The sequence below is a fragment of the Eleutherodactylus coqui genome, chromosome 8 (assembly GCF_035609145.1).
Source record: "Eleutherodactylus coqui strain aEleCoq1 chromosome 8, aEleCoq1.hap1, whole genome shotgun sequence".
NCBI lineage: Eukaryota > Metazoa > Chordata > Amphibia > Anura > Eleutherodactylidae > Eleutherodactylus > Eleutherodactylus coqui.
In genome coordinates, this window is record NC_089844.1 from 97978837 (window position 1) to 98100732 (window position 121896).

A 121896-nucleotide genomic window follows, 5' to 3' on the forward strand; every position below is an offset into this window, starting at 1 on the left:
ATTTTTGTAACTGCACAATGACCTCATCGATAACACAGAAAGCAAATGATAAATGATGGAAGTACATGCTTAATTAAATATAACAGATTGACGGGTTAAGATAACAGTCTCAGACACATTAGTGTTCATGTAGCTGTTATTAGAAATTTCTTGAACATTTAGGATTGACAGTCAATTTGTATTGCCGGAAGATAATAGAAGACTCATTAGTCTTCTTGCTGTCTATCTACTACACATATCCCTTTTCTTGAAGCCGCAACCACTCACTAGTTGCTTACATTTACTGACCTTATGTAAAACCATGTCATTATTTAGGGCAGTCTTCATTGACTGACCAGTAACCTGGTAGACCTTAGTCAACCATCCTTATATTGAGAAACTTGAAGTCATTCTAAACATATATCAACAATATCAATTGACTTTAAAGTGATGAGCCGCTTAAAATCTGAATTCTCGCTCAGCAGTGAATCAATATGCTGTAAGGTATGAAAAACAAGTCTATGCTTCTCCATGTCAAAAAGGATGACATCCAGAGATAGTGGTGGCTGGGGAGCGGAGAGAGAGGGCAGACAGTGACCTCTTTTCAGTCGTAAATCAGCCACTGAATTAGATCATCTGAAAAAGAGGTACAGTATACAGAAAGCCTGTTATAGATCCATTGTCTGACATGACTGCCTTTGGTGACTCACTGAGAGAAACTACATATTCACATTCAAAGTACACAAACTATAACAAATCACCTTTAGCACATTACTGCTTTTACAGGATAAATATTGTACCATTTTATATGGCTTTCTACAGTTCTCCTAATGAAGTTTATCACATGGATAAAAGCAGCGCAGGTTTTATCATTTTTCGTAGTAGACTCATTAATTAGTTACCAGGTTTAACCTGATCTTGGCAGTTATTATTCCGTTAGCTTATGAATATTCTCCATGGTTTGCTTGTATCCAGATGAACTGTTGTAGGTGATCCCAGGTATTTGTCAGACACATTAGAGTAGACAGCAGAATAACACATACCTCTAACACATCAAAAGCACATCCCCATAAGGGCTCAGTCAGATGAGTGTTTTTTTTCACAGATGTATAGGTCCATGAAAACAAAATGCAAAACACATGTATAAAAAACGTGTGACTGAAATGGCAGACGCGTTTTTTATTCGTACTTGTTGTGCAGTCACACAATCCTAAAATTCGCACATATAGTGCAGCCTCATTGAAAGCAATGGGACAGGATCGCCATCCCCTGCTGCGGTTGTGACAGCTGCAGCAGGGGATTCCTTGGAGCAGCGCCGGCCCCATTAAAAACATAGGGAGAAGATCGCACTCCTCTGCCACAGCTGTGACAGCTGTGGCAGGGGATTCCTTCATCCCCATGGGGAGTACCCTCATCACTGAACACTGTGACAGTGCTGTCATAGTGTTCAGTGATGAGAGGAATCCCCGCGGGGATGAAGGAATAGCCTGCCATAGCTGTCACAGTTGTGTCAGAGGAGCAAGATACTATCCCAGTGCTGTCACAGTGTTTAGTGATGAGGGGACTCCCTGCAAGGATGACGGAATCCCCTGCCATAGCTGTCACAGCTGTGGCAGAGGAGCGCAATGCTATCCCGTTACTTTCAATGGGGGCGGCGCTGCTGCTGCCCCACTGAAAGCAATGGGGTGAAGGGGCTTCAAATATAAGCCCTGCCCTGAAAATAAGCCCTAGATGCTTGAAAAAAAAATAATACATCACCTAGAAGCTATGTCCGGGGCTCCACTACATCTTCTCTCCGGCAGTGTTCTTCTTTAATTTCCTCTGGCCTGGAATTTAAAAATCCTCGCCTCCTGGAAGCGCTGCCTCTGATTGCCTGAGTGCTTTGACCAAACACAGCCAAAATGAACCAGGGGAGAAGACTCGTCAGAGCTGGACACCACTTCTAGGTGATGTATTATTTATTTTATTTTTTTCCAGCATCTATTCCTTATTTAAGGGCTTTGACGGTAGGATTTCTTACTGTCACAGTAGGATTTCCTATTGTCATAGTTGCATCGGTTCGCACGAAAACTGCGTTTTTGTGCGAATCACAAAATGCTGTCCAATTTTTTGCAGGTGCGAATTTTATTCGCTTGTAGAAAATCGACATGTAACCCCTTTCATTGGAAAGCATTGTTTTTTTTCGCACCTATACATGCGGGGGAAAAAACGCTCATCTGACTAAGCCCTCAAGTGGTCTAGCTACAAGACATTCTCCTGCTAAGGACATAATGATTCATATGTGAGAAATACAAAGATGTGAAAAATAGGGCAGTGGAAATATATGCAATACATTACACTACAAATATAGCATAAGAAAAATATAACCAGTTGAAGGGGATAAAAACATTTAAGGTACATGCAGCTCAGGCTTTTTATCCCATTAGATCTTCGGACTGAGAAATTGGTACGAAAATTGGAAAGAAACAGCACCCCTTCATTAGAATGGGTGTATTCCTATGGGCTTTTTTTTACTCAGACAAATAATCTGAGTAAGGCCGGCTTCACACGAGCGTGACGGGCTCCGCAGCGGAATATTCCGCCGTGAAGCCCGTCACGGCGCCCCCCAGAGACCCCATACTTACCAGCGGAAGATAGCGTGAAGACGCTTCCCCGCCCACCGCCGTCGCATCATGTGACACGCCCACCGCGTCACATGACGCCGCCGGCCGCGTCATATGACGCGGCGGCGGTAGGCGGGAAAGCGTTTTCACGCTATCTTCCGCTGTGTTACTGCGGGAGATAGCATGAACGGACGGCTTTCATTGACTGCAATGGAAGCCGTCAGCGCGTACACCCGCGGCAAATAGAGCATGCCGCGGGTGAGGACGGGAGATTTCACGGTGCGAAATTCCGCGGCGGAATTCCGCATCGTGAGCATTGTGCTATTAGGTTCAATAGAACCTAATAGCAGGGGGCAACGCAGCGGATTTTTGCCGCGAATTTACGCGGCGTAAATCCGTTCGTGGGAAGGAGGCCTAAAAGAAATCTCAGCATGTCCTTTTTTGTCTGATTCTCGGAAGAAAATAGTACATGTCAATGTGCGGTGTTCAGCACATCGAACAGCACACAGACGGGGTGTCCATGTGATTTGCCATCCAAGTTGTACCTAGAAATCTCGGGTGCAACTTTTTTAACACCTGAATAGCCTCACAGTCTATTATGGAGATGTGTGATGTTCATCAAATATATATACAGCACTCAAAAATATGGCCACGTGAAAGGGCCCTAAATCAATTGATGTGACCAATCCCTGTAGTTTGCCTAAGGAAAAAAAATATAAGTAACCTTTCACACAGGTTGGAATTTGACTACAAACACAACTGAATCTGCGGCTCTGAAAATCTGCATCAAAACCTCCAAGTCTAAGAGCTCAGTCCCACTGGCGCATCGGTGAAGAAGATGGCCGTACCTGAAGACGGACGTTTCTCTGCAGCGCTGATGAAAGAACACATGACCGGCAATGAAGCCGGTCACATGTTCTTTCTCCCGGCGCTGCAGAAAGACGTCCGTCTTAAGGTACGGCCGTCTGCTACCTGCAGTAACACAGGCGCCGATGCGCCCATGTGACTGAGCCCTCAATGCGTATTTTGATGCAAAAGTGTCAGCAGAATTAAGCCATTTTCAATTCTGCATCAAAACCCATATGAAGTCATGCAGATTCTGGTGCAGAATTTCTCACGTGTTTCGGTGCATGTTGTGGCCAAATTTCGCCTGTGTGGAAGATCCCTAAAGGTCCCAAGAAGTCAAACACCATGAAACAAGCGACTTCCTCATTAAAACTTTGCTAAACGTTTGGTACAGCACAAACCTGAACCAAGCTTTTAGCAGAGTTCTACCAGAAACAGGGTTCTACTGGTTCGGTTTACTGAACACTGGTGTATAACACTGTCTAAGAGCCATAAAAGCCCCGTATAATACTTTCAGAGTGTTAAACAGGGCTTTAATGACTCTAAGGCCACTCTCACACATGCGCCTTTTACCGCGGCATCCAAACGATGTAATTTTCGAGTACTGTCTGATTTCTTTGCCACGGTTTTGTGCTTTTTAATACATCTAATCACCCACCACAATGATCGGGTGTGTTAAAAACTGCTGTTGGATGCATTAACTTGCGTCCAAAAACGCAATGTTTTGCCAATGCTATGTGTGAGAGTAGCCTTAGTCTTATATATCAGTTTGTGGGTTTGCTGAACTTACCGTTCAAACTAATTCAAACCAGACCAAACTTTTTGAAAAAGTTTGCTCTTCGCTAGTAGTGACAAAAGAGACAGGCAAGATGTAAATAATAAAAAATATTTAGCTACACTCTTTTCATCTTTCTGATTCTTGTCAGCCAAATAAATTATGCTTATCTGTTGTTCTAAATATTACAGGAGTATTCCAGTTACTAAAAGTTTTTTGCTTTTTTATCCATTCCATCTATTCCATCTGGATAAGTGAAAACCTGAAGGCTTGGTGGTGGTCTGATCACTGGGACGACCCATGATCCCAATAATCCCGTTTGCCCAACTTCCATTTACTGGAGGACCGCAGTTTCTACCCAATCTGCCCTTGAGAGAGCTGAGCTATGCTCAGCTACTTCTGTCATCCCAATTGAAATGAATCTCAGGTTGGATCTGGTAGGAGCAACCTCCTCCAGTGAACAGAAGTGGGGCAAATGTGACCCCTGTGTTTTCAGGATTGGTGAAGGTCCCAGTGGTTGGACTCCCACCTATGCATCTGTTTTCACCCATTGGATGGGTGAAAACTTGAAAACACTTTAAGTAACCAGAAAACCCATTTAAGTGCTGAAAATGTAAGTATACACTTAGACATAAGGGATTTTGGACAACTGTCATCTGAATTATGGCAAGGGGCCATAGAAAGGCTTGCTGCCTACTTGTCATAGGTTACATGCTGATCTAAATTTGTTTCTATAAAACCAAGGGGGTCCAGATGTCACAGCTTCAAGATAAACAATTTAATGTGGCCAGGTTACGGCCATCTGAAATGGGACTAGAGTTTTTGCATGCTTTTTGTAGCCAGAACCAGAAAAGCCTCTATGCTCCACTTCTGCATTTAGCTGAAAATTGTAGGTTAACCCTTTCCAATCCACTGTCTGATAGCTTCCTACATTCTGATTGAAGCTTGTACAGCTCCAACGTCAGAAGACGTCCAACAGGGTATTCTTACCATCTATTGCCAGCCACTCCGCTGTCAGAGCCTCTCTGGCACAGACACACTGGCTTTAGCCAGCAGATGACACCGCTGTATAACAGCAAAAAGAGAAAGCCTTTTAGGAAACCCTGAATTCAAAATTGGATTGAAAAGGGTTAACTTTGTACATCTCCAAATAATAGTAAAAAGTATGTTTGGCAGAAAAAAAAGATATGTGTCCATCCAGTTCAGCCTATTTCCATCCCAATGTTGATCCAGAGCAATTGAAAAAAAAAAACCAATGACGTAGAAAACAATTTTCCCCATTCAAGGGAAAAAAATTCCTTCCCGACTCCAACCTGGTGATCAAAATAATCCCCGGATCACCGACCTTCTGAAGTAATCAGTGACTATAACACGTAATATTGTAACACTCAAGAAGGGCGTCTTACTGAATTTATAAATAAAAAGTATTTCATGAGGGAGGGGCATTGAAATAAAACGCCATATCAATAAGGTTTTCATTTTAAAATAATGTGGTCCTCCTGCATCTGTGTCCTAAAAACATGTCTACCAGAGGTTAAACATGTATGCCGTAAGTAGGTGTGTATTACACAATATTAATAGCCACAACCAAGTCCTTCGCTCAGTTGTTCTTTAATTTCCATTTTGCAATGTTTTGTCCTTCTGTACATATAAAAGCCTTACCTCCTAACGCTATGCTGTTGGTATGATTGAAGAAAGTGAAAAGTCAGCAACATATATACACATCTTATGACAAAGCTTTTTATTATAGCGCCTTGTGGCCACTTAAGGTTTACACTGTAGCACATCTATATTGTTGTAATTAAATGTGTACCTTGTGTAGCTTATTATTAATCTGAAATTTGGGCACATGGTGAATGTCTTATAATAGTCCAAGGAAATTACTGTCTCAGTAAGAGATGTGCTGGACATGTCTTTTAACATTACCATTCAACAGCATTATGGAAATTGAACGGTGCTCGTGGGTATTTTCTGTAGACTGTCTGCAGATGGTGTTCTTGTTTCCAATTTCTTTGCTGTTGAGCAGATGAGGTCTGAAAGTGCTTAAAGAAACACTAATAAATTAAGATGCAGAGATGAGGCTTTCAGTGCCCGGGCTCCATGTATTGTTTTCACGATTTCACCTCTTCATGGTATTTTATAGCAATATTATTAAAAAAAAAAGGTTACCAAAAATTAGACAACGATCTTCAACACAGTAGAAATTAAACCGTGACCATTGACATAGCAGAATACATGGCAAAACAAAGCACACTTTTATAGTAATAGATGAAATTGAGCTATAATGACAACCAGACAAGTGTTAATCTGGAGAGATAATGTATGTCAAGTGTTATTCAAGTAGCATTAATAAGGGAATGTTCTATTCGAGAATTGTAAAGAAAAAAAATCATGTATTCAAAACCCAAATTTCAGTCTGAAACATATTGTTGTCAACAGTTCATGCGTATTATGTTTATGTATAGTCAGGGGCATAGTTAAAGGCTCAAGGGCCCAGGTGCAAAAAAATCACCTCGGGCCCCCCTTTTTCCCCGCTTTTTGCACTTGATCACTGCTGGCCGTGGTCTGCTCGGAGCTTTCTGCAGCATCACTGGATCTCGTAGGAGGCCCACCCATGTGACACTAGCAACCAGGGATGTTGCTAAAGTCTGAAAAGATTAGGAGAATGAACTCCAAAACTCATTCATCAACTCCCCCCTCCTCCAACAGTAAAAATATAAATACACACCCATATCTATCTATCTATCTATCTATATATATATATATCATCTCACAGGAACCATATCTACAAGACAACTCCCTTTTTGACAGTGAGGGGGATCAATGGGTGGAACAGGTTACCACAGGAGGTGGTGAGTTCTCCTTCAATGGAAATCTTAAAACAGAGGCTGAACAAATATCTGTCTGGGATGATTTAGTAAATCCTGCACTGAGCAGGGGGTTGGACCCGATGACTCTGGAGGTCCTTCCAACTCTATCAGTCTAGGATTCTATGATAACAGAGGGTTTAGTTAGATACAGTGGTTTATCTCTTGGATTTCTCAAAATAACATCACCATATAATAGTCAGACACTAGTGCTACACCATGATAGTGATTACACTGCATTTAGGGTCACTTTACACAGGATGACATTTGGGACCATAAACACATAACAGCTGTCCTAATGGCTATTTTTCCTGTGCTTTCACACAGCAGCGATAGTTGTCAGACAAGATTGGAAGGAGGCTGGAGTCGGGCTCCCGTTGAGTTTGAGAGAAGGAGAGGTGGGGGAAGGTGCGGAAGAAGAGTGGACTCAGACCTGGGCCTTTGCCTCCTCCCCTTGTCCGCCGCCTTGTGCTCTTGCCTGATGTGGTGCTCCCCGGTCTGTGTCTTGAGGCCCATTTAGACGCAAAGATTATCGCTCAAAAGATGTCTTTTGAGCTACTTTTGAATGATAATCGTTATGTCATTTACAGCGCAAGATGATCGCTCAAGATGAGCGATCACCTTGCGCTCCAAGCGGAGAATGCAGAAGACAAGCGGGGTGCCCCGCTTTTCTTCTGCATCCAGCTGTTCTCCACTCAGAGTGCCCAGCTGTTATACAGCTGGGTGCTCCAAGCGTACGATGCAGAAGACAAGCGGGGTGTTCCCGCTTGTCTTCTGGATCCAGCTGTTTTCTGCACGGAGCACCCGGCTGTTATACAGCCGAGCGCTCCGTGCGGGGTACGGAGAGCAGAGCTGGACTGCTCTATTCTTCTAACCCAGCCTGTCATCAGGGAGTGGGATATAGCTGAAACAATAGTATCAGCTGTATCCCGCTGTGAATTCCTGAAGAGCTTATTATTGTCTTTCAGCATGCTGAAAGACAACGATGAGCAACGGCTTAACGAAAACTGCACAATGTCAATGCAGTTAGACAACAATCATCGCTCAAAAGACGGCTTTTGAGCAAACTTTAAGCGATAATGGTTGTGTCTAAATGGGCCTTTAGTCTGGTGGCGTTCGTTTGTTTTTCCGCCAAATGTGATGCCCCTTGGAAAGTTTGTCTTGTCTTGTCATATCTTTTGATTACTGTTAAAATTATAGTGATAAGTAATGCTCACAACTACCCAGTCCTATTCCCTTCTTACCCCATTTTTTTTCTCTTACGGATGTTATATTATTTTGTATGTTGGAAAATTCAATAAAAATTTCTTGAACCAAATAGACACAATGACATGACTGCCATGTGTAAAGCCAGAAGAAGCAGAAGCGTGGTATCACTCAAACTGGCTGTTGTTCAGATGCACCTGCTTTCACATACTTTAGTTATGTAACTTCATTTGGAATAAAAAGCCGATTTTAATAATTCCAGTGAGTGTCTGTCCTCTCTGCATCAATATACAAATAGTACCATGGTAAAGTATCCAATAAATAGAAAACTAGAGCAGCATAAATATATGAAGGGATAAATTATATATACTACTACAAAACCATTAAACATTTACTAGTCATGTCCACGCACCCCTTTGACTGCTTTATGGTGCTGCTCTGAGTCATATGTGAGTTTACCCCAGCTTCATCACTGTGAACAGTAAAGTTTTCTTAATTACTGACTGAACCAAGAAACTTCCACAACTGTAATTGACTATGTCCTCATTTTACAACATTCAAGTTAAGTAATTAAAGGGGTTGTCCAAATATAAAAAAGTTTTCTTTTAAATGGCTGGGCATGCTATTAAATAACAAAAGAATCAATTCTTACCTCTCTTCTCTCACTGGAAAGCAGCGGAGCGGCTCCTGTGAATCTTCCACTATCAGTGCAGGTGACCCCTGCAGTCAGTCAGAGGCCACAGTGTTCTGTTCTGAACATCATGGCGCTCAGGATGTTGAGCACTGATGCCGGAAGAACTGGAGGTAAAATGGGGGAAATAACGCAAAGATCTTCCAAATTGGAACGAAGCCAAATGTTCAACATTTGTGCAATGTCCATTAAAGTCAAAACTTTTAGAGTTTGACAAATGGTACATCAATCTTGATGGAAGTATGTCAGTAAAGATAACCTAAGTATCTGCCTTGTTTATTCCAGTAGCAAAAAAAACTGTCCTGGTCATTGATGGACACGAAAGTTATTAAAAAACAACGCAAATTAAATCAATACAACATGTACAATTAAAGTTATGATAATAGACGAAGCAAAGGCAACTTTGTAACTCATAATTTAAATGGTTGAAAGCAATTTGCAACTGTGCACACAAACATTTATGCGGATGATGATATATTTACAGTACACTTGCGTCTACTTTTCCTCTGCACTGGACCGTGTTGTTTAGAGCGAGTCTCAGACATTTATTTGGAATGTGATTTTTCTTTCACCTGAACATAAAATGTTACGTTCAGAAAACCTTTCTTTTCTTTTTTCAGCCTCCTTTAATAGCTTCATAGTAAAAGTAATAAAGAAGATATAGAGAAACAGAGGCCAGGCTATTGTGTTTTTACAATGCTGAAAGTGTTTGTGCTCCAGTGTGGGTTTAAAGTAGCGCCAAAGGGCTTCACACTCCAATTTAAAATCACTGTCCAACCTCAACTTTTCTTCAGAAATTAAAGCTTTCAGACAAAAAACACAGCTCTTCAACTCTTCTAGACCATCTTACATTGTGTCTGTTATCTGTCAGTTCATCTCTCTGGCTATGATAAGTGTACTGAGATCCTGACCTGCAAAACTCGTCATCAAATTTTAACATTACTGTTTCCCTGCTGGAACATCTTTCCCTCCATGATAGTTTAGCTGCATCTATTGATTTTTTTTTTCACTTATAGACAAAGAAAAAAATAATTGAAGCAAAATTCAAACATCACAGCTGCCCTCTACTTCAATGGTTTAACGGTTGACATTTCAACCCAAGTGAAGCAAGATAAATATATTTTTTAGAGATAAAACACATAAAGATAAATGAAAGGTATAAATATAAAGAAAATGGTTGTGCATAGATATGTGTTTGTGTGTATCCACATGTGAATCCACAAACACACAAATTATGGTTTGAAATTTGATGCAAACTATTCCTACAGGTGTCTCAACTTTTGTAAATTACTTTCAAACCCTCTGATTCTATATAACCAGTATTGGAACAGAATGCATTACGACACCCTCTAGGGTAGGATTTGGACAGTTTGCTCTTCAGGACAGTGCACATTGTTATCATAGTGGCAAGAAAAAGGCAATTAACCAAAAAAGATAGTAATACAGTTATAACCCTTAGAAATGTAGGTCTGTCCTACAGAGATATTGTTAAGACAGCTAGTACAGTTTCCTATACCATCAAGAGGCACTTGAAAACTGGAGGAAACTCTGACAGGAAGAGGTCTGGCAGAGCAAAGGCCAATACAAAATCAAATGACAAGTTTTTGAGAGGCAACAGTTTGCATGATCGGCACAAAATTTTCAAGCATATCTTAATGCAACAAGAAATAAACAAGTTTCCATTTCAACTGTGAAAAGAAGACTTATGTCTGCAGGTTTTACAGGTAGAGTAACAGTAAGGAAGCCACTGCTAAACTAAAAAAAGACTTACCTAGACCAAGCAGCACCTTCAGTGGACTACGGAAGAGTGGAAGAAGGTCTTATAGACTGAGGAATCAAAATTTTACATCTTTGGTACATCACACAGTTTTTTATGCCATTAAGTAGGTGAAAGGATAGTTTATGAGTGTGTGACAACAACTGTCAAACATGGAGGAGGACGCGTGATGGTCTGGGGCTCTCTTCCTGGATCCAGAGTTGGCAACTTGCACATGGTGACTGGCACACTGGACAAAAAGGGCTACCACATCATTTTGTTACGCCATGCAATACCCTCTGGTGTACACCTAGTTTATCAGGTGTTCATATTGAAGAAAGACAATGATCCAAAACTTCTAGTTTGTGTCAGAACTACTTAAGAAGACAAGAAGAAGCCAGGAGGTTTCAAAGAATGGAATGGTCTGCTCAGTCTTCAGACTTAAACCCCCATTGTGCTTGTTGGGTATGAACTAGACAGAACAGTGAAAGCAAATCAATCTACAAGTGCAGCAGATTTGTGGGAACTTCTGCAACAATGTTGAAAAGAAATTGTTGAACAGCATCTGATGCAACTGCAGAAATAATTCCTTGATTGTGTATGTTGTTAAATCAGCTAGAGGTAGCTACTTTGAAATTTGGCAAAACAAAGTCAATCTATTATTTAACAATGACATAAAGGTGCAATACTGAGGCTAGTGATTAGCTTCAGCAGTCCCATGTTGTGGACATGGCAAGCTATCTTATATATTAGATAGATAGTTTGCCGTGTCTATAGCATGGGACAAATTATTTAAGATAGAAAGATAGATAGATAGATAGATAGATAGATAGATAGATAGATAGATAGATAGATAGATAGATAGATAGATAATAGATAGTTTGTCATGTCTACAACATGGGACTGCTGCAGCCAATCAATAGCCTCAGTATTGCACCTTTATGTCATTGTTCCAACCAAGTAAACAGACCATCAGGGAGCATTGTAGTGATCTAAACTCTACGCTCTCTTAATACATCCCAGAATTGTGTTTGCCTTTTTCTGCTGCTGAATCACACCGTTGACTGATGTTCAGTCTGTGATCCATTAGTATACCCAAGTCTTTTTCACTTATGCTGCTGCTTAGCCCAATTCCTTCCATTTTGTATGTGCTTTTTCATTTTTCTTAGCCAGATATGAGACTTTGCAATTCCTTCTGTTAGTTATGATTCTGTAATTGGCAGCTCTGAAACAGCAGGGGGATATGACAACTGAATATTGCATTTGTTATTATTTTATGCCATCCCCCACCCTTTGTAAGCTTCCCCTTGGGCAGAGTTTGTCTGATCTTGGAAAAACCCCTTTAACTGTTGCTACTGTGGAATGCTATATATATAACCGTTATCAAGAAGGTAGAGTGTGGCTGTAGCCACATGGCAGGCAAATCCCCTGTGACTTAGGAACCAGATTTACAAAATTAGGATGGCGCTCCTGAAGTTAACTGCCAAATAGCAATATAAAATTATTCCTTAATGTGCCTTGACACCAAAAGCAAATGACAGTAGATGGCACTTACCCGGTGTATAGCGGAGACCCCTTTGTGGAGATCCCCACTAACACCCCATATCCAGATGAGCCTGTAGAACAATCCCCCGGAGGTCCCTTTGAATCCTGCTGGGCTAGACAGCAGGAGAGCCGTGTGTCTCCTCCGTCTCTCAAAAGCCTGAGAGCCGCTGTAAAACAAGTCTATAGAAAAGAATATGGGTTCCGAGCTCCTTAGGACATACACTCCGGTCCGTGATTATTATCCCAAACTTGCTTTATTGTCTGCACAACGTATTTCGTCCTATCTTGGACTTTCTCAAGTACATCTTGAGAAAGTCCAAGATAGGACGAAACGCGCTGTACAGACAATAAAGCAAGTTTGGGATAATAATCACGGACCGGAGTGTATGTCCTAAGGAGAGCTAAACCCATATTCTTTTCTATACACCTGTGACTTAGGAAAGCAGAGAACTAGGCCACGGACATGGAATGGTTCCTAAAGAGAGGGCCTGACAAAGGGGAAGCCTCATGGGAACCAGCTGTGAGAGATTGAGCTGCAGAGAGATGTCAGATTGGTTAAGTGATTGCAGTAGTCTTCAATTTAACCCTGTGAAATGTGACTGAGGATGTTGAGAGATTATGGCATAGGAGGCAACAGCCGAGATGACGGCCAGCAGTATGTGAGACAAACCTTTGAACTTTGTAAAGGCTGAAAACCCCAACAAGCTCAAGTAATGTAACTCAGACTAACAGAGTATGTTGTGAGACCATAAAGTGTGGTCTCTAAACCTGTATGAAGCGTAAGCCTGGATTCCAACCATCAAGGTTTCATAGAAAAAAGTCTAACTGCCGAAGACCAAGCCTGTGGGCTGAAGGGAAGAAATGAGCATCATAGTGCTTGAGTATTAACTGTGTAGTAAGTTCCCTGAGGTATCACTGAGAGAATCCAAAGGGGTTGTGAGTCTGATAGAGAAACTGTTTTGTGTAGGACCTAAGCAGAGTTACTGTGTTCCAAGAAACATATCAGTGGAAGTGCCTAGTGAGGATTGGCTGCCCAGGGGAAAGTCTGTAGAGAACATCCCAGACTGTTGTGTTTGGGGGGGGGGGGTGGAACACCATGAATGAGTCTGAAATTGGGTAAGGAATAGATCTAGTATTTATCAGACATTATTCCTCCCACAAGCTTTAAAAGTACAACAGATACCAAATAAGTTTATGTAGCAGAGGCTGCATTGTGAAGAGCAGCAAAATAAATATTCCAAATTCAGGATAAGCAGAGTTAATGTTTCAGTTTATTTGTGTGTAAGTAGTTCTTTCAAAGAGACAGTGTTTCCATACAAAAAACTTGGACTCAAACTGGCACCAGGAAACCGTACACAAATGGCTGGTGTAACCCCATGAGAAATGTCTAGGTGGCAGGGGGTAACTTTGTAGAGGCCGAAGGTGTCAAGAACAGGCCAGAGCTGCCACACACAGGTTTAGGTAGGAACCACATAAACTGACCCTCTTAGGACTATGGTGCTTGGAAAGATATTCTGCAATATTCAAGGGTGTTATTCTTCTGGATGCGGCTGAAATCAACAAGTGTATTGTACAACTTAAAGTAGGTGTGCTGTACCTTTGTGTGAGAAAAGTCATAAAGTAATTTGCATCTGCAACATTACATTATGATGATGAGTGGTTAGGAAGTAATGATCTCAGCAATGGGCAGGTAATGGTATTCAGTGTTTAGACCTTTTGCAGTCCAGGTTTAGAAAAGTTGAAGAATGAACGTCCTGGCAGGATGAGGGAAATTTTTCATCTAGGTAGAAATGGATTGGAAGAATTTTATTTATTTACTGATGAATTGGAACAAATCTTCACCAAACTCACTTGAGGTGTAGTACCGTTAGCAGGAAGATTATATTGGCAAAAACACTGCATTAGGGATTAGATTTATTGTGAAATTATTGTTAGAGATGTTATTCCCATCTCGGCTTTTCATAGCCATTATAGGAAACCACTGCCATGGCTACCAGGGACTCGTCAGGAGCCTATGGAAAGAGCCAAGCACTTAAAGCAGTGCTTAGTGATGAGCGGGCATACTCGCTAAGGGCAATTTCTCGATCAAGCATTGCCCTTAGCGAGTACCTGCCCGCTCGGGAGCAAAGATTTGGCTGCCGGAGGCGGGCAGGGAGCTGCGGGGTAGAGCGGGGAGGAACGGAAGGGAGATCTCTCTCTCCCTCTCTCCCCCCACTCACCCCCTGCTGACTGCCGCAACTCACCTGTCACCCGCGCCGGCAGCCGAACCTTTTCTCCCGAGCGGGGAGATACTCGCTCAGGACAATGCTAGATCGAGCAATTGTCCTTAGCGAGTATGCTCGCTCATCTCTAGCAGTGCTGTTTCTATAGTGCTCATTGAAGTGAATGGGAACTACACAAACAACATTAGACAGAATAGTACGCTGTTTCCATAACTCTCCGAGATACAGAAACGGCGTAGAGCGCTGTGCTAAACTTTTTCCATAGCTCCCATTGGCTTCAATAAGCACTACAGAAACAGCACTGTACCAAGTGCTTAGCTCTTTCCAACAGTTGCTTAAAACAGAGCTTCCGAGTTTTCCTATCTTGGCCATCAAAAGTCAAGATGGGAATACGGCTTTAAAATTATGGAATCCCTGACAGATCAGATAACATTCTTTACCCATACAATCTCCTGGGCTTAGTTTATCATGAAATATGGTACATATTGTAATAATTGAAGCTATCAATGTATCATAACACCCATATGTTACTCAGTAACACTGTGGAAAAAATGCAACAGATGTGTTGTAAATAAAGAGTTGTCGGGACTAAGTCGTGAGGTTAGTGAATAAAAATGACTGCTCTGAAAGATGTTTTTTATTTATGTCAGTTCATTTTTACAAAGAAAGCATGCTCAACCCATTGTCATCTCAGGATTCTTTATGGGCCATATTTACAAAGCAGCATTTTACCATCTGGTGGGTAAAGCAACTTGTGATTACAACAGTTTTTGGATAATAACTATTGCACAAGCATTTACAAAGTAGGTATTATGTGGGTTGTGATAAAGAAAAAGACCTGGAAATAAACCAACGGTACAAACTCAAAGGAGCAATATCAACATGTCAGCACAGAGTAAAAAAACGGCTAGTGACATCACCTGTTTTACAATATTTGTATCCTCTGTACATCTCTATCTCCAACTTCTCCAGCCACCAATGAATACATGCAAGGAATGTTGACTCTTCAAAAACAGACCACCCAGACCTGGCTTACATTATGATAAATCTCATTTCTTGTTGTGTTAGTATGTAAACTTCCCTTTTTCTGTATAACAAGTCATTAATCTTTCTCAACATTTATGGTCTTAACATGTATGTTAGACCAATAGAACTTCTGTAGATTACAGGTTTATCCACAAAATGAGTTACTCTCTCCACAAAACAATTAATTGACAGTCGACAAGCATCTGACCACAATTTTAATAATTTGCTCAAACCAATTATATTAATAATGTGTCTATAGAAAAGGCAAAACATTATATTCCCATTCATAATATTATATCTACAGGATGTCCTGTGAATTATATAAATCAATGTAAATCAAGCTCTCTGTTCAATCGTTGAGGATGAAGTGTATCAAGACAATATATCCATCACACTTCACTTTGTTCGTGTCTCTATTTTGATCTTCTCCTTTTTGAGGTAGTGATACCTGTTTTAGTATCTGAAAGTGCTCTTGATTGTCTTTAAAAAAGCGGCCATGTGCCAGAAATTCCATTTATTTTGTCCTAATACTGGACTTCTTGTAGGTCGTGATACCTTGCTGTTTACTTTCTAAATTGTCTATCCTATATATTACAATTCACAAGAATATTTAAATAAATAACATAAGATATGTTGAAATTGTATCTACTCTCAATCTGTATTATCCTTCCTAAATATGGCTGTAAATCACTTTTAGGACCAAATCACTAAACTACATTGGGACAGATATAATAATACTGTATAATAGTAAGCAGGGGCGTAACTAAAGGCTATGGGGCCCTGATGCAAAACGTGAGCTGGGGCCCCCCCTCTATCTGTATATATACCCGTACCCATACCTAAAACATGCTGCACAGAGACATAACTTGAAGCTTCTGGGCCCCAATGGAAAACCTGTAACAGGGCCCCCACCTATAATGCTTTATTCATAGTACTGGGCTTCCTATATGGAGAAGAGAGGCTTTATGGGCCCCCTAAGGCTCCTGGGCACGGGTGCAACCGCATCCCCTGCACCCTCTATTGTTACGCCCCTGATAGTAAGGCAGTGCTCACTTAGTCTTAAAATGGACCAGATTTATCACAGTGATTCATGCTGGATAATAAATCTAAGTTTATGCCACCTGTTAGTTGGCTTAGTTTTACAACAAATTTTACACCACATTTTTGGTGCATTTTGGGGCAAAAAGATGCATTTAGACCATGCCCCCTTTCTTGTAAAGCCATGCTCCCTATCCACAGTACCACCACACCTCTTTTTTACTTGACAAAAAAGTGTCTAAAACACATCATAAATGTGGTACATAACATGTAAGACACTTTTCTAGTGAAATTTGCACTGCAAAATTGGTGCATTTTCAATAGTAAATCTGCCTTATTGTGCCCAAATAGTTAAAACTTGAATAGCTGGATGGTTTATATATTGCTTGAGAGTATGTGTATTGTGGATAGAGTGGTTAAATGCAATATAATATTGCTTCCTATTAATGTTTATTGCTCTAGTGATACTAGAATTCTTCTTTCTATGACTGTATCATATTTGCAACTACCTAACTTTGTGTGAAAGCATTGACCATATTTTTGCTGACTCTTGTTCTATCATTTGCCTTGAAGAATCCCTAACTATTGATCTCTGTGTTATACACTATAGTAAAGAAGTAGAAGAAACAGCTGTGGTACCAGCCGCCATGTAAACAGGGCTGGCCTGGGGAAGGCGCCATTCTGGTTCCAAAATGCGTTGCCCGTAAATAAACTCTGAATCCTTCACGCTGTTCCTGGGTCCTGTTTACAACATGCCTGGTTTGCCAACTATTTCTTCCCCTTCTCCAATATTCAGCGGATGCATCACTGTTTTGTGGAGGAAAGGCTGCAGCTACCTAACAGGCCTTATTGGCGTTGTACCTTATTTCAGCCCAACCAGGTACCAGTATTTCTAAGTGTCGGCCACAATTTTCTCCATCATTGTCTTGCCCCATTGCACTATGGAGCGATTTCTTTCGTTTTAATTCTATACACTGTAGTAGATCTGCCCATTGTGCTTTATCATTTCCAGTGTGGCAATGTTAATATACATGTTTCTGTATGTCAGGGCAACTTTGCTCTTCACTGTGGTTCAAGAGTAATAAAAAATATTGGATTATTATTTAACTAAATGTTAACTGATTTGAGCCTTTTAGAGGAAGTAAAACTAGATTCAGTTGTCCATTGGGACTGGATTCCTTTTTAACAAAGAAAAGGAAGAATAAAGGGGTTGTCTGGTTGAAGAAAATAAAACATTTTCTAATACTCTATTAGTAAATTCTGAGTTCATAGAGGAGCCCCTTCCTCAGAATTTTCATTTCTTGGCCAGAGTGGAGAGTGCTTGCAAAATATTTCCACTGTACAATACTTAATTTTCTCTGTCACACTATGCCAACATTATTACTGGAGTATCTGAGGATATACATATTTTTTAACAAGTGTAACTACAAAAAAGGTTTATAATTCTGAATGACATTTAACCCTTTGCAATCTAATTTTAGATTCAGGGTTTCCTAGAGGGCTTTCTCTTTCTGCCATTAAACAATGGCGCCATCTGCAGGCTAGAGCCAGTACTGCAGTATGGAACACGCTGGAGAGGCCCCTGACAACAGAGCAGCCAGTAATCTACAGTAAGAATACCCTGCCAAACATCTTCCGACACTGGAGCTGTACAGCCTTCAATCAGAATGTTTTCAGACGTCAGACAGTGGATTGGAAAGGGTTAACTCTAAACAATATTGTTTGTGAGACAGCCCCATGAAGGACAACTTGTGACAAAACTAAAAACTTGATGAACAATGACTCAGTTCATTGCCTGAACCTTCTCCCCTTTGCCAAAAAATTGTACAGACACAAACAACTCTGTAGATCCCCTTACCTCTTCATCCATTGCCTTAAGCTTTGCCACTGGGTTTTCAATGTGCTTTGCAGAAACAAAGCTAGAACAATTCCAGGCATTCTTTCAATGTGATAGATTTTACGGGCACATAATTAAAAGTTTAGATTTTATTATAGCATAAGTAAAATCACATGGGAATTCTTTCAATGTACAATGTGCAATCTGGCAAAGCCTACATCTAACCATGTCCATCACCATGTCACATATATGGTACATAAATATTGCCAGTTGACCTTTTTTTTTGCATGACTTCCATGATATCATTAGAGGGTAAATCCAGTACAAACTTGTCTTCTACAGCCCTCTAGAGTTTTGTTGAGGTTCCATCCTTAAAGAATACAATCAATAGCATCTTCAGCCAAGATATTACACTGAGCCTAACCTCTCTTCAGTGGACACATATTACATAAGAAAACATGAATGGTACATCATAGACAAGTGGAATTTTAGAGGAACTAGAACTTGAAATAACAGCTTTGTTGTTGGAGTTTGTTTACACAAAATGATTATTGCTCGGGTCCACAAATAATTACACACCTTTGTAATAATTGCCCAATGTAAACGAGCAAAACAACCTATGAAGAAAGAAATATAAATATGGCTGATAACTGACAAACTTTGTGTAATGTTTACATGTATTTAATGGGTAAACATTTTCCCCTGGCCCTATAATGCCAACCAAAAGTGTAGGAGAGACCACAACCAGCTTTTAGGTCATTGTTTATATATTCTAAAGGGAAGAGTCGTTGATTGCCATGGGCAAATTTTTCACTTTGATGAATTGATAAATCCCATGCACTGATTTCTTGACAAAAAAAACTATTTTAGAAGGAAGCTTCCTCAGCAAGGCAATCATCAGAAAGCACAATTTTCAATTAAAGGACACAAGATAAAATTTGCAATTTCCTTGGCTGAATAGCAAAAGCTGAAGAACATTTTGTTAACATTAGACAAGTAACAAAGCTGGGACATAATCAATATTTTTTTAGCTGGTGCATAATTATTGTTTTTCTCATAAAAATAGCACAAACAACATTGGTGAAATGGGTCATTCTCTGGTATCGCTAGTATTGGTAAATATAGTTAAACATACCCATTTTGGCAGGTGATTTGAGGTAATGACTGGGTTTGGAATGGATACAAGGCCATGAAGGAGTGGAGTAAAAGCAACTCTCCGATCCTGGACAACAAAGATGGCTGCACTGATTCTCTGGCTACCTGATGCACACTGTTCATTACTATGCATTACTAGTCTAAGACATTACATGCTGCTTTGACTGGCCATTACTGCTCATATGGGCAGCACTGGTCAATCAAAGCTGGTGTAGTATCTAAGACTAATGAAGTATACTAATGGACAGTGTGTATCAGGTAAGCAGAGTAGCAGTGCGGCCATCATTGTTAGTGCAGGATCGGAGGGTCGCTTTAAAACAAGTATGTTTAGAAAATTCACATACCTCTACATTGAGTCTTTTTTATGGTTGTTGACTAACAGTAAAAAACAAGTTAACAGAAACATCAGCAATAAGTATATACACATTTGGACAGGTGAGAGACTCATTTTCAGAAGAAAAGCAATGGAGAAGTCAGGTGATAAAAAGTCTCTTTTGCTGATTTCGCTGCTTAACAGTTTAATCTCTACCTAACAGTTTTTCTTGGCTATTATGTGTATTGCTTCATTGGGCTTTAACATTGTAGAATCTCGGTTTCTTCAGGTTCCACCAAGAATCTTGTCTTCTAAAGATGTAGAAGGGTTTCTTTTAGGAGTGTTCCCACCAAATATGCACCAATTTGGTAAGGATATTGATGCCGATTTACTTTTGACTTTTTCCACTACAGAAAATTAGTGGTAAATCTACCATGTAGGAATAAACTCTTATGATTGTGGTAGACAGTTTGGCATGGTATCTAGGGTTTTCTAGCATGTTTGAATGATGCACTCAGAGGGTGATGCCAATAGTCAGAATGCACACTTTTTGTGAACATATTATTCTAAACTGCCCCTCCATACCTCTATTAACAAAAATGATACAACCATGAATGCCCCTGCTGATCCCCCTAAAATTCCCTTTGCTGCTGGTTCTCATGGCCCTACTGGTAACAGTATCCACATTTTGCTGAAATTTGCCCAAAGAGCATTAGAGTTCCCCCTAATGTCAAAAGGTTCCCCAAAAGTGCTATGTTTTACCCATATAAAGATATATTGTGCCTACACAGAGACACATTCATAAATATGGTCCATATAAACACAAAAGTTATCGAAGTTCAGTAGAGGCATATATATCCTTAAGGTGGAAAACATATCCAGGGTGCTATGCAACCCTTGAATATTTGCCCAGAGAGTCCTATGTGCCTGGCACCACAATGTACCTACAATGTATTTCTGTATAAATAGTGATAGAGATAAATAGTGCCTACAATTCCCATAAACAATGAGCATCATAATAGGATCCCAAAAAACAAGGAGACCTACTAACTTCCTCAGTACCATATCAACAAATGAATCAATGTACTATATACATGGTGTGCATGTGTATAATGTGTGAAGCAGAAGTGTTGAATCCTTTTCGGCAATATTGAATAATTTAAGAACTTTGTGCAGTATTAGGTCGGGCTCAGATGGGTGTAATTCGCTGCGTGCCACCCAAGAGAGACTCGCCCACGGGTCACAGCAAGTATACAATGACATTGCATACTTGCTGCACACTATCAGTCGCCACGTACTATCTTGGCCTGTATGCGTGCGTAATATGCACCAAGATAGAACATACTGCGATTTTACTTGCGCACGTTTTTCCCCCAATTCGTGTGAGCAACAACATGGCCACCTATGGGAGATTGGTACAGCATATACAAAAAAAGAATACATATGTAATACATATAACAAAAAAGAATAAGTATATCAATATGCTTCTCTTTCTACCGTACATTAAACTTAATCAGTCAAGTAAAAAGGCTGTGTTTCTTAAATCAAGGACATGGCTAAGATACTACAAACGTCACGGAGGAGCATTTTCACAGAAAAGGGCAGCAAGTTGCAATAAAATGGCAAAAGCATTACAAGGGTTCTGTAATTGCTAGCAATATTTCAGTCCTGCCAGCAAAGTGGATCAAAAGGGTAAAGAAAAAATATACAAATAGTTTTATTGGATGTTTTTTTTTCTCCCTTTTTCTAACTGTAAAATCCTAAAAAGTACACTGATTATATAGTAAGTTATCACAATTTAGAACAAAATAACCTCAGTTTTTAGGATTATAATATTTTGATGCCATTCACTGTATGGGGTCAACTATAACAGCTAAAACGAACACAAAAGAGAGAAAATGACTGTAATGTAAAAAGCTAGCAATGCCTACGTAATTGAAAGCGGCATACCAAAGTGTATAGTGTTCCATGTGGATTTGCACAACAAAGTGCTAGTATAAATATCTGTAGATAAAGTGAGTTATATGTTTACATGGAACAACACATAAAGGTTCACAAAAGCAGAGATTTCAGGTTCCTTTGTGCCTTGTAAAATGATGGTGGTTCTAATTGTTTGAAAGAGGTTGTCTCAACAAGACTGGTGCCCACATCCTGTTAGGACCTATGGACATTAGACACAGAAAAGGTAGGATTCAAAGTCCCCTACTTGGCCAACAAAGATACAGTGCATATAAAAATCCAACAGAAATGAATCATTTCAGATTCATTTCCACCCTTATTGAGACCCCGTTATCTGTACAATTCCATTGAAAACCAAACTGAAATCTTTGAGGGTGGAAAAAGAAAAACAATGTGGTTGGATAAATATGCACACCCTAAAACTAATTCTTGTTGCTGTACTCTTTGACCTTATGACAACATTCAGTCTTTTTGGGTAGGTGTCTATCAAAATCTTTTCGGGGAAGGCAATGGCAAACCACCCCGCAAAAATAGTCTGTCAAGAAAATGTCACAATGTAACGTTACCTTAGGAGTCAGTCATGACTTGGTGCTTGCTCCAACAGACTATACCTTTACCTTACCTATCAGCGTGGCACATCTTGACTTGGCAGTCATCTCCCACTCTTTCTTGCAAAAGCACTCCAAATCTGTCAGATTGTGGGGTCAACCCAGAGATTTTCAATGGGGTTAAAGTCTGAGCTCTGGCTGGGCCCTTCCAAAGCTATGATCCTCTTCTGGTGAAGCCATTCTTATGTTGATTTGGAAGTATGTTTTGGGTTGTTGTCATGCTGAAAGGTGAAATTCTTCTTTATCGACAACTTTTCAGCAGAGGCCTAAAGGTTTTGTGCCAAAATGGACTGGTATTTGGGACTGTTCATAATTTCCTACACCTTGGCCAAAGCCCCTAATTTTAGCAGCAGAAACATAGCCCCAAAGCACAATGCTGCCTGTCTTTTCATCAATTTTTGTGGGACGTCCAGTTCTTGGTAATGTCACTGTTCTGCCAAATTTAATCCACTTCTTGATGATGTCTTCACTGTGTTCCATGGTATATGTAATGCCTTGGAAATTTTTTGGTCCACTTCTACTGACTGATACCTTTCAATAATCGATGCCTTTGATGTGTTGTAAGCTCTTTACAGACCATGGCTTTTGCTGAAAAATACAACTAAGAAAACATTCAGGACAATGGGTGTAAGCAGCTTGTTTGTGTAGTGGCCAGAGTTGGGGTGTCTTTAGAGTAGGTGTATGTCCATTTGGTGTAAATGGTCTTGTGTGTATCTGTGTGTAGTTGTGTTGATCTGTGTTCTATGTAAGTTATAACAAACTTTGTTGTAGCAAATCTGTCTTACTTAACTTGTTGTGTGTGGCATTGTGGGAGGTTAGGAGAAGTTGGAAGACAGAGTCTAAAGTAGTGTGAGGAGAATGTACAGAGATGTAGTCAGTGGAAGAGGACGTCTCAGCGGGAGGCTAAAGCTCGCAGAGCTGTGGGCTTATCTTATTTGCTGTGGGATATTTCCCCTCTGGGGACTGAAGCTCAAAGTAATGGTTCCTACTATGACAAGTCAGGAGGAGTAACTAGCAAGCAAAGAAAGGCAAGAATTGTGTGTTAACCCACCGTGTCAGGAGTATACCCCCGGGGATCATCCATCAGATAACTTAGACTGAGGACACCTAGATTAAGGGAAGAAAAGGTCCTCCTAGAAGAATGTGTGTGTGAGTAACAGAGTTGAATCAGAAGGAAGCCTGCCAGAAGTGTTATGTCTGAGACTGTCAACTTGCTTTATATTTGAAAAATCAAAGTTGGACTCTTCGAGTAAAGAAAAACCATGTACCTCCAGTTTGAAAATGACCTTTTTGTCTGTGGACTCTTTTATTTAACACCAAGCAACCATTTGCTTGAAAAGAGGTACTGGCGTCATGTGACAACACTATTGGGACTAATTACCATTGTTTACATCTGCCTGTTCTATTTGCACTGTGCTTGACTGAGCTGGTTCACGCTCCGCCATTGTTAGGGAGAGATTACAGAGCCACCCATGACAACCATCTTAAGAGTCCCATGGTCTCCTTCTGCCCGGATGCCACATTTGCACTTTGAGAAGTAGTAAATAGCGTTGAGTAAACCAAACCAGTAAAACCCTGTTTCAGGACGAAAGTTTGGATCAGCAAGAACTTGAATGAGCTTTTAGCAAAGTTCTACCTGAAATAGGGTTCTACTTGATTGTTTCATTCAACATTAGTCCTGAACATTCGTGTATAACACTGTCTAAGAGCCATAAAAGCCCTGTAGAACACACTCCAACGCTGTTACACTGGACTTTAATGGCTGTTAAACTGCGTAACACACCAGTTATAGGGGTTTGGTGAACTGGTTCTGTTCTAACTAATTTAGACCAAATTGTACTTTTTCAAAAGCTCGGCCAACCAACCAAACTTTTCAAAAGTCCGCTCATCACTAGCAGTAAAGTTGCATGCAGCAATCTCCAGCTTTTATGCTACACAGTTTAGTAACTTAGTTTATAGCGCTGTAGGGACTTGACAGGTTTGCTTTAAAAACAACATTTACAAAGTACTAGTGCCAGACCACAATAAATCAACATGTTATATCTTTATTAGCACATAAACCATAAAAACGCATATCAAAAAGACACAACAGACACAAAGCACTGTGAGTATACAATAAATACTTGATCAAATTCAAAAACCATGGATAAAAGAACTCCACCGGGGGCGTGGCCTAGCAGGAGAGGAGAGCGGTCGCAAGTCCCAGCGCTCCTCCACAGAGGCCGACAAACGGGAGGTTTCCCGAGCGCTACGCCGCGGTAGGGAGACCGGGAACCAAGCGGTTCGTGTCCCCAGACCGAGGGGCACACATAGAGCCCACTCGCGACCGGATCGGCGCCGGAGCGAATCGCGGCCTACGGGCGGGCCTGAAGCCGCGGCCTAAAGTTGCGGGAGACGCGCGACCGGAAGTGAGGGGGAGAAGAACCGCGGACAACACCACCGTCCCAGCACACCAGGAGGAGGACCAGCGGCACCTGGGAAGGAGGTTAGAGTGGGCTGCGGGGTGAAGAGAAAGAGGAGAAGAGCAAGGGGCCCTGACATTGCTGCTGAGGAGAGAAAGAGGAACAGCAGGAAGAGGGGGGAAACAGAGCCTGGCTGACAGAAGGTACGAGTGGGGTCCTGTAGGGGAAACAAGAAACTGTAAGGGGGGATAAACAGGGGGCTAAAGGGGACCCCCCCTCACCCCCCACCCGGTCAGAGCAGAGGCTACAGCATCTGCAAGGGCCCTGCCAACGCCCAAGGGTGGGAAGGTGACACCCCCCCCCTCCCCCACCACCACAGCAACTCCACAGGAGAAAGTTGCAGCAGGACCCACAGAGAGGCTTGCAAGGGACATAGTGAAACCCGGCAGGTGAAACCCAAAGATCCCGCTACCACCAAGGGAAAGGCAGCAACAACCTCAGCAGCCCACATACCCTGGGGGGCCTCCAGCGCCAGCCTGCCAACACAGGGGACTCCCTATCCCCCCTGGCAAACAAAGTTCAAAGGGAGACGGCAAACAACCCACAGCAGACTGTCGGCGCCCATACACCACCGGATCCCTGCCGTCTTACAGCCGCAAAAGTGTGGGCGCCAACCCCTTGCACAGCTACAACCCCCCACTCAACGCTTAAGCAGAGCTAGTCGTACAGGATGATGAATCCTTAGCCCCTGCTCCACCGGGCCGCACGCATCATGCGGTAAGATCTTCAGCTCAAGACACAGCAGCATCCTTGGGTGTAACCTTCCAACCAGCCAAAAAGCATGACCAAACCCAAAGGTACAGTAAATCGGCGAAAACCCCATCCAAAGGCAATATAATGAACATGTTCACATCTCAGCCGCATATGGACTCACCTACCCCTACCACATCCAGACCCCCCTCAGAAGCCGACGTAGAGGAAGACGCAATGGAGACCAGGCAAGATATCTCAGACCTCCCCAAGCTGCTAGAAAAAATGACAGAAAAAATGACAAATATCTTCAGAACAGAACTTTCTGCAGCAGTGAAAGACTTTACCGAGCAGATCCGAGATCTGGGGCAGAGGACCGACGAGCTAGAGAAGAAAACAGACGACATTATCGACGCTCTAGAAACGGACCGCAGTTACATAACCGACCTGGAGTCCAAATACGAACAGTTGGAGGCCAAATTCGAGGATCTCGAAAACAGATCCCGACGATCAAACATCAGAATAAGAGGCCTGCCAGAGTCAATTACAGCCCTGAAAGAGACCGCGATAAACCTCTTCTCGGCGCTTCTGCCCCAGAACGATCAGACGTCTCTTAGAATCGATCGAATTCATAGGGCGCTGGCCAAGCCCCCGAACCCAGAACTACCTAGAGATGTGGTGCTCAAGCTACATTATAGCGAGGTGAGAGACCAGCTCCTGACGGCAGCAAGAGACCTAACCCCGCTTCCAGGGATGTCACCCACTGTCCAACTTTATGCAGACATCGCCCCCTCAACATTGGCAAAACGGAGAGCCTTCCGGCCAATTACCCAAGCCCTAATTTCGGCTAAAATAAGATATAAATGGGCCTTCCCTTTTGCAATCATTTTCCAAAACCAGGGAAGATCGTATACGGCGAGAACTTTGGACGAAGCCTACGAGGCCCTGGAGAGAGCGCGGATTCCAGCCGAGAGAGCGCAGGAGGATGGGAGAGGGCGCCCATATCCCAGACGCTCTTGGCGGACTCTACACCCGAGACAGGACAGGCCGAGGCCTCGAGACCGCGCTCCAAGAAGCAACGACCCACACCAACCCTGACTCGGGGGAGGGCGAAGTATAAGAGTTATCTAGGTCTCTCCCCATTGCCATTCCTGACTCCCGGTGGGGGAAACGCGGGACACAACCCCGAAAAAGCTTAAAGACAAACTTTAAAGATAAAAGACCCCAGGACCGAGAGATTCTCAGGGGGGGACCGGGGATGGCTTCGGGGAGAGTAAACAAGGGAGACCGCCCACACAGGATGGGGAAACTAAATCGAAATACTAATGTTTTGAGTTATATTGCCAGATATGTAAGATGATGCATAGGCCCAACGGTGGGTTATTAGTTGTTGAGTTCCGCGGAGATGGACGAATCGCCAAAGGGCGAAATAAATCCATTCTCTGACCAAAAGGGTCCGAGGACCCTAAGTAACCATAAGTTGAGTTATACACCACTGACTTACCAAAGTCGTGGGGAAAAAGTTGCTTTGTTTAAGAGTTTGAATGTTAACGATATTGATTTCAGACTACAGGTCGTCACTCAGGAAATAGCTCGGACTGGAGGACTACAGAGACACAGAGGGAAAACCCCCGATGACAACACCTTAGCGAGCCTAGACCAGGCCAACAAATGGTATGCATAATCACACACAATGTAAGGGGATTTAACTCCCCAGCCAAAAGGAGAAAGGCCCTCATTACATACGCTAAACATAGACCAGAAATAATATGTATACAAGAGACGCATTTCTCCCACAACTCGGCCCCTAGATATATTGACCGAAATTACACCAGAAGCTTCTCAGCAGCAGCTAGTAAAAAACACAGAGGTGTATTGACACTTTTACACAACTCGTTCCCCCTCCAGGAGATTCAATCGGAGAGTGATCAGGAGGGCAGATATTGTCTCACATGGGGACTACTACAAGAACAACCTTTACTAATAGTCAACATGTATGCCCCATCTGAGAACCCCTGGCCCACGATGAAAAGAGTAGCAAATCAATTAACACGATTTCCACATCATAAGGTATTATGGGCGGGGGACTTTAACTTCCCTTTTCATGAGACACTAGACAGGTCAAGTAACAAGCCAGATAGATTTTCCATTAAACAGAGAAAAGAGTGGGAAAACAAACTAGAACAACACAGACTGGCGGACTCCTGGAGGGAGATACGAGGCAAGGATAGGGGGTACACTTATTACTCTGCGCTCAAACAGACATATTCAAGACTTGACTACGTCTTAACCTCAACAGCGCTTCTACCCCAACTCACGACCATCAGACATCTCCCATGTGCATGGTCGGATCACGACCTGGTAATGTGCGAAATAGATCTGGGGAAAATAACAAAAGACACCTACAGATGGAGGCTAAATGAGACACTAGTGAAAGATCCAATAAGCTCAAATAAAATCACAAGCCAAATCGCGGAATTCTTTGACCTTAACAAGGGTCCAGAGGCCAAGCCGCAGTGGGTATGGCTATCTCATAAGGCATACATGCGAGGCCAACTAATGCAACTTTCCTCCCAGAAAAGGAAAGAAAAATCAAAAGCTTTCCAAGCGCTGGAGAGAAGGTTATTCCTCTTGGAAGACCTCAACCAACGTAATCCATCGCGAGCTACCACAAAAGAAATAAGAGATATCAAACTACAACTAAATACCCTGCTATCAGAGAGAGTAGAGAGAGCACTACAATGGACTAAATACAAATATTACAAATTCGCCAATAAACCAGACAAATTACTCGCGGCAAAACTACGAGATACCCAGAGACTTAACTCCGTTTTTAAACTTTACACCCCACATAACAATACAACAACAAACCCGGAAAAAATTTACGATATATTCGCCAAATTCTACACCTCCCTTTACCAGGAGCATAAGGGAGGAAGCGAAAGCCAAAGGAGCGAATTCCTGGAGACAACCCCAATCCCCACTATCTCTAACGAGCAGAGGGAGATACTAAACATCGCCATCTCTAGCGAAGAAATAGAGGAAGCCATAGATAACTTAAAACCGGGGAAAGCTCCAGGCCCTGACGGCCTCACGGCCATATACTATAAAAAATATAAAGACGCATTAAGTGGGCCCCTAAGAGAAATGCTCCAAACTATAATGGAAGGCCAAACCCCACCTAAAGAATTCCTGAACTCAAACCTCACAGTAATACCTAAAGCTAATAAAGACCCACTGTCCCCGAAAAATTACAGGCCAATATCCCTCCTAAACTTGGACTATAAAATTTTCACCAGTATATTAGCTAAACGATTAAACCAGTTCCTCCCAAAATTAGTACACAAGGACCAGGTAGGTTTCATCCCGCAGAGACAAGCCCCAGACAACATCCAAAAGGTCCTAAATATCATAGACCAAGCCCAGAGGAACAATAGCCAGCTTTCTCTTCTAGCGCTAGACATTGAGAAGGCTTTTGACTCCATATCATGGGACTACCTCTTTAAATTGCTAGAACGGATGGGCTTCACGGGAGAATTCCTGCAAGCAATAAAATCTCTATACTCTCTACCAACGACCCTACTTAAATTACCATCTACTAAAGAAACACCAATCCCAACTAAGCGAGGCACCCGCCAGGGATGCCCCTTGTCCCCGGCTCTTTTTGCACTCGCCATGGAGCCATTGGCAATCGCCATAAGAAAGAACCCTAACATAAGAGGAGTGGCCCTCGGAAGCAAGGAATACAAACTGAGCATGTTTGCAGATGACATGCTGCTTACAATCACCCAACCCCTAACATCACTACCCAACTTAATGCACCTACTGGATAAATGGGCAAGTCTGACGGGCTTAAAAGTGAATGCGGATAAGAGCGACATATCCCATATAAACACACCGACGCCACTGATTAAATTAGTAGACTTAAACTTTGGCTTTAAACATCAACTCCAATACATCCCATATCTGGGAATAAACCTGACCCCTTCGCTTTCCACACTATACAAATGCAACTACCCCCCCCCCCCCCCCTAATTAAAAAACTAACCGCGGAGCTAGATAAATGGGATGATCCTATGCTCTCATGGGTGGGCAGGATACACGCGATAAAGATGAATACTTTGCCACGAATACTATACTTATTCCGAACCCTCCCTATCCCCATCCCGAATGAGGTACTAAACAATTTCCAAAAACGCATCTTCAAATTCATATGGGCCAACAAGCGACACAGAATAAAGAATAAAATCATGCACCGCCACAAGAGTCGGGGAGGACTCTCGGTCCCCAACTTAAAGAAATATTATACAGCGGCGAGACTAGCACAGTGGATAGAAACCCTCGGGGGAGCAAAAGCTCCTCTCTGGGTCAACATGGAGGAAGCCAAACTACACCCATACACCCCTAGAGAGCTGACCTGGACCAAAGGCAATATGAGGGCTGATCTCTGGGAGTTGAGCCCCCTTTCATACCATTCTATACGGATCTGGAGAGAGACGAGACACAAGTATAAACTGTCAACTAGCCCATCCAGACTAACGCCAATAATAACAAACGAAAAATTCCCCCCCAGCAAAGATCTAGTGCACTTTCAATGGTGGAAAATAAATGAAGTTACAAATGTAAACCACCTGGTAGAAAATTCAAGGCTACTGACCATAAGCCAATTTAAAGCTAAATTCAATCCCCCCACAGCGGAAAACTTCAGAATTAATCAAGTCTTCTTGAACTCACTTAAACTCCCACAGACCCTCCCAGACTTGACTACATTTGAGAGAATGTGTCTGAGAGACCCAATGAGAAAGGGCTCCCTGGCCCTGATCTATAATATACTGAACACACCAGAGGGGGAGGGAAAATTACCATACATGGAAAAATGGGAAAAGGATCTAAATATAGACATGGCGCCATAAAGGTGGAGGCAGTGCTGCGAGACAATTGCAAGGGGGAGCCAACAGGTGTCCCTGATGGAGACATCCATAAAGATCCTTCACCGAACCCACCTGGTACCGAGTAGATTACATCAAATCTACCAAACAGTCTCACCCCTTTGCTTCAGGGGATGTACGGAGGCAGGCACCCAAGTCCATGTGTGGTGGACATGCCCAATAGTAAAGAGGCTGTGGACTCAGGTCCACAGGCTCATACAGAGACTATTTATAGGCCCCCTGCACAAGTCCCCAGCAGTACTCCTCCTAGGCGACCGACAACCAGGTGTCAGATACCGGGCACATAAACTGATCCAGGTGATCTGTATGGCTGCAAGAATTCACATCGCCTCCAGATGGAAGCAGAGAACTCTGTCCATCCAAGAGGTTATGGAAAGGGTCTCCCGGATTGCATTATATGAAAGACTACACGCAATAGGGACGGACACATTAGAAAAATACGGGGGGATTTGGGAACCATGGATAAATATGATAGATATACCAGGATTCCGATACACCCTCCAGTCGACCTAAAAACACCAACCGAGATTTGAAGCAGAAACGAGTGACGACCAAAACTGAATGTAGTCAAGGTTTATTGGTTTAAAAGATAAGACATATGAATAGACATAAATGATCAGTTAGTTAAGTTAATTGCACTTAAAGAAGAAATAAGTACAATTTAGTGATAATTTTACCAGTTTAAGAAAAATGTTGAACAATCTGTAACAACCCCTGCGAGGGTAAATATTGGTGAAACAAACAGTAATGCTGTACTTAACCTGTTGGCTTCTTGAATAAAAGTTTTGAAAATAAAAGAACTCCAGCATCAGTCTAGCCACCGCTATCCATATAATATGCAGATATCATCACAAGTATATATGGTGTGAATAGGTTTTTATCAGGTATAATAAAGAATGGTCTTTTTGTAATTTATTATCATTTGGCCTACTTGTAACTTTGACATGTAACTGTTTCCTGGGCAACTATATAAATTATGAAACGAGTGATGATAGATATCACATAAGGTAACTAGAGATGAGCAAGCATGCTCGGATAAGGCAGTTACACGAGCAAGCATCGCTCTTCTCGAGTAACTGCATTCTTGTCCAAGCAGGCTCGGGGGGGGGGGGGGGGCAGGGGCAGGGGTGAGCGGGGGAGAGAGTGAGAGAGATCTACTATCTGTACATATCTTATAGCGTCATCATAGACTGAATTCCCTGCTCGCTAGGGATTATGTTATTCTGCTCTGTTATGGCAGCAGGAAAACAGAATCCCCTAGATAAAGGATCCATCTCATAACGGAAGCAAACACTGCCAAGCGGACCCTATTGACTAGAATGAGGTCTATTTGGTTCCTGCACCTGTACGCAGTTCATACCGGACAAAAAAAGTCCTGGATGCAGGACTTTTTTGTCTGTCATTTAATGCCAGACACAGATGTGAATAGAGCCTTACCACCGTTGTGTCTACTGAGACTATCCAAGAATTATTAACATACATTGGTAATATTTCTCTTCTGCCGGAAGAACGCTCTCCGTCTGTCTTTCTTGACACACTGATGGGAATATATTGATGGATTAATTAGTTGTGTATGTTCTATGGTGACATAGCCTAGGTGTTATAGGGTGATACAGGGCATGATTCCAGCATGCGGCTGCCTGTTTACCCAGTCTAGGTTTAGTGATATTAGGGTTGGTCAGTGATTCATTTTGTGATAGCCCTTACACCTTTTTTTCAGTTTCTGAAATAAAATATACACTTCATTGTGAGTTTATGGTTCTATTGAGAGTTTATGTAAACTGGGGATTTTATAAATATCTTCCTAAAAGATTCGCTTTAATAAACAATTTTGTATATATTTTGTTCTTCCTGTGATATTTGCCTTTTGATGAGGAGACTTGCTATCTAATGGCAGTGATTTCTTGGATGCAGTCAAATACCAGCAGCAAAATCAAAGTACCCAGGAAGCAGGAGTCACCTGGTTCACCCACCACCCCTGATACGCATTTCGCCATCAGCTTCGTCGGAAGGTGGTCGGTCAAGCAGATAAGCACAGATTTATATTAACATAACACCAATCAGGGCTTAAAGAATAAATATTAACTCTAGGCAGTTGCAAACATACCAAATCAGAGGGAAATAGAGAGAATACAGTGATGTGTACATATGTACAGAATACATGGGATAAAGGTGCCATCCGTAATGAAGAAAACCCAGACATACACATTAAACATGACTTGTGACACCATGTCAGAACATGTCAAGGAAGAGATACTTAGAGCATTGAAGGACAGGAAGCCACCATATTATGAAGTCAAATATGCAGACTGTTAGTAAGTGCACATAGGCACTTGTAAATGTAGTGTAGGAAAACCATAATGTGAAATGGAAATTTCAGTAAATACACAGGGAATAACCTCAGTGATAAAGTGCCAATGTGTTTGATATAAAAATGTTTAAAAAAAGTCATACAATATAGATATAAAGTGAACGTGTTTAAGTGTGATTGTATAATTTTAAAGTGCTGTGATATAAAATGTAAATAAGTAACTTGTAAAGTGCGTGATAAGACTAAAAATATGCAAGTTTGAGCATACAACATGCTGCATTAATTAGTGTCAAATGAAAGTGAGAAATAAAAAAACAATACCTAATAAAATAAAAAGAATATTAATGAAAATGGGATAAATCTGACAGCCGAAAAAACAGTCAATTAAAGAAGCGCAAGTGAAAAAAATATTAAGAAAGACAATCGTAGAAAACAACAACTGAAGAAGTGGAGAAACAAATATAAATTTAAAATACTGTATGTAATAATGTGATCCAAAAAAGCCTAAAAAAATTACAGAATTTACAAAATCTAAATTACAAAATATACGGGCAGGAATATTTCTGTCTGTCAGAGTTTATCAAGCTCATAGGAAAAAACCTTCACAAGAGCAGAAGGTGTTGTCCGTACAGTCCCATAAGATATTCCAAAATGTATGCAATATATCCAAGTGATCCAGAATATACAGGGTGAGGGCTCTTTCAAACGAGTATATATCGGCTGCCGTTTTCACAATCGGCCGATATATGCTACGATCTGATGCATTGTTCCAATGCATGAGATCACATGGCCATATTCCCATGACGTGAAAGCGCCCGGCCAGCCAATATAGCGCCGTGCATTTTTTCGTCATGCCCAAAAGATAGTCCTAGAACTATGTTTTGGCTGGAATACATCGGCCGCTGCATGGGCTCCTATGGTAGCCAATAACAGCGGCCAGAGAAGGGAGGTGGGATAGAGTTTAGCAGCGTAACTGCTAAACTCCCTCCCTCTTCTCTCCTCCCCTCCAGCTGATTGCAGTGGGAGGGGTTGGAACGTGTTTGAGCTAAGCTCCTGCCCCCTCCCTACCTCTTGTCCACAGCCAGCAATGGGAGGAGGCGGGAGGGGGTAGCACTTAGCTCTACCCCTCCCAGTGCAATCAGCAACAGGGGAGGAGAGAGGAGGTGAGCAAGCGAGGGGGAGGGAAGGGGAAGGGTCAACGGCATGGTAGCCCTAAGCGTATATGCGCAGGGGCCCAGGCCATCTGGACGGGTGCACAAACATTAGATTTGTGCACCCATCCACAAATTTTTACACCTCACATCGTAGTGTATATCGGCTGGCTGTGAAAATGGCGGTCAATATACACTCGTGTGAAAGAGCCCTGAGGGTAGTTTCACATCTGTGTTGGGGATTCCTTTTTCCTGATCCATTCGGGGAACAGGAAAAAGGTACTCCCCTGGCCAAAAGAGTCCGTCTAAGGATGGAATCAAAGAGTGCCGAACGGACCCCATTGACTTTACTGGGGTCTGTTCAGTTTGTGCTCAGCTGCCTGGAATTTAATGGAAGTAAAAGGATTGCATGCAGCACCCTTTCTTCCGATATTTTGGGCCAGATCTGCAACGTAACCTCCGAGGTTCCAATGCAGACGTGAACCCACCCTGACTCTCTCACTAGAAAACCCAAACATTCCCCAATAACATTCTAATTGCTATATGGTTTCCTATTAAATTTGATGTGTATTTATCTTATATGTTGCAAAACAAGGTCTGCCTAGAGCAAATTCTGAAAATGGCCTCTCCAGGATCCAAGCTGTTTTGTAAGCAAGTGTGCATATTGGGGAAGACATCAGCTAATGTGACACTGGTAATGGAGGCAAACCTCCGACCATATCGCATCTTTGAGGGCATCAGTTGTCCATGGTTTAGTGTTGCATACAGCCTTTTAGTAAACCCCACAAGAAAAAAATCAGGTGGCGTCATGTCTGTGTTTTTTTTTTTTTTAATTAATCGGTCACTAAAATAACTTTCAATTCTTTAATTTCCCCAGTATTCACGCATAATAAACACACGCTGTTCAACTTATTTGTAGCACACTGAGTCAAACGCCTGTTTGGTGGTTGCGTTTTTCATACTGGTGGTACAGTACACTTTGTTGAGAGGGTGATGGTTTGATAGACATAGGAAGAATTTTATGGAACTGTCTAGGACAAAATCTGTTTTTGTTGCCTGTAACAACTAATCATAGCTCAGCTTTCATTTCTCATAGTGTTGTTGGAAAATGAAAGCTGCTCTGTGATAGGTAGGTTTTTAGACCTCCCGTATGTAACTGGTTGGAAAGATGGAAAGTATTTTTAATGTAGCGTCAGACATTAAAATAGATCAATACTTTTTTAGGGCAGTTAACATCTCTCTGTCATGAGTGATAGTTGGGAATAAATCTCACCTCATTAGTAAAAGTGACTCTTCTTGGATTAAGCTTTAGTAAATCCTTTCTTTGAGGCTATGCAGCACTTGATGCACCTATGACTGTATCCTCTCTCTTGAAATCGCCTGCCTAAATCCGTAGCCCGTTGTTCAAAAGCGATGGTCATCTTGAGCAGACATGTCAGGCTTGTAGAAACTGACCAACTGGAATATTATTATTAAAATGAAATAGATGAGATGATGTGGCACGGCGTAAAGTATTCGTAGTTGTAGCCTTTCTAAAGCTATCCATCTGTTAAAAAAAACACAAAAATCCTGAGTACCCATCAGTATTAAAACATCCCCCAAAAATCAATCTTAGTACAACTGACCTTATGAGATACAGAAGTTTTATATTAGAGCAGTTATTTTTGAGCACATCCAGCTCTTAACAGATATAATTGTAGTACCAGAACCAAGCTCAGTGTGTAAATACATTACCAAAATTAAGCACAATACATGCATACAGAGCCTGAACAAATCACATTATGTAAATACAGTACCAGAACCAAACCAGTGCCTACAAATGCTATCAGAACCAAGCATACTGCTTACATACAGTATTAAGCCAAACTTAGTACATAGATATAATACTGGGACCAACCACAGTTCATAAATATGGTACCAAGACCATACTGAGCACAGACTGGACTAGAGAATTCAGTATTGCATCAAAGCAATCACAAGCAGAATAAGCCTTTCTACCTAGTGACATTATCTGTGTGTAGAGTCATTCTCTTTACGCATTTCTTCTCCACTCAGCCCAGACATCCATGAAGACTTTTACCGGCCCTGAGTTTACGAGTCTATCCCCTACACTTTATTGGATCCATTCTGTATTTGGGGAGGTGGGTCAGCAGGCAGAGTACAGCACCTGATGAGAAACAGGCAACAGGTACAGTGAGGACTTTGCTGGGAGCGACCTGACAGTAAGGCACCAGAACACAAAATGCTGGGGCGCCAAACAATTTACTTTCACTGTCTTTTGCATAAACAGTGGATAAGCCAGCCCTCCAATGCATGGAATAGTCTGTCACACTGCTTTACCTTATTACCATCCTTGTCCTCCTGTCATTAACTAACACTTTATGACATTATGGCAAATACTGCTAATATTTTCAACTTTCCTGGGCCATTGTAACCTGAAACTGCATTCAACATGCAATGCCATAGACCGTGCCAATCTGAGACTGTGGAGGACCTAGCCAATCACTCCGGCCATTTCACTGGTAAGACAAGTATTACTGAAGTAAATGCACTGTTTGGTAGTCTAGTAGCGCCTCTCTTCAGTACAATATGGTACTACACGTTCTGTACTGCTTCTTACCTGTGCCAGCATGAACTGCTCTTTGACAACAATTGAGGGCAGCTCCATTTCACTTTTCCACAGGCTGCTGAAGAAGCTCCTTTCCTCAATACAGAAAGTGATGCAGAACTTCAGCAGCTATTTTTGCCTGTTGCATGAAAAAATGTGCTTTATTTGTATTAGTTTGCTGCTTATTATGATTTAATCTTCATTTTTCTTACTTTGTGTTGACATTTTGATGGCTTTGGAACCAATTACTAATTTTCTACAGAATTGTGGTCTCAGGTTACAAAATGTTCAATTTACAAGGCCTATCTGGTAACTAATTAATATTGTAACTTGAGGAACCACTGTATTGCATTTGGGGCAGGTGTATGCTAATGTTCAAACACTGGCTTAACATGAGCCAGAAATAAGTGCAAAACCCAGACCTGACACATGCGCACAACTCAAACCAGGAATCCAATGTAAAATATAACAGATTGCACATGCAGTCTGAAAAAAACATGTTATTTATGTGTCTTTCTAATGGTTTGAATATTTGTAACTGAAAGCAACATGTCATAAACTCTTTCCAATCCTGTGACCTCATTCGTCATTCAGATTTCCCTGCATAGCTCTGATGTTGGACGAGGTCACATGTATCTAACACTATGCAGGACAGTGCAGCTCTGCTGGCAGAGGCTGTTCTGCATACCTATATTACACTATGCAGGACAGCTGTCAGAGGCTGTTCTGCATACCTATATTACACTATGCAGGACAGCCAGGCTCTGATATCTGAGGCTGTTATGCATACCTTTATTACACTATGCAGGTCGGCGGAACACTGCTGTCAGAGGCTGTTCTGCATACCTACATTGCACTGTACAGAACAGCGCAGCCCCGATGTCGGAGGCTGTTCTGCATACCTATATCACACTATGCAGGACAGCGCAACTCTGCTGTCAGAGGCTGTTCTGCATACCCATATTGAACTATGCAGGACAGCGCAGCTGTGCTGTCAGAGGCTATTCTGCATACCTATATTGCACTGTACAGGACAGAGCAGCCCCGATGTCGGAGACTGTTCTACATACCTATATTACACTATGCATGACAGCGCAGCTGTGCTGTCAGAGGCTGTTCTGCATACCTATATTGCACTGTACAGGACAGAGCAGCCCCGATGTCGGAGACTGTTCTACATACCTATATTACACTATGCATGACAGCGCAGCTGTGCTGTCAGAGGCTGTTCTGCATACCTATATTGCACTATGCAGGACAGCGCAGCCCCTATGTCGGAGGCTGTTCTGTACATCTATATTACACTATGCAGGACAGCACTGCGGAGCACCACTTGCAACTTTGTAGCACCACAAAGTCACGGTATAATTACGAGAAAACAGCGATATCACATAGACCACCAATGCAATATCGCTGCGATTTTCTCGAAAAATCAGGTTTGTGGATATGTGCACGTATGATTCAAATGTATAACGATTGATCAGTAACTGGTTTTATGGGGGAGTTTGTTAGCTGTGATCCAGGAAGAAGTGTCAGCACAATGGAGTGCTACTGGTATAGTCTTGTGTTCCAAATTCAGAGCCTGAGCAGCTTGTAGAATCATTGACAGGTCACACATCAGTTGTGTAATCACGACTGATTTCCTTTATTTGTTAACAAGCAGAAGTATTTATAAGGTTTAGAAAAAGACATTGAAAATTATTCTGGAAGATACCTTATACATATGCACAACTTTTTATAATTCATTTAGTTCATTTGGTTACTAATACTTAGCCCATGCATGCTATCTGTTCCTAGGGTTGTTAATTGGTTCATCCATAAGCTTTCCTGAGTTAACTCGTCTCTGATTACATACTACCTGCATGTTAGCTATCTCTAGGGTCATTAGTTGGTTAATGTATAGGCATTTCTGAGCCTATACTCTGGCAGTGGTTGGCAATCATAAATCAGGTAAAGCTTTCGTAAATTCATTTATGCATATATAAAAGTATATTTATCGAAGGCTCGTATGAAGACCGTTTAAAGCAGTTTCTCATGAGACCGCTATGAATGGCCTTGTAAACGGCATTGCGAACCTGTGATTATTGCTATTCATGTGCCAAGATATCTGAATATGTGTCAAGTAAGAATCACAGAACGGAGCAGTAAACAAGATGGGGTACAAAAGACATTATAGCTTCTCTCACAGAAGTGTCTTTCCAGACTCATCTGAGCGTAGACATGGCGTTACGCGGTTCCTACCATTTGTAATCTTATGGATTTTTTTGTAATAAAAGAAGTGTTTTGAGGAGATGGCTTTTTTCCTTTGTCTGCAACTTGAACAGAACTCAAACAGAACAATAGTCTCCGGTCCCACAACAGTTTCTCCAGGGCTTGCTTAAAGGGACTATATCGCCAACATTTTTTTGTATTACTTAAAGCCAGATAGTGAAACATTTTCTATTTTTAAGTGTAGAATTATTTATTCTGTTTTCTATATAGAACTATGGTGGCAGCCATCTTGCTTGAGCTACGCTTAACAGAAGCTATGCTTTATGGCTGCTTCACGGGTCATTCGCACAATGGACAAGAGGGGACCCCCTAACTTTGAATGGAAGATAGTTCTACTGTTCAAGGCTTACTCAGTGACCAGTGCTGGTTTTATTTTACAGGGAGGGAGAGACAGTAGTTACAGCTTACACCTATTGTGAATATTACATCCTGTGTTATCTACATATAGGTGTTACCTTTCAATGTAATCCTACCTGTCATATTCGTGAGATTACTGCTGCAAAGCCTGCTCTACAGATTGGAAATTGACAGACCAGTATTAGGCTCTGTGGTCAGTGTGAAAATGCAGGATTTTAGGATTTTTAAAAAAATATAGGTTGTGATAAAAAAAAATTAAAAATCACTAAAATTATTTTAAAATGTTTAGCACAAAAATGTGATTTATTTAATAGGTCACTTTCTGGTGACATCTTCCCTTTAACCTTGAGTACAGTCTCTCCATGTAGCACTTTGTAAGCCCCCAATTATTTGGGAACACTGCAGTTGCAAGATTCTTCTTATGGGCAACAGTCCCAAGCAGGACCGCAGTTCACTCAGTCAAAAGACCAAGGTGGTAAGTTACCACTCACAGGATTCTGGGGTCTACGGCAGTTTTCTCCTCTGCAGGCTTCATCTTTAATTCTCAGTTTTCCGTGAGCTGGTGGGTATAGTCTAGCTGCTATGATGTCTCCCATATACTGTGTACAGAAAGTTCTTTCATGTACAAAGAAACTACAATGTGGAAGATATTATAGAGAAGTATTTACTATTATCCGCAACACCTTCTGTATCTGTGTCCACCTGCTTTTCTATCACTTGCCACTTTTCTATCACTGCTTTTCTATCACTTGCCTCTCCCCCATCCTCTCAATAGGCTTGTGGGGAACATGTAATCTGATTCCTCAATAAGTCAATAATATATCTCCTAGATGAATTTTAGCAGTAAATTGACAGTGACTGATCATTACAGAGTGCAGGAAGGAGGAGAAAAAGTAAAGAGTAAGTGGAGAAAAATGCATTTTTCTCTAATATATTTTTAAATGTTTCTTATATTTGCTTGTAGTAAACTCTAAGCAAATTTTGTTGCCTGTACAGTAAGCAGTCTTCATTTTGTAAAAAAAAAAGCGTCCATTTGAATATATACTCTATCAAATCTCATGCAAATCCATTTTTACCAACATCCAGCATTAAAAATTACTAATTAGCATTTGTAACAACCACTAGTAGAATGCTTAAAGGGTCTTTGCAATCATAAAATAAACCATTGTCAAGGCAAGTACATATTTTGATATACCTTCATCAATTGACCCTCCACAATTGGGAAGGTTCCGCAGTCTTTAAGGGCCTGTCCCACAAATAAATATTAATGCGACAATGCCAATTATGTATAGCCTTTATTTCTATACTGTTTTATGAAAATAAAGGACTATGTGAAAAAAGCAGTTTTAGAACTTGCAATTACTTTAAAGTTTGTTTCTAAGAAAAATGTTTTTTGTACTTTTACTTTCTTTTGTCTTATCTTTTGATTTCTAATATAATACACATTGTATATATTATATGTACTATGTCAGTATAAAACTGACAGGATGTCTACCAAACTTATGTACATTGCAGACCTGGAAGACATTGTTAGACCTCCTGTGACAATAGCAACCCGCGATCAAATTTCATGAGTCCAATCAGGTGACAGAGGAAGCCCCCTTACTCTGTAAAACCACTTAAATGCTGTGGTTAACAACTACCTGTGTAAACGGCTGGGATTAGAGTTGTCTCTGATCCCAGACATTAGAGCAGGGTGTCAGCTAGATAATATAGCCAGTGATGACATGAACCCAGCTCCTGAGACTGTTCCATCACTGCACCTTAATGGTATAGCAGCTTGCACTAATTGCTTCCACAAATGTACTATTACGAAGCTGAGCTGGAAGGGTTAAAATGTTCACCCATTTTTGTAATGTTTGCTAAAACTCACAATAGAGCCATAAAATTGTCAGAAGATTGGATCAGTGTAATAAAGGCTGAGATGAGCAATAAAATTAATCACCTAATATAATCTTATACTTCATACTGTATATTAATGTAGAATGTAGCATATGAAAAAAAAACAACTTATGATGAAAATTTTCATACAATTAGCATTTTCTTTGTGTTTACCATCCAATGAATGAAACAAGTCAAATTACTCAAGAACACGTGGTTTCTTTGTTAAGAACTCCCCTTCAAGGCAACACGATGAGCAAAAGATAGCTTTATATTCTACAGTATGTCAATTTGCATATGAACTAGGGGTTAAATCTAAGCGGCATTTGCCTTCAAGGCTGTATCTTAAACACAAAATTAAATACATATTTAAATTGGTGTATGCATATTCTGATAAATGCTTTCGAGGAATACTGGCATCTCTGGAGAATTTTATGTGGTGACACAATAATACATTGATGATATCTTGCTGCCCCCACATGGCTATCTAATGAATTACAGTTTGGGAAAAAAAGGAAAAAGAGGAAGGCATGCTACTGTATGTGTCTATGCAGTATATAGTCTTGGGGGTACGGTTTCTGCTTATAGACTCTTATAAACCATTGCCTGGCAAAAGTACTATGTAAATTAGCTCTTCTCTGGGAAGAAGAAAGCTGATTGTCTAATGCCACCTATTGGAAGTAGCTATTCTAGAAGTCAATGTTTGACCCTTTAACACACCTTGCAACAGGACTAAAGATATTAGCCAAACCAGAGTCTTCTCTGAAAGAAAATTACACTAATCTGCTGGCCGCTGTTTCAGGGTTCTTGACCCACATCAATACAGCATAGGGTACTGGATGGCTATATGAGAGGCCTTCAATGTAGACATATGTCAAAGGCCTCTCACCTAGCCAATCAGTTCCTTATTCTGCATTGACAGGGCATAAAAACCCCAAAACAGCCATCTGAGGAAGGGTGTCAAAGTATTTGGACAACTCATTACAGGAACAAAAGTCAGAACTAGAGTCAGCCGTGGACCAGAGCTGCCGTAGACAAGTACAAGCAAGGAGTGACAGCTTTGCTACAAGGCAAAGTATAAACCCATCCACCCAAAAGGGCACTTGGTGTACTGTACAGTGAAACTGAATGTAAGAGGAAAGCGTGCATGCATCAAGATTTTTACTGAGTACTGTGAGCCGTAACGTTGGGACTGTTGTCTAGGGAATGATCCCAGTTATCTTTAGGATAATTAATCATAACTTTACACACACCTTAGTCATATTCACTAAAACTTACTTGTTCCCTCTTCCTGACATTTAACCCCTTTGATGGTGCGCCCGGAAAATCCCCGGGGGTTGCTGCACTGACCATGCAGTTAAATACCGGAAGATTTCCGTGGACAGCTCTAGTGCTGAAATGCTGGCCAGGACACAGTTATTGTGCCACTATACACATTTGCCATTTCAAATCACCTCAGGAAAATCTCCGGGGCTTGCTGCACTGACATGGTAATAATAAACCTGCCACTGAAGGGGTTAATCCTACTGCACATACTATCTCTTAGTTCAGTTAGGATCATTTACCATACCATTCTATGATAGTTCAAAGGTGTGAATTGTCTGAATAATACTAGGGGCAATGGTTTAGATCACCTTTGAATTTCTTTTCTCACATTCCCAGGGGCTCAGAAGTTTACATACATGTGGTTAATATTTGGTAACATTGCCTTTAAATTGTCTACCATAGGTCAAATGTTTTGAGTAGCCTTCCACAAGCTTCTCACAATAACCTGCTGGATATTTGTCCATTTCTCCTAACAGAACTGGTGTAACTGAGTCAGTTTTGGAGGGCTCCTTGCTTGCACATGCTTTTTTTTAGTTCTGTTGATCCATTTTCTATGGGATTTAGGTCAGAGCTTTGTGATGGCCCCTACTTTAGCTTCACTTTGTTGTCCTTAACCATCTAACAGTTTTGCTCAAATAGTGCTTGGGCAGGAAGAAAATGACCTTACAGTTTTGCCCGAGCAACGTTGGGGCTGGGGGTGCATATTCTATGCATCTATCTGGTTAGAAAAGGGCTACTGCACCAGATTTGGTCTTGTTTGAAAGCTCCATCTTAGGTAGATAATATTGAAGTGGGAGCTGCATGTGGTAAACTTGCAACTGTCACTTCAGTTGTGCAGAGCAGAGGGGTGGGGGCAGCAAGGAAGAAAGGAGGAGAGAACGACCTCAGAATAGCTCTTTTTACTTCTTTTGTTTATTTCAGCTAACAAATAAAAAGTAATCAAAAAGTGATATGTACCCCAAAATGGTACCAATGAAAACTACAAGTCATCCCACTCTAAAAAAAGCTGTCATACAGCTATGTAAGTAGAAAGTAACACACTCTAGGTGTTTGAATACAACAATACAGAAACAAATCCTCTGGTAACAATAGATGTATTTATTGTGCAAAAAGTAGTAAAACACAACAAAAACTATATAAAATTGGTATCACTGTAATTGTAACAAACTATAGAATAAAGTTCTTATTTATACCACCCAGTGAACGCAGTAAAAGTAAATCCCAAAGAAACAGACAAAATTGCTGACTCTTCTGCATCACCTCCTCAAAATATAAGTTTTTCAATACACCATATGTACACCAAAATGATTCTTATGAAAACTATAATTTCGTCCTGCTAAATGCAGGGTCTCGTACAGTGACAGTAAATTAAACACATGACCACTGGAATACAAAGGGGGGGGATTATGCTGGTCCTAAAGTTGGTTAATAAGGGATTAGGATGTATGGTAACTGGAGCCGAGTTATGCTCCAACTAATCTATATTTACTGGAGATATAAATTAAATATCTACAATTTTTAAAAAAACGATATTTTCAGAAGGGGGTTTTCAGTATTAATGTGACACGTAAACGCAGGTATCGTGAGCTTTTTGTTTGAACGATGGGTTTCAGTTCACTTAAAATCCATCGTTCACACCTCTGAAAAACTGATCAAATACATACCATTTGAATGCATTTCATTCATCTTTCAATAGACTGCAGAATGTTATCCCCGCGGCATGTTTATACTAGCCATGAGGAGAAAAATGGAATGTGTCGCAGCTGTTTACACAGCTGGATGTGTGTTTAAACACAAGCTGGGCTCTGCAAAGAACTCCTAGAGGTCCTTTTACATGCAAATGTAGATGATAAAGTGTTAATGGCCAGTAATGGGCATTAACACTTTATGCAAATAGATTGCTAAATCTTTTAATCTTTCAGTCACTTCATAGATTATCTTTGTGTGCAAAAGGACTTTAGGGTGGTGAAACTATTTTGCCACAACTTTGGAAGTATACTTTGGGTCATTGTCCATTCAGAAGACCCATTTCGCCAAGCCTTCACTTCCTGCCTGATGTCTTCAGATGTTGGTCAACAGCTCCATCTATTTTGTGAAGTGTACAAGTCCCTCCTGCACAAAGCACCAGCATATGAGGTTGCCACTCCTGTCTAGATGATGTTCTTTGGCTTGCAAGCCTCCTTGTTTTTCCTCCATAGAAAACAATGGTCATTATGGCCAAAACATTCCATTTTTGCTTCATCAGACCAGAGGTCATTTTCCTAAAAAGTAAGACCTTTGCAAACAGTTACCTGGTTAATGGCGGTTTTAGAGCAGTGACTTCTTCCTGTTGAGCGACCTTTCAGGTCAGGTTGATATAGGACACGTTTTACTGGATGCCTCCTGACAAAGCTTGGTTAAACTTATATTGGGACACAGAGTCTTAGATTACTTTGTGAAAGGTAATGCCTTGCAATGTCTACCTTCCTTTTTTCTTCTGCACTTTGCAATATATATCATTTGGATGGATTAGTTTATGCTTGCCACTTAGGCCCTCTGTCCACTTGACGCTAGCGATATCCCGCTGCAGTGGTGGAGGGGGAGCACTGACAGGTCTCCGAGATGACCTTATCTAGTAGATAGGCTCACCGCGGAGAATCGCAGCATGCCGCAATTTAAATCCCAAACGCGGAGAACCCTTATGATTCTCCGCTCGTGAACGCCGCTGCTGCGCTTTCCATAGTAATCCTATGGGAAGCTTTACAGAGCGTGATCTGCGGGTGGATCATCGCCCGTGGACAGGCAACCCTATGCTTAGTTGAGGCTTTGTACCTTACATGGACTAATCACATATTGTTACTGCAAGTGTTTTTAGAGTAGTTCCTGAATTTTATTGTGCAATTTTCTATTTACTTGGATTTTAAATAGTTGCAATAAAAATATATATTTTAGTGGAAGTATGCGCTCATGTGTTGGATATATTCACAAGTTTATATGCTGTTGCTCTTGAATTGATTTGTATTTTTCGCACCAAGGTACATTAATCTCCCAGGGACATAATATGTCTCCTACCTGCATATTATCACATTTGGACAGAAGAACATGGTACCTTCAGGCATTTGGAAAAGCAACTTCCTAAAAGTATACTGTTATGGAATCCTGTGGAACAGATATGACTTTTAAATTACTTCAACCTAAGTGTATGTAAACTTGTATCTTCAGTTGTACATGTGCCATCTGAATTGTAAAGTGCTGCAGAATATGTGGGCACTATATAAAGATCCTAATAATAAGATTATTATTGCTAATATTAAAGCCACAGGCAGATCCATAATAAAACTGCATACAATACATGGATTTTGTCACAGATTTACTGAAGATTTTCTATGGATTCACAATACCATCTACTTTGGAGATGATCTGCTGTGTATGGATATATCCTTTTTGTAGCTGTAGTGGATGGAGATGAGCTTAACAAGCAAGTGGCCAAAAACATCTCAGCAGCAAACTCTGTTATCATCAGAAGTCATCATGGCGGTCTGGGTGGATGCAGATGAAAAGGAATAATTCCAATAGGAAGCAACATCATCTGTGAGTCACTGGCTCTAATACTTAGGTTTTTGTCTGTGACTGCACCTGTTCAGCAGTGTACTCTGTTGCATGATCTGCAGCGTGATAATACTCTGGACACTACCCATATGGGGCTACTATATGACCACTATATGGTCACTTTATGATGGTATTACTGATTATATTGCTCTATACAGTGGCAAGATGACTTATCGCTGACTAAAAAAGCAAGTGTAAAGATGCTTTTACACGGAATGATTATTGTTCGGATTCCAGCGAGAATCTGAATGATAATTGTTCAGTGTGAATGCATGCAGTGAATTAACAACGAATGAGAATTGTTCATTTCTCGTTTGCTGTTCAGTTTCTGCATGCAGAAAATTGCACAACGAATCGTACAGTGCAAGACAGGCAGTCGTTCACTTATGAAAGACTGCCTTCTTACTGTGAGGCAGGCAAGCTGGGATGATCCTCAATCCACTCCGCCTCTATTCAATCAGCAAGGCTTGCTCCTGTGTATTATCGCCGGGATAGCCTGTTGGGCATCTGTTGCCAGACAGATCGTCTTGGGTAAAAAAAACCTAAGACTGGGTTCACATGGAACGGAATTTCCACCAACAGCTCCTAATCCCGGGGTTAGCCAGCCATGTGGACGGAGATTTTGCAAAAATCTCATCCACACTGGGCGGCCAATCCGTTGCGGCAAAGCCGGGCGGAAACGGACATGCAGTGCAGAATTCAATTCTGCGGCATGTCAATTCTTTTTGTTTTTTCCGCTGCGGCTCCACTCCTTTCTATGGGGAGAGAAAGTCGCAGCAGAATGCCGAAGGCGGAAACAATCTATAACCCGCAACTAAATGCCGGGAATTTTGAAGCTGCGTCTCTCCTGCGGAAAGCTCATGGTTTTTCGGAACAGCCAAGCCACGAGATTTCTATCCCGTATGAACCCGGACTAAGGCTTTGTTCCAATGAGCATATATCGGCCGCCGTTTTCACGGCCGGCCGATATATGCTACAATCTGAGAAGTAAAAGATTGTGAACAGGTGACAAATCTAATGTCTGTGCACCTGTTCAGATGGCATGGGCCCCGGCGCATATACACCGAGGCCGCCATGCCGTCACTCCTTTCCTCCCCCTCGCTGGCTCACCTCCTCTCTCCTCCACTCCAGCTGATTGCAATGGGAGGAGTGGGACGGGGGTGGAGCTAAGTGCTACCCCGTCCTGCCTCCTCCCATTACTGACTGCGGGAGCTTGACTCTGCCCCGTCCCACTCCTTGTCCGCAGTCAGCAATGGGAGGAGGCAGGACGGGGCGGTGCTTAGCTCTGCCCCTGTCCCGCCCATTGCAATCAGCTGGAGGGGAGGAGAGAAGCTGGAGGAAGATTAGTAGTCACGCTGCTAAACTCTCTCCCACCTTCCCTCTTCAGCTGCTGTCAGTGGCTTCCATAGGAGCCCATGCAGCAGCTGACGTATTCCGGCTCAAAAGATAGTTCCAGGACTATCTTTTGGGCCCAAAGTAAAAACGCCCGATGCTATATTTGCTGGCGGGGCGCTTTTACATCACGGGAATACGGCCATGTGATCTGATGCATTAGAATCCAATGCATCAGGTCACAACGTATACCGGCCGACCGTGAAAACGGCGGGCCGATATACGCTCGTGTGAAAGAGCCCTAAGCCTTTCCTTGAAAATGTAGATCTTTGTTTCTGCATTTAAATTTTGCCAATTAGCTCTTAGAAAAGTCATTAACAAAGAGGTTCACGTACTTTTTCTCCTTGCACTGAGGATGTTCACTCACTGTGCTCAATATAAGACATAAATGCTACAACTGTCTGTGTGTTATTAGTTTAGATGTGTTTTTCTACAAGTGCTAATTAACAGTCAGACCACATTTTATTAGTAATCAATGCAGAAATACAGTTGATTCCAAAGAGTTCACTTACTTTTACTGCAAATGCAAGTTATTTTTGAAAGGAATACTGAAAGGTACCCATGCCATAGTCCTCTAAATCCTTTATTGACCTGAGGAGTAAATTGAAAAACCTTTCCTTAGTAAAAGCAGACAAAACTTTATGTTAAAAGATTTATGAACTCAATAAGCAATAAGGCTCTCACTCTGCAAGCCAATTCTGCAAGAGAACTGCTAAGAGCACCATAGTAACATAGTATGTAATGGCCAAAAAAATACATATCCATCCAGTTCAACCTATTACCCCCAATGTTGATCCAGAGGAAGGCAAAACACCAATAGATAAGGACCCAATTTTCCCCATTTAAGGGGAAAAAATCCTTCCTGACTCCAATCTGGCAATCAGAATAATCCCTGGATCACTGACCCTTCTGAAGAAATTGATGACTATAACATATAAAATTGTATCGCACAAGAAAAGCATCCAGGCCCTTCTTGTACTCTTTTATTGAATTTGCCATCACTACATCGTCAGGCAGAGAGTTCCATAATCTCACTGCTTTTACAGTAAAGAACTCCCCTCTATGTTAGTGTAGAAACCTTGTTTCCTCTAGATGTAGAGGGCGCCCCCTGGTTACAGCCACAGTGCTGGGTATAAATAGATGATGAGAGAGATCTCTGTATTATCCCCTGATATATTTTTACATAGTTATCAGGTCGCCCCTCATCCATCTTTTTTCCAAACAAAATAACCCCAATTTTGATAAACTCTCTGGGTATTGTAGTCCGCCCATTCAATTAATTACTTTAGTTGCCCGCCTTTGTACCTGCTCAAGGTTTGATATGTCTTTCTTGAGTTCCAGGCCCCAAAACTGTATACAATATTCCATGTGTGGTCTGACCAGTGATTTGTAAAGAGGAAGCACAATGTTCTCGTCATGTCCCCTAGACCTCTTCTGATGCACTCCATGATCCTATTTGCCTTGGCAGCAGCTGCCTGACACTGGTTGCCCCTACAGTTAACTAAAATCCCCAAGTCCTTTTCCATGTCAGTGTTGCCCAGTGGTTTCCCATTTAGTGTACAATGGTGACATGGATTTCCCTGCCCATGGGCATAACCTTACAGTTATCAGTGTTAAACTTAATTTACTACTTTTCTGTCCAAGCCCCCAACTTATTCTGATCAATTTGTAAACATATTATGTCCTCGCGTGTTAATTACTTTACATAGTTTTGTATCATGTGCAAATATTGATATTTTACTGTGAAATCCTTCTACCAGGTCATTAATAGAATAGGGCTCAATACTGCCCCCTGTGGTACCCCACTAGTAACGGTGACCGAATGAGAGTATGTACCATTTATAACCTCTGCTTTCTATCACTGAGCCAGTTACTTATCCACTTACACACATTCTTGCCCAGACCAAGCATTCTCATTTAATATACCAACCTTTTAGGCGGCATAGTATCAAACACTTTGGAAAACTCCAGATACACAAGATCCAATGACTCTCCCTGGTCCGGTCTAGAATTTACCTCCTCGTAGAAGCTGATCAGATTGGTTTGCGATCTGTCACAAACCCATGCTGATATGGAGTTACACGGCTATTTTTCTTGGGTTACTCCAGGACAGCATCTCCTAAAAACACTTCAAACATTTTACCCACAACAGATTTAGACTTACCGGACTATACTTTCCAGGTTCACTTTCTGAGCCCCTTTTGAATTTCAGCACCACATTGGATATGCACCAATCCAGTGGAACAAACCTCATCGTTATAGACTCCTTATATATAAGAAACAAGGATTTGTTACATTACATAATTCCCTAAAGACCTAGGATCCAATGATTTGTCTATTTTAATCTTTTTAAGATGGCTCTGCACGTCTTCTTAGGTTAAAATAATGAAATTTAGTGGAGAGTTTACTTCATCACTCTGGATCTCATCTGACATTTCATTTTCCTGTGAATACACTGGAGAAAAAAAGCTATTTAATAGATTTGCTTTCTCCTCATCACCCTCTACAATTTTTCCTACATTATTTATTAAAGGGCCAACACTTCTAGTACTAATCTTTTTTACTATTTATATAATTAAAGAACGGTTTAGGGTTAGTTTTACTCTCCTTGGCAAGAAGTCTCTCTGCCTCCATCTTTGCTGCTTTTATCTGCATTTAACATAATTTTTTTCCTTTTTAGTGCTTCTTCGCTGCCTTCTTGTTTTAATAGTCAAAGCGCTTTTTTGCCCCCTTTACAACTATATTGAGCCACAGTGGGTTTCTATTCATAACGTATTTATTCCTGTAAAGTAAGAACCTCTCACAGTAAGTATTTAGGATGTTTCTGAACATTTTTTGAAGACATTGTCCCAGTTAATAAGGTTTAGGGCATCTCTGAGCTGGTCAAACTTAGCCTTCCTAAAGTTTAGTATTTTTGTACCTCCCCTATAAAACACCCTATTGAAAGACAAGTTGAAATGTCTTATATTATAGTCATCATTTCCCAGGTGCCCTCCAACCTGCACCCCATGTATTCTGTCAGGTCTGTTGATTAATATTAAGTCCAAAATGGCTGTCCCTCTAGTTGGTCCTGTACAAGTTGGGTAAGATAATTATCTTTAGTAATTGACAGAAATTTGGGTCACAGGCCTCTCACCAGCCAAGCCAGAAACCTACTGCACTCTGATGAGGGGCAAACACCCTGAAACAGCTGTCTGTGTATGGTCCTTTGGCTTGGTTTCCTATTCCCCATCTTTCTTTTACAGAATTGTTAAAAAGTCGTACATTGATTTAAAGGAATGCTACCATCCAATAGGTGGCGCTGCAGTGGTATTGTTCCATCTTCCTTATTGACTGAAACTTGTTACTTTTATGATATCTGCAGGTTTCAGCTTTCCAGTTTATATCTGTATAGTTAAAGTCCCCCATAATAATTACCTCATTGCTATTTACCGCTTCATCTATTTGCCGTAGTAATAGATTTCTGGTGGCTTATATTTGGTGGTCAATAGAAAACCCTTATGGGGATTTTATTGTTGTTTTTCCCTTTAAGTATTTCTACCCATAGGAGACTCCACATGTTTATCTCCAGAGGCGTAACTTGAAGCTCCTGGGCCCCAATGCAAAACTTGTAACAGGGCCCCCAAATATAATGCTTTATTCATAGTACTGGGCTCCCTATATGGAGAAGAGTGGCCTTATGGGGCTCCTGGGCTTGGATGCAACCGCATCCCCTATAGTTATGCCAGTGTTTATCTCTGTCCCATATATCTTCCCATAATGTGGGCTTTAAACAGGATTATACAATAAGACAAACCTTTCCACCTTTCCATTTTTTTTACAGTTTCTTCTGAACAGACTGTAACCCTGTAAGTTCACCGCCCAATCACAGCTTTCATCCATCTAGGTCTCTGTTACTCCTGCTATGTCATAGTTTTCCTCAGACATTATTACTTCCAGTTTGTCTATTTTTTTGGTCAGACTTTTAGCATTAGTGGCCATACAGTTTAGAAGGTTTGGGTTATTTTCTTATTTTAAGTGTATCCCTATTAACTATTCTGCTAATTCTAACCCCTCCCACCCCCATTTACATTTCTTAGTCCCAGGTCACTGTCAACACCACATATTAGATACATCAGAAGGGCCAGATCTATCATGAGTTTTAAAGCCCTTTTACACGGCCTGGTTACAAGGCTGTGTTAAAGACAACAATCAAGTGACAAATGAGTGCATACATGAAAATGCTTGCTGGTCCGCTGTATAGTATATGTCCTTGGGTGATCAGGGAGATGTACAGCTTGCTGTGCGGGGACAAACAATTGTACTAATTACTATTTGTCCTCAAACTAGCAATTCTCCACCCATATAAAAGATACATAAACAAGAGTCCCTCAGGTGTAATTCAGAAGACAGTTCATGCTCATAAATAATAGTAATTACATTTAATCAATTAACAGAAAACCTGTAAGCAAAAGACACGACATTCTCAAAGCCCTACTGTATCTGCATCAGTACACATACACATGGTATAAGTTGTCATATTAGCATACATACATATATACCCAGATATGCACCTGTATCACAAAGTGTTGTAGACATAAATGTAACCACTCTGTGTCTGTAACAAGAAGTGTCCCCCAATCCTAGCACATTTTTACTGGCTGATTAATGTATTTATTTATCTTGCCACTAGATGGCATTAACATACCTAGGATGTCACTACTAAAGCTAATGTAATACTGGCCATAGCCACCAGATGGCTAGCCCATGTATACACCAATAACTGCTCACATATCACTAAATAGTGGTATTAAAACCCACTTTCAATATTATAATGAATAAATTAATTACATGTGTCCATAAATAATTGGCACTTGCAGCACCTGTCACACTGGCAGTCAAACATCCTACCATAAGTGTCCTCATATAATAAGTTCCTATTGCCATATGACAATTATAGAGTGCATATTTACATCAGTCGTCCAGAACATTAAAAGTACTATCCGGTGAAGTAAATTATATTGATATTTTGTGACAATGGCTCCTGTAAAGGAGTGAGATACAGAGTATATAGATGCTGTATAGGCTTCAGTCAGACAGCGTACGTACTGCAGCATATACAGCAGAGGGTTGTATATGGTTACTGCGTCACATGCAGAATTTCTGTAGTAGAAATTCCCTCCTAATTCCACTGAAAAACTTACTCTATATGCGCTAGGGTATGTTCACATGGCGGGACTCACTGCGTGAATTCCACCTCTAGAGACCGCGTCAAAATCTGCTGCAGTTTTCGGTGCAGATCTGCACATGGATTTAAAGCCCTGTCAATGGACAAAATCCATGTCCAGAATTTCAACAAGGAACCGCAATTTAGTCCTCACCCCTTTTCGGACAAGTCAGAAAAACTGTCAAGCACTGAAATCAAATGATTAAGAAATGGTACAATAACAGCGGGCATGTGATGCATTTGTGGAGATTCATCTGGCACATTATTTCTAGTGGCCTGCCAAGCACAGCAATGTGACATGCTAGGAGAAACATCACACTCAAATCCTACACCAGTACCTTTCTTAAAGAGCAACGCATGCAGATTTTCAACATCTTCTCTGATATTGATTAGTATTACCTTTACAACTGCAATAGCAGAACAAGCCTTCACGGTGTCATTTGCCTGAGCTTGCAATAACACAATGAGGTTAACCCCTTAGGGATTTGGCTTGTTTTGGACTTAAGGAGATGACTAGTTTTGGGGGATTTTAATCTCCAGTTTTCAAAAGACATACCGTACATTTATTTTTCATCAACACGGCCATATAAGGTCTATATTTTTTGCATGGTCAGCTGTAGTTTTTTATTGGTAAAGTTTTTAGGGACACATGTATTGCTACTTGAAAGGAAATTTATCGACACCAAAGACACCACCCTCTCAGGGGAATGGGAACTAAATATTAAACTATTGGACAGGGACATTAAATACATTTTAGGAAATTTACACAGATTTTCTAAATGTATTAAATTGCAAGAAAACCATTATAAACTTTTGGCCAGATGGTATAAATCACCAGAATGGCTCTATGCTTACAAATTAGCTGATTCCAATTTATGCTGGCGATGCAGCAGTAAAATAGGTACTTTAATACATATTTGGTGGCACTGTCCAATCATAAAGCCATTCTGGGAACAGATTTAAAAAAACATACTTAACATATCAAATGATACCTTCAGACTATCCCCAAAACATGTGATATTATCTAAACCCTCTTCAAATTATATACTCTCAAAGTCAAACCTCGTAACCCACTTAATGTCTGCTGCAGAATCCTTGATCCCTTCCATGTGGAAGCAGACAGAAGCACCTACATATAACCAATGGATGGCTAAAGTAAATGAAAGCTTGCAAGCTTTTTGACTTGCGAGCAGGCTCTCTCACAAATTTTTGCTCTGATTTAAGAGCAAAAACTTCGGTTACGAGCCTGCTCGCCAGTCAAAAAACTTGCAAGCTTATACACGGGGGGCTGGCTCAGGGATGGGTGGGGGTCTACTACTCACCTATCGCTGGTGTTCCGGTCCTCGGTATGGCCTGCGGCGCTGCTGCAGGCTGTCGCATCTTCCTCCACACCGACAGCATTTCTTCCTGGAAGGGGGGCTTGAATACCCCGTCTCCAGCAAGCTAATGCTCTGATTGGTTAATCCAGTGCTGCATCAGCCAATGAAAGCCGGTGCTAGATTAACTAATCACAGCCATTAAATGATGTCAAGGCATCACTGTAATAGAAACATGCTTTCTTAGACTTTGTTAAACAATCTCTAAGTTCGTATATGTACAGCCCTCTGTAAATTATACGTATTGATTCATCAAGGTGTACCCAGAGTAGAATTCCTTCCTAAAAAATCTATTCCTTTCTGTATTCACCTTGAACCCTTACTACTCCCTCCTCCACCCCCACTTCCCCCTAAGAGCAATCTAGAATTTATTTAATAATATGCAAAAAGTTATGGTTAATGTTTTCAACATGCATTGATCTATTATATGTTACCGTAAATTTAATAAAAAACTGAATTTAAACCAAAAATAATTAGTAACTTGAGAAGGGTCGGTAATCCAGGGATTATTCTGATTGCCAGAGTGGAGTCAGGAAAGAATTTTTTCACTTAACTGGGTAAAATTGGTTTCTACCTCATTGGTTTTTTTTGTCTTTCTCTGGATCAACATTGTGGGGTAATAGGCTGCACTGGATGGACATATGTCTTTTTTTGGCCTTCCATACTATGTTACTATGTATGATCGCACTGATAATGCATTGCAATACTTCTTTACTGCAATGCATTATAGCTAATCATAGCGATCACAGGTCATGGCAACCCAATTAGCCATCTGCAGTTACCTGGCGGAGGACCTACCTCTCTCAATCCTTTTCATGCCATGATCAACACTGATCGCAGCATGTAAGGGATTATCTGCAGGAATCAGTAATCCCTGCTGTTACATAAGGAGTCTGGCCGTCAGTCCCAGACAGCTCCCACTGCAGATGGCGCGGACTTACCTTCTGAGCCAATGCCATCCATGAGACTAAGTGCACATCCATTCACGTGAACTGCTTCCCAGTCAGGACATATATTACATACTGTAACAGCTTCCTTAAAAGCAGTCTGTCATTGAAGATGCGAGTCAAAAAAATATATACTCTGTCAACAGCACAATTTTTAATGTGGGGATCTGTAAAGGTGCCTTAAGGGTCAGGTTTTAAAACATGAAAGCAGCAATGGGTATGTAGAGCTTTAAGGTACTTCTGTGATATTAATGCTGCATTGACCCTGCTCCATGTCATTCTCAATTCTCAAAGTTTTTCTAAACAGAGAACTGTCATTGTAATGCCTGAATTTCCTTTGCAAGGTTATTACCAATGATGCCTTCACCGCACTCTATGAACCTCTCTTAGACAGCCGCATGTTTTCTAACCAGCACTAGCTAACTGTTCTTTGCTTCTACAATCAGTGTTTTATCAGCGATGATTGTATGGCCACATTCACAATGCAGATACCGTGTCTCCCACAAAATAAGACACTGTCTTATATTAATTTTTGCCCCAAAAGAGGCACAGTGTCTTATTCTTGGGGGGGGGGGCTTGTAATACTCACCTACTAGCCGGCGTTCGGGTCCCTAGTGCTGGTCTCCAGCACTGCTGCAGGCTTCCATGTAGTCCTCAGCGATGACAGGGCATTTCTTCCTGGTAATGGAGCTTGAATACCCCACCTCCAGCAAGCGATTGCTCTGATTGGTGCATCGAGTGCCAGCCAATCAGAGGCAGTGCTCGATCAACCAATTACAGCCATTCATTGAGTGAGATCATTGAACGGCTATGATTGCTTAATCGAGTGCTAACGCGAGGGACCTAAACTCCGGCTACTAGGTAAGTATTACTTTTTTTTCCTGTAGTGTAGCTATTAGAGATGAGTGAACATACTCGTTTAGGGCGATTTCGCAATCGAGCATCGCTTTTTTTTAGAGTAACTAACTACTCGAGTGAAAAGATTCGGGGGGCGCCAGGGGGCAGCGTGGTGGAGCGGGGGGTAGCATTGGGGAACAGGGGGGAGCTCTCTCTCCCCCCCCCCCCCACTCCCCTCTGCAACCCACCGCTCACCCCCGGCGCCCCCCGAATCTTTTCGCTTGAGTAGTCAGTTACTCGAAAAAAGCGATGCTCGATTGCGAAATCGTCCTAAACGAGTACGATTACTCATTCCTAGTAGCTATGGTTTATTTTTGGGGGAAGCCTTATATTTCAAATCCCGCCCTGAAAATCAGGGTAGGTCTTATTATTATTTTTGCAGCATGATGTTTAGTTTTTATTTATCCAATTTTTAGGAACATATAAGTTTTTATTGCTTTTTACTCCATTTTTTTCTAGAGGCAAGATTAACAAAGTCTGCAATTCTGGCATGCTTTCTATTTATATTTATTTTAACAGCATTCACTGTGCAGTATAAATGATGTTAAATTAATTCTGCAGGCCAGTATGATTATGTGAATACCACATTTAGGGCTTATTCAGACAGGTGTATATCGGTCGGGTTTTCACACCCGGACAATATACACTGCCCCTCTCTGCAAGGGGGAGAGGCGGGACGGGATGGGAGCTAGTGCACTGAGCTCCTGCGTACTCTCCTCCCCTCACTACTGTTTGCAATTGGAGGGGGCGGGATGGGGCATAACTTAGCTCCGCTCCCATCCCGCCCCTCCCATTGCAAACAGAAGCGAGAGGCGGTGGGAGCTCAGTGCATTCAATCCCATCCCGCCTCCTCCCCTTGCAGAGAGGGGCAGCGTATATCGGCCGAGTGTGAAATCCCGACCGATCTACGCCCATCTGAATAAGCCCTAAACGTGGTATTGACATAATCATACTGGCCAGCAGAATTAATTTAACATACCGTATATACTCGAGTATTAGCCAACCCGAGTATAAGCCGAGTCAATAAGTTTTACCACAAAAAAAATGGTAAAACTTATTGACTCCAGTATAGGTCTAGCTATACTCAAGTATATACTAGGTAAAGAAAAAATGCAAAATTGTTATCTCCCCGCTCAGCTTTGAATTTCCCCACTGTAAGCTCTGTGTAAGTAAGCGCTGTGATTGGATCGAGCGACAGCCAATCACAACTGGTGCTTAATAAACCAATCACAGCCATTCAGTGATGTCATCCACTAAATGGCTGTGAATGATCGAGCGCCGGCAGTGACTGGCTGGTGCTTAATCCAAGCACAGCGCTTACCTACACAGCGCTAATGGCGGGGGAATTCAAAGCTGAGCGGGAGAATTCTCAAGCAGCTTGCTGCACAGCCGGGGAGACCATCGCGCCGGGAACACAGACGCAGGCTGAGAGGTGAGTATTGCAGGTTTTGTGTTTTGTTTTTATTTTACTTCACTCGAGTATAAACCGAGGGGGGCTTTTTCATCATAAAAAAATGTGCTGAAAAACTAGGCTTATACTCGAGTATATATGGTAATTTATACTGCACCCCTGTGGGGTGCACCACAACACCTGACAGCCTAGATAGCCTTCTGTATATCACCTCAATGGATGGTGGTAGGTCCTTGTTCAATGTGGGCATTCAACATGAAGAGTGCAAGTTGCAGCCATCTGATCTATTCCAGTGGTCCAGGATAACAGGTCGAATAAAGAAATAAAAAGCAGCACAAAGTGCTCAAGGATAATCTGCCACAGAAAACTGATTAGTATATGACAAGACTAAACGTCAAATTACTTACTTCACCAGGGAGGGTTGTAGGCCCATAAGGACCTTTGTCAACTCCCTGTGTCTAGAAAGGCAGTATCCAAATGACGTGATACGAAGTAATGGGAACCAACAATTTTGAGTGGTGAAATATTCGCAGTGTGTTTATTGGAAGGAACACCAATAAAGTCACAATATAATCTAAAACAAAATAAAAAAAAATAATAGATGAAAAAAGATAATTAAATGGGTATAAAACAAGGAATAATTCTGAAATGCGTTTCGGGGTTAAAACTACACCATCCTCCCTTTTTCAAGCAGTAACTACAATGTCCATGTGACATGCATATATAGAAATATTAGGGCCTTCAATTGAACTTTTGCCGGTTAAAGACACGCAAAAACTGCCAGAAGTGACATCTACAAATTCCATGTGTCCAAGAGTAAGCTTGCATTCCAGCAAGTGGAAGTTCACTAATGCGATCCAAAAGCCCAGGCATGGCGGGAAAAATTTGGGAATTAAAGCAAGGGTGTTATCCCAAGATTTTGCAGGCTAGAAAGAAGGTCCCTGATAATATGTGGGGCAATTTAAGACAATATGACTTGATAACAACTGGCATGTAGTATATGTTAGCAAATCACTTAGCTTGGAATAGATAAAAATACATATCAAAATATATAAAAATCACGCTTTTTTTTCTATAGAAACAATAATAAACACTGTGCATAAAATATAATAAAAAGCTATGAAAAACATACAAAATACCTAAAAATAATGTATAGAAGCGCCTAAACTCACACTTTATATACAAGGTAATAAAAATAATATTACAACAACATTTAGTAAAATATTGTAAAAATATATAGTAAAAAAGGAATATAAACCAAATGGAATCCCGAAGAGTGGAATAAAAACAATAGAACACTTACCCTTGTCATTAGAACTACAATTACAAACAATACATTATAAAATGAATCTTTAGTATTTTAATAGATTATGAAGCGGCTTTGCCTCAGGCAACGACTCGACAACTCCCACACCAGTATAAGTCTTGTGAGTGAGGTTGAACACTAGCCAGCGTGCTCATGGAATTATGGGAGTTCAAAAATAGACATGACAGTGGGTGTCGGAAGGAAGGGACATTCCATTTCTGCAGTTGTGTGGACATTTAACATTCCACGATCCACAGTGTCACGTGTATACTGGGGGAACATCACAGTAGGAATTACCACCCTCCATGAACAGGGCAGAGGCCACACACGGGTGCCTACTTGTCACAATCAGCGTCATCTGGCTAGAATTGTCTGTGTGAACAGACTAGTGACTCAAGCAGAAATCACATCCACAAACAATGCAAGAGGCCTCATAGGTTAGTGCAGAGTTCTTTAGCTTCCATCGGAGATGGGAGTAGACGACCCACCAGAGCGCCTCTGTTAACACCACAACACCGGACACAGTGCCTCACTTGGGTTCATGAGGTTGCTAACTGTACTATACAGGGCTAGTAACATGTGGAGTGCTCCCATGAGACAGTACCAATAGTTTCAGACTAATGGTAGGGTTCATGTGTGGCGTAGACCCCATGAAACCAAGATGGCAACACAGAACTATGCAGGCTGGTGGTGGTTCCATACTAGTGTGAGGTGTGTCCTAATGGCATAGGTGTTGCAATGTCAAATTGCTGACCTTTGCCAGGCTAGAGAGGTACCAACCTGATATTAGTTCCTGTACCATGACTATTGGCATGTCATTGTATGTATCCCCAAAATGGTAGCAATAAAACTACAGCCCTCCACGCAACAAACAAACCCCTATTTTGCTATGTTGATGGAGGAAAAAAAGCCATGGCTTTTGAAAAGTAGAAAAGAAAATGGTTTGGTTTCTTCAAAAGATCCTACATGAGCCCAATAGATATGTTCTCTCATTCAAGTCTGCTCGAGAAACCGTTCCAGAGAATATCACTAATTTTAAAATAATTAAGGAAACCTACAGGCCAGCATCAACGTCAATACAACACACCCACGATCGATGAAGTGGCTCTATTGATCGCTGGTCAAGAATTTGACTTAGGGGATATAGTACTGCACACAGGAGACAATACCAAACAAAGTCGATTGCTATCCCTCAAAGGAATCCTCTGACTGGAGAGCCACTTTTTAAAATTGTTTCAGGTCTGAACCTTTATGCTTATTGTATGATGGAACATAGCGGTGAATTCAATATTATACTGAGATTTGGAATGCTGACTAATCAGTTCTAGGATGACCAATATGCTAATACGCCTTTTAGATGAGCCAAATCTCATCATCGCTGACTCGTTTGCATTCATGCAGCCTGTTTAGACAGGCAGAGGCATCGTTGGCTCGTTCAAACGAGAACCGTTCAGTCCTTGTATAAGCAAATGGGAGGGACTGAATGGTTGCTGTTTAAACCTGCATAAAATGAACGGCGAACAGAAAAGTGAACCATTCTCGTTCATCATTCAGTCGTTGGCTGCGTTTAGACTGAAAGATTATTGTTTACTTTTGCCCATTTTAACAATTTTTTGAACAATAATGGTTACATCTAAACACAGCATAAGATAGAACTGGAGAGGCTGACCTTCATTTGTAACAAGGTGAGAGCAGAAAACTACGTGCATTTACTCCAAGATTTACTCCAAGATGTACTCCAAGCAGATAAGAACACCGTCAATATATGACAAATGGCAATACTACTAATGTTGTTCATGGCAGCGCCACATTATACGTATGAATGCACACAGGGTGCTATTACGTATGTGCGGCATTATGGTAGGCCTGAGCTGTTTGTGACATTCATGTGCAACTCAAGCTGGGCCGAAATAAGGGAAAATCTTCTGCCAAATACTTGTCCACAAGATCAACATGATTTGGTTAGTCATGTCTTTAATATGAAAGTGCAAAAATGAATGCACCTATTAACCAAGCATCCTCGTTTTCGATCACGCAAATGCAACATGTACGCAATGGGATGGCAATACTATGGGTTGCTACATGCCCAGTTGTTAGTTTGCTGCAAACAAAACTTACACCACATCAATGACCTCATCATGACTTAAATTCCCCATCTTGAACCAGAGCTGTATGCAACAGTCATTAAAGATGTTATCCAGGAAGTGACCACCAGGGTCAGAGTGGAAGCACTTCTCCGACCCCTGTGTAGCGGCTAGCACTCATAATTGCAAACACAGCTCTCAGTGAAATCAATGAAAACTGTGCTTGTAATTGCAGACGTGGCTCCCATTGATTTCAATGAGAGCCGTGCTTGCAATTATGAGCGCCGGATACTACACAGCTGTCCGAGCAGTGCTTCTGCTCCAACTCCAGTATATCCCGGCAGCTGCTTCCTGGACAACCCCTTCAAGCACATGATGCATGGACCATGTAGACCATTAACCTGCAATTTCCCTTGAATGAAGCATGGAGAATCTACATAACAGTATCCGAAAACTTTCCAGCAAAAAGCATCAACTGTTGAGGATGGCTACCTTAAATACTGAAGATGATGGCCATACAACGGCGCTATTTTCGCCGGCAAAATAACGAAAACCCAACAGAAAGGAAGCAAACAGACAGCAAGCAGATTTTTTGAAACCTACTTGAAAGCAATGGAGAAAAAAAATGTATAATTCAGTTGTTCTACTCTCAAAATGGAACAGAAGGATGGAATGGTGCAGTAAAGCTGCAACATGGGTATGAATGTTACCAAAATAGTGCAGCTAATTGCACTTCTTGTGTGGGATTTTGTACTGCATTTTTGGATGTGAACAGAGCCTTACTTGTTCTGATTGTCACATATGGGGGTACTTACACATCTAGTCATCCTTCTGTGCTTGGGCTGTTTATTGACTTCATGACATTTACTAGTGTCTGGATCACAATGTCAAATAAGTTGCACACTTACACCTCGAACATCAATAGGGGTTTATACATTTTACATTACCCCAAGGCTGTCTGTACATGATCTTTAGCATAAAATATGCTAGCCGCTCCTTTAGCAATACCCATTGTATGCTACGGTCCTAGCAGGGGCGTAACTATATGGGATGCAGGGGATGCGGTTGCACCCGGGCCCAAGAGCCTTAGGGGGTTCCATAAGGCCTCTCTTCTCCATATAGGGAGCCCAGTACTATGAATAAAGCATTATAGGTGGGGGCCCTGTTACAGATTTTGCCCATGAGCTTCAATTACGCCTTTGGGTCCTAGCGATATTGAATATCCTTAGAGAAGAATGTCTTCTACATTCCCGAAAGGTGGAAAAATAATATATAATCTTTATCTTGCAGCACTTTACAAATCATCGGAAATATGCACAAAATAACAGTATTAAACCAATGGATAGTTTGCACAAAAAGGGTGGCAGCGCTGTTACTATAACAGGAGTGACACAAGAGGTATAAAAGCTTCTTCTGTATAATCCAGCCAAAATAATAACATATATGGTGCGGTACACACACTCTTTATTAGAAAAACATCTAAAAAGAAAATCAAGCATCTGGAAGGAGTTGTTGTTTTGCTCGGCATGCAGTAACAGGTAATGTAAATGATTAGTTGTGGTGTCATTAGATGAACGGTCTTGTCACCTCACTCAGTTTCCACCCAGGTCTGCTCCTCTGATGTGGATGACGTAGCAGAGGCAATGCGCAGATAAACTCTGCCTTCTGTGGGCAGAATCAAGGAGTTTAACTGCACATGCGCCAGGAGAGAACCGCGCAGCGCAAGACGTTTTGGTCTCTTTTTTAATCATAACTCGTTGAGTCCATTGTTAGGCTGTCAGGGGAGTCTGGAAATGCCTAGGAACGGTTGGCGAGCAACTGGACGATCGCTTTTCGGGCTCAGTATGACAAGCGTTTTTTCCCCACATGTATAGGTTCAGGAAACAAAACGTCCCTATTAGAACCAATGCTTTCAAATGAAAGCGGTCACATCTCCGTTTTTGACAAGTGAATAAAATTCGCACCTGCAAAAAATAAGACAGCGTTTTGCGATTCACACAAAAACACGTTTTTTGTGCGAATCGATGCTATTTTGACAGTAGGAAATCCTACAGTCAAAGCCCTTAAATATGCCCTAGATGCTGGAAAAAAATAAAATAATACATTACCTAGAAGCAGTGTCCGGCTCCGGCGCGTCTTCTTCCCGGGTCTCTGGCACTGTTCTTCTTCATTTTCTTCTGGCTGTGGATTAAAAAATCCCCGCCTCCTGGAAGCGCTGCCTCTGATTGGCTGAGCACTTTGACCAATCACAGCCATTCTGTACCTTGTGAGACGCTCAAATCTCACACGAAAATGAAACCCATTATTTCCCTGAAGTGATGAGAGGAGGTTTTGACATAAAAACGCCTCGTATCTGTGGGGAATTCACATTTTGATGAGTGCAATATTAGCAAGCAGCGTAGTATAATCCAATATGCACCACTGAGTAGTCAGAGAATGTGGGTGCACCCCCTATTAGAGCAGTGGCACTTTTGGGTGCACAGGCACCCACTTTAATATATCGCCTTCACAGGGCTCACGGTGGCCTCTTTGACAGACTGCTAGAGATGATTTAAAAAAGATGATTTAGACCAATGGATGTAAGTGTAAATCTTCATTAAGAAGATCCCCCTTGATTCTGCTTCACATACATGTGGACTACTGGTATTTACTGGTACAGGATCCAGGATCGGGTGAGAAGCGTGCATCCGAGAACCCTTTGAAGACACCTCCCTCGTATATGAGGTATCTGTGTGTGCTGCTGCCAAACCCATTTCTTCACCTTCCAGGATAGGAGTATGTGGCAGTGTATTTCTGTGGAGGAGCAGCTCTTGGTGATGCTAAGGTAAGTATGCCTGAAGGACACTGACGTTTGTTTATAAAAGGCCTTTATTCCTTTTTTGGGGTAACCGATGCTGGGTATTAGGAGCCCGGTGTCACTGAGCTCCTCTTTATCTTTACATTTCCCAATTCTATCTGTGTTCCTTCTATCTGTAAATTAATAGGTTGTTTCTTTCAACTTGCATTTGCTGCTCACCACTTTCCAAATTCTTTTTCTAGAAAGTCTAGCGTGCACTTGTTTTATTGATGACTAGAAGATATACCCTGCATTGCACGGCGATTTTATGAATAGCAGTCTTGGAAAATATGCTTGAAAAGGGCAAAAAACTATGTATTGCCGAAACGCGTTGTATAAATAAAAATATTACTACGGACTGAAGAGTCTAGTAAAGGGGTTGTCTCACACTGAAACGTTTTTTTTTTAATTCAATAGGCCCCCCGTTCGGCGCGAGCCAAACCCAAGGGATGGGTTAAAAAAAAAAAAGTTTATTACTTACCCGAATCCCCGCGCTGCAGCGACTTCTTTCTTCCTTTACCAAGATGGCCGCCGGGATCTTCACCCACGATGCACCGCGGGTCTTCTCCCATGGTGCACCGTGGGCTCTGTGCGGTCCATTGCCGATTCCAGCCTCCTGATTGGCTGGAATCGGCACACGTGAGGGGCGGAGCTACGAGGATCAGCTCTCCGGCACGAGCGGCCCCATTCACCAGGGAGAAGACCGGACTGCGCAAGCGCGTCTAAAAACGCCAGAAGACAGCGAATTTAGACGGATCCATGGCGACGGGGACGGCAGCAACGGAGCAGGTAAGTGAATAACTTCTGTATGGCTCATATTTAATGCACGATGTACATTACAAAGTGCATTAATATGGCCATACAGAAGTGTATAACCCCACTTGGTTTCACGAGACAACCCCTTTAACCCTTGGGGATTTTTTCTATTACGCAATCCCGGTATATTTGACTTACAGCACGGCTGTGGGCTGCATCCCGTGGACGTCTCTCCAGTCAACTGGATCAGGAACCTAGGGTGGATTTTAAGCTGTTGTGGATACTAGGAGCCAGTGAATTCTCGGCTCGGAGAATTCCACTGAGCACCAGGTGAGTACGCACTAATACTCACTGTACTTATCCCATCATTAAGTAAGAGGCGCTGACATCTTTATTCTTCTAGTCCTGGAAAATACAAAGTGGGCCACAAAGATGAGCCGCGCACTGCGCTCCTATGAAAGCTGTCCAAAAGAAAATCTGTGTTGCCCATAGCAACAAATCACAGTGCAGCTTTCACTTTATGTCAGCAGTGTAAGAAATAGCAACCAATCATGGTGCAGCTTTCATTTTACCTCAGCAGTATAAGAAATAGCAGCCAATCACAGCGCAGCTTTCACTTTACCTCAGCAGTGTAAGAAATAGCAACCAATCACAGCGCAGCTTTTATTTTACCTCAGCAGTATAAGTAGCAACCAATCACAGTGCAGCTTTTATTTTACCTTAGCAGTATAAGAAATAGCAGCCAATCACAGCGCAGCTTTCATTTTATCTCAGCTGTGTAAGAAATAGCAACCAATCACAGCCCAGCTTTCATTTTACCTCAGCAACATATGTAAGAAATAGCAAGCAATCACAGTGCAACTTTCATTTTATCTCAGCTGTGTAAGAAATAGCAACCAATCACAGCACAGCTTTCATTTTACCTCAGCGGTATAAAAAATAAAAGCTTTATATGCTTTAGAAAGAGCGTTAATTTTTTTGTTAGGAGCTGCTTAGATAATGTTTTGGGAATGTGGTAGTGCAGAGCGCCTATTGGGGAGCTATTAGTGTGCGGTGGGGGACTGTACACATTGAATCATTTTGGCGTAGACACTTTTACAATCCATCTGCTCCCCCCTCCCCAAGTGCGCTATGTTGGCTGGTAAGGAGCCTGGAGTTTTTTGTCAAACAAGACTCTCCTTCCGGCAGCTGTTAGGCAGCCATGAGCCCTACGTGCTTTTAGTTGCAGGGTTCAGCAGTGGCGTTCCAACTGCGCTGCCGGTCTGCTACTGGGTGTGCTTAATGTCCCGTGCCTGGCATCATATATGTACTGCACTTAGCCAGGAAGGGCACAAGTGTTTTTGAGTTTGCTCAGAGTATGTGTGTTGGCCTATTTTTTTTCCTAATTTCCTGCCACGGGGAACTCGTTCACCTCCTTACATTTTGAATTCCTTTTGGGAATTTCTACAACAGCTACCATACTTCACCACACCGGTGAGGCAATATGGAAGTGACTGCAGGCCAAAAGTGATGGCCCAGCCAACTGCGGAACACTGGCTCAGTACAGTGGCAGGATTTTGGAGTTCCGCAATTCCCACACTGCACCGGACTATGGATAAGAAGCATGTTCGCATGCGTAAGCCGCCGCATTCTCGGTCCCAATATTTTAACTACAAGCACTGCTTTTCGGTAGTACTTTTGGCGTTGGCTGACAGCTAGTACCAATTTGTGCAGGTAGATATTGGGGCCTATGGTAGCATGGTACATGCGCGCGTTCATGACTTCCTGTATAGGCCAGCGCCTGCAGGTGGAAGAGTTGCTGCTCCCTCCTCTGCGCAACCTTCTCAGAACGGCTGGACCTCCGGTTCCACTTGAAAAATACGCGCCACGTATTCAACTACCACCTATCGAGGACCCGGCGTTATGTTGTGTACCTTTGGCATCCAAGTTCCCAGGTGACAAGTTGGCTCCTGACCGTGTGGTGGGCATCATCAAAGCCTGTGCTGTGCTGCACAACGTCTGCCAAATTTACGACGGGCCTCATGAAGCTCAGCTGGAGCCACTGCAAAGTGTCCCTTTAACCAAAACTCATTGCCATCCATGGGTTGGGCTTCGCCCTCTCAGCTGCGTGTGTGGAACCAGTATGCAAACTACTTTCCCTCACCAGAGGGATCTGTCCCTTGGCAACAAGCGTGTCTGGAAGGCAGACAGTGAAAATGTTTCTGTTCCCCATTTTTGGACCTTAGGTAATCATACTTCCCCAACATTTTGCGTTTGTATCATGTGTTCTGTAAAATAATTGACCTTGATGTATGTTTGCCAGTTCCATAGTTTGAAACTCCAAAAATCTTTTTTGAAATTATTTTCATTTTAGGAGGGCTAATTAAACTTATTTCTGTTACCTGTGCGTAGTTTCTACCTCGCCAATAAGCACAAATGTGTTCGTTCCCTACGGAACACTCTCAACTGCAGACATTCCCCTTTAATTACAGCACAAACATTTAGCCAGAATGAAGGCCCAGTGAATGGACATGGAGTGAACACTTTGCAGAGTTGCATTTTAAAAAACAGGGTTATTATCTGCCATGCCAGTGGGCAAGCAAAAGCTCGCTTCAGCTAGTAGTAGGACTCTGGTAAGTCATCGCAATATCGTTGGCATATCGTCAGGTGAATGCCAAATGGGAACTATTTTAGGGCTGTCCATTGTCTAGGCCCTCAAGAGTTCTGTTTTTTTTAACATTAGCGTCACTCGCGTGTCTCGCTGTTTGGCCCCTGGCACGCATTTTGGTGAGCTAACCGAGAGGTATTTTCCAGGGTTGTAATCAAATTCCAGCTGTAAAAAGCTTAGATGCCCTCTGGACATTCTTTACAAGATTGGGGAACCCTTTACAGCTGAAAATTACGGCTGTTTGTTTGGTTCGTTATGAGGCCGTGATAGTAATGATCACAAAACAGGATGAAGCAAAATCCACATTTTCCATGTTTTCATTTTCACCATCGGTACTTGTAGGCACAAAAGCTATGCTTGGACTTTCCCTATCTTTCACGCATGTCACTAATAGCACGTGCGAGAAATATAAGACAGGACTGATCGTCCCTCTTGTATGTATAAACTCACGTGCAATAGCGCAGAGTTGGACTATTTCCTTGTTTTTCCTTAAAGGGGTTGTCCCGCGCCGAAACGTTTTTTGGTTTTTTTTCAACCCCCCCCCCCCTGTTCGCCGCGAGACAACCCCGATGCAGGGGTTAAAAAAGAACACCGGAGAGCGCTTACCTGAATCCCCGCGCTCCGGTGACTTCTTACTTACCTGATGAAGATGGCCGCGGGGATCTTCTCACTCGGTGGACCGCAGGGCTTCTGTGCGGTCCATTGCCGATTCCAGCCTCCTGATTGGCTGGAATCGGCACGTGACGGGGCGGAGCTACACAGAGCCGGCATCCAGCACGAGCAGCCCCATTGAAAAAAGAAGAAGACCGGGACTGCGCAAGCGCGGCTAATTTGGCCATTAGACGGCAAAAATTAGTCGGCTCCATGGAAACGAGGACGCCAGCAACGGAGCAGGTAAGTAAAAAACTTTTTATAACTTCTGTATGGCTCATAATTAATGCACAATGTACATTACAAAGTGCATTAATATGGCCATACAGAAGTGTATAGACCCACTTGCTGCCGCGGGACAACCCCTTTAATACAACACCAAAACACGAATATGAGGGACGAATGTAGTAGTGCAAATGCCCACCTGAAGAATCCCAAAGGGCCAAACCTCGTGGAAATCAGCGCAACTAAGCTCACCAATATTAAGCATAGTAGCACATTTTTGAGATTTCAAGTTAGTATCGGCCCACGACAAATATGCACAATAGTGCGTGACACAATATAAATACACAATGGAAAGAAAGGTTCTGCCATATCTTTAAGCAGTCTTTACTACGTGCGGGAAATTTAGAGCAAAGTCCTATCTTTTACAGGGCCGAAAATTTACATGCGAGAACCCCAGTAATGAAAACCAAACCAGTGACATTAATGGATGTTGTTCGTCCCGTTAGAAGGCCGCGATTAACATGACCGCATAATGGGACAAGTACACGTCCGTGAGAAGAACCCCTCTGGCTGCACTACTGCTGCTGAAATGTGCCATCTAAACGTACTTGGGTGTGTTTTAGGACTTACACAGTTGTTGTTGAGAAAATTTTAAAGTGTTAAAGGAAGAAACCACAATTTAGAAACTGCAAACTTTAGAAATTCTAACTAACAAAAAGCTGACTGGCTACAAATAAGGTCAAGACAAAACATAAGTAACAAGCAACTTAAAACATTTTGCAAACGTACAAAATTGCCTACAAAGAAAAAAAGTGGTCCCTTGTCCCCAGAGCCTTCTGATGGGTATGTGGGTGCTGCCTAAGGCTCAGGCAGGAAGAGCCTCTGCTAAGGCAATATGTGGGGATGGGGGTGTTGGTCAGGATACATTTGGCTGGGTAGAGGCAGACCGTAAAAAAGTCTGATGTGGCGGTGCCTCATATGGTCCATATTGGGCAGGTGGTGGGGCCTGTTATGACAGGGGATGCTGCATCTCGTGGTGGAGGGTTCTGTTCATATAGAACTGTTGAATCCTTCGCACTAGTGGGGTCGTCCGTCACCGTGATTATGGCCATGAGAGCTACCTCTAGAGGCAGCTGTATCTCGGGAACCAGAAGGCAACTGCTCGCCATAACACCTTGGACCAAACTGTCCGCCCAGTCCATTTGCCGCTGTCCTCACAGAAAATCGTGAACCTGCTGATCCACAAGATGTGCAACAATGAATTCCTCCCTAGTCCTGCATGAACGGGTTGGCCCCTTGATAGGCCTGCAGCTGGGAAGATCTTCGCCTGCTCTTCCACAGCTCCATTATGGTGTCCTGCATGTCAAATCGATGGTGACCTTGCAGGTGGGCTCTCTTCGCTATCAGTATCATTGGCAGGGTTTGGTATTCCCTCAATGTTATCCGTTGTCCTAAAAAAAAAAAAAGAAGAAAACAAATTGCTTAATGGGCAGGAGATGACCAAAAGGATAGCGACACTGTGTCTTTTGCCTGGGAACACAGGAGGCGCACTGCCCATTTGCAGTAAAATTCTACTTGCAGCCTTAAAATTTAAGGGACACAAATGTTCACCAAGGGATGCTATGTATTCTGCCAAACTGCCTACCATTTCGCCAGAAAACCCATGTATGTACTTGCAACCTTGGCACTGCGTGATATCGTTGACTTTATATGCCATCTACAATGTGCTTATTGATGATAGTCAAGGAGGAGAGCAAATCAGGGGGCCCTTAACTATGAGGACTGTACCGAAAGTAATGCAAAAGTGGTAATAACTTCCTTATTAACTGATGCAAATTGTTCAAATTGCACGTGATTGGAGAGACCATTCTTCTATACAGGTGTTTCAGAATCTTGTTTTTCCTTGCAGGTGAATAATGACTTTCAAGCAGAAGCAACAGGCTACCATTGAGTTCTTGATAAAGGTTGTAACTCACAGAAAAGGGAGCAAAAAATGCACCATCTGATAAACTACAGGGCAGGTTCAGTCACCATAGACCCTGGTAGTGTGCAAAGAGCCAGATTGACAAAGGAGGGTGCAGGCTGTCCGACATCCACAGAAGACTACAGAATGTGACACCATTGACAAGAGCAATGTTCACAGGTGGATGAAGAAGTTTACAGAAGGGAAAACTAGCATTGAAAACAAGCCATGCAGTGGGAGACCATGAACTGTGACCACTGACACGAATCGTCAGCAAGTGGACAAGTTGATTCGCGCAGACAGATGTGTCACAATTCGTGAGCTTGTTATACAACTGAGCTGTGGTCTCAATTCCAGACAGAAGACGGTGGAAAGCTTGGGGTATGAACGAAGTGGATACCTACGCAGTTGACACCTGATTTGAAGGAGAGAAAGGTCGAAGCCTGCTCTCATTTGCTTGAAGCATTTGAAGCCAATGAAGACACGTTTTTTTCCGATCTGGTGACAGAGGATGAAACGTGGACATAGCTTTATGATCTGGAAATGAAGAATCACTCCAAGGCCTAAGAAGTTCAAGAGCCAGTGATTAGCACAGAAAGTCATGCTGACTGTTTTTGTGGATGACAAAGGCGTCATTCTCCTTGATTTTCTGGAACGAGGCCGTACCATCAACAGCAATTGGTACATTGAAACACTCCAGAAACTTAGATAAGCCATTAGGAGGAATAAAGCGCACAAGAATCAGAACGCGATCCACATTTACCACGACAAATCAGGTGATTGGCAAATTGGGCTGGTCCGTTGTCCACCATCCACCGTACAGCCTGAAACTAGCACCCTCCAACTTCTACCTGTTCAGTCCAATGAAGGACAGGATAAGGGGACAACAATTTGATGACACAGACGAAGTGAAAGTGGCTGTGAAGAAGTGCATATGACAGTGCACACCTGACTTTTTTAAAAGAGGATTCGAGAGTTGGGTTTAACGATGGCACAAATGCATCTCTTTTAATGAAGACTATATTGAGTAGCAAATTTGTATACAGGAAAAGTCACAACAACTACATGAATTTGAGCGATCTACATCAGTTAATAAAGAAGTTATGACCACTTTTGCATTACATTCGGTACAGCCCTCATATATTTCTATGCTACACCCAGCAAGGGACCCAGAAAAGTATTGTACACCGGGCAGCTGACAATGCTAAACAGGGCAAGGCGCGTGATGGGCCACACACTGCGGCCGAGCCATAAGCCTTGTGTGAATAATATACGTTATTTGGCAAAACAGCAGAAGAGCGCTACATTTGTCCAAGTTTCAGCACATGGGGACAACAAGGCTCTGCATTAAAAGACGGGTCTATAGCAATACCTCTTAGCATGCACGGTGCACTATTACATCAAGGACACATTTCCCTAGGAAGGTACTGCAAGGCCATTGTATGTAATGAGTATTGTGCACCTCCTGGTCCTCGTGGGAAACACATGCTGCAGGTGCATAGGGTTAATGTTCAAATAAACATTAGGGCATGTAATAGACCTACGACCGAGCATAACTTTTAGCAGGTGAGACATCAAAGCTGTGTCAGCCTTTCCACAATGAGAACACACCATGCAAAGTCCAGCTTACACCTTTGTGTTGGTGAAAGAATCTGCCATCCAGATGCATGCATTCAGCAATGTAGGCTATTTAAATTGCTTCCTATTTTAGCACACATGACCTAAAAGGTCAGGCTGGTTTCACACGGTCAACAAAATCGCACGATTTTGCAGCAATGCGACTTCTCTACAAAATACATGTAAGTGAGGCCCATGGTTTCCAATGGGTTCTTTCACACAAGCGGTTTTGTAGCCTGCTATATTGCGCCACTGCAAATTGCGGCATGCTCTATACAGCCGTGATTTACTATGTTTTGTAGCCCATGTTTTCCTATAGAGCCTCGTTGTTTATCGCATCCCATAGCACGAACTTGCGTCACAGCGCTCAGCCAATCAGAGGCAGCGCTTCCAGGATGCGGGGATTTTTCAATCCCCGGCCAGAAGAGATGATGAAGGGCAGTGTCGGGGGACCGGGGAGAAGACGCAGCGGAACCGGACAGTGCTTCTAAGCTGATGTATTCTTTATTTTTTTCTGCAGCTAGAGCTTAGTTTAGGGCTTTGACAGTAGGATTTCCTACTGTCAAAGTTGCATCGCACGAAAACCGCGTTTCTTGTGCAATGTGATAGAGAGGAAGGCTCCATAGGGAAACATAAGCTACAAAAAATTGCAAATTGTGACTGTGTAGAGCATGCCGCGATTTTGTAGTCTTGCAATGTCGCAGGCTATAAAACATCACTCATGTGGAAGAACCCATAGGAAAGCATGGGCTTTACATGCCATTTGTAGCACTGTCACATAGCAACAAAATCACCCATGTGGATGCGGCCTGTTTCACGAGAAAATCGCGGGTATCAGCAACGCGATGCTACATTTTTCCCAAGAAAAAAGCATCGCTGATGCTACAAAATCATGTGTACACAGCAGCGATTTTGTAGCAGCGATATCGTTGTTATCCGTGTGAAAGAGGACTCAGGCCGCATCCACACTGGCAACTTTATTGCACGATTTTGTTGCAATGCGACAGTGCTATAAATTGCCTGTATGTGGAGCCCATGCTTTCCTATAGGTTTTTCCACACGAACGATGTTTTATATCCTGCGAGATTACAAGATCATGGCCTGCTCTATAGCCACAATTTACGATTTTTTTCTAGCCCATGTTTCCCTATGGGGCCTTTCTTTCGGTTGCATCGCATGAAAACGTGTTTTTTGTGCGGTGCGATGCAACTTTTACACTAGGAAATCATACTGTAAAAGCCCTAAACTAAGCCCTAGCTGCAGGAAAAAACAATTAAATAATAATACGTCACCTAAGACGCACTGTCCTCTCTGGCGCGGGTCTCCTCTTCAAGTCCAGCACTCGTCTTCAGTCTTCTGCCAGCCCTTCCTGGATTGAAGGATCAAAATCCCTGCCTCTAGGAAGGGCTGGCTGTGATTGGTTCACGATCACCGTGGCTCAACCAATCATAGCCAGCACTCGATGAACCAATGACATTGATTCAATGAATGAATGGCTGTGATTGGTTCATCAAGCGCCGGCTCTGATTGGCTGAGTCACAGCGCTCATGGACCAATGAGAGCCAGCGCTTGATGAACCAATCACAGCCATTCATTCATTCATCAAGCGCCAGCTCTGATTGGTTCTCGAGTGCCGCTGCTTGGCCAATCAGAGCAATCGCTTGCTGGAGGCAGGGTTTACAAACCCATTACCAGCAAGCGATGTTCTGTTTGCGCTGAAAACTGCAAGCAAGCCTGCCCGGACTGCGGAGACCAGCGGGAGGGACCCAGATGGCGCCTGCTAGGTAAGACATCCCCCCAAAATAAGACCCTGTGCCTCTTTTGGGGCAAAAATTAATATAAGACATGGAGTAATTTTCAAAGAAACACGGCAATTGTATAAAACTTGAAATGTGTGTCATAAAAAAACTTGCCTGATGGAAAAATCCTAAGAAAAGATTTACATTTAGGAGGTGAAATACTACTAGAATCGCCATTAACCCCTTAGGGATGCAGCCACATCATAACTTATTTACTTATCCATCATCGTTGCTGTATGAGGGCTTGTTTTTTGTGGGACGAGTTTTTTTTTCCAATGGTGCTGTTTAATGCACCATCAGAGGCTTAACTTGAAGCTTCTGGGCCCCAGTGCAAAACCTGTAACAGGGCCCCCAACTATAATGCTTTATTCATAGCACTAGGCCTTCTATATGGAGAGGAGGGGCCTTATGCCATTTTGGGGGGGGGGGGGGGGGGGAGGGTTAGTGTTTGTGGTGCAGTAGAAATGACAAGCACTCCTGCAGGTCAGCACTTTATCCTGGTATTGCTGTAGACTACTATAAACAAAAAAACGTTTTTAACCCTTTAAAGATGCAGCCTTTTTTTCCATTTTCAGTTTTTTCTCCCCACCTTTAAAAAAATCATAACTCCTGTATCTATCAATGTGGCTGAATGACAGCTTGTTTTTTGTGGGACGAGTTGTATTTTTCAATGGTGCTATTTAACGTACTGAAAAAAATTCTAAGTGAAGTGAAATGGAAAACTGACAAAATTTCAACCTAATTTTTACATTTTTTATTCCATCTTTGTCAGCAGAGTTATAAAAACAGATATTTTCATATAAGCGGAAGTATTGCATAATTGCACGTACATTTCTATAGTTGTATCAAAACAGAATGCAAGCATTTTAATTGACAAATGTTCCCTGTGTCAAGGCCCACCAAACCCCAATACATAAAGATATATATATTGGGGTTGCCACCACAAGACTTACAGGAACATGAACCCTAACCCTCAGGACAGGCAAACATCCATGGCCACGCTGCTGCTAGCTGCCTTAACAAATCCACCAATTGGGAGCTAGGGGTGTGAGAAGGGCGTTCCTCCTGTCTAACCCCTAGCCTCCGGTGGCATCAAGGTACAATAATACCCACGATCTCCTTGCAGGGGTCTATTCCGGGACCCCTGAGCATTGATCGGGGGCATTAAAATGCCGCTGTCAGAATTTAAAGGGTTAACGGCTTCAGTCAGTGGCGCTGCTGATCCGAGCGGTGGCCGGCTGTAAGAAACATCCGGCACCGGCAAAGAATGGAGCAGGATCGACCACCGACCCATCTTCCATACAAACCCCTAACCTCCATGATGTAAATGTACACCCTGGAGCATTAAGGGGTTAAACATTCTTTTGGGGGAAAAAAGTGTAATTATTTCTCATTTTCACCCGATTCGACGATTATTTGAACAGTGCAAAAGCACCCTCCCCCACTCAGAGCGCGGAGACACAAAATAAACAGCCCCGCGGCAGTCAGTAGAGGATTACGTCCTGCCATGGCTTATACTGCCTCCTAACCGACACACTTCCCCTTGTGAGAAAAGCCGCAGCGAGCGACCATCCTCAACCAGAACAGCCGCCAACCTCCTGTCACACAGCGGTGGCGGGGAACAACCAGTTTACTTCCGGCTCCATCCCTCCAGCGCGCAGGCGCCAAAGAGACGAAAGCTCTAAGCCCCGCCCCTCCGCCTCTGATTGGCTGTGGGCGCTGCTGAGCTAGGCCGCCGTCCTATCAGAACAGAGCCCGCCGCACAATGCCGCGCCCGACATAGACTGAGAGGAAAAAAAAAAAAGCCAAAGAAAAAAAAAAAAAAAATCCTTAGAAACCGCCCAGCAGCAGCAGAGGAAGGAGAGAGAGGAGCGAGCAGCCGAGTGACGCGGCGGAGGTGTAGTTTGACGCGGTGTGTTACGTGGTGGGGAAGAGAATAAAAAAAGCCCAGCGAGATCCCAGCCGCGAACGAAAGCAGTGACGGAGGAGAGGCAGTGTAACCCGGTAAGAGGAAGGAGGAGGAGAGGGAGAGGCTGGAGGAGAGCCGTGCAGCAGGCCGCACAGCCGCGGGCTCTCCTCTCACACACCCCGGCGCGCTCACCCCGTGTGAGAGGACAGTTACCGAGCTGTATTTTCCCGACATTTGTTATTTTCCTTCTTTCCCTCCCCCGATGCTTCCCGTGTGACTGGCCGGGAGAGGCGGCCGGGGAGCCGCTGCCCGTGTGCGGCCGGGGAGCCGCGGAACAAAGGATAATGGCGGCCGCTGGGAGGCAGCCGGGGGAGGACGAGGCAGACACGGGGGTCACCCGGAGACGGGCGGGAAGAGTGCGGAGAGCCGGGGCCGCTCTTGCATAACCCGCGGCGGGCGGCCCGCTGCAGCCGCCGTGTCTGCCGCGTTCTCCCGCCTTTACACGCCGAGTGTCAGCTCTTGGGCACAGATCGCCAGCACCAGGTTGGGTCATTTCTGGTTTTGCATTTTTTTTTTTTCTCCTTCCTTTTTTTTTTTTTCATTCTAAAGATGTAAAATCAGAATTTTCTTCAATCTGTTCCCGGCGATCTGCTGGCTCCTAGTGGATCCCACCTGACAGCTCGGGATCTGGTGCTTCCTGCAGAACACAACGGAAAGAATGTATCCAAATGTACAAGCCCGCATGTTTTGGTGTGATGGGAGCCTCCTGGTGTGACTTAGCGCCCCCCTCCCGTAGACCTCAATAAATGTGTTGCACTGTAGTGTGTGTCTCTGTTGTCCAGTGCGATTCTTGTGCGACAGACCCGGAATGCTGCGACTTGTGCACGGAATGCCGAGTGTTCCGTCCTGTAGGGAAGGGATCATCCAGGTGACAGCTCCGTGTGCCCCCTGCCAGGGCTAATCTAAGCCGCCAAGTTGTCGCGGCATCTAGAAAGAGTTTGTGTTTTTTTCTTATAAGGGGGTTTTCACAAGCAGTGGTTGTTGGCACAAGGCCATGTTTTAGTGATGCTTTATGCTACTTTTTTGTGGCAGAAAAAATAAATAAAAACCACAACAGCCAGCTGTTAGCGGGAGCGAAGTAGGAGACTCGCTGCAAGACACCATCTGTATTGTTTTCTTGACATATACTTTTAGGGTCAGTAGTGCTTTTTTTTCCCCCTGATCTTTCAGTTGGCAGCATGCCATAGGTTTTCGGTGTGGTGTTTTTTGTTTGTTTTTGTTTTTTTTGCTCTTTTGCTGGTTTTTCATAGACTTCAGTAGGGAGGGGTAGAAAAAAGTGGGGGAAAAAACACCTTGCAAATCTGCACGAATACAAGAAGCCGCCCAGAGGCACTAAAGGAAATAAAAACAAACGCTGCTATATTCACACAGGCGAGAATCTCTCGCATTGGAAAATGCACAAAACTCAAACAAATTGGATAGGGTCATAAACATGAGCATTTTTTTTTTTTTGCATCCCTCAAACGCATCATCCATTGTTTTCGAACACCTTGCATGTGAGTGCGATGCTTCCCTTTGCCATCAATGCTGATCCTCTGAAACATGTGGAGCGAGCACCAGAGGATCGCAATGATGCCAGGCAGTTTTCCATGTGAGCCGCCTATCGTCTGCAGGTAAAACTCTGATTAGCGCAATATCAGGCCTGATCTCTCGGCCCAATATCGCACAGAATCGTATGACGTAGCCTTGTGTTATACAGGTGAGTGCAGTATGGGCCTGAGGAAATCCGACCGCTATCACACTTATAAACCTGCGACTCTTCAGGCTTATGCAAGGAGTTTCAGCGTTTCGCTCTGCATGCATTTTTCAGACAGGAAAAAAAGGACATTGCACGTGCCTTCAATATTGAAAATGGGGGAAAATACATTGCATTTGCTTGAAAATCACATCTACAGGCAGGGTTAATGCGTTTATTTTGGCTCTTCTACAGAATAATAGGCCATTTTTTGCGCTATTAGTACGAGCGAAAAATTTGCTCCCAATCGCACAGAACTTGTGCATTATCGGCAGTTTAAAACCCGCCTTAAAAATGTTGCTGTTTTATCTTTGGGATTTTGGGGGAAAAAATACTAAAAATATCAGGTGTGATTTCTGGCGCGGTCTCTTCATCCAAAACGTCACGTTTTAGTGATTTTATTCTGGTGTTTTTGCACGTTAAAATCCCATCCAGCTGTAGGTCAGCAGGGAATTATGAAATGCACCACAAACAGGGCAAATTTACCAAACTGTCTAAAAGAACTGTATGTTGCCCATGGCAACCAATCACAGTGCATCTATCAACTTACCACAGCAGTTTACCAAATGAAAATTGCTCTGATTAGTTGCTATGGGCAACATTTTTTTTTTTGTTAGTAGTTTTGATAAATGAGGCCCATTTGCTGTTTTGTTGGGGAGTTTTCTTTGGGGGTCCATGACGTTTTTCCAAAATCACAGCATGCATTAGTATTAATTTTTTATTTTTTTAACCTTTTTCGTATTTAATAAAACTTTCAGACCTGCCCATTAAAATCGTAATATTTTTTTCTGGGAAACGTTAACTTGAGTTTTTTTATTAGAAAGAACAAATATGATAAGAAATAAAAATGGTATATTTTGTTGTGCAATGATTGTTTGTTTCTGCAGCGTCCTAGTCAGTAATGCAGGGATTACACGGAACGACTGCCTGAATGCTAAAGTCCCCGCTAGTTGCTAGCGCTGGTGTAGAGTGTTCAGTCAGACCACTGCCGACTTCTGGCTTAACTCTTCACATTTTATGTGAAGCACTGAGCATTTAGACGCAGCGAGAAGTAAGCAAACCAGAAATGGTTTCTTAGCCTGGTTTGAAAGTCAGCGATAACGCTGAGTAAACGAATAATAAGCAATGTTTTCGCATTTAGATGTAACGATTATCTCGCATAATCGTTTGTCTGATTGAATTTTGCGCGATAATTGTCCCGTGTAAATGGCCCTTCAGGCCTTATTAGGTGAGCTTGAAGTCATGTTCACACTGTGTGGAATACCTGCAGCAAAAACTGCACCATTTGATGCAGATTTTAGTGCTGTTTTTGGTGTAGAAGAGGTGGATTCTGGGGCATATCTGGCGCTACAATTGGCATTCTGTGGATTTAAACTACGCCCGCATGTGAATTTCCGCACAGATTTGTGCTGATTCTTTACGCAGCGTGTTGAGGAGATCTTGAAAATCTCATCCACTCTGCTGCTTCTGTAAATGCCACAGATTTTCCGTGAGGAGGGTCCACATGGGGGGGGGGGGGGGGGGAACCTGTAGTACATCTGCCCCTCGTGAACGTGCCCCAACACCTCTGGGTCTGTCAAGTAGTTGCCTTCAAAATCTTTCAGATGTCGTCATGAGAAACGTGGGACGTCTTCCCTAATTATCGCCCCTTTCTCTAAAAATGGTCACTTCCTGTGTTTTGTAGTGTTTTATTTTTTTCAGTAAATATATTGCTCCAAGGTCTCCTGCACACGACAGGGTTAGAGGGTCAGATTCTGCAGCAGCCTACATGTCCGGGTTCTCCTTTCTCTGTCCTGTGGGAGTGCCAGCCGTTGCGCATGTGCAGTACAGAGAAAGCTGCGCCGCACAGAATGGAGCATGCTATGTTTTTCCTGCCATGAGTGGAAATGTCCGCTCGTGTGCAGGAAGCAGTGGTTCTCCATAGAAGGCAATTATCAGTATTTGCTGCGGAATCTGGACCCAGCCACCGGCCCCAGATTCCGCAAATCCAGTCCGACCGTGTGCAGGAGCCCTGAGGGTGCGTTCACATCCGTTGGGGCACGTCAGCAAATTTAGCAGAAAAATAGCTCAGCGCTGTCTTGTTTTTGTAAAATTAACCAACCAAAACCCAGAGATCTGAGGTCCTTCAGTTGCCGCTCCTGTAAGGAAAATGACTTTGCACAGATGTGAACACACCCTAACGTGAGCCGTGGTACCGCCACGTAAATAACACTTTCACAGTATGAACGTTCTCCGAATTACTCATTATGTTACCAAACTCAGTTTACCAACAACACTCACATCATTTCTTTACTCCCCTTGACACTTTATATAATTTTTTAATTTTTTTTACTTCATTTACAATAAAGTTCAAAACAACAATGTTTTGGTTTTATTTTTGTTTCTGTGTGTTAATTCTTTTGAAGTGGGAGAAGTATACCAATAGTTTGAGGCCGTTCCCTGAGTAAGCCACATGTATGAAGTGTTGGAACAATTCCTGAAGTATCACTTTTCTTTCCTGTCTGGCTCTACTGACAGAGAACTGTATAGCTGTTTAGCGCTGAGATGGTGCGGTTTTCTGAAAGAAAAAAAAAAGTTGAAAACCTCTTTGTTTTAGGCAGAAACAGCAGCTCATGTTTATATGAATATACAAACATGTTTCACAGTTTTGTAACTGGATATCAATCATTTTTTCAAATTTGTGCCTCATTTCGGGAGCACGCGCAGATTCCCGCAGCGGAAATTATTTTTAAATGCGTGTTGGCAATCACGGATCGTCTGCATGGGGGAGGAAAAAAAACGGAAGCCCAAAGTGACTGCCTTCCCCCACCTCCCTGCTTGGTCTCCAAGCAACCAGAGGGGTATCTACCTACAAATCTGCAATTAAATTGATAATCGCTCACTCCCATAGAGATCAATGTGGCCCATGGACGCAGAATCCACAGTAAAATGGAGCATGCTGCGATTTCTTTTCTGTGCATGGCATCCGCAAATAAAATCTGCAGGCTTGAACTGTGGATTGTCCGTGTGCGGATTCCGCAATTCAAATCCGCCCGTGGACATTGGGCGTTAGAGTTAAACAGGGATGTCTTTTTGAAAACATAGTATGTGTTGTCTTTAACACTAACTGATGACACAATAGAGACTCAATGTCTGACTTGCCCAATATAGACCGTATTCTGCCAACCATGGGCAATTCTTTTTATTATTTTTAAATGACACAAACTTGTGACACGTCCACTGATGGCAGATATCTGTCAAAGGCGGCAGATATCTGTCAAAGGCCGCAGACAGCCGGGTCGGATCCGGCTGCGAGAATTCTCGCAGCGGGACCCGACCCGAGCGTCTGCAGAGAGCAGTGCGGGCACTCACCTCCCCCGCGGCCCCAGCTCTTTCGTGTGCCGGCAGCCAGTGAGTGATGTTTCTGCAGAGCCCCGCACAGTAATAGAGCATGCTGCGATTTGTTTGCTGCACGAGATTTCGCGTGGCCAAATCGCGGCCGTCTGCAAAGGATTGCATTAACAAACGCAATCATATGGCAGCTTCCAGGGACTGAAATCCCGTCTGCAGGCGGCTAAAAACCTGAGTTGCTCTGTTGAGTTTTTATTTGGGTGCTGTAGTTGAAAAATCATTCATGTTGAATAACATCCCATCTGTGGGCTCCAAGACTAGGCCATGCTATAGTAGCCTCCAGCGTATCTCGGTCAAGAGATAGGGCAAGACCTAGCTTTTTCAGCCGTGTATAAATTCGCTTACCGATCTCCTACTTTTCTGGTGCAATGTTTTTTCGTGGCCGTAAATCGCTCATCTGAATGAATAAATTGGAATGCAGTTCTTCAGATGGTCACAATTTTACTTATTTTATGCAACAAAATTACCCCCCCTCCCCAAAGACCCCATACTTTCGGATCTGCTGCGCGAAGTCCCGCCTTACGCGCCGGTGTGCTACAGCAGAGGTATAGTGTGACGAGCGTATTCCCGCAGCAAATAGGACATGCTGCAGGTAATTTCACACTGCCGAATTCCGCGGTGGAATTCCGCAGCGTGTACATTGAGCTATTCGGTTCAATAGAACCGAATAGCTGTGGTGAGACGCTGCGGCAAAACCGTCCGTGGGCGTTAAGCCTTTGTGTGAATTATTTCTGCAGCTTGTGGATGGGACTTTCAAAATCTTGTCCACTTTGCGGCTAATGTAAATGCTGTGGTATCTCTGCCCTGTGCGGACCCAGCCTTGGGCTCTGCCCACACTTGCTTTTGCGTTTTAGTTTCCAACAGATTTGTCTACATAAACGATCAAACTGAAACAAATGGTAACGAAGGTTTCAGTTTTTATCGATCTATTAGGCTCTTTTTCATACCACATTTTTATGGATCCAGCAAGAAATCAACTTATTTGAATTGGTCAATCAAAAAAGTGTCCAAATATCTGCCAGTTTATGATGCATCCGTTTAATAATGAATGCATTGTATCAATTTTCTTTTTACAGTCCTAGAATAAAGGGACAATTTTGTATTGTTGGAGGTATTTTTGGCCCTGAAGCACCAAAGGAGAGAGTCGGAAGGATTCTGTGAGAGAGTTGAGCTGATACAAAAGCCATTATACTGTTATACATACCTTTTATGTACATACACTGTAACAGAGCGTCTAGGAGTACAACTGCGATTTATTTTTTTTTTTGCACTTTCTGATTGGGTGTATTTAGTGGGAGGGTGGATATATATTAGTGTGTGTGTGAGACCTAAATACACTCTTGTCAAAAAAAAAAAAAAAAATGAAGTCCCTAGAAGTTGTCGTTTGGCTACACAACCCAGCATGCAGATAATTAGGTAAACGATCTTGTCGCCTGACGCCCTAAAGTGGTTCCATCTTCGGCCTATAAAAAGGCTCTTGGAGGCTCCTTGTGTGTAGTGGATCTATATTTCCACTTGTGTAGACCTTGTTGACCATCAGACACGCCTCTACGATGCAATCAAAGAGATATTGCCCAGTTAACAGAGTTGAGAGGGGCGCATTATTGGAATGCGAAAAGCTGTATGGTCATATTGACGAATTGCTCGACACCTGGGCCGTTCTGACCACCCTGTTAGGACCAGTGGATGTGTGAGGGCACAAACTAGGTGACCGGGCGCAGGATGCTATCAACAGACCGCCAGTAGAGGATCGTCTAATCATCCGGAAAGCACAAACTGCCCCAACTATTTTGTTGTCTGCCATCCAGAGACAGGTGGCATCTTCGTTACACCCCTGTCTGTTAGAACCATTTCCAAGTACTTTGCTGAAAGAGATTTGGTCTTGCTCTACCCATTACATGTACTGCCTTTGACAACCACCATCGCTTCCCTTTGCAATGGTGCCATGAATGACAAAACTTGACTGCTTTGAAGTTAGAAGCAGGTTTAGTTTTGGCACTGACGACTGCCATATTTGTGGCTGGAGACCTAGGGGTGAGTGCCTCAATCCTGCCTTTGCTGTGGCACATTGCCCCCAGTGCTAATGCGATGGTCCTGGGGACCATCACATATGACAGTCGGCGCCCCCCCCCCCCCCCCCCCCCCCCCCCAGTAGTGGTACGAGGGACAATGACAGCTCAGCAATATATTCAGGACATCCTACAGCCACATGTGTTCCTCTCGTGGCTTCCAAGAGGCATTTTTCAGCAGGATAATTCTCGGCCGTGCTCAACAAGGGTATCGCGGGAATGCCTCCATAACATTGGCACACTTAGGTGCCCTTTCTGTTCGCCATATTTATTGCCAATAGAACGTGTGTGGGACCATCTGGGCCACTAACTTCACTTAAAGCAAATATGGAGCAATATGCCACAGGAAACCTTACAGAACTTGTATGCCTCCATGCTCGCCTGTATCACATTTTGTATACAAGCTAGAGGTGGAACAGGGTACTAGAGCCTCCATGCCAGCCCATATCACATCTTCTATCCAAGCTAGAGGTGGTACAACAGGGTACTAGAGCCTCCATGCCAGCCCATATCACATCTTCTATCCAAGCTAGAGGCGGTACAGCAGGGTACTAGAGCCTCCATGCCCGCCCATATCACATCTTGTATCCAAGCTAGAGGCGGTACAGCAGGGTACTAGAGCCTCCATGCCTGCCCATATCACATCTTGTATTCAAGCTAGAGGCGGTACAACAAGGTACTGGAGCCTCCATGCCTGCCCGTATCACATCTTGTATCCAAGCTAGAGGCGGTACAACAGGGTACTAGAGCATTATGCCTGCCTGTATCACATCTTGTATCCAAGCTAGAGGCGGTACAACAGGGTACTAGAGCATCATGCCTGCCCATATTACTTCTTGTATCCAAGCTGGAGGCAGTACAGCAGAGTACTACAGCCTCCCTCCAAGTGGTCAGTTTTTGCAATTAATTACCGTTTTGCTCTGATATTGTAATCTATTACTTCACTGTTACAATCACGCACAAAGTTTAATTAGACTTCGACAACCTTTTCTATGCCCTTGATTTGTTTTGTTTTTTTTTGTGTGTGTATGTAGATGTATATCTCATCTATGCATTTTTCTTTGATGGAACAGAAGAATGGAAATATCAAACACACAAAATCCTGCAGTGGTTTCCAGCCGTGGCCGCAGCCATGAGGCCAAAAAAGACATTTACTCACCTGTTTGAACGCGGTGCGGGTCTCCTCCGTTGCGGCCGGATCTTCTTTTTTTTTTTTTTTTTCTGCACAGGTTTTTTTTTTTTTTTTTCTTTAAATCTCCTGCTTTCCTGCGGCACAGCCAGTGTCATCCGCGGCTGTGACAGTGAAAATCCTCTAGCTGAAGGCCACATTTTCCCTTGAGACTTTGAGTTGCCCATAGAATGCTTTTATTTAGTGTCTTTGATTACTTTCAGCAGCAGAAAGGGACCGCTGGAAAGATGTCTTCCAAGAGGGGTTCTTCCCTCAAGTTCAGTCGTTCCCAATCACTATTGGTGAACGTGAGCAACCGAACGATCGCTACTCGCACGCAATGAGTTGTGCATGAGCAAATAATTATTTCATGCCTGCATTAAATGAGCAAATAATCGTTTGTTCGTTCAATCATTAGCCGTGTTTATACTGAACAATTGTCATTCAAATGATCCAGCAAATTTTATGTTTTTAACTATTGAATCCTAAAATCTTAAATGTAGTAGAGGTGCGACTGTCAGTGACTACCACAACGGTAGAGCAGGCAAAGTTGGCGCTATCCAGTAATTGTTTGATACTGTAGAAGTATGCCCGATGTCTGTTTGCACGGGAAGCAATGACTTCAGCTTACCATTCTTCGTTCCGCTGGCAGCTGTACCAGAGTTATTTAGCTACTTATTACCTCTCCCTTTAGCCTAATTCACACAGTTTTATTGTCCGTCTGTGAGCTGATGGACTCAGACAGCATGCGCATCCATGGGGGTTAATGCAACAACTGTGAATTCTAGCGTACACTATTGTCTGATTTAAAAAAAAAAAAATAAAAATTCAGATAATGCTCTACTATGGCCGCCTGCAGACGAGCGGGTCGGATCCGGCAGCGAGAATTCTCGCTGCGCGATCCGACCCGAGCGCCTGCAGGGACGAGCGCGTACTCACCCGCGCCTGGCGGCCCCGGCTCTTTCATGTGCCTGCTGCCGCGCAGCCGGCGCATGCGCAGACCGGAGCCGGCGGCCGGGTGAGTGCGTGCCCCGCAGAAAATTAGAACATGCCGCAGTTTGTTTGCCGCGCGAGATTTCACGCGGCCAAACCGCGGCCGTCTGCATAGGAGTGCGTATTTTAATGCACTCCTATGCAAACTTTCAGCGGCGGAAATCCCGCGGGAAATCCCGCGACGGGATTTCCGCTCGTCTGCAGGCGGCCTATTGGAGTCAGGGATGTCGACAATTGGAAAAAAAATGATAGCATACGCCTCCGTGTTTCATATTTCTTTTGCTAAACAATGCAGAGAATGAAAAAACCAGGAAGTGTCATACAAGCACCTGTGTTTTTGTTTTTTCAGATATAGATAATATATGGAACTTTTTTTTTTCCTTTACTATTGATGACCGATCCTCTGGCCCACTGTCCAGTGCAGTGGGCTGGACGTCCTCATTGGTGATAAAAGCCGGACTTACAAGGACATTAATAGGAGCGATGCTGCCTGTTATACTTTGGGCACTGACCGCAATGAGGAGTGTCAAGTCATGACTAGTTCTAGCTCCGCTGCACTGACAGTGCGTCAAAGGATCAGCGGGGTCCCCCAGCAATGAATCCCTGATGATCAACTATAGGTGACCTATCCTGAAGATAGGTTCTCTTAAAGGGGCATTCCAGGCTTTTACTATTAATGACCCATCTCCACAAGTATAGATCCTATTTATTGAAGAAATCAATATCAAAAAGAAATTTTTAAATGCATGTAATTGAAAAGTTAATGAATGTGTCCAGTATGGATATCCGAACCTTCCGGTTAGGGCTCCTGTGCACGGGCAAATTTCCATCCGTGGGGAACGCAGTCCAAGAATCATAGCGATTCTCTGCTCGCGGGCAGCAAATCGCAGCATGCTGCGATCCTCCCCAGTGAGCCTATCTGTCAGATAGGATCTCCGCGGAGAACTGACTGCTCCTGGGCAGCAGAATATCGGTATTCCGCAATGCCCGTGGGCAGGTAGCCTTAAGCAGTTTCTGGCATGCCTGGTGATTTCCCACAACCCACCACAGCTGCATATTTAGTCAGAACCTTGCAGCTCTGACCGAACGAGCGCGGTCTACAGCATTAGCGCAGACGTTAGTCATCGGTAACTTGCTGCAGACGGACACAAAATCTCCATGTTCTGATTCCATATGAGAAGCTACCAAGCATGCTGTGAAACGGCTAACTGGGAAGTCTGGACTCTACTTCTGTGGGCATTTGGGTCGTTTGCACATGTGTTATACAAAGGTATTTTTACTTTTAATGATGTGTATCTAGAAAATTATTTCTAAGCTGTTAATGATTTTTCAAATAAAGTAAACTATTTGGGGTGATCAATCGATTTAAAAGGACTTTCCTATTAAAGATAGTTAATGTCTGACCGCTTGGTCCCCAAACAATCCCGAATGCCCATCGCTCCATTCACTAATTATGGAGTAGAGCGCCTCGATTTACTTACATCACATAGAAGTGAATGGGAGTGATGGTTACGCACGCGCACAACGGCTTCATTTACATGCAGCATTCTGGGTGCGCCGTTCTTGGGTTCGTGGGATTCCAACAGTCAGACATTTATACTCTATTTTAGGGAATAAATGTATTTAGTGGGAAAATGATTTTTGAGCAAGTTTCCTCCCATATGCTTCATTAGTTTTGCACCCCCATCGGTAGTAGATTCAGCATTAGTTTCTGACCATTTTCTGCACAATGTGGAAAATGCCCACAAAATAGTCTTTCTTGTAATCTGCATTCACTTCTCAGTTTTTGTGAATTAAAAGAAAAATAATTTGTGGTGACATTTAGTTTAGTGGAGATACTTGTAGAAACGCTTATAGACTAAGATTGAGACTTCCAGTTCTGTTGCTTACTCAGCTGAAATTGCCTGTGATCTGTCGTGCTTTCTAGAAACGTTTTTACACTATGGCTGACCTGAGATTGTACTCCACGTTGGAACAGATAGCTGCTGACTAGGACTACAATCAGACTGTTGGTCTTCTATAGAATACAGTTAAAGCAGAAGTCAAGGTGCGATCTATGGTAATACTTACCTGCTATTTCCTTTCTTCCCGTATTGGCTACATTTAGTTCTCCTCCATTATGCCAAAAGTATAATTGGTTATTAGCTGAAATACACCTCCTGTTGTGTTAGACTCGGACTGCTGTTTTACCTAACCCTCATGATTTACACTGCAGCAGATATATTCAGATATTCAAATTCATAAGGAAGACTGATTACCGAATGAATTAAAACTGTAATCGGTTGCTCTACAATGGCACAAAAGAAGGGGTGTTCTAGATCAAAGCCATTGATAGTCTAGCTGTAGGATAGATCCTTAATAGATTGCCAGGGGTCTGCCACTTAGACCCCCTCCATTAAGGCCTCCTTCACATGGGTGACACGCCATCGCCGCGAGAAAATTGCAGCGATATCGCATCACTGGTCTGCATCTTCTCCCGGGTCCCGGCACTGCTACCCTTCATCTACTGGCCGGGGATTGAAAAATTCCCTGCTCCTGAAAGCGCTGGCTGTGATTGGTTGACTCTTGGCCAATCACAGCCAATGCTCGATGAATGTCTATTATTGGATTATGCTTAGCTAATCATAGCCAGCGCTTCCAGGAGGCAGGGTTTTTTCAATCCCCCGCCAGAAGATAAAGAGAAGCAATGCTAGGACCCGGGGAGAAGCGCTTCTAAGGTGATGTATGTGTTTGTGGTTAATTTTTTTTCCCCTGCAGCTGGAGCTTTGATTAAGCTTTGACAATAGGATTTCCTACTGTCAGAGCTGGATTGCACCGCACGAAAATCGTGTTTTCATGCGATGCAACAGAGAGGGAGATTCCATAGGGAAACATGGGCTGCAAAACCTTGTGTGTCGCGGCATATCGCCGGACCCGCGATGTTTTTGTCTGGTTGTTGCATGTTGCATGTGTGAAGGAACCCATAGGCTTCTCGACAAAATCGCACGGCTTTGGCTTCAGTGTGAAGGAGGCCTAAGGTGATGTGAAGGAGCTTGCGAAGTGCTGTCTGTCCTGTAGTGGTCTGGTGTGGTAGTGAAGCTGTCTCCTATTTTAGTACATGGGAGAGAACTACACTACCATACTGGAGAAGCATGCAGAATGGCTGACATGTTGAGACTGCTGGTTGGCCGCAAGCTCCTTTTTATCAGCTGATCGATGGAGGTCCTGGGCAGTGGACCCGTGCCAAATTATTATTGTCGACCTAACCTGAGGATAGATCATGTGGCTTTGCACTGGAAAACGCATTCTAAGGGGAGTCTGTCACCTACTTTTAATCCTATAGCCTAAGCTTATGGGCTGACAGTAGGTGACCTGTGGACAGTAGTTTCATACATATCTTCTCTTCCCCCGCCATTCCCCCGGTATGGGTGTTGAAAGCCACCGTTGAATACATTGACCGTTGCTGCTAGATAGTCCGTCCATTATAAAATTAGAACAGACAGACTACTCCTCAGCGCTGCTCAATGCATTCAGTGGCTTCTTTCAGTGTGCAAACCAGGAGAATAATGGGGAGGAGGGTATAACCCTTACATCCCTGGACTCAGTAGGCCACCTACTTTCCGCTCATAAGCTCAGTATATAGTGCTAAAAGTAGATGACACTTTTCCTCAACTTGCAGTCATTCATAGGAAATCTAACTTCAGTTAACAAAACCCGGAGATTTGCTTTTTGTTGGAAGAAAAATAATTGTTTTATCTTGCAACTTAATGGGATTTTCCATCACAGTAACCTCATATTAATGATAAATTACCACTACAGCTTCTCTTATTTTCCCTCTGCACAGCGCTGCTCCTGAGCGTTGTGTGGGTCGCTGCAGTACAAATAGCTTGACTGGTGCTGTGCTGCAGTTCCCTAAACAGTGCTGGGGGCATCGATGGCAGGAGAAAACACAGATAAACCCTGGTGCTGTCAAACCCTACCAAGCAGAAGAGCTCATGTAGCTTAACCCTAAAGTATTACATTATGAGCATGTATCATGAAAGCATGATGGATTGTCACCAGATGACTTATGTGAATTATGACATTGCGATACCAACTGGTTACTTTTCATAATTTCCCCTGCATATCTTGGGGTCCTTTTACACGGGACGACTTGTCGAGCGCAGATGCCTGACTGGACGACCCAGCGATGGTTGCTCCTATGCTTGTACATAGGAACAAGCCTTGCTGAGTGAATGGAGGGGGAGTGTTCTGGGGATCATTCCAGTGATCGTTCCCGCCACCCTCCATTCATAGTAAATAGGCTGTTTATAGATAAATGACTGCCTGTTTACACAGACCGATCATCTAATTTCAGTGCATGCATAGACTAAATGATAATTAATTTGGTTATCATTCAGTTGGTGCATGTATTTAGACCGAATGACAATCCTTCAGATTCTCAATGAATCGCTGGAATCTTGAGTTATCTGCCCGTGTCAAAGAACCCTTAGAGGTTTTCACCCAAACTCGTCTTCCACCTAAATCGGTACAGAGTGTCTTTTTGTTTCTTTGTAGAATAAATTTCTATATAAACTGATGTGTTCACAAGTAGACATAACATTTACCCTGGCTATTAATAATCCCTTCTAGTGTACTCGTTTGTTGAACAGAACATATAAATGAACATTTTTCCAAAATGAGTCAAGTCCATTTTTAAAGAATTCGCACCTTATGGATACGGTACAAACCCCTCTGCTTCTGTTTACATGTCGATAGTTCAGCAAAGTGAGTTATTTCCTGTTGTAGAACAATTGTATTTAATGCTGGCTTAAGAAAAAAAATGGCTCCATCTCGTGTTAAGAATGCTTAGTGTCTTTTCCAAATCCCGGGATGTAGCTTCCTGCCACCAGAAGAATAGAAAAAGCAGTTTGTGGAAAAGAGGTTTTAAACCCAAAAGGCACTTTTGATGAGTTTGCAAAACTGGAAACTGTTCTACACGATCTCAACGATTGGAACGTTTACAACTTTAAGGAGCTGTTCTATTGGATTCGAGGTCAGCTGCCATCTTCACGTCTAAACGAGTTAACTCTTGCAAAGTTTTCATCAATTCTGAACAAAACTATAAAGGGGAAACCTTTGGTATTTGTATTGGTACTAAAAAGAGGAAAGCATTGTCGTTGGGAGAGGCCATTTATTTATAGTCTGCTGTGGAGATAAGCTCATCTAAAGAGGTGAATGTGATACGAGCACGAAGAACTGCAGCTTCATATATCTGCTCTGAAGCTGAATGACGACGACGACGATGATGATGGAAGTCTATGAAGAAATCGCCCATAAACTTACTGTGGTGAACCAACTGCAGCATCTGTGACTTTAATGTTAATAATAAAACTACTGTGTTAACAAAACGAGCTGTTTTGTCTTATTTCATAGGATTATATTTGTTAATTTACTAATAACCCCGTGATTGTGTTAGTTTACAGATAGTAGCTGTAGCACAGTAAATTCAGTTACGTCTACCTCGTCAAAATTGGTTAGGCCAGATCCACACAACCGTATTTGCGCACTCAGTGAATCGAACCCACTGATTTCAATGAGTTCATTCCCAAGGATATATTTTGCGTCCGCAATTTTGTCGTGCAAAAAAACCCATAGCCTGCTCTATTTTCTTGCGCAGGTAAAGAACGTTTTGAAGTCATGAAACTTATTAGCCATTTCAATGGCTGAGGGCATCGGTGTCTATTTTTTTGCACATGCAAATTTATACGATCTGCACACGCAAAAAGTACAGTAAATGCAGTTGCGCGAACAAGTACACGACGTGCAAATATACATACACTCATGTGAATCTCCGTCCCTAAAGGGGTATTCTGGAGATTGGAAATGTTAGGGAAATCTTGCACACTTATTGCTATTCTAAACACCCATCTAAATCATTAAACTAAACTCCAGTACCTTTTTTTATTTTTTTTTGTCAATCTGCGCCACCGCCGCTTTCCAGACAGCTTTAGATTTCCACATTGTTATTTGAAATGGCCACTGGGGAGTGCAAAAACTACATCCCCCACAATTCCCCATTGCACACATCAGTTACTGGCATTCGTGACTGTTACAAACTGTGTTGTCATTACAGAATTTGAAGGCACTGAGCATGCCTGACCAGTAAAACAGCGGAGCATAAAGGTCGTAACCATTGGGTACCAATGGAGAACTTAGCAGGTGAGGAGACCACAGGTAAAACAAGTTGTAATATTGTATTGAAAAATTACATGTTCCCGCCTTTATGAAGTGTACAACTTTCACTTTGAGTCAGCTGGACACCCCTTTTAAGTTCACCTTTATTCACAATATACCACAGTAATGGGTAGGACTAAATTTTCAGCGACCACCTAAAAAAGACTCGTATGGTCCAAGTACAATAATACGTAATAGTTTTTTAAAAACTTTTACAATGTTCTTAGGTTTTCTTTAAGACTTGACTCATTTTGGAAAAACCGTCCTGAAGTGTGTGTATCGTTCATGGCTATCTGCATTGCATAGACTGTTGCCTTTACATATTTCCTGATATATGCTGATGAGATAATTTACTAATCTTTGAGACCTTAATCCTTTCTAGCACCTTTCCTGAACCTGGTCAGGCGATCATCTAATTGAATGCTAACCTATTTACAGATGCATTTGTATGTTCATGTATATATGACTGCAGAATGATTGATAGACACAGGTTGTGCTTTGTAGTGATTCTGCCTTTGTATTCTTCATGGATATATGATTTTATAGATATTGGTGTTAAAGGAACACTAGATATTGAAATCTCTCTTAAAGCTGTTGAGTTTAATAATTTAAAAAAATGTTGGGAAGTCACAGACTTGTTCCAGCTCTTGTCGTATGATGATAAAATCCTGCCGCGGGTAACGCAGTGCACGCTTTCTATAGCATTGCTATGGAAAGCGCAGCCTCCTGTCCACGAACGGAGAATCATAGCGATTCTCCACTCGCGGGACTGAAATCGCAGCATGCCGCGATTCTCTGCAATGAGCCTATCTGTCAAATAGGCTCACCGCAAAGAACTGACAGCTCTCTCCCAAGTGGCAGAATATCGCTAGCGATATTCCGTCTTGCCCCTGGACAAGGGGCCTAAGGCTTTCTTAAAAGTCCACAAAAAATCCAGATGTTAATGATGATAGAAATACTCTTTTATGCACACCATAAACCTTTTTTTGGTGGGATCTGATAACTACCGGTGTATGGGGACCCTTCCGAGACTCTCCCTCATGGCAGAAGTCAGAGAAGGATCAGGTTATTTCAATGTGCCTGGTCCTCTTATTCTTGGGGAAATAAAGGAAATGGATTATTTTAAAGATCGCTCAAATGAAAGTGAACGATAATCATGCGCTAAGGACTCAATGATGAATGAGAATCATGCGCTTCTCGTTCGTTTAGTTTCATTGGGTCGTTAGCTTCTCGTTAAGTTTAAAACCTGATCATTCAGCGTTTCACATTGCAATGTGAAACACTGAATGATAGGTGAAGGAGAAGTTCACAATTCCCAACGATGATAGTAATGGGGGAGCAACATTGTTTCTCTTGAGATGTCTTGGAACCTGCTGAGGGGAAAACTGCAAATTAAAATGTAGGATACAAGTCACATGATAGTTGAAAATGGTGTTATTCATGTACACACACTACAGTTTCTCAGGTGCAACTCCCTTCAAACAGCCCACGGACACCCCATATGATGCGCAGGACAGTGGACTTGGCATGTCCTACTCTCAGCCGTGATGCGTACCACAATAGGTCAGGCTGCAATTTAGTAAAGTTAATTTTTTTTTTTTTTTTTACGGACCATCAGTTCATGTGAAAACTTGCACATGTGAATAGCCTCATGGGCTATAATGTATCCATGTGCTATCCATGAAATACTCAGACTATATACCCTTGTAAGTGGGCCTTAATTCTGAAAAGTCATCTGAAGTGACAGGTAAGTTTTAACTCTTTAAGAACGTGACGCAACAATTTTTTGGTATTTTTTTTTTCCAGCATTTATCATTGGCGGGCACAGCTGAAGACCTTGGGTAAAGCTACTGCCACAAGGAGGCAGACACTAAGCAGAAAGTGTTGGCTCCTTCTACTAGCAATAACCCTCCTGCAGGCACCAATCTAACTAGTTTTAGTTTTAGGTCTGTAGGAGGCAGACCTGGTTATTGCCACTCTTCAACAGCTTCTTGGATTCGGGCAATACACATGTACACTCGCTGCTCCCTGTTTTGGTGGTTGGAGTCCCTACAGATCCATCTAGTAGGATGTTTCTTTCTGACCCTCCAATGGCAGGTACTCTCCACAGATGCGAGCCGTTCTGGCTGGGGGGGGGGGGGGGGGGGGTACTCAGAAGAATCTCTTCGCCAAAGAAACTTGGACCAGAAAGGAGACCAAGTTACCGATAAACGTGTTGGAACGTCGTCACTTTGCGCTCCAGCTGACAGGCCTTCCAGAGTCTTCACCTGTTGGAACGCCAGGAAGAGAATTTGCTTATTCCTGGTGCATTCTGGGAAGATTAAAGAGTCGTTGTGAGTAGGACGGTTGCTGGGTTTAGCCGGGTCTAGTTGCTCAGAGGACATCGCCAGACCACGTGCCTAACAGCACACAAATTTTTACACTTACTAACCTCTTTATAGCTTAAATATTACAAGATTTCTTGACTTTTAGAGGTGGACATTAACTGACTGCAAAATGGAAGGGTAGGGTAGTCATATGGGGAGCTGCAATATATGCTACATGTTTACAGACCTGCCAGAGGAAAAGCTAAAACTTACCTTTCAGAAATGCAAGCTTGTGTCTCTGTTGGAGGAAAAGGTGCAAAGTCTTGAGCAGAGAATAACTACATTGAAACTCCTTAAGGAAGGTGAGGAATTCCTTGAAGTAACTCCAGAATGTTGAAGGAAAATAAATGTTCAGTGTATCTGCGGAAGCAGAGGAATGGAAGTATGTAACCCAAAGAAGCAGGAGGGTCAGGAGTCAGCCAGCACCCATACTGCTTGGGAACCTGTACCAGGCTCTCACGCAGGAGAACAATGAAGAGGTACATCAAAAAACGACTGCCCACAAAGAACAGTCTCTAGTAAGCACTCGGGAACCCTCCTGGATGAAGAAAAGGAGAGTGCTGGCTGTGGAGCGATGCGCTAATAAAAGAAACAGAGGCTGCTGTCTGCAGAATTGACATAGCCTCACGAGAGGTGTGCTGTCTTTCAGGTGCACAAATCAAAGATGTGTCTCGTAGGCTATCAAGAATCTTCAGTTCTACAGCACACCACCCATTCCTACTAATACATGTAGGGACAAATGACAATGCAAAAAAGGACCTTGCAACTATCTGAAGACTTCGGCAGGAAAATGAAGGAACGCAGGCAGTCTTATCCATCCTCCCAGTGGATGGTCATGAAATAAGTACATGGAACAGGATTGTAGAGGTGAACAACTGGCTATGTTGATGGTGCAGTCGGCAAAGATTTGAATTTTTAGACCATGGAGTGAATTGCCTATATGATGGACTGCTTGTTAGAGATGGGTTGCACTTTACAATGACAGTTAAGCATATATTTGGCAGGCACCTTGCTACTCTCATCAGTAGAGCTTTAAACTAGAACAATAAGGGAAGTGAAAGGCCAGCTAAAAAATATACAGCTAATGAATACAAGAAGTGGGAACAAAGACAAAAAATTTACACCAGTTTAGTTTGAGCCGTGTCTCTTGCTCTTCTACTTTCCTTCTCAACAAATGCACAGAGCATGGGAAACAAACCGGGGGAATTGGAGCTCCTAACACAGGAAGAGAAATATGATGTCATAGGCATCTCGGAAACTTGGTGGGATGATGAGCATGATTGGAATACAAGGCTTGAAGGATTCGACTTATTTATAAGAAACAGACTTAATAAAAAGGGAGGAGGTATTGCGGTGTATGTTAGGAAAGCGTATGGCTCCCCAGATATTCAAGCTTTCAGAGCATGGTAGTTCTGTAGAAACTGAGTAAGAATACAAGGAGAGAACAACAGAAAGGACACTATTGTAGGCATTTACTATAGGCCACCTGGATAAGCAGAAGATATGAATGAACTCTTTCTACATCAGATGGCCAAGCTCTAAAAAAAAAAAAAAAAGTACGACCTAGTGATCATGGGAGATTTTAACTTTCTAGCCATTTGTTGGGGATCTCTGTCAGACAAAAGTAATAGATCCAACAAATTCTTATCTGCTCTTGCTGACACCCTTGTTCTCTTCTACCTTTTGGGAGATCAAGTTATCTGCTAACGTGGAGCAAATTCTTATCAACAGGGAGGAAATGGTTGAGGAAGAAAAGTGGCTGGGACCTTGGGAAGCAGTGATCATGCTATCCTTGAATTTTGGATAACATAGGGAGGAAGACCTTAGAAGACTCAGACCTCAAAGTTGGATTTCTAAAAGGCAGATACTATTGAAAGAGGATAGGAAGGATTCAATGGCTGGATGCTCTTAAGGACAGAAATGTTTGACAAAGTTGGAAATATTGCTAAATCAGATTCTCAAAGCACAATCGTTAGCAATCCCTAAAAGAAGGAAGAATGGGAAGCTGTTAAAGAGACCAGGATGGATGAACACAGAACTTGCACACATGCTAAAAAGGAAGAAAAATGTTTATCAAGTGGAAAGAGAGGTGGGCGTATCTAAGGAAGAATATAATGTGGTCTGCAGAAACTGTAGGGCAAGTGCCAGAAAAGCTAAAGCTAATACATTTGAGGCTTACAACAAAGGCCAAAAGCAATAAAAAAGGATTTTGGGGGGGATGTCAAAAGCAAAAGAAAAGTCAAAGAAGCTCTAGGATGTTTACAGGATTAAAATGGTGAATTGATTTAAAAATTATATTGGGAAGGCCGAACTTTTGAATTCCTATTTTGTATCTGGTTTCGCTCAGAAAATATAACCTCAACTGATATATATTTTTTTCCCCCTGTGCTTCTGAAGGAATAAAATACTCTAGACCATCTGTAAACAGATGGTGATACAACACTTAAACAACAATTTAAATGAATTCAAGTCTCCAGGTCCAGATGAAGTCTATCCCAAGATGCTGAAAGAAGCAGCACAGGTAAATGCTAAACCACTTGCCGTAATCTTTAAAAATTCCCGGAGAACAGGAGACGTTCCGGAAGATTGAAGAAGAGCAAATGTCTCGATTTTTCAAAAAAGGTAATAGGGTGGATCCAGGAAACTACAGGCCTGTGAGCCTGACTTCTATAGCAGGAAAGGGCTATCAACAAATTTATTAAACCACATATATGCAAGGAGTTGGATGAGAATGGAATAATTACCCAGAGCCAACATGGGTTTGCAACAAACAAGTCGTGCCAGACAAATCTAATTTCCTTCTATGACAGAATCATGGACTGGGTTATTTGGGAAAATGCAGTATAGAATATTTTGACTTTAATAAAACATTTGACAAAGTATCTCATGCAATCCTTATTGAAGGAGAAAAAAAACAAATATGGGATCAACTAGGCAACTGTTGGGTAGATTCACAACTTGCTCAGAGATCGTGCTCTGAGGAGGCATAAATGGCTGTACATCTAATTGGAAGAATGTGTCAACTGGGTTCCCACAAGGTTCTGTCCTGAGCCCAGTGATTAACATTTTTATGAATGATCTAGATAAGAGAATTGAGGGGAAACTGATCAAGTTTGCTGACAACACAAAGCATTGGGGGTAGCTAACTTTACAGAACACAGAGAGAGAGGATAAGCTTGAACAGTGGGCAGTGGCTAACATACTAGTATTTAACAGGGAGAAATGTGAAGTCCTAGATTTGGGCAATAGAAAAGGAAAAAAAGCACATACAGAATGGTAGGAATTTGGCTAAGCAGCACATATGAAAGACTTGGGTATACTAATATATCAGACTGACCATGAGTCAACAATGTGATGCAGCAGCAAAAAATGTAAACTCAATTCTGGGTTGCATTACGAGAAGCATACAGTCTAGATCACGTGAGGTAAATATCCCCCCTACTCTTCCTTAGTCAGACCTCATCTGGGATAAAGTGTCCAGTTCTGGGCACCGCAACTTAAAACAGACCGCAGCAAACTGGAGGAAGTTCAGAGAAGAGTTACCAAGATGGTGAGTGGTCTGCAAATCATGTCCTATGAAGAACGGTTAAAGGATCTGGGAATGTTTAGATTGCAAAAAAGAAGGCGGAGAGGAGACTTTAATAGCTGTCTACAAATATCTGAAGGGCTGTCACACTGCAGAGGGATCAGCCCTATTCTCATTTGCACAAGGAAAGATTAGAAGCAATGGGATGAAACTGAAAAGGAGAAGACACAAATTAGATATTGGAGAAAACTTTGACAGGGTAAGCAATGAATGGAACAGATTGTCAAGGTAGGTGATGAATTCTACTTCAATATAGGTCTTCAAACAAATGCTGGACAGACCTCTGTCTAGGATGATTTAGTGTATCCGGCATTAAGCAGAAGGTTGGATCCAAGGCCCCTTTTCAACTCTTAAGATTCTATGATTCAGTGTGAGTCCAATCTGACAAAGTAACGACTGCCGCATATATAAATCGTCAAGATCTCATGGAGCCTTACAGATCTACCTTTCTCAAACAGTATCTTTCAGATTCTCTGTTCATGATTCCTGATGGTCCAAAACATTGTCTTGCACCTTCCAAGGTAGTTTATTTCTAGCTGGATGTGATCAACAGTGGCAGAGGTATACCATGCTAAAGGCAAAATTGCTCCATTCTACTTGGACAATGGGTGCCTTGTGGCTGGTACGCAACGGGACTTCCACTATGCAGATGTGTAAAGCCACTACATGGACTTCGTTGCGCACCTTTTCATACTTTTACCGGGTGCATACTTTTGTGTCCGTGGACGCCTCCCTTGGTCGGAGAGTCTTACAAACTGTCTTAAACTGACCTATGCATCCTTCGATACTTTTCCCACCTTTTAAAGGACTGCTGTGGAATGTCCCAAGGTCTTCAGCTGGGCCCCCCAATGATACGGACGAGAAGACCAAGATTTTTGTACTTTAACATAAAATCTCTTGTCTCGTTCATTGGGGCACACAATACCCACCCACGCTGCTAGTATTTTTATGGATATGTTTCTCCTTTTTAGAGAGTCTTTGCAGTTGCATATGGTGCTACTCCAAGTTACAGTTTAATAGTTTTGTCATATTGACTGTTAGTTTTGTATCCTACTTGGCTGCTCCTACTGCATACAAACTAGTTAGATTGGTGCCTGCAGAAGGGGGTATAGCTAATAGGAGGAGCGAACACTTTTCTGCTTTGTGTCTGCCTCTTAGTGGCAGTACCCAAGATTTTCAGCTGTGTCCTCCAATGAACGAGGCGAGAAAAGAGATTTTAAGGTAAGTGCAAAAATTTGGTTTGGTATGGTTGTGTTCCAAGACCTATAACTATTTTTTTTTTTTTTTTGATGGCAGAGGGCTGATTAATGTCAAAGTTCACTTTCTTTAACTGCTTGCATGTCAGATTCAACCATCATCGCAGCATGTAGCGGTTAACAATGGAGATCATAGCTCTCTTCGTTGCAGTGGCACCCTGTGGGTCAGTCGGGTTCCGCTGTGGATGGTACCAACTCAGTATTTGAGCCCGTGCCATCCACATGCACGACAGTTTGCCTGAAACTCTTCCCTCCTGTGGCATACATGTACATCATGGGGTGGAAAAAGGTTAAGTTACATCTGCCATTCCAAGGCGTCATGTCCACAGGCAAATTTGATTTGCGAAATCCACATGGGGCACCCGCGGGGGAGATCTACAAATCAAGCAACCCATAGGAATGTGTGGGTATCCACTAATTAATTAAAGCTTATGGACCTTTCGGTCCGGAAAACAAATCGCAGCTTGTTTCGTTTTTCTGTGGATCTAGCACTGACTGCTTCCATTGAAGTCAATGGAAGCAATCCGATCCGTGGCACACCCTCAGCTGACACTGCGGATGTGCCACACATCTGCGGGAAAGCAGGAGATTTATTTCTAAATGTACTGTGCACGGCACACATCCACCGTGCAGAAGATAGGAGACCCGGCCAAGATGGAGAAGACCCCACCACCACCACCACCACCACCACATCAGGACAGGTGAGAAAATGTCCATGGCTGCGGGCAGGGTAGGATCCCGCTGCAGGCTACCGCAGGAGGAATCCGTCCTGCCCGTGGACATGAGGCCTAAGGCTGGGTCCACACAAGGCGGACTTTCCACACGGAAATTCCGTGTGCATCTTTAAACCTGAGACTAAGCAGCAAAGTGGACGAGATTTGCAAAAGCCGCGTGGAAACTGACGTTTTGCGGAATTCAAATCCGTGACCTGTCAATTGTATCGTCGATTCTGCTACGGGCTATCTTCTCTCTATGGGGAGACATTTCCTCAGCGGAATAAAACCACTTTAAAACCCATGCCAAATGGCGCATGTTTGAGAGCAGCTTTGTGTGAGATTTCAGTCCCGTGGGAACCCAGCCTAAGGCCTCGTTCACATGGCAGTATTCTGGTCAATATTTTGCATGCGTATTTATAAGCCAAAACCAGGAGTGGGTCCCAAAAATAACATATCTCCATTAAGACATTCTCGGTAGGCTCCACTTCTGGCTTTTGGCCTACAAATAATAATGTATAATGCTGATCAGAATGTTTCTGTGTGAACGAGACCTAAATCTAAACCTACAAGACTCCTAACAAATTAAACTGCCCCCTCAGAAAGGTAGTGCAAAGTATACAGACCTAATAGGTATAGCACACCTGCTCGCCTATGTCTCCAGAAATACGCCAAACCTTTTTTTTTTCTTTTCCAGCTTGTGCAAACAAAAACTAGATATTTTTAGAAAACTGACACTATTAATATATTTAAAAATATATATGTATCCACTTATGGACATGTTTTCTATGCACAAAAAAAGACATGTAATTAGTGAGACCATATATCGGGGGGGGGGGGGGGGGGGACACACTAAGAGCATTTGGCTACTACGCATAGAAGTGAAATGCTATACTTATTTTTTTTTATTTTTGTGGTGAGTTGTCTAATTAAAAATCACTTTTGATACTTGTTAAAGCATTTAGAAAGGCTTTACAGCTACACTGCTGCTCTACAGGCTTCGGCCTCATGCCCCCGGCCAGGTCTGATTCTGCCTGTGAAATATCACAGCAGAATCAGACCCAGCGTCCTATACTCGCCTCTCCGGATCCGCCGCGAGTGTCTCATCCGGAGAGCCGGCGCGCATGACACGTCAGCGGTCACGCAGATTCCCACAATACTTCCACAGTCCTCACAGCGGAAGTATCGCGGAACGGACGGCTTCCATTGACTGCAATGGAAGCGTGCGCGCGATTTTCCGCACAGAATAGAACATGCCGCGATTCTCCTAATGCAAGCGGAAAATCGCAGGGGAGAGTCGATTACCAAAGCGTGTATGGACGGACATTTCTGTGGAATTCGCAGCGGGTGTCTGACCGTAAATTCCGCAGCGATAATCTGTGGGCATTCGGCCTTCCTGATGCTAGATGTATGAGCTTATACAGTGAAACTTCCCCAAAGGCCCATCCCTGTGAGGACTGCTCCCCAGAAGGACAAGACTCTTCTGCAACCAGTTTGCAACTACATTCTAGTCTGTGTAGTGACTTCTTATCTGAGCGGTATTGGTTTTTGTAATGACAACTTTTGTCACTTAACCCTGAATGCAGCATGGGACTCACAGGCTCGGCAAGAGGCACAATGACCAAGCTTTGAATCTCGCCTCCTGTTTCCTTCATTACAATATGTTTCACTCCTTTATTAAGTAACTCTGGAATGTGTGATGTGCCCATGAATTGTAAAGGGCTGCTGGATATGTTGACGCTGTGTGAATAAAATACATTGCGGGGCAGCACTTAGCTGTGAATGGGAGGGAGCCAGAAGAGGGGGATGACCAAGATGTCTTGTTGCACACGAACAGCTCGGGCCCCGTCCCATAAGCTGCAGCACCGTCTAAGTACTGAGGAAAGGGGAGCCATGCTGTTTAAGGAGAGCGGTTGGAGAAGGATTCCATACAGTACTTTATGCTATAGTTCCCTTTAACCTGTACCTCTTCAGTTGTGAAAGGGGTTTTCCCACCTCTTTAAAAACCGCTTCATAAGTACTCGTTGCTGCTTACCAGAACATGTGACTGTTGTAGCCAATCACTGGCCGCAGTAGTGACCTTCTATAGCCAATGATTGGCTGCTTCAGGCACATGTCAGCAGCAATCAGGAAAGACCGAGTAGTTGTGAAGCAGTTTTAAGTAGTGGAAAAACATCTTTAAATGAAAACTTTAATCTTGTACATAAACTGTAAAGGCACAGGTAGAAGTCTACTGTAAAATATGGACTTTACATGGTAAACAGATGTTACTAGGTGCAAGGCAAGACCATACTTCCCGGATGTAAGCAATTAATGGAAATTGGCATTAGACCATTTTGTCTGCTATATGCAAACTGTCTCTTTGCTGAAACATAGAAAACTGACTAGAGGGGGAAAAAATGCATGGTCTATCTAGTCCGCCCTTACTGTATTTTATCTTTATTTTTTTTCTTTCTCTTAGGATAGATATATGGTTATCCCAGGCAGCTTGAATTCATTTTATTATTTTCCAACCAAGTTTGTGCCAAGTATCCACTACTTTCAGTACAAATATTAATTTCTGGCAATGTTCTGACTTTCCCTCCCTTCTTCTGGTGTTTGGCTTCATTAATAAAATAATTTTCCTCCAGAATCTTATTCATAGCTTGAACATATATAAAGGTTTCCATCGTGTTTCCCCGCTCCCTTCTTTCCTGTAGGTCTATACAAATTTAAGTTCAAGTCTTTCCTGATAAGTTTTTGTTTTTTCAGATCTTCCACCATTTTTGTAGCCCGTCTTTGGACTCCTTCTCTTTCATCTGTCTTTCTGTAGATGAGGTCTCAGAACTGATCATAGTATTGTAGATGTGGTCTCACCAGAGCTCTATACTGCAGGATCACAATCTCTTTCTTTCTACTGGTTATACCTCTAGCTATGCAGCTGAGCATGACCTGATCTTAAAGGGCTAGGCCTTCTAACTGTATACTTATGGTCTGTAGTTTAAGTGACTATAAAAGGTAATGATAAACTGTTTACCCTGCAGGCAGAATGGTATCGCCTTAACTAGTCTGGGCTGCTGCATAATGGGATTGATTGAAAGTGAAAGTTAAAAAAAAAAATCAGTGGTGTCTGATAAACATCAGGCAGGAGGCTGCACTGCAATGAAGTGATTGGAATACAGAGAGGAGACCTCCAGAGCCTGACAATCCTGTGAGGGGGGGCAGACATTAAAAATGTGTTTTTTCACTAGTTTGGTCATTTAAGGGTGTTTTTGTGCTTTTATACTACACCTATTAGTATTTGTACATTCCACACTTCATCCAGGCTTCTCTATACTTTTATTTGGAAGGTCATCCTTCACAATCTCTCATATTTGTGCAATTTTGATTGCTTGTCTGAGGTTTGACTGTATGTTTAATGTACAGTAGGGGTGCATGGTACTGGTGTATCTTGTCGACACCGGAAGCTAGTGCTGTGACAGCTGTCACTAGGAGTGAACGCCTCTGTCATGCCCCTAGCTTCGGATTGGAAGACAAGATACAGCAGTAACGGCCAGGCAGCGGGAACGACCAGTGGAGCAAGCACACTATGTATCCCGACAGTGACTGCGCTGCGAGGCAGACGGGGACTGTGAACATCTGCCACTTAGAAGGCTAATGGCACCAGTGGTGCTCAGAGTGCCGCTCGGCCCCTCTGTCTAGGAACACAAAGGGAACGGCTGCAGCTGCCCACCTTCTGATTAGGTAGCGGGCACGGCGGAAGTGTACAGCAGGGATGCTTGCAGCGAGACTGGCGGGGGGAGGGGGATGTTGTGTTCTTGGCTGCTGGTGGACAATACAACCGGTGACCACTGTGACTATTGCCTGGGCGATCCCATCGTACGTACTGTTCTGCCCATTAATTCCATGTCGGCGCTGTGAGATTTCTCCCTGCTCCACTGCACACCAACCCCGCTTCACTGGCTGCCTCAAGAACTGTGCTTTGCCTTGGATGGAGGGTTAGGGTTAGTTTCAGTGCTAGGCTTACATTAGATATAAATACTACCATGTGAGAGCGGGGCGGCATTAACATGAAAGGATTTACAGCTAATAATGTAAGCCTAAAACTGAAACTAACCCTCCATCCAAGGCAAAACCCAGTCCCCACGCTACTAGTTCCTTGCTGCAGCCAGCCAATTCGTAGATTGTGCCTGTACACTGAGCGGATATAGCCCAGCACTAGGTCTTCACCCACACTTGTGGTGGAGCCAAGCTACACCAGTACCGGGGTGCACAACCTCTTCGTGTCCAAGAGCCGCGCTGTCCTCCTGTACCACTCCATAATGCCTCAATAAAACTTTACAAGGTTGACTACTTTAATATCTGGGCAGGATTACTACAATCAGAAGTTCTTTGGTGTCTCCTGTCTGATTATCCCAGGCAGCTGGAATTCATTTATTGTTGACTTTCCAACCACGTCTGCTGGAAGTTTGTTCCAAGCACCCACTATTATTTCAGTGAAATAATCATTTCTGGCATTGCTTCTGATTTTCCCTCCAGCTAATCTCAGATTGTATGGCAAAGGTAATTTGTGATGGATCCCGCGCTTTCAATACAAATTCATTTGTGACATAATTGCTTGGATAAATCTCCCCTCCATTGTGTGTTCTTCTGCATGGATGTCTGAGGCTGAAATAATGCGTGCAGTTTTGATATGGTGTTTTGAGCCAAGCCCAGGAGTGGATCATCAGGACGGAGAAGTCCTTTCCCATTTCCTTCTAAACCACTTCTGGCTTTCGCGCAAACTGCCACAAAAACATCAATGTGTGATTCCAGCTGCGGAGTAGTTTCCCGCAGGGCAGACGTTCTTGTTCCCCTTGACCTGTGTGTGCAGGAAAAGCCCACCGCATATCACATGACCAGAGGTGCAGAGAGCTTTAAAAAATGTTTTATGCATATGCCTCAGAATTTTTATGCGGGGTTTTGCTGGTTGTTTATCAATACAGAGGTTTCCTATGCCTAGTTTCATATAAACTGCACTGGGGTAAGATGTGCTACATCTTCAAAGTGGTGAACGCCTCTTAAATCTGGTTCATCTTATCCTGTCAAAAATCAAGTCTACAGCGGCTACGAGAGAGATATGGGCTGTGATATATGCCAGTTTATTGCAAACATTGTGGTAAATGTTAGACCATGGGAGGCAATGCCTATCCAGCTAAGCTACGCCTACTTTGAGGGAAAACAATGTGTCAAACATCGCATAAAAAGTTGCAAGTTTTTGCACAAAAGTGTACCAAAAGTTGAAACTTGAATACTAGAAAATTGGCGCTAGGACCTTGAGAAATTGGCACATTTCTATTTAGATTTAAACTGATTATACTGTAGAATCATTCTTTAGAACTACGTTTGCATGCCGTTAATTAAAAAGTGTCAGTGTGCAGCCAGGCGTGGAGGCATATCCAATAGAGTTGCTGCACTGGTATTTTAAATCCTATTTACTAATGAAATAAATATGTTTTATCTACTTTTTAGGTAACTAAATGACCATGGAATCTGGAGCAGAGACGCAGCAGAGTGGAGACGCGGCTGTGACGGAAGCAGAAGCCCAACAAATGACTATTCAGACACAACCACAGATCGCAACATTAGCACAGGTACAGCACTGTTATTGTAGTTTAGCTATGACTAACAGTCATAGTATAGCTTAATACAAAATACCAAACAAAGCATTTGTCTGTTAACCATCTGGTTGTTACCTGTTGAACTGATACGTCTATGCGTACTGGGGGATTACTGAATTTGTAGTGGCCAGGCCAGGGCCCGTTTTATATCCCGTGGGAGCAAGAGGGAAGTCGCATCTCTTGCAAATTCCCAACCCAAAACACAATGTGCAGGGCAGTGTAGAAATATTTAAAATTAAAGTTTTATAAGGAAATTGAGAATCTATTGTATTGGGAGGGAAGAATATAATTCACCCATGGGTCCCGGGCTCTCTGAAAAGCCTCATGGCAGTCTAGCAATATTGAAGTTACTTTTTCATTTATGAGATACCAATTTAATCATCTTTTTACCTTTTTAAAAAAAAATCCAAAGAAGCCTTTCACCAGGATTAGGCTATGGTCTGCTTCGTGGGTAAAAAAAATTTATACTTTTTAAATACTTAATAAATGTGTAAAGTGAAATTTTCATAAAGCTAATATCTTAGAAAAGCGAGAGCAGAATTTATATAGTATATTACAAAGTTGCATAAACTAATTTATTAGTGATTATTAATCTTTGTATAAAACCTTAAAATCTCTTTAGAGGGATTTTCCCATGACTGAAAGGGACATTTTTAGCACAGGAGAGCACTATAAATAAATGACCCTTTTACACAGGACGAGTTGTGAGGTCATCGCTAGGGTCGTTTGCGCTCGTGCAGAGTGTTTAGACAGACGCTCTTTGCTGCTGGGTTCTCGCTCAGCACTTTACCTTCTGTATGAAGTGGGGAACATTTACACAGAAGGAGAAGCCAGCGATTGTATTTATGCTGACTGAAAGTCAACAATAATGACTTGTGAATGAATAGTGAGCGATATTTTGTTTTTTTTCTTTCATTTACACTGCACTATTATCGCTCACATTCATTCGAGCAAAATTTGTGCAATAATTGTGTAAATGGCCTTTAGGTTCTGGTACAGTTTCAGGTGGTGACAGGGAGCTGGGGCATGTGCTTTTTATATTCACCCGCTTCTTGCCGTGTCCTCCAGTGAAATCCGTGCACGGTCTGAAAGCTTGACTTTTTTCAGACCACTAGGGGAGAGCGTACTGCTTAAAAGGTGTCACGTTTTCAGACTTCACTAGAGAAGACCGTGGGAGCCGGGTAGCAGGTGAGTATAAAAACCACATCCCCATCACCTCCCAAAACGGCACCATAACTTAATTCATGGTACTGTAGCTTGGTGACAGTGCCCCTTTTAAAACTTCTTTACAACTTCTTTACAATGGCTCTATCCTCTCTGGTTGCTGCTAACCAGGACCTGGGAATACTGCAGCCAATCACCGGCCACAGCAGGGGCCTTCTGCACTCACATATTTTGATAAGCAGCAACCAGGAAGGATACAGTGGTTGTGAAGCAATTTTTAGTCAAGGGGGGGAAAATCCATTAAGAGACTATCACCTATTTTTGCCGTAGAAGTTATGTGCTAAAGTCTGCGACCCGTTGAGTCCAGAGAGGTTACCTTCCCATGGTGTCCTCACTGGAAACTGCTGCTCAATGCATTGAGCTACGCTGCTCAGTACTCTGCCCTTTTGGACATTCTGATTGTACGGACTACTCGGGAGTGCTAATAAATGCATTAAGTGTCAGCTTCCAGTGTGGGAACCAGGGGAAGGTTAGTAACACTTGCATCTCAAGACTCAGCCTAGCTCATTGACTAAAAGTTGGTGACGGATTCCCTTTAAGTACACTTGCCTAGAAGTCCTATGCATAGTATAACAAATTGTATGAAATATTGCAATAATATATTTTTTTGCAATCTCGTTAGGTTTCCATGGCAGCTGCACATGCAACATCATCTGCTCCAACTGTTACATTAGTCCAACTTCCAAATGGTCAGACAGTACAAGTACATGGGGTTATTCAAACTGCACAGCCATCGGTCATACAGTCCCCACAAGTGCAGACAGTACAAGTAAGTCAATTCTTTTCATATCTTTTGCAATTTCTCTTCTTCTTTTGGAGTTATGGGAACAGGGTAGGATAATGAGTTTAGCAGTTTCCATAGTCCCGGCCATCTGTGACTGTGTGATACACACAGTTATGAGACAGAAATACTCTTTTAACCCACCTACAGTTTAGGATGAGCTCTGTTTGTTCTGTAGAAAAAAAGGCATTGCAGTTATGGTAGAACAGAGCTGGTTCCACTTTAAATGGCTGTAGCTTCCGTTGATCAGCGGTACCGACATGCATTTGGTGTCATTCTAAAGCCAAGATTCTTGGTGTCAGTATGTGGAGGTGAGACCAGCGGCAACTGAGAAGATCTGTGATTCTCCAGCCTCTATGTCCCAGGGAGGGGGTTGATGTCAATTTTTGTTCAGGTTTATGCACACACTTCCCTCCTTAATCAGAGTGCGTGTTTGCTCTCTGGTTGTCCCATATGGGAGTCTTTATTTTTTTTCCCCAGAAAAGGAGCAAAATCATGAGGACTTGTTCATCTAATCACTCCTCAACACCATTAAAATTTTGTATAGGTCCCCCCCCCCCACACACACACACACACACCCTTTAAATAAGGCTTTAAATAATGCTAAATTAAATTTTAAAAAACTACACAAAATTAGTATTGCCACATCCATAACAGCTCGTGCTATAAAATATTACATACAGACAACCAGGATGGAACCTGTACAGCACCATAAGAGGGGAATATTTGAGATGGAGACTACTTTGTTCTCTGTACAGTCTCCGTCAGTCTTTTTTTGAAAAAGACCTTCTGACACAGGCAAACCATGATGACTGGCAGTTTGTATCAGTCACTGGTTGTGTCCACAGAGTATGGTCCCATGCACATTGATCTATTTTGGTCATTCTTTCCTGCCATCCAGCTGAAGTGTGAATGAGGATGAAGCCGGAAGACTGGAAGAAGCGCAGTATCGTAAAGCTGGGATAACTTCATTCTTGATCTTCTGGACAGGACTTGAAGAGACTGACACAACTTTGTGTTTTTACAAAGTTTGTTGCTTCAGTTTTTAAACTGGCAATTTGCACTAACTCACGATTGTTATGAAGAGTGATCAGGGGAATTGCAATAAACTGCAAAATCATTCCTTGGCATAAAAGTCACAAGAACTAACATTTCCGCTGAATTTCAGCCCTGCCACAAAATGACCTGCTAATATTTCAATGATCTTTTCCTTCTCTCTGGAGACCGTGTTAATGAGGACAAGGCAGCTGATAACACGCTTTCATGCTGTCTGAATTATTGGTTGCTTTAAAAGGCGGAATAGTGCTTGAAATCATTGTCTCCTCTTAACCATGTTACCTCCGCGGAAACACATGTAGTCGTCATTGACTTGCCACTAAGTCAATGATTTATTGGATTTTCAAGGAGAGAGGTTTACTTGCTGTGAAGAAGGCCTCAGGGTTCCCAAGAAAGTCCATCAAGCTCAAGAATGTTTCCTGAAGAAGTTTCAGCTACGGGATCGGTTCAATGCCAGTGCAGACCTAGCTCAGGAATGGCAGCAGGTAGGTGTCTCTGCACGCACAGTGAGGCAAAGGCATTTGGAGGCTGGCTGGTGTTTAGAAGGACAGCAATGAAGCCATTTCTTTTCAAGGAGACATCAAGAATACATAGACATTCTGCCGGAAGTACAGGGATCGGATGGCAGAGGACTCGGGTGAAGTTATTTTGTCTGATGAAGTTTGGGATATCTGGAAGAATGATTGTCCAAAGTCTTGTGTCATGCCAACATTAAAGCATCCTGAGACCATTCATGTAAGGGGTTCCTTTTCATCCAAGGCAGTCGGCTCACTTACAGTTTTGCCTAAGAACACTGCCATGAATAAAAAATGGTATTTAAATATCCCCAAAGAGCAACTTCTCCCAACCATCCAGGAGCAGTCTGGTGATGAACAATGCTTTTCCAGCATGATGGAGCTCCATGTCACAAGGCAAAAGTGAGAGGCTCGGTGAACAAAACATGGCCAGAAAACTCCCCAGATCTCAAGCCCATTGAGAACCTGTGGACAAACAAAAAAAAAATAACTGAAATTGTGATAAACTCCAAGCACTAGTTTGGCAAGAATGGGTTTCATCAGTTAGGATTTGGCCCAGAGGCTGATATCCAGCATTGCAGGTCAAATTGCATAAATTTTACACACAAAAAATAACAAAAATCAACTCTATAAATAATGAAGTTTTTGCCTAATGTTGATATATTTGTCAAAAGTTTAAAAACGTATTACTTTCATATAATTGAACTTCAGTATACCCAAGAAACATAAGACCAAAAGCTGTAAAAACACTGAAGCAGCAACCTTCATGAAAACCAAAATTGTCTAAGTCTCAAAGCTTTTGACCACGACTGTAATGCACTTGAAATGGCACGTTCTCATCTAGAAGTTCTTCTCTCAGCTTGTGGGGGGCAGAGTCTCCTTTATATCACACACTGCAGGGAGAGTATTGCAGCGCACCACTTCACCTGCTCTCCAGATTCTGTCATGGGTAGTACACATCGGCATGCACTATTTTCACAGCAGTGTTGTCCTGGTTCGTCTGTCATTTCTACAATAGTACTGCTATGTTTGGAACCTAAAAGATGGTGAATGCCAATATTTTATTGCCCATAAAGAACCAGCATATAAGTGCCATGATTCACTGCTGAGTCTGTTGCCGCTGCTGTCCAGAAGGAAGGCAACAGAATTGTGTACAGCAGAATCAACAGACAAAACCCAACATCGCTCCCCTTTGCAGATCCTATTAGTCCGACTGACGGGTTTTGCAAGATGATTCGGTCCTCCCATGTATAGGGAGTGCACAGCAGCTGCACACTACAAGCAAGGAGGAAAATGCAAAAATGATTTTTGCAGAGACCTACATTGATTTAGAATACTCTGCACGATGGTGTACATGGCCTTTAACATTCAGTATTCCTCCTATAAATCTGTTGCAACCTTTGCACAGTTTAGTTTCTCACGTGGATATGTACATTGTTTAAGTAAAGCCGCTGGGATGTGACAGATATTTGATGACCGCACTGCAGCAATACAGGAAATTACTGGGAACTTTTTTTTCTACATTTATTTTGACCTGTTTTTCTTTTATACATATTTCCAAAGTATTTTCCCAAGATGTTTGGCAACAGACCTTCATGTCCTGTAATCATTTTTTTTTCTTTTAATTTTGTGATCAGATTTCCACAATTGCAGAAAGCGAAGATTCACAGGAGTCGGTGGACAGTGTTACAGACTCTCAGAAGCGCAGAGAAATTCTGTCGCGACGGCCATCCTACAGGTATCACAATAGTTGGTAACCAATGCCTCATATGTCAATGTTCTCTTTGTACTTAAAGTGGAACTCCAGGCAAGTTTTCATAGGTGTCCTCCTAAAGTAATGTATAACCTACCATGGCTGTTAATTCTTTCACTCCGGTCCATCAGTCTAGCCTTTAACACGGCTTGAGGGGGGGGGGGGGGAGCATAAGTGTATTATACTGGACTGTTGAGCTCCCAGACCTATGGCCGCGTGTGTGACAACACTGCAACTATACCTCACAGGCTTGTGCTTTGCATGCAGTCTGCACATGATACTGGTGCTTGGGATCATTCTGTTCTTCTCATGTAGTTTTGCCTGCTTTCTGGTCCAAATGCAGAAGGAAGCAGCGGCGTCCTCTCTATATTGTACAGAGTGCATGTTGGGAGAAAAAAGAGCAGCAACATCATCAGCTAGTCCCAACAAAGTCAGTAGGTCCTCTTATCTCATGCGAGTGGCCAGCTATAGGATACAGATAGCTTTAGGATAAGCATTGGTCTAAAGTCCCATTTACACGGGACGACTGTCATCTAGACGACTGCACGAGCGCTGCTGTCACTGCTAAGGTTAACGCTCGCGCAGAGTGTTTAGACAAGCTGAATTCACCGCTGGATCACGGGCTTCTTGCTAAGCGGGCAGCATTTACACTTAGCGAGAATCCCGCAATCCAGAAATGTTCTTTTTTCTTCTTTTATGCTTGCTGAAAGTCAGCGGTAACTGAACCAATAGTAAACTATCTGTTTTTGCATTTACAATTTATTTATAATCGACCTGTGTAAACTGCCATTAATGTGGCTGCAAGCCACATCTATATGCAGTGGATTTTTCTATAAGATATTACCATTCTGATTGGTCCCTCGGGTCATGTGACCAGTCTCATTCATAAAAAGTGGACGTAAGTGACTTTCTGCTGGAAGGGCTTAGGGTTTTATGTTGCTACACGTGGCTTTATAACTGTGATGGTTGTTTATTGCTGCATCAAGCCGTAAAGTAAAGTTTTATGCACAAGCCAAATGTTTATTAGAACTGAGTCAAACACACTTCTCTTAACTGATTCACTCATTTAGTAATAATGGGAGGTGACTGTACAGTAGGTCACGTGTGTATTAACATGTGCTGGTGATGTGCCATGACTGGATCACAGGACTGTGTCGTCATTGGTCAGCTTATGTCTTAAATGGTCTTCTATCCTGACCATGTCGGTCATGAATAAATGCATTATCTGCCTGAAATGCCTCGGCTGTAATGCTGATTTTTTTTAACACAAAAAAATAAAGATGTTTGCTGGATTTTTTTTTTCTGATAACTGCACTTTTTTCTTGCAAAATGTTATTGCCATTAAAGGGATATTATCATCTCCGTCATCTGTATGATACAGCACCCCCCGAAAGTGTCTGTTCCACAGTTTCTGGAAGCTATGGAAACAGTATAGCATAGAAAGCGAACGCTATTGGCTGAACGATTGCCTGTTTATATGGGCAGATTATAGTGAGTCTTTTTTTATAAGGACAGTAAGCAAAAAAAATATCATCCATCGTTGGCAGTGTTTACACTGAACAAATGTTCGGTTTTGCACGACCCAGCTATAAAATGAACAATAACCTGTAAAAATGCCCTAACTGTTATGTTCTTCCCTATAGAATAAGCAAGAGAGGGTGGATGGATCTCTTAATCAGTACTATCTTTTTGTTTGTGATAAATGGTTTCCCTAAAACCAGCCTACATCGCATCTCTGAATGTAGAAAAGTAATCCTAAAGATGTCAATGATCTGTTAATGTTAGCAGGATTTAAGAACAATTATACTTATTACTGGTGGAACATTTAATGAAATTAACTGTACTTTATTTCCCCAGAAAAATCTTAAATGATCTATCTTCAGATGCCCCTGGTGTTCCAAGAATTGAAGAAGAAAAGTCTGAGGAGGAGACGTCTGCTCCGGCCATTACAACGGTGACTGTTCCTGCACCTATCTACCAAACCAGCAGTGGACAGTATAGTAAGTGGGCAGCCCCTTGTTCCCCCTCATACATACAGTGCATGGACATGTTGGATGCATTGCAGCGTTTTGTGTGTGATGAGCTAAACACGGTTGCATTTTTAGTATATACTTCATGCTTTTGTCTTTAATGATGTCCCCATGTCTAATAGCAAGAATGGCCAGTAAGTTTGGTCACAGCTGGTTATGTAGGGATGTGCCCAAAACAAACATCACCCCTAGGAGAAATGAAGAGTACCTGTCAAGTTGAATCACAAAGTAGGCAGTTCACAGATTTAGTGTAGAAAAATAGTTTGCGGTTATTCACCCATACAGTGACATTTCAGCCCTCTGAGTGTTTTTGCAGAACAGAGGCCCAACGTGAAGGCTGTAACATTACTGTGTGGGTGAATAAACACTATTTTTCTTCACAGTGCTGCCTACTTCCCGTCTGATCTGTAGTCTGGACCACAAAGGCCAGTACCTAAGGTACACTGAATCTGCATTGTTGGCGTTATGAGAAGTTGAGCAGATCAGTATATAGTTGACAACAAAAGGAGGGAGATTGGCACACTTTATATATAGTTAACTGATTCACTACATCTTAGAATTCATATAAATTCCTGCTGCCTTTTAGTCCTTTTCAGTGATTGACATCCTTACCTGTATCAATTCTGCATGAGTGTCTGCTGTGTGTACAACTGGATATACAGCTAATGATTTAATTGATGGGCAGTGATAAGGAGCATTTAGTAATGATGTTTAAAGGGGTATTCCCATCACAGAAACGTATCCTCTATCTACAGGATAGGTGATAACTTGCTGACCAGTAGGGGACCCCACTGATGCTGAGCTTGCAACACCAATGAGTCTCGGAAGTGTGGGTAGTAGAGCATTTACACCTCTGCTTCATTTACTGTAATGAGGCTGCGAAGATGGCCAAGCCATTGAAGCTGGCCATCTCCAGTGGTCCCATTGAGGGTGAATGGAGCGGAGGCAAGTGTCCTCTGCTGCCCACACTTTGCAGTATTTTTTAAAATTTATTTTTAAACACCCCTATTTCTTATACTATGCTGTATATTTCTGATTTAGTTGCCATTACTCAGGGAGGAGCTATTCAGCTAGCTAACAACGGTACAGATGGAGTCCAAGGCCTTCAGACGTTAACTATGGCAAACACAGCTACATCTCAACCTACAATCTTACAATATGCACAGACGACAGATGGGCAGCAGATACTTGTTCCAAGTAACCAAGTGGTTGTACAAGGTAAGAGAAATAACACACACAGGGTGGTTTCATGCACACGTTTTTGTGGCAGGTTTTCATACAGTTTTTTTGAGCCAAGGCCAGAAGTCAATCCAACAGAAGTATTTAATCCACTTCTTGCTTTAATAGAAAAAAACTGCCACAAAAACCTGTGTGTGAAATCTCCCATACACTTGTGAAAATTCAAATATTTCAATCCCATGATGCATCAGCACAGCATTGGCTAGAAATGGCCATTTCTGCTTGCTGGTGTGGAACAGTTTAATTATCCTTCCCTCTTATAGTGTCCTAAATAAGCTGCAAACTATAAGTATATAGTCAGGAGAATGAACTGTTATCTCCTCCATTTCATCTGTGTGACAGGAGCTGCATGATTACCATCAGTAACACTGATGGGTGTATCTGTGTCCCCCTCCAGACAGTTCCTGTGGTAGGATTTATCGAACAGCATCACACATCTTGAGTAATTGACTATAAACTTCACACACAAATGCAAGTGAATCATTTTGGTCGGAATGGAGATCACATGACCAGCTGAGGAGAAGATAGATTGGAATAACTAACAAAGGTTATACAGTACTAGCTCACTTATATACTCTCGAGGGCTAGCTACATAATGAATGGTGGAAAAAATCATCGGAGTGACCCCTTAAGGGGTTAAAGCAATAGCAGCTAGAGGACAAAGGATTTCTTGTGACAGCACTTAATGCCATAATGACCCATCTCTAATCTCCCTTTCATCTCCAAACTACTAGAACACCTAGTTTACTCCCGCCTTGTAAGCTATCAGAGAACACTCTCCTCGACAACCCCCCCCCCCCCCCCCCCCCCCCCCCCCCCGCCTACAGTCTGGCTTCCGACCACAACACTCTACAGAAACTGCCCTACTGACAGCCAAATCGAGGGGCGATTACTCCCTACTGATCCTCCTCGACCTCTCTGCAGCATTTGACACTGTTGACCAAAAACTCCTTCTCCGTATGCTTCGCTCCATTGGCCTAAAGGACACTGCTCTCTCCTGGTTCTGCTCCTACCTGTCTGACCACTCTTTCAGCGTCTCCTTTGCTGGCTCTACCTCTCCTCCTCTTCCCCTTGCTGTTGGGGTCCCCCAGGGCTCGGTCCTCAGCCCCCTCCTTTTCTGTATGTACACAGCCCCAATTGGACAAACCATCAGGAGATTTGGCCTCCAATACCACCTGTATGCTGACGACACCCAAGTATACACCTCTTCCCAGGACATCTCTGCACCTTTCCTCCAAAACCTCACCAACTGTCTGTCTGCTGTCTCTAACACTATGTCCTCTCTCTACTTAAAACTACACCTCTCTAAAACTAACTTATTGGTATTTCCACCCTCCAATAACCGGCCTCATCCTAACATCTCTATCTCAATGTGTGGCGCCACCATAACTCCTAGACAACATGCCCGCTGCCTTGGGGTCATATTCGACTCCGATCTCTCATTTACCCCCTACATCCAATCTCTTGCCCGAACCTGTCAGCTGCACCTCAAGAACATGGCAAGAATCCGCTCTTTTCTCACTGTAGACACGCTAAAAACGCTTACTGTTGCCCTCATCCACTCACTGCTCGATTATTGCAACTCACTGCTGATCGGCTTCCCCTGCACCAGACTCTACCCCCTCCATTCCATCCTGAATGCAGCAGCCAGGCTCATCTTCCTGTCCAGGCGCTACTCGGACGCCTCTGCCCTTTGCCGGTCACTTCACTAGCTGCTCGTGAAATACAGAATTCAATTTAAACTCACTACCTTCATCCACAAAGCCCTCCATAGTGCAGCACCACCCTATATCGCCTCCCTCATCTCAATCCATCACCCAGCCCGGGATCTCCGCTCTGCTAACGAAACTTGACTGTGCACCCCTCTATTTCGAACTTCTCATTCCCGCCCCCAAGACTTCTCCAGAGCAGCACCGGTCCTCTGGAACGCACTACCAAAGGCTACCCGGGCAATCCAGGACTCGCAGAACTTCAGGCGTGCTCTAAAAACGCACCTCTTCAGGGAGGCATACCGCATTCCCTAAACAAACCCCTCTGTACTCCGCCTGATAACATGCTCCCTGACCTACTGACTGCAATCCCTGCTAGCCATCATAAACCGCCCCTGCAGTCTTACTGTTTCTGCCGTCACACGGCTAAATGTCTGACCATTGTCTGTGTATAGCATCCCTCACACTCCACCTCGCCATACTGTGCACACCGCCAGCCCCTTTACCTTCTGTATCACCCCATTACTTGTAGTATGTAAGCTCGTTGGAGCAGGACCCTCACCCCTACTGTTTCCATCAACTGATTACTATGTAACCGTGGTTCTGTAATTTTTGTATTTTTTTTTGTCTTTCTGTATTCCCTGTCTATGTAAGCGCTGCGGAATATGTTGGCGCTATACAAATAAAGATTATTATTAAGCACTGCAGAATATGTTGGCGCTATACACATAAAGATAATAATAATAATTAATATCCTATAAGACTGAGTTTTAATAATTTCTACATTTTAATGTTAATCCAGCCCAAACTGCTGCCAAGAGTAGTAGACGCTTGGAACAAATTCTCAGCAGGTGTTAATTGGAAAATCAACAGTAATTGTCTGGGATATACATACACCTATCTGAAGATAAAAATAAGGAGGGGATATAAGGCAGACTAGATTTTCTGTCATGGAGATAGATATGACCAGAGATGTAAAAGCTGAGCTTTCTGTGATACACACTGATCAGCCACAACACTAAAGGGAAGGTGTTCGCTGTTCTGGACGGGTCAAACCCATGTACAGCTGCAGAACAATAAAGTGAAGCACTTTACAGATCCCATCTTGTAATGTTGTCTCCTGAAGCCAGCATACCTTGAAAGATAGACTTTTATAATTTGCGAATGACGTCCAATTCGGTGGGTCGGTCTGGACGGTCTCTGCTGCTCACACCTTTACCTGGACCTGGCCCCTCTCGTGCTGAGTGACCATGGATGATGTCTCCTATGTCAGCCACAGGATGATCCAAATCTGCTGCTGGGAGGTGGATTGTAATCACAGTAAGGCCATGCAGTCTACACACTGCATCAATCTGTGATCTTGTCTTTCAAGGTAGACAATCTTCAGGCAACATTAGAAGTAACTTCCACCCCCCACCCCCCTCTTTCCTTAAAGATGACAAAACATATGTATCTCAGTACAGATCATCAATTACAAAAGTAATTACCTCCGGGAAACCATGTATAGTTTGGCTTTTCCAAAACCTTAACCACACTCGTGCTATGAATTTTTTGGCTTAACTTTGTTTTGTTTTTAACACTTTTATTTTTAGCTGCCTCGGGGGATGTACAGACTTATCAGATTCGCACAGCACCCACAAGTACGATTGCACCAGGAGTGGTCATGACCTCATCTCCAGCAATCCCTGCCCAGCCTGCTGAGGAAGCTGCACGGAAGAGAGAAGTGAGGCTTATGAAGAACAGGTATGATGCTGCTTTTGTACGTTCTAGTTGCTTTTCACATTTTGGATTGTGTGCCTTCAAGCCGTTTTTCTCCGTGATTGCAGACTGCAAACAAACCTGTTTTATCCCCCCTCCTACCCTGTATGGCATATATGCACAGCTGGCCGGTGGGAGTTAAAGGGGCATTCCAGCAATTGAAAGTGAAAATTATATGCTTTGTAAGACGATAGCATGTAGTTTTGCAATATAATTTTATGTTATAACTTGTCTTACAAAGCTGCAGAGATACTACTTTACAAAATTTCACCCCATATCCAGTATACACAGGGGGATACATCTGAGGCTGTGGACACCAGGATAAGTGGATTCTTCCACCACTGGTATCACCAGCACCTTTGGGATCCATATTTATCCAGTCCAAGAGTTACCCAGTTTGACCGATGAAGGGGTTCTCCCCGAAACGCTTATCTTATGCTGGTTTTTAATCTAGTTAATAAGAGATGTTAGATATCCCGTCCTATTCTCTTTTTTGGTGAGTCGTGCCTATCCACCAGTTTCTTTTTGTTTTTCACGTAGTTCTTCAGATAGCATAGCAGAGATGGTGGCTATAGGTGGAAGAGTTTGATACGTATATGTATTGATAAATGTAGTCCAATAATGCCCCTAATCTTGTACCTAAAAGCAAGGTGCTGACCCTGATAAAAGGTGTCCTTGAGTTCTGAAGAAACTCCTCTATATCAGTCCTGTTAGATCCTCAGTAAAATGAAATGTTGGCCACAAAGTGGTAGACCATGTGTGGAACCACGCATTGCCAAAGCATGTAGTGCCTAAGAATCGCTTATCCACTATTGCACTCGTAGTTGCAGCAGAATTCCAAACTTACTGCTATTGGATAAAATGGCCCAAAAGATAATGTGGGTCAGATGCTTCATGAGCTGGATTTTTCTTATTGAGCAGCTGCACACAAGCTTAGAAGCTCTGGCCTCGACCCCATTTGCAAACTTTTGGGATGAACTGGAACATAAATTGCAAACCAGACATTCTTATCCAGCCTCGCTGTCTGACCTCACAAATCCACTTTTGACTAGGCATACATTCAACTGAAATTTTGTGGAAAGCCTTCTTGGAAGAGTAGAGGCTGTTCTAGCCACAAAAGGGGGGCCTATGTCTTATTATTGCACATGGTATTAGAGTGGGATGTCTAACAAGCTCATATAGCTGTGTCAAGCATTCACATTCGGCAATATAGTGGAGTTTGTCTTACATTTCTCTGAAGCTTTATTTTTTTTGTATTGATTGCCTTTTTAAAGCACTATTTGCTTGTCAACTGACAGGAACATGCTTTTTGTACTTACAGGGAAGCTGCTCGGGAGTGTCGCCGGAAAAAGAAAGAATATGTAAAATGCCTAGAGAACAGAGTAGCGGTCCTCGAAAATCAAAACAAGACATTGATCGAAGAACTGAAAGCACTTAAGGACCTCTATTGCCATAAATCTGACTAAGTTGGACAGGTTTACTTAGGTTTATGAACCCCTAATGAGGAGAGACACTGGTTACCTGCAACCAGGGGAACTGTGTATTTTTATTTTTTTTTAATTAATTTCATTTTCTATATCCCCTTCTGCGCAAAACTGCCTGACAGCAACTATAGGATTTCATTCATCTGTGCTTTTTTTTGCATTAAACTGTGAATGCTCCTAACTCCTGCCTCCAAAACCAAGTGAGTAGATAACAACATCTTTCAAGATCAAGAAGAAGAAAGACTTTTTATTATTTTTTTAAATTCTATTTTGTTTATTTGCAGCTCTGCTTTTGCCCTTCCTGTATTTGCTCCATATTGTTAGTGCAGGGAAGGTTTGTGTATATATACTGCATTCAGGCGTCTTTACTGATGTGGCTCTTAGTACAATTATATACTGTATTGTTGGAGCCGATGACAGACGCTGCCTTGCTTTTTGCCCATCTACATTACTCCACTATGCCTGGCTGAAGCGTAGATGAGAAGATTGATCAGTTATTGATGTGTCCAAACAACCACACAACATGGGGAAGATAACAAAGCTTAAAGTCCTGCGGAGTAGATACGTAGCGATTTTGGGATGATTGGACCGTCTTGCTAAGCTCCAATCATTTGACAATTCAATGTATACTACTTTCGCTACATTTAAGCAACCATGCGAAACTTTAATGAAGGGTCTGTTCTAAGCACACTGAGGTACGTAAAGTTTTAAAGGACTGAGTTTGAAGGAGGACGTTAAAGAAGCACTCCTCAGTGCACAAAGAAATATACAAGCAATTGTAATACGTTTCAACACGTGTAATATATCCTGTTTTCTACAAAGGAAAGCAAATGTCTAATTATTCATCGAACAGCGACACTCTAAATGGGCAATTTTAAAACCGCGTTCATTTCTTTATGTACTGTACCTCTTTAAACTCAAATCCCGATCACCAGCAATCTATTGCGGGACATTTGACTCCACGTTTATATTTATAAATTGGATTCTTTTTTTTTTTTTTCCTCCCTTGTGCCCAGATTTCAAAAGATATAAGGAAAATGTGCAAAAATGGGCACATCCCGACTGGTTTACTGTTAGCCTCTGCTCACTGCAACATTTAAAATCAGAAACTTTGTGTTTTTGGGATTTGTTGGTCTTGTAAAATATTTTATGTTGAGTAGAGTTATCATGTACTATTTGAAATACATTTTGTATTTTAAAACTTATGATGTATTGTTTGCATCAGAACATTTTTTACTGTGTGTGCAGGATTTCTTTGTGCTTATGTGCTATTGTATATATACCCTATATTTTAACTTTTTACACACATATATATTACTATATAAATTTAAATTTCTGAAAATTCATACATTTTGTAATCTTAGAATATGTTACAGACGTGTTAAGATCTGCAAGGTCGAAGTTACGGCATTCAGATTTACAAGGCGAGGTCTAGAAACTTGGTAAAGGGATGGCTTCAACACTGGCAGACGATGCAAAACAGGTTTCATTTAGCAACAGTTGTGCAGTTGTTACCCTTTATGAAACTATGGTGTAAAAATGGAATGCAGTAGGAATTAAACAGAACCTAAACAGCATAAATCCTGTTAACGAGGTTCACGTAACGTCAATAATGGTATCCAAAGTTCCTGTGGACAGTGAATTAGAATACAGTAACAACTAATCTGCTGGTTTTTGAGTTTTTTTTAACATTAGGATGTATCTGGATAAAGTATCCTCATTTATAGTAATTGATTTGTTTCCAGACTCAATTATGTAATGAAAATGATCCAGTATATGTCTGTAGCCACATCCTTCTTGTGATCGACCTGCCAATGTCCTTTCTGTGCACCACTCCTAAAATGAAGAAGGAATAGAATCTGCCCTATAATTTATATGCGCCTGTATTAAAGGGGTATTCCAGAGACTAGGCAAACTTTTAAAAAATTCCACCAATTGCCATTATTCCAAGCATCCATCTAAATCATCAAACTGCACTCCGTCTTTTTTTTTTTTCAGAAACTTCAGATTTCTATATTGCTATTTAAAATAGCTGCTGGGCAGGGCATAAACTACATCTCCCACAATGTCCCATAGCCAGTTACTGAGTGGTGCCCATTCACAACTGGTCAAACTGTGACATTACAGAATCTGAAGACACTGAGCATGCCTGACCACTAAAACAGCGGAGCATAGAGGTCGTAATCTGATACCAATTGAGAACGGAGTGGAGGGAAGATCTCTGCAGCTTTTGTGAAACACATTAGAATATTATTATATTGCAGAATTACATGTTGCCTTATGACACATTTAACTTTCACTTTGACTCGCTGGAATACCCCTTTAATTGCAGTAGTTGCTCATTGTGTCTCATAGTAAAACTGGAGATTTGCAGCGGATGGTCCCATTCTGAATCAGGATGTTTGAGAAACAAAGGCCTTATTCTGTTAACTCTGAGGGGTGCACAGCATGCTACATGCTGCCCTTTCAATACAATAGAAAAGTTGTATCCCCACTTCCAATGATCACCCTGAAAGATAGTAACTGAAAGGAAATGTCTCACAAAATAAAGTTATGCTCTATCCACAGGATGGGGAATGACTATCTGATCAATGGGGGTTTGACTGCTGGGACCCCCACCGATCACGAGAGGGCTACTGAATTTTCCAAAATGAATGGAGCAGTGGTCACGTATGTTCACCTCTCCATTCATTTCACTGAGAGCCAGAGATGGGTGCAGGAAGCAGCTAGCTCTATTCTTACTGTGTTTTATGGGCCAGGTATTGCAGGCAAAGTTCCCATTGAAATAAATGAGCACTTTTTTGCAAGAACAGAGCTGACCATTTGCTGCAGAATTCCTCTCTGTGCACTGGCCTGGCAAACAGCTTATCGGCCGGAATGAAATGCCCTTTCTGACTGGCTGCATCTTCCAGCCATAAGCATGTGCCGCAGAACACAGTGTCCATGCTATCGGATGCTGAATCTTTCTTTCAGGTTATAATGGCCCAGGAATGTCCATTCTATGTTGGAAATATTGTAACCTCTGGATAATGTAGCTAGAGGAATCTCTGTAGTATAAGAATTACACTTTATAAACTTATTGTAATAAACGATACTGGTAGGTAGTTACAACTGCTTGTGACTCCGAAGACTAAAGAGATAATATTGTTACTTCATCACCTTCAGCAATGTGGAGGAAATTACGCTTCTCTTAGTGATTTAGGTTATTTAGAAATGTAATATTTTAAATAGTTTAGAATGTTTTGTTTCTTTTATCATTTGTCACAAGGGCATATAGAGAAGCCATGTACCGAAAAGTGTTTTATACCCTTAGGGTGCATTCAGACGACCGTATATTGGCTGGGTATTCACGCCCGCCGATATACGGTGTCTCTCTCTGCAGGGGGAGGAGGCTGGAAGAGCCAGGAACAGTGCTCTGAGCTCCCGCCCCCTCTCTGCCTTCTCTCTGCTCCTCTGCACTATTTGCAATAAGAGGAGGTGGGGCTAAGTTTTGGGAACTAGCTCCGCCCCTGTCCTGCCTCTCCTCATTAAAAATAGTGCAAGGAGGTGGAGAGGGGGCGGGAGCTCAGAGCACTGCTCCCGGCTACTCCAGCCTCCTCCCCCTGCAGAAAGAGACGCCGTATATCGGCTGGGCGTGAATACCCGGACGATATACGGTCGTCTGAATGCACCCTCAAGGCTCTCATGGGAAAACTTCAACCTGAATTCTAAAAGGCTGAAAAACTACAAAGCCAGATGTTTAACAGGTTATTAAGGGGAGGAATTGGAAATTGTGTGTTTTTGTTTTTTTTCCTCTCACATTTTTGGTGCTTTTAAAAAAAAAAAAAAAAAGAATTTTTTTCAAGTGTCATATTTGTCATGCTTTTTTTTTCCCCTATAGAAAAAGTATTGGGACAAAAAGTGCAAAAACGACATGTAAAATGTGTATGAATCTCATGACATTATTTGAAGGGCTCAGGGAAATAATGATGAAAGTCCATTTTTACTGAATGTTATTGCTTGACGAGTTGTGAAAACTTTCAAAATTACCGTATAGAATGAAATACAATTTTGAACACTAATCCATGGATGCGATATTTCTAATGCTGAAAACATGGCTGAAGTTATGAAAAATGGTTTTTAATCTTTTAGAAAG

At 42.6% G+C, this 121896-nt stretch overlaps 1 protein-coding gene across 5 annotated transcripts; it reads left to right on the forward strand.

Annotated features, from left to right (window-relative positions):
* The first annotated feature begins 74960 nt into the window (after positions 1–74960).
* Positions 74961–119107, forward strand: CREB1 (cAMP responsive element binding protein 1). 5 transcript variants are annotated; one of them, XM_066576099.1, is made up of 10 exons: positions 74961–75137; positions 86385–86516; positions 90552–90637; positions 104064–104185; positions 106059–106205; positions 109426–109526; positions 111399–111541; positions 112613–112789; positions 116112–116262; positions 117599–119107. In XM_066576099.1, the coding sequence occupies exons 4-10, from the start codon at positions 104072–104074 to the stop codon at positions 117741–117743; spliced, it is 978 nt and encodes a 325-aa protein (XP_066432196.1). In that variant the 5' UTR covers positions 74961–75137; positions 86385–86516; positions 90552–90637; positions 104064–104071; the 3' UTR covers positions 117744–119107. The 5 variants fall into 5 exon arrangements, with proteins under 5 accessions (XP_066432196.1, XP_066432198.1, XP_066432195.1 ...); XM_066576101.1 differs by lacking the exon at positions 86385–86516 and having other exon boundaries at positions 90552–90652; XM_066576098.1 differs by lacking the exon at positions 86385–86516.
* Positions 119108–121896: the final 2789 nt, after the last annotated feature.

Coding starts and splice junctions, on each gene's coding strand:
- CREB1 (XM_066576099.1), top strand. CDS start 104,072: ATGACCATGGAATCTGGAGCAGAGACGCAGCAGAGTGGAGACGCGGCT. Junction 109,527..111,398: donor TCGCGACGGCCATCCTACAG/GTATCACAATAG, acceptor TTATTTCCCCAG/AAAAATCTTAAATGATCTAT. Junction 111,542..112,612: donor AACCAGCAGTGGACAGTATA/GTAAGTGGGCAG, acceptor TTTCTGATTTAG/TTGCCATTACTCAGGGAGGA.